Genomic DNA, 144179 nt, shown 5'->3' on the forward strand with positions numbered 1-144179 from the left:
AAAAAAAAAGGACAGACTTCCAATGGTAAAATAAATAAGTAACCGGGATGTAATGTATAGCATAAGGAATATAGTCAAGATATTGTAACAGCTTGGTAGGGTGATAGCTGGAACCTAGAATTATGTATATAAATGTTCTACCACTGTGTTGTACACTTGAAACTAATGTAATGTAATACTGTGCATCAACTACCCTTCAATAAAAAATAATTATTAAAAAAAAAAAGAAGAGTTCAGTATGAAGATAAATAATCCAATTAAAGATGAGCAAAGGATCTAAGTAGATGTTTCTAATGGGTAATAAGCACATGAAAAGATGTTTGACATCATTCACTATCAGATAATTGGAAATCCAAACCACAGATACCACTTCACACCAACTTAGAATGGCTACAAAGTCAGATAACAACGGTTGGCCAGGACTGGAGAAAAGCAACCCCGCTGAAATTGGAACACTGATAGTGGAATACAAAATGATGTGGGTGCTTTGGGAAGGCCTACCAGTTAGTTCTTCAAATGATCAGAATACCATATGACTCAGCAACTCCCTGCCAAGAGAAATGAAAACATGTATCTACACAGAAACTTACACATGAATGTTTATAGTGTTACTGTATTTTACTATTTTTTTCCAACAGGTGGATAAAACTCAAAGCATCACCGAGGAATGGATAAACCAGAATAAACAAGATGTGGTATATCTATACAATGGAGTGTCACCCAGCCATAAAGAAATGAAATTTTGATATATGCAACCACTTGGATGGATCTTGAAAATGTCATGCTGAATGAGAGAAGCCAGTCACAACGACTATAGGCATTTTATGTTTCACTTTACTGCACTTTATGCATATTATTTGTTTTCAAATTGAAGGTTTGTGGCAACTGTCATTCAAGTCTATAAGCACCGTTTTTCCAACAGTATTTGCTCACTTCGTGTCTGTGTCACATTTTGGTAATTCTCAACAGTATTTCAGACTTTTTCATTATTATATTATGCTAATTTGTAATCGGTGAATATGATTCACTGGAAGCTCTGACATTTTTTAGCAATAACGTTTAATTAAGGCATGTATTTTTTCTAGATATGCTATTGCACACTTTTAATAGGCTACAGTATAGTGTAAATACAAATTTTATTTGCATTGGGAAAGCAAAAATTCATCTTGCTTTACTGCAGCAGTCTGGAGCCAAACCTGCAGGACTTCCATGGCATGCCTGTACAAGTAATTCCATTCTTATGAAATGTACAGAACAAGGAAATGCTCTGAAACAGAATTAATGGTTGCTTAAGACTGGGGGAATAAGGAGGATAAAAGGGCAGAGATTTTTTGAGGTGATAAAAATGTTCTAAAATTGACCGTGGTGATGGTTGCATGTTATCTGTAAATATCCTAAAAATCACGGAACTGCACACTTTAAATGAGATGTGAATTCTGTCAATGAAACTATTTAAGAGAGACTATGGTGAAAAACTATAGAAGTCAATATTGAGAGTAATTGTCAGGCACTGTGCTCACTGATTTACACATTTTATCTAATTTTTCTAACAGCAATCCTTTCAGGTGTCAATGTCCAGGTATCTTTCTTTATACATAAGGAAGCCAAGGTTCAAAGAGCTTAAAACCTTACTCAAGGTTACAAAGTGGTAATAAAAGTCAGGTCTTGAACCCAAGTTCATCTGACTTCTAAGGCTTCTGAGAATGTATTGCCTCTTATAACAAAGTCTCATCAAGTTGGTCTCTGATCCCACAATGACAGGCTGAATATGAAATTAGAAAATTAGGCAAAGTCCAGGTAACCTAGCAGATATTACATTGTCCAGGTTGTGATCTATAATCATTTACTCTCAAATTGTCTCTCCAAGTCATCCTCTTTCCTATTTGCTACTGTTCTGATGTAAGCTAATGAACTTTGGTGTGGGACTTGATCTTTTTGAAGAGGGGGCCTAAAAGCTGTAACTTTTAGTGTCTACTTCTACATCCTTAACTGTTTATAACTTGCAGTTAGTTGTTCTAGCAATATTAAAGGCCAATGAAAAATACACCTAGAATCAACTACTTTTTCAGTGTTTTGATGGGTTAGGTTATAAAATGGTTTCATTTCCCCTTATTTTTGGCCAAATGTACTTAATTTACTGATCACAAGTTAATTCTTTGACTTTTTTTGATCAGTTGCCTGAGAAACCTTAGAAGCCTTTAACAGTTGCTACACTTAAATTTAGTTATATATATATATATATATATATATATATATATATATATATATATGAAGCTCTTTAATTATGTATCTGCCTGGTTGCTGAAATATTTTCTACAATATAGATGGATGTTAAGGGACAGAACTGATGCCAACTGAAAATATACAAAGCAATATTGAATAGTGATAGACAAGAGAGAAAAAGCAAGTAGTGCAAGTGGCAAAGAAGAGCTCATATAAGGTCATCATTACATCATATCCCATTCAGGATCAGTTATTCTTAAACAAGCCTGTTGTTCTGTCCAGCATACCTGTATCCAAATCTCACTTGTCTTCTATGGTCATCTCAAAAGCTTGCATCTTTAGGAAATCTTCAAGATCTGTCTGGGTAGAATTGACTATACCTGATTTTCTCTGGGTTCCAAGATTATTTACCTTACTACTGTGGTACATACTGCTTTAAATTATTTACTTGCATAAGACTGTAAGCTGATGGAGAGCAAAGGATTTTTCTGTGTATCCTGTCTTACATGGCATCCATAACAGAAGGTCAAAAGTTTGCTGAATGGGCCAACTGTTCAGAATTACCTTAGAATTAATGAACTGACAATCAAAGATAAACAATTAGCACAAGGTTCTAGAATGAGTATAATCCATATTTTATCCTAAAATGTAGCAACACAGTTTGAAGAACAGTACATATTAAACACAAAGGCATTCAGGTTATAGAGTTCATACAGAATTGGTAATTTGCTAATGATCTATTGTTACTGAGGAGAAAAAAGTACATAATTAAAAGCAGACAACACAGGTCTATACTCACCAAACTGCATTGGTTTAAAAGATTATTAACATGACAGTACATCTCTTGTCAATTTTTTATTGTGCTACTTGCGCAAAGGAATGAAATTGTTTAGTGCATTATATTTAGACCTTTAAATTACTCATTTAACAAGTTTGTTTAAATAAACTTAATTATTCCATAGATGACAAGCAGTTTAAATACAAGTTTGATAACTATCATTAAAAAAATCAATAATTATTAACGCAAGTCAGACACATTTTTGCCAAGGCCACGCAACACTGATCACTGACCCGGCTAAAAGGCCGCATGTGCACCGCTACTTTTACACTGTCTGGACTCAGCACAGGCATTTTTATAATTTTCTCATTATACATGTTGTTTGGTAGAAAACGATGTCAAAAGCACACTGCTTAAGCTTCACACTAAAACATTAAAAGCTTCTTCAACAAAGAAGATGATCAATTATGAATGGTCCATTCATTACACACTATCAATTACCTGTTATAAGTTATTTTACAAGACTTATTTATTGATGCATTTTATAGCCTACATCAAGGATCACCACCTAGTTGCACACAGTCATACTGCAGAGAACAGTGTTTAATTTTTTTTTCCTTTTTCCACATGTACTCATCTCTTTCCCCAACCTCGCTAGTCTATGCCTGACGTCCTCTGAGAATCTGTCAGTTAAAACCTGAATATTAAGGGATTTCTGTGATTCAGTAGCAGGCTCCTTCACAGTAAGAATATAAAATTTTTTCAGACTTCTATCAATATTAGGCACACACAGGGTGCAACTAATAGCCATTAAACAGATTTGTTTTACATTTCCCTTCCTTCTCAAACCTTTTTAAGAAGTTGCTAGTGAGCAGTGAACCGGTCAATCTAACCTGAATAATTAGTCTCTGAATAATTAAGAGACTTTAAAGATAAATAGCCTTTCAGCTTGCTGAACAAGAATTGCCAACATTATATTTAACCAATTCATTACTTGGAAAATTACTCATTTGAGGTAGAATACACAAAATTTTTTAACTACAAAAAAATCAGCAAAATTTCATGCCCATAATTAAATTTCAACATAGTAACAGCCCCCCAAAATTATACCATCTGATTAGAAATCTTAATCACAGAAGCAAAGTGCATAAATTATAAAATAGCAATTAAAAAATAACAGTTCAATCACCCTCATTTAGAGATTGGTCTAATACTTTTAACTGTAGAGAAAGAAAATGGAACCAACGGCTGCTAGCATATAAAATTATTAAAACAGAAATCCCCTCTGAAAAATCTAACAGACACAAACTACTGTTAAGTATACACTTTATTTAACATTCCAGTAATAAGCCATATTTACATATTATATAAATGTATGAAGTCTTAATATAAAATAGAAAAACTGCCTGGACTAAAAGAATTACACTCCATATGGAGTTACTTTACTTACTGAAGACCTTTTGTTTACAAAAATTTACAATAATTTATATAAATTATCTTCTTCCAAATTAGGTGGTTTTTAATAATCCACACAATTCTGATGACTTTACAAATAGGTATACATTTAAAACTTGAAAAAAAATTACAGCATTTTTCTGCGTAAAACTTGTTTTGGAAAGGAAGACAGTTTCTTTCTGCTCCTTCCAGGAGCTTTTCCTGTTGCTTCTGTAGTTTTTCTTGGCCTGCTCTTTACTCCATCAGTCGGGCTTACCAAGGGAGAAATCAGCTTAATTTCTCCCGGAGGAGCTGACCAACTATCTTCTTCTGTGTTTCTGAAAAAAGATGTAATTCAAGTAGGAATAAACACATTGTAAAACAGTGGCTTATAAAACTGGCTTCCCAATTATACTGGAAAAAAACCTCAGGGGTTGATTACCCTTTCCTAGAACTTTCATTTTAGAAAAGGGTCATGAAGTGAAGCAGTAAGTCATGTAAGCTAATTAGAAGCGGAGTTAAAGTTTCACATGACAAAATTTTCCCTTTTTGATTGGGATTATGGTTGAATTTTCTGTTTTGTATGTATTAATAAATACTGCTGGGTAACAAGGATGGGCCAAGTATCAGCAGTCAGTACATGGAATGAGAGCCCACCATGCCCACGAAGTGTTTGACGAATGACAATTAGCAATTACGTACACATTTTCATAATAGGAAGTATGTTCCACAGATATACAAAGCCAATTTATCTGCACAGTCTTAAGGTCAAAAGTCTCATTAAGTCAGTTTTTAAAACAAGATAAAATGGATTACACTTTGTATTTTTATGAAATTCAACAATGCCTAAGCACAAAAATACCAAAATGGACTAATTTCCTCAAGAAGTTTTATTGCTATTAGTGAGATAATCACAGGATTTTTAAGTGAATGATTATTTTTACTAGTAGTTATCTGCCTTTATAAAGAAAAGGGGATAAAGGGTATTAAGATGAGCACACTTAATGTAGCGGGGGTGGGGCACGGGGAAGGCAGTATAGCACAGAGAAGACAAGTAATGACTCCATAGCATCTTACTACGCTGATGGATAGTGACTGTATTGGGGGTATGTGGTGGGGACTTGATAATGGGGGGAGTCTAGTAACCACAATGTTGCTCATGTAACTGTATATTAATGATACCAAAATGAAAAAAAAGAAAAAAAAGAAAAGACAACACTATGGAGAGAGTAAAAAGATCAGTGGCTGCCAGAGGTTGGGGGGGATGGAGGGAGAGATGAATAGAGAAAGCACAGAGGATTTTGGGGCAGTGAAATTACTCTATATGATATGATAATGATGAATGCCTGTCATTGTGCATGTGTTCAAACCTATAAGAAGTACAATGCCAAGAGTGACCTCTAATGTAAACTATGGACTTTAGGTGATAACAATGTGTTAGTGTAGGTTCCTCAACTGAACTGCCAGTGCAGGAGGCTACACGCATGCAGGGGCAGGGTATATGGGAACTCCCTCTACTTTATACCCAGTCTTGTTGGAAACCTAAACTGCTCTATAAAATAGAGCTTATTAATTAAAAATTTTTGAAAAAAAAAAGAAAAAAAAAGAAAAGGGGAAACGTCCCATGTCCCTCTCCCACCCACTGCAAAAACAGATAGATTCATTGGATACTGATGACCTCCACCCATGACTCCTTAAAAAGGTTGAATGGGCTTCCCTGACATATGAAGAAATCCACCCTCAACAGTGAAATCTAACAATTACAAGGAGTCGGTGCTTATAAATGCCCCTAAGAATCACCCTTTTCTCATGAGCTTAGTAATTTCTCATTTTAAGTTATGAAATCTAATTTTAAGAAACAAAATGGATAAAAAATTACTACATAGGCAATGTCATACCTGCTTTCTTCTTGTGTTTTTACAGCTCTTGTTCTTCTGACTTTTTGCTTTCCAACAGCTTCTGCTGATTTAACATAATCTTCCTGTGGGTTAATTTTTTTAAAAAGATAAATCTTAAATAATTAAACATTTGAAATCTAAACTGAAAAAGCTCTATCCTGAGTCAAGGAGTTTAGCCAAATAATGCTAATAAATTCAAACATAACAAATCATACACAGACTGTTTATACTTTTAGTAGAAACCTTGGTCATCTAGGACCACTCTTCATCCCTCATCCCCACACATCTCCAAGTCCTGTCAGTTTCATTTCGGAATGTTTCTATTGCCCATTGCCCTCTGGTTCCCAATGCCTTTGTTAAAACCAAGGCTCTCATCACCTCTTAATAACTAGGCCACCTTCCTCCTAGAATTCATTTTTCAGAGACTATTTCAACTCTGTACCTGGCTATTTGTTGGTTTGTGACAGCCTCCCCAACCCCAAGCATCACTGTGCTTCTGTGAATCTGGAGCTACTGTTTTCTCTCCCAGGAATGCCTGTTTCCTTTACTTTCTGTCTATAGGGTTTTCTGTGTAAAAATGATTCTTAGCATGCTGTGATATAATTATGTGGGTTTTTGCTTCTTTAATTTAACTGAGCTCCTGGAAGATAGGGTATTTGGCTGAATTATTTCTGTGTAAATATTTGCCCTTGCATAGTAACTGGCTCATAGCAGATAATTCAAGACAGATAATGTTGGTAAATATACAGGCTTCATGCTCCCTGAACTATTTTTATTTTAGGGTTATGTACAGTTAGGTAATGGAATCAACTCTGAAATACTGTCTCTCCAAGTGTGATCCGTGGATGTCACTTCGGGGGTTCAAGGTCCTACATTTTAAACATATCCAGATAATTCTGATGGGGCACCAAAACTTAAAAACCTTTCTTCTAATAGGAAATTTAAACTGCAGCTGCCAGTAATACACCATTAGTAATACAGATGTCTCAAAGGTAGGGTCCCCAAAAGTGTATAGACAAGGCAATTCTGGACTTTAAATATAAATGCTCTTTTTAAAGAAGTTTATTTAGGAAACATTGCTTTAAAAAATTAAAAAGCATGTTTAAACAAGCATACAAATAAAATTATGCATTTCTTACCAGTTCAACCACTAGTTTGGATGTATTGGACGTGTTTTTTTGCCTAGTCCTTAAGGTAGGAGGTGAGAAGACAAATTGAGAAGATAAATCTGAAACTAATTCTTTCAGCTGTGCAGGAGCCTCTATTTTTTTAGCTAAAGAAAAGAAGAAAAAACACTGCTTACTTACAAATATATGTGAGTGCGTATATACATGTCTTATTATTATTTTAAAGCTTTAAACAAATTATGCACATCAGAAAGATGTAAACATCCCCAAACTTAACACTCGTCTAACATGGTACCCATGTTAGCAGAGAGAAATGACAGGAAAAATTCCAACTCCATTTGGGTAAACCAAAGCTTTAGGAATATTTTATACTTCAAACTAAATAATGCTACAAGAGAACTTAAGGAGCACATACAAAACTGTATTATTCCACTAATTTTAATCTTTACTGCTCCTCAAACATTCTGGGAAGGAAAAACATCAATCTCACACATAACCTAAGCTAGTTCTGCTTCATAATTCCTATCCTTCCAGGAAAGTTTCTTTATAAAGTAATCTTATTTACAAAGAAGACAATCAAACCTTTCCTTTCAGCTCATTCTGAGCTAGTTGTTCCAAGTCAAGGGAACAAAAGAAAACTCCACATCATAAAATTAAAAGCAGATAAAGTAACAATACAGAAAAATAGGCTGAAAGGAAGATATTCTACAGATTAAAAAAAAAATGTGGTTTATGAACTGGTTTAAAATATGTAATTAAAAACACTTATCACAGACTTGATTTCAATTTTTTTTCTGCTTTTACTCCAGGGTCCCCATATTAATGGCAATTAGCAGTGTAACTAAGGAAGTGGCACAGTGCAGCTGAACCAGTCTGCTAGAGAGTAAATCCCAGCTTCTGGACTTACTAGCTGTGGGAACAAAGGCAAGTTCCTTATGTTGCTCTGGGTTTCAGTTTCTACAAAACAGGATTAAAATAGTGCCTAGAAAGTTATTTTGAAAAGTAAAGGATTAGAACAATGTGTGCTATATGGTAAGTGCTTTGTAGATGTTTGCATTTGTAATGATGTTGTTATTTCAAGAATATAATTTACAAATTTTTGAAATCTCAAATTTAGTTCAATATTATTTCACCTACTGGGACAATAAAGATTCTGTAAGATGTTAAATTCTGCTCTTAAAGGCATATGATTCTGAACAGAAGAAAAAATAGGGAGGGGTGGGATCAGAAATAAGTCCTCTCAGCTCCCAGGCAATAAGCAGCAGATGTGGAGTAAAGGCTGGGGTTACTGGGGCTAACCCCCTCTTCGGTGTTAAAAAAAAAACCCAAAGCATCTGTAGTCTATGAACACGATACCTTCAGTATCTTTGGCTTTTCAAAGACTAGTTCAGAGCCTTCACCTCCACTTCAAAGGAATAATTAAGGAAATACAAAAATAGACTCTTGTGCAAAAATGTCCAGGCCCCGTCATTCCTTCCATATGCTTCTATTAGCCCCTCAGGACTTTATTATAGTTCTTTGTATGTCAGTTCCTCACCCATTAGCCATTTTTATCATCTTGGCAAAGACCCACCCTACTGGGACATATTCAGATACACCAGTGTCTCGACTTTTTCTTCATTATCACTTTTACACCCTTTCTCTTAATTGCCCAGATAATTATGAATTTCTACATGTACTTTATGTATATCTGTGCTTTATACATGAAGAATTAAGATACCCTCACCCCTTTGGGGAGATACCACTCCTGCTAGGAAGGTATGAGTGATACCAGCCAAACAATACCATCACCAGTGGCAAAGAGGAAGGCAGGGCATGTAACTGTGCAGCTGATTTAACAGGCAACAGGGAATATGGATTTAGATCATTTCTGTATTCTAATCAATAAAATTCTGTTTCCTTTCAAAGCAATCTGAGGTTGTGGATATTAGTTGGACATGAGCCGAACACAGTAGTGCTTAGATGAAAAATGTTGATTCTATCTGGGGATAAATCAAAATTAAGTCACTTAGGATATAAGGGCAGAAAGAAGAGAAATTATACTATTAAAAAAAATTATACCTATGTCAAGTAAACTTAGAAGTAAAGAGTAATTTTGAACCAGAAAATTCTTACACCTAAAAATAAAAGTAATTTTGAACCAGAAAATTCTTAAACCTAAATATAAACTTTGAAATACAAAATATTTTCATTTCACTATTAAAAAAAACATTAAAAAATTTTTTTTGGAGGGGGCAGGAATTTCCTGTAACTACAAATCATTTTTAGGAGAAATAAATTACTGCCTTACATCAAACCAAATCACACTTAAAACAATAAAATTTTAAGCTGAAGACTTTGAATGAGATAAGAATTTTGCTTTGAGTAGAGATGTTAATAAAGTACCTTTCTCTTTCCTTGGAACTTTTCCCATAGGAGGAGAAAATAAAGACTCATTTGTTGATTCAGAAAGGTCCGGCAACAAGATGGCCTTGCTGGATCTAGTTCTTGTGCTACGAGAGGGTTTTGTCAGAGCAGGTGTGACAAGCAGTTTTTCCTCTTGGCCATCTGGTTCTGCGTGTGTCATTCCTTTATCTATGCATTTTTCTGACAGTGAGCATAATGGACGTTTTTGGCTTTGATTTTCAGTCCTTTTTGTAAGCTTTTTCTTAGCGCTCAGCTCAGTAGTAAATTCCTCATTTGGCACTAAAGCTAGTTTTCCAACATCAATATTTTCACTCTTAGCTGGGATATTTCTTGTAGATTTCCTTTGGATGCTGAGAGCTTCTCTCTTCTTGGAACATCCTGCTTCCTGAACAATTTTAGATCCTACATCTTCAGAGGAATTAATTTTTCTTGGTCTACCACGTTTCCTAGGTATTGTAGGCACATCAAATTTTGCTTCAAGAGTCAAGTGGGATGAATCAAGTTTAGAGCCTTCCAGAACATCTGAGGCACTAACTTTTCTCTGAACCCTTCTAGTAGGTAGAACAGGCTGTTCACTGGACTTCCCATCTTGTTTATATCCTTTGTTTCCAGAAGCTTCTAAATTAGCACCTCTCAGTTTTCTGGTACTTCTCGTAGGACTTGTTGTTTTATTAACTTTTAGATCATTTACAGTTTCAACACTTTCCTCATTTTCAACAGATTTTTTAATTCTCTTAGGAGTCCTTTTTGTAACAGATGAAAGCTTAACTTCTTTTCTAAAAGAAGTTTCTTCAGTTGCTGGTTCCAGCAGCTGAGATGATTTTAACCTTCTCAATCTCCTACTTGGAGTAATCTGTAATTCTTGTTCCACAGAATTAATACTTTCTAATGTGTCTTGATTAATCTCTCTTTTGCTTCTTCCTCTCCTAGGTGTAACAGAATTTTGAGGTAGTTGCTGGTTCTGAGATATTCCTGTGACATCAGAACAGGCACTTTCAGAAGCCCCAGAGATTTTTGTTTTCCTAGTTTTCTTCATAATTGAAAGCCCCAGCATCTGAGGAGCAGCAACTTCTGCTGACTCTTCCTGCTGTGATGTGATATTCAGGTTTTGGATACGTTGTCCTCTTGTGCGAGTTCTGGAGGAAATCATGTCATTAACTTGGCTGACATTTACAGTCACTGTATTTGTTTCCTGAACAGTCTTAAATGTAGATTTGACTACCTTGGAACACATTACCTTTTGGTTTATTAGAGGTATGTTTCCATGAATGGACTGTTCCATTGTATCTGAAGTAATTCCTTTACTTCTTGTGTCTTTAATTACATCTAATAAATTTTCTGCAATTGCTACTTTAATCGGTTCAGGCACATATGGTAATGTCTCTGCCTTTTGGGGCTCCTGATCACTAGTTGTGACAGATGGCTTCTCTGCAACATGCCCATGATTACCATCTTCCCCACTGTGGACATGTTTTTCCTCAGTTGCCGTGTTAGTTGCTTTAGCCAACACGCCAGATGCTGCAGAATCACCTATCTCTAGTTCCCCTTCTTCACCTTCCAGGATCAAGGTAAAGTTGCTCTGAGCCACAAAAAGTTCCCCGTCTACTTCAGCAATGTCACACTCAGCAGAGTCTTTATTATCGGGCAAGTCACAAAACTGTTGCTCAATGGCATCAAAATTATATTGAAGCTTAAGAGTTCCTGAGGGATACAACTCCTTAAATGAAAGATTCCTAGTCTCTCGTCCTGAATCTTGAACTTCAAGCTTTTCATATTCAGTCACCTAAAATTAATTAAAGAGAAGAGATTGGTTAAAGAGTTTTAATGTATATATTATTTTAACCTAAAGCATAAAGTTTTTTGAACAACCATTTCACCCTTGGTGCATGAACTATTAAACTGTATTTGATACAGCATATACTTATGGGTTTACTTTATAAAATATCCATTTAAACAATCAGACTTTCTCACTCAGTCAATACAACTAGACAGAAAAAGATTGAGATTCTAAATGGAATTAAAGTAGAAATTCCCCATATCCCTGGTTTAAAAACAGTCTTAACAAAACTGAAAATTCTGATGTGAACAGTTGTGAGAAGAATTAAGGACTTACTCTACTCTCACCCACAAAAAAAATTAACTGGAGAAAAGAAACAAACCCCCACACTGTGTTTTAATAATGATAATCCCCAAATTACCTAACTAACCACACTTTCTAAACAGCATGATCCCCATAAGGTTGAAGAAGAAGTCACCTACATAAGCTCCCTTGGGCTAGACTCAATCCTCTTCCCTTTGCTGGGGCTGCATAAACCATGAAATTCCTAAGGCTTTCAAGTTCAGTACCTCTCCTGCAAGGGTTTGGTGGAAGAAGGAATGGTCCTTGCATTTACCTTTTGGTAAGGGAAGGGGAGAAAAAGGAGGAGGTAGAGAGTAACAGAGAGATCTCCTGACCAAGAAGGTAGAACATTACCACCCACTTAGACAATGACATTTTCCCATTCCCCAAACATTGTGAGATGAAAGACTGGAAATATCCAGGAATGAGGGTTCCCACATACACCACACCCACAATTTTTACTGGCTTCCCAACTGAAGGGATAGGGAGTTTATCCATCTATTTCACAGTGAAAATACTCATGACAATGAATATGGACAACAATGTATTTTTATGAGTTAAGAAACCCCCAAATGCTATATAAACAAATTTCTATAAATAATTAGAAGAGGTAGTTTTTCTTCATCTTAATTTCTTTTATCATTTATAAAAGAGATTTGATGGAATTTTTAGAAACTGTAAGTCATTTAAATATCATAAAAACAAAGACAGAAACCTTTTTGGAGTGTATAGAAGTTAAACCTCAGCCAGCTGAACATCATTCTCCTGGAAGTATGCATGGGGGAAGGCTCCTATTTAACTGTATTCAATTATTTTCAAATACATGCTCTGAATAGTTTAGATATCATATTTGTCTCTGGAGTAGCCAGTACCTGTTTTCTTATAGGTAAAAGAACTTTTGTTTAAAACAGACACTAGGCAAAAATTGTTAAAATTGTGACTTAATACAGCCGTAAAACAATTTCTTAAAGGATGTGTTGTTTCATGCTGCACAAAAATATTTACTCACTTCTTAAAAAGATTTTTATAAAGAAGCTTTTATATAGCAGTTGAAAAATGAATGCATTAGGTTTGAAACCTAACTAAATCAAAACTGAAAGACTGACAAAGAAGTAAAAAATTAATTTTTTTTACATGACTTTCTTGAGTATCAGGAGGACCATCAGAAATTGGAGGCTTTTCTTCTTGTAAGTCAACACTTGCTTTTAGTACACCAACTTCTACTTCACAGTCTTCTTTTAAGTTCAGTGCTACTTCCCGGCCAAGCCTATGTTCCGAGAGAACAGCACTTGCAGAGAGAACAAGTCCAGAGCTTCCACTATCACCAAGGACACTGGCCACAGCTGAAAGGGAAACTAAGAGTTAATTTCCCATATTTTAAATTGAACAAAATGATATATGCACTGTTTGAGGTGCAAACAGAAGGGAAAAGGCTACACTGCATTTGAGAATATTTCCTTGAAAAATAGTCATATTGCAAGTGTCTAACATCTTAAAAGGCAAAAGCCTAGGAGGACTACGTATTAATCCTGTTTTCATCAGTATCCAATCATTCATTTGAAACAATACATATTTGCTTTCCACAAAGAAAAAGCAAAATAAATTGTACTTAAAAAAGGACACTGTTTTTTCTCAACTGGAATTTAATTCTTGCCCTTATTGTGAAACTTCAATATGGTAACTGCTTTGAGAGCCTCAGACATTTGCTCCCTATTAATCTCAAAATTATGTTTACCCAGTGACTATTAGCCAGCTACTATCCTTGTTGAGCTCTTGGGAGATCTCTTTTGGCAGAAAGCATCCAAATGGCCACAAATATATTCTAGTACTGAAAAAAAATAGGCTGGGGGAGGTGGGCAGGTAGAGTGCAGCCCATTTAAAAAAAAAACAACCCTCCTTGTATATCTTTCACCTTCCTCTTTGCCAAAGTTTTATATGTCATTAACACTCATAGACCATTTAGAGTTTGTGAATGCCACAAAATCCAAAACACCTCAAAGGAAAAATAAATCTAAATAACAAAAAACACTTCAGTGTTCAACAAAAAAAATCAATGAATAGGTTAAAAAGAAGGCCAACTAGGAAAAAGTATTTTCATATTTCTAACAGGGAATGGGCTAGTATCTCTAATACACAAAGACTGCTTGTGAATTATGAAACAAAGTGAAAAAAGTTTTTCTTCATCACTTCTCACTTTTGGCTTACCTAAAGGTAATGTTCCAAGTGTCTTACTTGTATCAATTTACTTAATCCTCACATCCAAAGTGGTAGTACTTTATCCCCATTTTATGGATGAGAAAACACAAACCCACATGGTTACACTACTTATCCCAGATCTAAGTAAGTAGCTAGGATTCAAATCTAGCCTGTTTCACTCTGGAGTTTGTGCTATATAATCAATCCCACACAAAAACAACACAGATTTCTATTTAAGACTGCTTAATCTTTTTAGGAATGATTAAGGAAGATACTGCCATGAACATCCTCATCTACTATTTACCATTCAACTATTTTAGTGGAACACAGCTTATCAAAAGAGTAATGTAAATTTCTAGACATATGCTATTTATGCAGATAGTCCTAAATTCTTAGAGCAATTAGCAATGCTTATGATTATTAAACACCACAGCCCAACTTTCACTGCACTTGCATCTTACAAAACCTTAGTTCAGCTTAGGCAGAAAGTATTTCTCAGAAGACATTATGACACAAATTTTTATATGTATTTTGTTTTTAAAGTTAGAAGTTATCTTTAAATAAGCTTGTTAAAACTGTGCAGGACTAAGAAACATAAAAACAGAGTGCTTTCTGATCCACCAATTCTAAGCCAAGCCTCTCCCTTTCCTGCTGTTCCCCTGGCCCCTTGTATGCCCCTCAGAATAGCATTTACTGAACTATGTTATATGTGCTTGTTTATACAGTCCACTAGGCTCTAAGTTACATGCAGGCAGGTGACATATCTACTTTACTTACTATTTGATCATCAACACCTAGCACATGCACAGAAGTGCATCTGTTGTACACACTGAAGGGCTCAAATTTTTTTTGACAGATAATTAACTTCTTGATTTTGGAGCAGTTCTCCAGAAAGTTGAGGCTGCCAGGTAAGTTTAAGATTGTTCTAACAATCTAGTCTGCGTATTAATATCATTTTTTGTAGATATAGGAGGTCCTTAAAAGACTGCCATATGACATTTCTTCCTTAAATATTACTGTTCTTTCCCAAATTTCATTTCCGAATAAAAATAACTCAGGATACATACATAAGTTCTCCTTCCCTCAAATAATGAATGAAACAATGTAAATAAACCATATTTTTAAGCAGAAAGAGTATGATCAGTATTGTGTTTGAATCTCCTATACTGTGATTATAGAATTACTCAATTTTGCTACTTTTCTTATTGTGGACAAAATCCTATCACAAATTTTACTGAGGGACATTAATGGCCATTCTGAATATTTGGAAATGAGTTCTTACCCATTTGTTTCTCTTGGTCTGGAGGAGTAACTTCTGATTCAAACACATCTTTATCAAGTACCTTCTCAGTCTGTTCAGTTAAATTAGATATAATTTCAGTGGAAGAAATTGCTGCCTTAGAGGCCAAGATAGTATCTTCAAAGTCTTCTGGTGATGGTGCATCCTGATACTCCAAGGTAGTCTGGTCTGACCTGGAAGAAGCATTGGTATTTTCTTTGCTCATATCCAGTTTCTCCAAACTTTGTGAAGGTGTATCCTGTGACCTCACATCCATTTCCAGATGGTCCTTTTCAGGGCTACTCATGGAAAAAGATGACTTATCTTTGTTCTTCAGCCATTCAGTTTCTGCTGGAACTCCATCTTTATGGACAGGTGTAGTAACAAACACTTTTGTTTTGCTTTCACCTGTATCCTATTAAGTAAAAGGTTTTGAAAAAACATTTATTAGTGAAAATCAATTAAGTCTCAGCTACCCATCCCAGTCACACCAACCCTTTCTGCATTCAGTATTTCTCCAAATTCTCTTCCAAAATTTCACTTATTCTAAATCCATTCTCTTCAGATACATGATTAAAAGTTAATGGTTGTTAAATGTTTCCCTAACTGGTAATAAATCAGTATTTCCAAAAAAATAAAACTTAAATCAGGTTAAGATGACCAATAATCACCAAATTGGTTCCTATTAACCTACTAGAGTGGAGCTCTAAAGACACACCCTCCTGAACAGATAACCAATTAGGAACTTAACAGAATTAACACAATACAGGTTAAAAAACAAAGAAACAAAAAATATAGACTAAGAATTAAGAGGCCTTGATTCTAGTTCCATTTCTTCCACTAAACAATGATTTGATAACAGTCAGTTTACTTGGTGCTTCTGAGCCCTATCTTTGTCACCTGTAAATGATGGGTTTGGCTTAGCCAATGCCCTAAATTTTCCTTCTGAATTAATGTTTTCTGATTTCATGACTATCTGCAAGACTGTATACAAAAATCTATTGATATTATTTAAACTGACTGAGCTAAATTTTTACTTGTAGATGTTAATATATTAAGTCTTTTTGTTCCAACTATTGTCAAACTTACTCCAGCAGTCCATTTTGTGGTCATGCCTTCTTCCACAAAGGAAATTCTAGTTTCTTTAAGTCGTAAAGGAGGAGTAAGAGACCTTCCAGGTGAAAGAGAGGGCGATGCTATAGGTGTTGTTCGAAGACCAGACCTTAGGATGGATTGAGGAGTGAACTCGGCGAATCCAGAGGAAGTTACTGACATGGCCAAAGTTTTAGCTTTCTATGACAAAGAGCACATGGAATCCCACCACTAATGTTTGCAAAAGGCACTTACATAAGGACAGACAGGGTCAGGTGAGTCATAATACTAGCTATTATTCTCATAATAAACACAATCAATAAAAAGCTTCATTACAGATTACTAGAAAGGAAACAGAAAAACTCTACTCCAAGCTTTCTATATGTAAGGCTACAAAGCATAAAAGTGCATCCATAATCATTCTAAAGGACTAGGTTAATTCCCAGCTTAAGCCCAACTTAAAAAATAAAATGCTGAAATAAGTTGAATTATTGCTTAGAATTCAGGTAGGTGAAAGAGATGATAGTGTGTCAATGGAACTTGGCTTAATTAAAGCAAGCTAATCTAAGTTAATGAAACATTTAAGAATGTTTTAGAAAAAATACTTCATCAAATGAATCCAACAATACTAAATTATTTAAAAGAATCCTCTGAAGACTTAGAATAATGAATAAAAATAATCAGCATAGAAACTAGTTAGTAGAAATAACTCCTTCACTAACTTCTCTAAAGGACTGGACCCTATTAGGTTACTGAATTCCATTATATCTGTTATAATATTGTATCTTTTATTTTCTAGTAGCAGGCACAAAATTATTCCCTGATTTAATTTCATTTGAACTGAACTAAAGAGAATATAAAATGTGATTTTTTCTGATAAATGAGGAAATTAGAAACACTACTAGATATTAAAAGTCAGGAACTTGACAATCTTATCAACTTTCCTTTAATAACTATTTTAGGACTAGCATTTATTAAAGTAAGTATCTTTTTATTCAACTTGAAAAACAAGAATTTCCTGGCTTCACTATAAATGGTGAATATTCAGAAATAATTTTTTAAAAAATGGGAAGAATGTTCTGGCTGTCACTCTAAAACACTGGACAAATTGTTAAGGGATGGATGACATGTATAACCTTTTCACAATGAGGTGAGAGACCATTTACCAGTCATTAAATGTTTAGTTTTGTGGTTTCTCAGCTAGTAATTTATCAGAGAGGGTGGAGGAAAATGCAATTTGAAGACATATACTGAGAGTAGAAAGGAATAAGAGCTTATAGTTTCATCAAAGTAGTCAGCGAACTGAAGCAAAAAATAAAAACCTAAAAACTAAAAAAGTGTTTGCTAGAACAGCAAAATGGCATCAGAAGGGTTAAAAAATCAAATCCAAGAAAATGAAAGCATTTTTCGAAGATTAAAGGACAATTTATATAATAACCACACAGAGCTTTGCATTACTTTCAGGACAATAGAACTGTTAACCTTGAGTATAATGACAGTTAAGCACAAAGCATAAATTTAGTAGAGTCTGTTTAAGAAGGTGTAAAAATATAGAAAACACTTCAGGAAGGCATCCAAAAGAATAAAAAATAAAAAGACCTAAAATCATCAATTACCCATAGATATTAATTATAAACAGTTTATTTCACCCTGCTACTGGAAAAACAAGAACTTCCTAGCTTCATTATGAATGCTAGAAATGCAATACTCACCTTAACTATAAGAGGAGTTTCAAGTAAATGAAGTTCTGAAGCCCTGGAGGCATTCTGATGCGATCCTTTTAATTGTGAAGTTATTGGCAGTGAACTGGATGCAGAGTGCAAAGGAGATCTTGTGGGTGTTTGCTGAATAAATCCCAAACACTGAGAAGGCTGTGGGACAGGATGAACAACCAAATCCAGTAGTCTGTAAACAGAGTATACAGATGAACAGAAAAGTCCTGGTAACTTATTGAGTTTTTCTGAAGAAACAAAAGAATTTAGTATCCCATTTAATTACTAAAATTCTACATTCACTGGTAAATATGATCACTATATGAAAATACAAATTCAGTAAGTATATTAATGTAATGACACCATTAGTTCATAAAGTCAGGAAATTAATCCAGTAGCCAAAAAAAGGAGAATTGGAAATTTTAGATAATGACCAAAACAAAACAAAGGAGTTCTAGTCCTCCGCCTTTACCAATATTGACTTACTGACTGCCCCACTCTGTGCCAAAACATTTGTTTTCAAATGAAGATGAACTGCTAGTGATTTAATATAGTAAGGAAAACAGGCAATGGTTCCATGTGCTACAATTTATTTTTACAAACACATAAAAATTCCTTTTAATTTCTGGTGCATCATTTGCATAGGTCACTCCCCTTTCCCGATTTCCTAACAGACTATCTTATGGTTATATTTTCTAGCACTAAAACCAGTATCTTCTTACTGCCCCCAAATGCCTATTTGACTTAGCTAAGAATAATCAGAAAAGTGCAGCATGTTTTCGTACCCAGAAATAAAACTTCCAGTTGCTCTGCCTTCCCCATCATCTGTACATTCAGGTGAGATTTTCACAATTAGGGGTGGCAGACCAACATAGATCACAGAGGCTTTAAGACCCAACCAGTTACCCAGTGGGGAAATATTTACAAAAAGCATTTTCTTAATACAGGGTCTTCCTATTTATTACCCTGTACTAAGCATAGCTTTGAGATTTCCACCAAACCAAGACCATCCAACCACAGTGCTAGACATTTCTTTCTCTATTGCCTGTTCTGATTTTTTGTTTCTTTCTCTACCTCACTTGTATTCAAATTTTCTATCTGTAAACTATTTGCTTATTTTTTTAATTGAAGAATCCTAAACAGGTATTTTGTTAAAAAATTAGTATTTATGTTTAAGGTGCCTATTTATGAATGATTGCTTCTCAAAAGCAGGGCCTAAGGAACAAATGGTACCTACAGTAAAAACAAAATTCTTATACTAACAAGACAATATACTTAAACTATACTAAAAAAAAAAAGAAAAAATTTGATCATGGTATTTTCTAAAGAAAATCTTAAGTATTGCATTAGATCATAAGATTTCCTCAGTAATATTCCATGCTCCAAATATGTAATACATTTTAGAAAACAGATCATGCACATACACAAAACATAAATTACACAAAATAGCATTTAACCTTACTATATATATGTGGTATGCACTGGCAATATCTAGTCTATTCAGTTTGATTTAGAGATATGCTAGTCACAATCCATTTAGTTTACTTAGTACTCACTAATGAAAACCAGTTTGAAAAATACAAAATTAGGGAATGGAATGAAGTAAGAGGTAAATATTCACACTTCAGTTGTCTCTCTTCTATTTGAATTAACACTGGTTTTAAAGGATTCTCAAATACTTCTTTAGGTCCTTAGGTCATTAGTCAAGAGTCTTAAAAACTTTTATTCTTCCCTTCTTGAATCCCAGATCTTAAAGCACAAAAGGACAAAGTAAAAGTGACTTGTTAAAAAAAAATACGACTATTGGTAGGAAAACAGAATGTCAGCAATAATGACTTCTATTTGAAACAATCTTCCTATCACCTCATGAGAATAATTAGAGGAAAAAAAACTCAACCTAATTAAATCTAATCTCCCAAATGGAAAACCTTTTCAAGCTTTGAAAATATGTCCATTATAAACACTATAAATAGCTTTGTTTATAAGTTTGTAAGATATTAAATTATTCTGAGTACCTTGTTCTTAGTATTACAAATTTAGAAAAGTTTATTCCCATAAAATAATGTAATTTGGTCTCTGATAAGATGTAAACAAAAATTTACACTGATCATGGGCATATTAATAAACAGGAAGATTCAATAAAGTAAGAGACACTTGTTCTCTAATATTGATGATTATGATCACTTTTCAACTATCCGATTTTCTTAGATACTTAAAATCACAATTTCACCTTTGAAGCAAAACTTCAAATATTTACTCTTTTAATATCATAGGTTAAGATATTAAAATACTACCGCATCTGAAAACTTTGGAAATTTTTAGTACGCTGTTGTACAGTAGAAAGCCTCAATGAACCAACCAAAATTATTCAGGAACTATAAAAACAACCGTCATTCATGAACAAATCAACAAGGAGACTATATTAAAGAAAGCAAGTTAAAATGGCTTATTTTGCTCATGACTTTGATAAAACAAAGTTTGCTTTTCACTAAGTAGTCCTGAAATTATCACATAAAAATTCTAAGTAAGAGTTTGGGAAGATGGCGGCATGAGTAGGGCAGTGGAAATCTCCTCCCAAAACCATATATATTTTTGAAAATACAACAAATAAAACTACGCCTAACAGACAGACCAGAGGATACAGTACGCCAGGCTACATCTTCATCTGCTAGAATGCAGCTTCTCACGAAGGGGGTAAGATACAAGCCGCGACCTGGTGGGACGCAAGCGCTCCCCAAACCCCAGCCCACCAGCGGGAGGAAAGGAGTTGAGCGGGGAGGGAGTGGAAGCCCAGGACTGATAAATAACCAGCTCTAGTAATCCACACTGGGAGAGCAGACACACATTGCATGGTGTGCTGGATATTAGGGAAACAGAAAAGTAAAATCTGTGAGCGGGTCCCCGCCGCCAGCTCCCCTGGGACAAAAGAAAAGCGAGTGCTTTTTCAAAGTCTTAAAGGGACAGGAGCCTCACAGCTGGACGGAATACTCCAGGCACACTCAGCCCAGCAGCTGGGAATCCTGGGGAACTTCAGCCACCATAACTCCCTGGGAGACAACACAGCTATGAAGCCCCTCACAGTGATAAACAGCCTGCTGTTCATTCCTGCTCCCGCAAGGCCCTGGCAGAGCAGCCTGAGAGCGGCCATGCCCACAGCAGCCGCCCAGAGCCTCTACCTAGTGCGCAGCTGCGTGGGCCAGATCCAAAAGCTGCTGCTGGTGAACAGTTGCCCAGTGCTGGCAGGGGAAGCTGGGGCAAGGTGTGAAGAGGTGCCGTTCTCGCAGGAGAGCACACTGGGAGCTCTGAGATGCCCTGCCCTCCGCGGCTCAGGAAATTAACCCAGAGCCTGCTCCCAGGGTGTGGGTAATAGGCACAGGCAGCGGAGAAGGGCAAGGCGACCAGCAAGCAGGAAGGGACTTTGTTCTCCCAGCTAACATACGCACTACCTGCCTATGATTACCACTATCGCCATGAAAAGGAAGAAGAATTTGGTCCAGTCCAGAATCACCCAGACAACCCCTAAGAGAGGCCCTAGGGAGATAGATTTAACCAATCTTCCTGAAAAATAATTCAAAATAAAGGTCATAACCATCCTGATGGACCTGTAGAGAAATATGCAAGAGCTAAAGGATCAAGATGGGAGGGAGAATACAGAAATAAAACAATCTCTGGAAGGACTTAAGAGCAGACAGGACGAGGTGCAAGAGACTACTAATGGAATAGAAATCAGAGAACAGGAACACAGAAAAGCTGAGGCAGAGAGAGATAAAAGGATCTCCAGGAATGAAAGAATATTAAGAGAACTGTGTGACCAATCCAAATGGAACAATATTTGCATTATAGGAGTACCAGAAGAAGAGAGAGAAAAAGGGATAGAAAGTCTCTTTGAAGAAATAATTGGTGAAAACTTCCCCAAACTGGGGGAGGAAATAGTCTCTCAGATCATGGAGGCTCACAGATCTCCCAACACAAGGGACAAAAGGAGGACACCACCAAGACATATAATAATTAAAATGGCAAAGATCAAAGACAAGGACAGAGATTTAAACGCAGCCAGAGAGAGAAAAAAGGCCACCTACAAAGGAAAACCCATCAGGCTAACATCAGACTTCTCAAAAGAAACCTTACAGGCCAGAAGAGAATGGCATGATATATTTAATGTAATGAAACAGAAAAGCCTTGAACCAAGAATACTGTTATCCAGAACGATTATCATTTAAATATGAAGGAGGGATTAAACAAATCCCAGAAAAGCAAAAGTTGAGGATTTTGCCTCCCACAAACCACCTCTACAGGATATTTTAAAGGGACTGCTCTAGATGGAAGCACTCCTAAGGCTAAATAGATGTCATCAGAGAAAATAAAATCACACCAAAGAAAGCAGACCAACCAAATACTAAATAAACGCAAAAAATAAATCAACTATTCATAAAAGCAGTCAAAGGAAACACAAGAGTACAGATTAAAACACCTAATATAAAGAATGGAGGAGGAGGAATAAGAAGGGAGAGAATCATCAGACTGTGTTTATGATAGCTTAGTAAGCAAATTAAGTTAGACGATTAGATAGTAAAGAAACTGCTCTTGAACCTTTGGTAACCACGAATCTAAAGCCTGCAATGACAATAAGTACATATCTTTCAATAATCACCCTAATTGTAAATGGACTGAATGCACCAATCAAAAGACACAGAGTAACAGAAGGGATAAAAAAGCAAGACCAATCTATATGCTGCTTACAAGGGACTCACCTCAAACCCAAAGACACGCACAGACTAAAAGTCAAGGGATGTAAAAAGATATTTCATGCAAACAATAGGGAGAAAAGAGCAGGTGTTGCAGTACTTGTATCAGACAAAGTAGACTTCAAAACAAAGTAAGAGATAAACAAAGACATTACATTATGATAAAGGGGTCGGTCCAATAAGAGGATATAGCCATTATAAATATATATGTACCCAATACAGGAGCACCAATATATGTGAAAGAAATACTAACAGACTTAAAGGAGGAAATAGAATGCACTGCATTCGTTCTAGACTTCAACACACCACTCACTTCAAAGGACAGATCCACCAGACAGAAAATAAGTAAGGATACAGAGGCACTGAACAACACACTAGAACAGATGAACCTAACAGACATCTACAGAACTCTACACCCAAAAGCAGCAGGATACACATCCCTCTCAAGTGCACATGGAACATTTCCAGAATAGAACACCTACTAGGCCACAAAAAGAGCCTCAGTACATTAAAAAAGATTAAAATTCTACCAAACAACTTCTCAGAACACAAAGGTATAAAACTAGAAATAAATTGTACAGAGAAAGCAAAAAGGCTACAAACACATGGAGGCTTAACAACATGCTCCTAAATAATCAATGGATCAACAACCAAATTAAAATAGAGATCAATCAATATATGGAGACAAATGACAACAGCACAAAGCCCCAACTTCTGTGGGATGCAGCAAAGGCAGTTCTAAGAGGAAAGTATATAGCAATCCAGACATATTTAAAGAAGAACAATTCCAAATGAATAGTCTAAAGTCACAATTATTGAAACTGGAAAAAGAAGAACAAATGAGGTGCAAAGTCAGCAGAAGGAGGGACATAATAAAGATCAGAGAAGAAATAAATAAAATTGAGAAGAATAAAACAATAGAAAAAAAAAATCAATGAAACCAAGAGCTGGTTCTTTGAGAAAATAAACAAAATAGATAAGCCCCTAGCCAGACTTATTAAGGGAAAAAGAGTATCTCCACACATAAACAGAATCAGAAATGAGAAAGGAAAAATCACGACAGACCCCACAGAAATACAAAGAATTATGAGATGAGAATCGCTATGCTAACAAACTGGAAAACCTAGAAGAAATGGACAACTTCCTATAAAAACACAACCTTCCAAGACTGACCAAGGAAGAAGCAGAAAATCTAAACAGAACAATTACCAGCAACGAAATTGAATGGGTAATCAAAGAACTACCGAAGAACAAAACCCCCAGACCAGGTGGATTTACCGCTGAATTTTATCAGACATATAAAGAAGACATAATACCCATTCTCCTTAAAGTTTTCCAAAAAATAGAAGAGGAGGGAATACTTCCAAACTCATTCTATGAAGCCAGCATCACTCTAATATCAAAACCAGGGAAAGATCCCACCAAAAAAGAAAATTACAGACCAATATCCCTGATGAACACAGATGCAAAAACACTCAACAAAATATTAGCAAACCGAATTAAAAAATACATCAAGAAGATCATACACCATGATCAAGTGGGATGCAACTCAGGGATGCAAGGAGGGTACAACATTTGAAAATCCATCAACAACATCAACCACATCAACAGAAAGAAGGACAAAAACCACATGATCATCTTCATAGATGCTGAAAAAGCATTTGACAAAATTCAACATCCATTCATGATAAAAACTTTCCACAAAATGGGTATAGAGGGCAAGTATCTCAACATAATAAAGGCCATATATGACAAACCCACAGCCAACATCATACTTAACAGTGAGAAGCTGAAAGCCTTTCCTCTAAGATTGGGAACAAGACAGGGATGCCCACTCTCCCCACTGTTATTCAACATAGTACTGGAGGTCCTAGCCATGGCAATCAGACAAAACAAAGAAATACAAGGCATCCAGGTTGATAAAGAAGAAGTCAAACTGTCACTATTTGCAGATGACATGATATTGTACATAAAAAACCCTAAAGAATCCACTCCAAAACTACTAGAACTAATATCTGAATTCAGCAAAGTTGCAGGATACAAAATTAATACACAGAAATCTGTTGCTTTCCTATACACTAACGATGAACTAGCAGAAAGAGAAATCAGGAAAACAATTCCATTCACAATTGCATCAAAAAGAATAAAATACCTAGGAATAAACCTAACCAAGGAAGTGAAAGGCCTATACCCTGAAAACTACAAGATAGTCTTAAGAGAAATTGAAGAGGACACTAACAAATGGAAACTCATCCCATGCTCTTGGCTAGGAAGAACTAACATTGTCAAAATGGCCATCCTGCATAAAGCAATCTATAGATTCAATGCAATCCCTATCAAAATACCAACAGCATTCTTCAACGAACTGGAACAAATAGTTTTAAAATTCATATGGAACCACAAAAGACACCGAACAGCCAAAGCATTTCAGAGAAGGAAGAATAAAGCAGGGGGGATCTCGCTTCCCAACTTCAAACTCTACTACAAAGCCACAGTAATCAAGACAATTTGGTACTGGCACAAGAACAGAGCCACAGACCAGTGGAATAGGAAAGAGTGCAGATATGAACCCAAACATACATGGCCAATTAATATGAACTAGCAGAAAGAGAAATCAGGAAAACAATTCCATTCACAATTGCATCAAAAAGAATAAAATACCTAGGAATAAACCTAACCAAGGAAGTGAAAGGCCTATACCCTGAAAACTACAAGATAGTCTTAAGAGCAAACAATAAAGGAGCCATGGACATACAATGGGGAAATGACAGTCTCTTCAGCAGCAGGTGTTGGCAAAACTGAACAGCTACATGTAAGAGAATGAAACTGGGTCACTGTCAAACCCCACACACAAAAGAATATTCAAAATGGATCAAAGACCTGAATGTAAATCATGAAACCATAAAACTCTTAGAAAAAAACATAGGCAAAAATCTCTTGGACATAAACATGAGCGACTTCTTCATGAACATATCTCCCCAGGCAAGGGAAACAAAAGCAAAAATGAACAAGTGGGACTATATCAAGCTGAAAAGCTTCTGTATAGCAAAGGACACCACCAATAGAACAAAAAGGCATCCTACAGTATGGGAGAATATATTCATAAATGACAGATCTGATAAAGAGTTGACATCCAAAATATATAAAGAGCTCATGCACCTCAACAAACAAAAAGCAAGTAATCAAATACAAAAATGGTCAGAGGAGCTGAACACAGTTCTCCAAAGAAGAAATTCAGATGGCCAACAGACACATGAAAAGTTGCTCCACTTCGCTAGTCATCAGAGAAATGCAAATTAAAGCCACAGTGAGATATCACCTCACACCAGTAAGGATCGCCACCATCCAAAAGACAAACAACAACAAATGTTGGCGAGGTTGTGGAGAAAGGGGAACCCTCCTACACTGCTGTTGGGAATGTAAATTAGTTCAACCATTGTGGAAAGCAGTATGGAGGTTCCTCAAAAAGCTCAAAATAGAAATACATTTTGACCCAGGAATTCTACTCCTAGGTTACCCTAAGAATGCAGCAGCCCAGTTTGAAAAAGACAGATGCACCCTATGTTTATTGCAGCACTATTTACAATAGCCAAGAACTGGAAGCAACCTAAGTGGAAGAGCAACCTAAGTGTCCATCAGCAGATGAATGGATAAAGATGTGGTACATATACAGAATGGAATATTATTCAGCCCTAAGAAGAAAACAAATCCTACCATTTATAACAACATGGATTGAGCTAGAGGGTATTATGCTCAGTGAAATAAGCCAGGCGGAAAAAGAAAAGTACCAAATGATTTCACTCATCTGTGGAGCATAATAACAAAGCAAGAACTGAAGGTACAAAACAGCAGCAGAATGACAGAACCCAAGAATGGACTAACAGTTATGAAAGAGAAAGGGACTGCGGGAGGATGGATGGGAAGGGAGGGATAAGGGGTTGGAGGGAAGAAAGAGGGCATTATGATTAGCATGTATAATGAGGTGGGGGCACAGGGAGGGCTGTACAACACAGAGAAGACAAGCAGTTACTCTATAGCATCTTACTACGCTGATGGACAGAGACTGTAATGGGGCATGTGGGGGATACTTGGTGATGGGAGGAGTCTAGTAAACATAATGCTCCTCATGTAGTTGTAGATTAATGATACCAAGAAAAAAAAATTCTAAGTAGACTACCAAATAATGTACAATTTCCTAAAATTACTATACCACTGCCAATATCATAAATAAAAAGAAAGTATTAAAAACTCATCAACTATTTGTAAAGTTTTAAAAACAATTAAAAATTACAGTGGAATTACTAACATGGTGTCTTTAAAAAATAATAAGTTCTTACCTTAAAATTTTTTGTGATGCTTTTGAAACTGGTGTTCCAACAAATGCCTCAGGCAACTCTGGATCTGGCAGAGAATATACTATAGGAGATGGTTCTATTTTAGAACTACAAAGAAAGTAAAATTTAAGTTTTGATTATGTCTCTTAAGGAGCATTAAATTTAATGCTATAGAATGAGGTGGAATTTGATGGGAGAAGAGGGATTTCAATGTTTTACTTTGTACATTACTCCCTACTTATAAAAAACAATGAACATAATTGTTTCCAAACTTAAAGAAAAAAAATTCTTGTAAGAAAAGTAACCAACATAACTTTTTACATATATTTATGAACTCTAAAGTATTGTTTATAAATGCTGTATCAAGGGAAGATGAACAAGCAGCATGACACAAAAAGTGTAAGAATACATACCTATTACAGCCTGGGATGGTATTTTTAGGTTCATTGCTTGCCCAAACCTCTCCAATTTTAGATAACACATTACCGATGAACGTAGATCTTGTTAACACAGTTCCTTTTACAGCTTGCTTTGGAACTGCTGATAATGGTTTGGGTCGAGGAACTGTAAAATGAAAAATGTAGGACTTAATTTCATCTCTAACATCTGGATTTTAATAGAAGATTAATATAAAAGAGTGATTGGAAAATAAGGATCACAAGGTAAGAGTAGTTAAAATTATATTTAGCTTAGCAACATCTATGCAGAAATTTAACAATTGGCGTTTAGGGGATGGTGAAAGAATTATCTCACATATTGTCCAAAAGGTGAGAAAAGCCTTCAGAAAATGAAACAAAAGTGAGTTCTTTCATTCTGTACTACATTATTAAATAAAGCATAAAAACTTCCAAGAAAGCCTCATATTTCATGGTATAGAGAGGCCAGGACAAAAAGCACCATTGTGATGAATCAAAGCAAAAGTGAGCTAAATATAAAGTTGTAATAATAGTTTCAGAAGGTAATCATTCAGTATCTTTACTCACCCAATACTTTATGATATTTTTCAATATAACCTTACCTTCTCGAAGAACTGATGATGTTGACAGATGGTAAGGCTTAGCTCGCCCAATGGCTAATTTTCGCTGGACTCTAGGAAGGATTTTCCTGTATTGGTCTAATATAGAATTTCGAGCCACTGATCTCTCCCGCAAACGAGGGTCACGATCATTCTATTGAACATTAAATAACAATAAATTAATTAAGTTTAATCTTCACAAAGTGTTAGGTGCTATGTTCATTCGCCATTTAAAATATAATTACCAATACCTAAGAATATCTTCTTCCTCCCTACACATCCATTGCTCCAAGCCAAGTAACTTCATATACACACCTACTTTACAAATCCTTACCCATCAATAAATTCCAAGTCTCTCCTACCCAGCCTTGATTCTTCACAATTAATAAAAACAATGTTTATTACTACTAAGCACCTACATGTGTCAGGCAACATATTACTTTACACAAACCTCTGTGCATCCTCAGAGATACTGTCATTTTAAAGATGAGGAAACCAAGCCTTAGAGTCTTCCAAACACAGAGCAAATTAAGGAAGAATCAGTCTGACACCTGAGGCCCATGCTCTTTGTACTATGTAACTCCACTGCTGTCCTTGACCTCTTCTTCTTGCTTTCCCTGAGTGAAATATTTAGTCTGGCAAGACTGGGCAAATATCTAAACAGAAATGGCATGTATAAAAGACTTAGATTAATAATGCTCTGTTCCCAATACTGCTACAGAAGGTAAGAAGAGGGTTCCAAGTTCAAGATGATATAAAAAGCCTAATGGTCACCACACTACAAGCTCTTATATAACAAAGTCACCAGTTTTCCTTATTCTCTTGTATCTCATAATAAAAGAAGTTTAATTATACCATAAGATTAGTCTTCAAAGTTTGGTTCAGCTTCAAGGCAGGGATGTAATTGGCACGCTGTAAATGGTGAACTACAAGGAATTCCTGATTCTGAACACTGGTGCTGGACTGCAAAAATTGCACCAAACACTCCTAGGAAGAACAAAATAGATTTGTAAGCTACTAACTAATCCTAAATTTCTGGTAAGTTTGTTTATACGGATAAAGTCATTACCTGCTCAGTGTCTGTAAATGGTAACTTCAGTAGATCCTCCATTAAGCCAATTTCCTGACAAACTTCATACGTGTGCTTTAGTAACTCCTCTACATTCAACCTATTAGAATGTTGCCGCAGTAAACTCCAGGCCTCAACCATGCACCTGAAAACAGTATTTTTCCAAGTACAGTTTTAGAAAAAAAACTATTAAAAATATTCAAAACAAAGAGAGAGAGGAAAAGGTGGTGGAGTGAGGAGTGTGGCAGAAATCGCCTCCCAAAACCACATATATTTTGAAAATACAGCAAATACAACTATTCCTAAAAAAGTGACAAGAAGTAATAGTACACCAGCCAGTCTACACATCTGCAAGAACCCAACATCTCACGGAAAAGAGTAAAGTACAAAGCTGCGACCTGGAGGGATCCGGGCACTCCACCCACCCCAACTCACCAGTGGGAGGAAAAGAATCAGAGCGGGGAGGGAGTGGAAGCACAGGACTGCTAAATACCTAGCCCTAGACATCTACCCCGGGAACACAGACCCACATTGCATGGTACTCTGGAGACTAGAGGGGCTGAAAAGCAAAGTCTGAGGCCAAGACTGAGAACAGGTTCCCAAAACTGGCTGCCCTGGGACAAAAGAAAAGCAGGCACTTTAAAAGTCTTAAAGGGGCAAGGGTTCAACAGGTGGACAAAATCATCCTGGCACACTCGGCCAGCAGGCTGGGAACTTTCAGGAGCTTCAGGTGCCCTACCCCCTGGTTGGCAACACAGCCCCAAGGCCCCTCACTGTAAAACAGCCTGCTGTTCTTTCCTCCGTACCAGCACCTGTGCGCAAACTGGCTGTCCCTGCCACTGCTGCAGACCAGCCGGAGGGCAGCCCCGCCTACAGCAACTACGCACCTTAACACAGAAGCTTCTCCCTGTGCATGGCTAACCAGCCCAGACCCAGAGGCTGATCCCTCCACATGGCTGACCAGCACAGACAGTGGAGACGGGCAGTGAGACCATGGCAAAAGGGGCTTTGTTCTCATGGCAGAACCTGCGCTGCTCACCTACAACCACAACTGCTGCCAACACCCTAGGCCATCCCAAGGGTCGCCCCGCCCACGGCAATTAGGAGATTAACTCAGAGGCTGCTCCCTGTGCGCAGTTAACTGGCACAGACAGCAGAGACAGGCACAGTGAACAACAAGCAGGAAGGGACTTTGTCCTCCCAGCTGACACCCACGCCACTCGCCAGTGACTATTCCCATCGTTTCAGGACTATGAAAAGGCAGAAGAACCTTGTTCAATCCAAAATCCCTCAAACACCAGAAAGAGGGCTTGGTGAGACTGAAATCAACAATTTTCCTGAAAAAGAATTGAAAATAAACTCGTAAGCATGCTGATGGGGCTACAGAATATTCAAGAGCTAAGGGACAAATTTAGGAGGGAGATAAGAGAAATGAAACAAACAATGGAGGGATTTAAAAGCAGATTAGATGAGGTGGAGGAGACTGTTAAGGGAACATAAATCAGAGAACAGGAATACAGAGAAGCTGACACAGAGAAAGAAAAAAGGATCTCTAGGAATGAAAGAATATTAACAGAACTATGTGACCAAACCAAATGCAACAATATTTGCATTATAGCGGTACCAGAAGAAGAAGAGAGAAAAAGGGATAAAGTGTCTCTGAAGAAATAATTGCTGAAAACTTTCCAAATCCGGGGAGGGAAATAGTTTCTCAGGCTAAGGAAGTCCACAGATCTCCAAACACAAGGACCCAAGAAGGACAACAACAAGATATATAATTAAAATGGTAAAGATCAAAGACAAGGACAGAGTATTAAAAGCAGCCAGAGAGAGAAAAAAGATCATCTACAAAGGAAAACCCATCAGGCTATCATCAGACTTCTCAACAGAAACCTTACAGGCCAGAAGGGAGTGGCATGATATATTCAATGCAATGAAACAGAAGGGCCTCGAACCAAGAATACCCCACCCAGCAAGATTATCATTTAGATTTCAAGGAGGGATTAAACAATTCCCAGATAAGCAGAAGTTGAGGGAATTTACCTCCCACAAATCATCTCTACAGTATATTTTAAAGAGACTGCTCTAGGTGGAAGTATGCTAAGCTAAATAGCTGTCACCAGAGAAAATAAAAGCACAGCAAAGGAAGCAGACCGATTAAGTACTAACCAAATGCAAAATCAAATCAGCTACCCACAAAGTCAGTCAAGGTATACACAAAGAGTACAGAATATGAAAGCTAACGTATAAAGAGTGGAGGAGGAAGAAAAAGGAGAGAAAAAAGAAGCATTATACTGTGTTTATAATAGCATAATAAGTGAGTTAAGGTAGACTGCCAGATAGTAAAGAAGCTGCTCTTGAACCTTTGGTAAACACAAATCTAAAGCCTGCAGTGGCAATAAGTACCTATCTATCAATAATCACCCTAAATGTAAATGGACTGAATGTACTAATCAAAAGACACAGAGCTACAGAATGGATAAAAAAGCAAGACCCATCTACATGCTGCCTACAAGAGACTCACTTCAAACCCAAAGACATACACAGACTACAAGTGAAGGAATGGAAAAAGATATTTCATGCAAACAATAGTAGGAAAAAAGCAGGTGTCGCAGTACTTGTATCAGATAAAATAGACTTCAAAACAAAGAAAGTAACAAGAGATAAAAAAGGACATTACATATGATAAAGGGGTCAGTCCAAAAAGAGGATATAACCATTATAAATAAATATGCACCCAATATAGGAGCACCCAAGTATGGACAACAAATAGTAACAGAAATGAAGGGGGAAACAGAATGCAATACACTCATTTTAGGAGACTTCAACACACCATTTACTCCAAAGGACAGATCCACCAGACAGAAAATAAAGACATAGAGGCACTGAGCAACACACTAGAACAGATGGACCTAAAAGACATCTATAGAACACTCCACCCAAAAGCAACAGGATACACATTCTTCTCAAGTGCGCATGGAACATTTACCAGAATAGACCACATACTAGGCCATAAAAAGAGTCTCAGCAAATTCAAAAAGACTGAAATTGTACCAACCAACTTCTCAGATCATGAAGGTATAAAACTAGAAATAAATTGTACAAAGAAAACAAAAAGGATCACATATACATGGAGGCTTAACAACATGCTCCTAAATAATCAATGGATCAATGACCAAATTAAAATAGAGATCAAATAATATATGGAGACAATGAAAACAATAGGGCAATGCCCCAACTTATGTGGTACACAGCGAAGGCAGTTCTAAGAGGAAAGTATATAGCAATCCAGGCATATTTAAAGAAGGAAGAACAATCCCAAATGAATAGTCTAAAGTCACAATTACTGAAACTGGAAAAAGAAGAACAAATGTGGCCTAAAGTCAGCAGAAGGAGGGACATAATAAAGATCAGAGCAGAAATAAATAAAATTGAGAAGAATAAAACAACATAAAAAAATCAATAAAATCAAGCGCTGGTTCTTTGAGAAAATTAACACAATAGATAAACCCCTAGCCAGGCTTACTAAGAGAAAAAGGGAATCAACATACATAAACAGAATCAGAAATTAGAAAGGAAAAATCACTATGGACACCACAGAAATACAAAGAATTATTAGAGAATACTATGAAAAATTATATGCTAACAAACTGGATAACCGAGAAGAAATGGACAACTTTCTAGAAAAATACAACCTTCCAAGACTGACCCAGGAAGAAACGGAAAATTTGAACAGACCAATTACCAGCAATGAAATTGAATCAGTAATCAAAAAACTACCTGAGAACAAAACTCCCATACCAGATGACTTCACCACTGAATTTTATTAGACATTTAGAGAAGACATAATACCCATTCTCCTTAAAGTTTTCCAAAAAACAGAAGAGGAGGGAATACTTCCAAATTCATTCTATGAAGCCAGCATCACTCTAATACCAAAACCAAGCAAAAACACCACAAAAAAAGAAAACTACAGACCAATATCCCTGATGAACAGAGGCAAAAATACTCAACAAAATATTAGCAAACCAAATTCAAAAATACATTAAGAGGATCATACATCATGATCAAGTGTGATTTATCCCAGGGATGCAAGGATGTTATAACAGTTGAAAATCCATCAACATCCTCCACTATATCAATAAAAAGGACAAAAATCACATGATCATCACCATAAATGCTGAAAAAGCATTTGATAAAATTCAACACCCATTCATGATAAAAACACTCAATAAAATGGGTACAGAAGGCAACTACCTCAACATAATAAGGGCCATATATGATAAACCACAGCCAACATTATACTTAACAGTGAAAAGCTGAAAGCTTTTCCTCTAAGATCGGGAATAAGACAAGGATGCCCACTCTCCCCGCTTTTATTCAACACAGTACTGGAGGTCCTAGCCATGGTAATCAGACAACACAAAGAAATAAAAGGCATCCAGATTGGCAAGGAAGAAGTCAAACTCTCACTGTTGCAGATGACATGATATTGTACATAAAAAACCCTAAAGAATCCACTCCAAAACTACTGGAACTAATGTCTGAATTTAGCAAAGTTACAGAATACAAAATTAATACACAGAAATTGGTTGCATTTCTATACACTAACGATGAAGTAACAAACAAAGAAATCAGGAAAACATTTTCATTCACAATTGCAACAAAAAGAATGAAATACCTAGGAATAAACCTAGAATAAAATACCTAGGAATAAACCTAACTAACAAAGTAAAAGACCTATACTGTGAGACCTACAAGACACTCGTGAGAGAAATTAAAGAGGACACTAATAAATGTAAATTCATCCCATGGTCTTGGGTAAGAAGAATTAATATTGTCAAAATGGCCATCCTGCCTAAAGCAATCTACAGTTTCAATGCAATCCCTATCAGAATACCAACAACATTCTTCAACGAACTGGAACAAGTAGTTTTAAAATTCACATGGAACCACAAAAGACCCCAAATAGCCAAAGCAATCCTGAGAAGGAAAAATAAAGCAGGGGGGGTATTTCAACTTCAAGCTCTACTACAAAGCCACAGTAATCAAGACAATTTGGTACTTGCACAAGAACAGATCTACAGACCAATGGAACAGGAGAGAGTCCAGATATTAACCCAAGTGTATATGGTCAATTATGATAGCTTCTTCAACAGCTGGTGTTGGCAAAACTGGACAGCTATATGTAAGAGAATGAAACCAGATTACTGCCTGACTCCATACACAAAAGTAAACTCAAAATGGATCAAAGACTTGAATGCAAGTCATGAAAACATAAAACTCTTAGAAGAAAACATATGCAAAACTCTCTTGAATATAAACATGAGCAACTTTTTCATGAGCATATTTCCCTGGGCAAGGGAAAGAAAAGTAAATATGAACAAGTGGGACTATATAAAACTAAAAAAGCTTCTGTACTGCAGAGGACACCATCAGTAGAACAAAAAGGGATCCTACAGTATGGAAGAATATATTCATAAATGACAAACCCAATAAGGGGCAAACATCCAAAATATACAAAGAGCTCATGTGCCTCAACAACCAAAAAGCAAACAACCCTATTAAAAAATGGGCAGAGAATATGAACAGACAATTCTCCAAAGAATTCAGATGGCCAACAGACACATGAAAAGATGCTCCACATCACTAATTATCAGAGAAATGCAAATTAAAACCACAATGAGATATCACCTCACACCAGTTAGGATGGCTAACATCCAAAAGACAAACAACAAATGCTGGTGAGGATATGGTGAAAGGCGAACCCTCCTACACTGCAGGCGGAAATGTAAATTAGTTCAACTGTTGTGGAAAGCAGTATGGAGGCTCCTCACAAAACTCAAAATAGAAATACCATTTGACCCAGGAATTCCACTCCTAGGAATTTACCCTAAGAATGCAGGAGCCCAGATTCAAAAAGACATATGCACCCCTATGTTTATTGCAGCACTTTTTACAATAGCCAAGATATGGAAGCAAGCTAAGTGTCCATCAGGATGAATGGATAAAGACTATGTGGTACATATAAACAATGGAATATTATACAGCTATAAGAAGAAAACAAATCCTACCATTTACAGCAATATGGATAGAGCTAGAGGGTATTATGCTCAGTGAAATAAGACAGGCAGAGAAAGACAAATACCAAATGATTTCACTCATCTGTGGAGTGTAACAACAAGGCAAAAACTGAAGGAACAAAACAGTAGCTGACACAGAACCCAACAATGGACTAACAGTTTCTAAAGGGAAAGGGACTGGGCACGGTGGTTGGGAAGGCAGGATAAGGGGATTAAGGGGCATTATGATTAGCACATATATATAATAATGTAGGGGGGGAGCATGGGGAAGGCAGTATAGCACAGAGAAGACCAGTAGCGACTCTATAGCATCATAACTATGCTGATGGACATTGACTGTAATGGGGTAGGTGGTGGGAACTTAATAATGGGGGCATTCTAGTAAGCAGAATGTTGCTCATGTGATTGTATATTAATGATACCAAATAAAAAAAAATCAAAACAAGTCATCCACTTAAAGAATGTCAAAGATACTTTTAAGTCTAGTTTAAAACGTACTTTAAAATTTTACTGAATACTAATCACTGCATAATTAAGTTTGCTATTGTTAGTAAAAAGACAAGCCATCTTTAAAGATCTAATTTTATGTTGTATATTGTTTTTTAAGTGTAAAATAACAGGAAAGAAAGTTAAGCACACAGGAGTTCAATAAGACAAAAAACTAATATGGTCTGGATAAAACTGAAGGATTAGTGTGGTGTGACACAGAGAAGTCAGGCTCTTAAGGAAGTGACACTTAGCATGAGAAGAGTTGGGAAAGAAAATTAGCAAAGGCCTAGAGTGGGAAACAAGCATATTATGTTCATGGGAAATTGAAGGGTTTAGCTTAGTAACTGAGGATTCTTACTCATCTACAGAAGGATCTGACTGGAGAAGTTGCGTCAAATTAGACAGTTTTAGACACATATGGGGGTGTTGAAATGTCCTTCTGTGGGCAATAAGGCCATCAAATGAAGTACTAGTTCTCATCTACATTAAGTAATAAAAGCAATCTTGAAATGTTATGATTAGCTTTAAAAAATTACCAATGAAAAGCTGATATATTTATGTATTTAGATAAACAATGTCTTGAAAAGTACACATTAAAGCCAACAATGCTTAATCTGGCAGTTAAAATTTTTGGAGGGACTGATAATTTTCTAGGCAGAAGAGGGGATAAAATAAAAAATGGCAAGCCGATAGGAATATAAGGGAAATAATTTTCTCAAACAAAAATAATTAATCCTAATTCTAAGTGAAAAGAGACACAAAATGAGCAAAAGCTGTTGGAAAAATGGCTGATAAGGCTTGCTTGACGCATGGTTGCCACAAACCGTCAATTTGTAAAGAACTTAGTTATCGCAAAGTGCAACAGAATGAAGCACAATAAAATGAGGTATGTCAAAAATGTAAAGTAAAAGCACTCTAGATAAAAGGTGCTTTTACTTTACATTTTTGACATTTTTCTTAATGTTGAAAGATGAAAAATCATGAGTATTATGTAAGGCAACCACTGCAAAATATATATACTGCTACTATTTATTTCATGAACTCTGTATTATTGACATATGATCAAGAGTTTGACTATACTTTCAAATACGCTCTTACCTATTAAAAAGCAGAACAGTGAGGTGAAGGGTAACATCACCACTGTTGGACACTGTTGGCTTCATTGTCTGAATGTATCTGAGTGCTTGTCTGTGCTCACGCTGACTCATCAAGGCTTGAATAATCTTTGAATGTTGCCAGGACAGAGGTTTTGCAGTAGCTGGATGAAAAAGAAGATCCAAACCACTCTGCAAAAATGACATGAAAATTGGTAGCTAACCTTTAAAAAGACAAGCAATACTAATACTAAAGTGACGAAAATCAAGATAAAACCAATTTAAATAAAAGCCGAAACTATCTACTTTAATCTATGGTATATTTTATTTTTAAAAAGCCTTATCAAAGGCTTCATACTTGAGACCTTGTCAAGCTATTCTGTAAAATTTTTTCATCACCAATTTCAACATATCAGTGTCAAACCCTGCCTTCTGTGATTCCCCCAACACACACTAATACTTATTTTTTACCTGTTTCCTTCTTCAGACAGTAAGGAATCTGGGGTTCCTAACTGTTTGTATTTATTATCTGAGATAGAGCTTGGTGAATATATTGATTAAACCACATCCTTAAATTATGTCTACAAGTAGACTGAGTCATATTTTTAATATCAAATTTGATCTAGTTATGTTTTTCCTACAATTGTAACAGTTCACAAAAGTTTACATTCCAAATAAACTAAGACTTACCTCATAGTCATTATGATCTATCAGCCAAAACCCTTGAATAAGTTTAACCTGGCCCCAAGAAACAGCAAAGGCAGTTGGAAATGATTCAATGTAATTATCTGTTTTGTTTGGAAAGGAATACATAATATCGAGTAGCAAATAAATGGTCTTTTAAAAAAGAGGATTAAGGACAATAAACAAAAACCCCTATGAATATTTATAATGTGTAATTGACACCAATAGTATGACAGAAAAGATACTTGAGAGATTTCCTTTCATGTCCAAAAGGCCATTATGGATATTCCGCTATGGAAGTATAGTTTTATTAAATGGAGGTTAACGGCCAGTCCCATGACCAATTCATTCATTTTCAAAAGTACCACAACAAAGAGATGAACTAAAGCACTTTAGCAAACATTATCTTATAAATTATGAATGAAACTGCATTTTTAGACTAAGAAACTAACATTAGCACAGAAATCTTATTGCAAAGACCACGGATCTCAACCACAATGCCTAAAATACTACTAAGCTACCTTATAATATATTCATATTTAGTACATAAGTTAACCTTTTTGACAATGACCACTTGTCAGGAATGTTTTAGAGCAGTTGTTCTTAACTTCAAGAATGTTGGACACATGTTAGAATCTGATGAAAGCCATGGGCCCTATCCTAGAGAAAAAAAACATTAAACAAAATTTTGCATAGTTTCACATTAATCACAGACCATCTGAACCCAACCAACAGGTCCTGGGTTGAGAATTAACTTTCCTTTGAAAAGAATTCAAATGTGAAATTGAGACTGGATTAGATTTGTAATGTTTCTACTACTATGAAATTTTATTATTTTGGTAATACATAAATTATTGATAAAACCTTAAAGGATACAACAGAATGCTTGTTTGCTTTGGTAACGTTGTCTAGCAGATATATGTCAAGGAGTGCCTATAAAAGGGATAAAAAATTTGGTGCATTTTATATATTCATTCATGCATGCTCCTTGCTTTTCCCAAGCCTGCGCCTGGTGTCAAAAATACAGCTAAGCTTGTTTCCCAGCCCACCAACATTGGAGATTTTCTAAGTGATATGACGTTATTGCAAACCTACATGTAGACTGGTAGGAGGATATTTTCCTGTGCCTCCTTCATCCCGTTTCCACAACTTCTCAACTTGATCTCCCAACTGAGAAACTATTCCGTCAATCATCAAACAATCAGGGTTCCACTTCCCTCTGCATAAGGGCACATTACAGATTACTTAATAGCATTAACTATTATCAAAATAGTAAGCACTGAATTCTTAAAAGTAATGATATCAACTATCAAAGGGAGAAGGGAGTTGAGAACAGGACCCCATTTAGCATCACATCAACTCCAGACATCAAGGAGTTAGTCAGACAAACCCAAAAGAATCTTCAAGTTCGCCCATCAGCAAGCCCGTCAGTGAAGGTCAGGCCCTGGAGAAGAATGTGGTCCAACCAACCAAGTGCCTGAGGCCATCTATTTTTTATCATCTTGAACAATTTACCAAAGCATGACAGCTCAGGAGTGAAAAATAAAACGGCAGTTCACAAAGAATTAAGGTTTCAGTTTCATCACTTAGACTTGTCTTTAACTTCAGTAATCTCTTCAAAAATATACTGGGCACCTACAAAGTCAAAAGTAGATACCATCCCTGTCTGTTTCCTCATCTAATCTTAACAATAGTAGCTGCACTTACTACTTATTGAGCTTTTCCTATGAGTCAGGTGCTGTAAGAGGAGGCTGGCACATATTATTTCATTTAATCTTTATAATGACTTTATAATTTGTGTGACAAATAGGATTAGAAAGCTCCGCTAACCTGCTCAAGGACACACACTTATCTAGAATTTAAAAATATGGCTAATAAATCCCTTGAGTCCTTTCTCACTATCTACATTAGTTGTTCTAAAGCACTGGATGCCAAAGTTTCCCATACATCAAAATTACAGCTAGCACAGCCTTCTAAGTATTGATTTCCAGGTGATTCTGACAACAAAAGCTGGAATTGATGTTTGTAAATCACTGCCGTAAATGTCATATGTTGCACTTCACTTCTGTCACTCCAACTTGAGGGAGGAGGTTAACTGATTAGCTAATTAAGTAATTAGATTCTTGAGGCAGGGCCAAGGCTTTCTTAACACGATTATTTCTACTTCCTTATTTCTAAGGCACCAACTAGGCTAATATTCATGTATTTCCTTTTTTTTTAAGGGAGAGAGGTAAAGGAAATAAAAACAAAAGAAGTGGTTGATGTGCTGAAATGCAACTATTTATGGAAAGAATGTAAAGTAACTGGTTATATATTTTATACTTTTTTGATGAACAGTAAGTAGCTTCTAGTCTTTTTCTGAATAAGAATTCTCAGGAAAAATACAAGTTTAGATTATAGAATCTATGCTAAAAAATCAATTATGATAAATAGTTTTATTTAGGAAATAAGCAGCTACACTCAAATTTTGAAATAAAGGTGTAACCATTAGGTCAAGGCAAACATTACAACTAAAACAGTAATGCTGGTAAATTCTGATACTTTACTGAGAATTTCACTCACTCATTCATTTTGTAACATGATGAATTCTGTTCTGAGAAAGCTCTGACTTTTTACAAAAGTAATTTCTAAAATGTTTTTTGAAGGTCCTGGGTGTACTATACCTTGATAAATGTTCGCAGTTCTGCCGATGGCTGGTGTAGTAGCTCTGAATTCCAGGGTAGTTGTAGCGTAACCGTGGTAACTGCACAGCATCATCTGGATTGTTTTAAAGAGTTGGAAAGAGAGCTAAGTAATATTTCCACAATATCCCAACAATACTTAAGGTTACACAGAGTGGTATTTTACTACAATTTAAAAATGTTTAATTTGCAGGATTCCTAAGTTTAAGTAATAAAGGAATACTACATATCCCCTTATTAACAGATGTGTAAATGAGAAAGCTGTGTCCTTCATTAAAGTCTGTAACAAGGACACTGGCTTAAAACCTTGGAAAAGCTATACTAAGAAATAATTCTTCTCTTAGACACTTATGATAATTTGAAAGCAAGCAGTGTTCACTATTTGTTCAAGTAAAAATCTAAGAAAACTATGAAACAATAAGATCAACATTAACAATGCACAGTGGCACAACGGCTTCTAAATCAAGTCTAATGTGTTTCCTGAAAATGCAAGAAGTCAGAGGTTTTATAGGATGCTCTAAGAAAATACAGCAAAAGTCAAATCCTGTAATTCTTGGTATTGGTATGAATCATTAAATAAAAGATATTTAATTGATGGAGAATAATATTGGTCAATAACTATATTAAAGTAAACTTTAAAAAGAAAAAGAGGAGCAAATTAGATTATAAAACTCTTAGTTCTATGGATTTAAACTGTAGCTGGTGATACTGTTGAACCCATTTTCAGAAGCCATGTTTTGTCATATATTCTTTCCTCCTAAAGGTTATCCAAATCTAATAAATACGTATGGAACAACTGTGTATCTGGCATAGGGTGAGGCACTGAGGATAAAAAGAATGCAAGAAAAGAAGGTAAGAATAGAGGAAAACTTAAGTGAGGTGACAGAAGAAAGGAAACCTGAGAAATTAGAGCACAGTAACAAAATTACAAAGATTTGAGGAGGAGCCAAGGTGGTGGCGTGAGTAGAGCAGCGGAAATCTCCTCCCAAAACCATATATATTTTTTAAAATACAACAAATACAACTATTCCTAAAAGAGAGAGGAGAGGATACAGTACAACAGCCAGGCTACACCTACATCTGCAAGAACTCGGCATCTCATGGAAGGGGGAAGATACAAGTCACAGCCTGGCAGGACGCGAGTGCTTCCCCCACCCCAGCTCACCAGCAGGAGGAGAGGAGTCGGAGCAGGGAGGGAGTGGAAGCACAGGACTGCTAAATAACCAGCCCTAGTAATCCACACTGGGAGCGCAGACACACACTGCATGGTGTGCTGGACATTAGGGAAATGGAAAAGTAAAATCTGTGAGCGGCTCCCTGCAGTCGGCTCCCCTGGGACAAAAGAAAAGCGAGTGTTTTTTGAAAGTCTTAAAGGGACAGGGGCTTCACATCTGGATGGAATCATCCCGGCACACTTAGCCCAGCAGGCTGGGAATTCTGAGGAGCTTCGGAAGCCCCAGCCCCCTGGGAGGCAGCGCAGCTCTGAAATCCCTCAGGGTGACGATAAACAGTCTGCCGTTCATTCCGTTCATTCCCCCTCCAGCGCGGCCCTGCTACAGTGGCTGAGCAGCCTGAGAGCAGCTGCGCCTACAGCAGCCACCCAGAGCCTCCTCGCAGTGCGCCGCCACTGGCACAGGCTGAGGAAGCCGGGGAAGGGCGCAGAGGCACACCGTTCTCACAGGAGAGCACACCTGGCACACCTGCCTCTCCCCACAGGGCTCTGGGCTGCCCCGCTTGCAGTGGCTCAGGGGATTAACCCGGACGCTGCTCCCAGTGTGAGGGTGACCAACACAGGCAGCAGAGAGGGGGCAGGGGGACCAGCAAGCAGGAAGGGACTTTGTTCTCCCAGCTAACACATGCACCCACCCGCCTACAACTACCACTATCGCCATGAAAAGGCAGAAGAATTTGGTCCAGTCCAGAATTCCCAGACAACCCCCAAAAGAGGACCTGGGGAGACAGATATAACCAATCTTCCTGAAAAATAATTCAAAATAAAGGTTATAACCATGCTGATGGACCTGCAGAGAAATATGCAAGAGCTAAAGGATGAAGGTAGGAGGTAGAATACAGAAATAAAACAATCTCTGGAAGGACTTAAGAGCAAACTGGATGAGGTACAAGAGGCCGTTAATGGAATAGAAATCAGAGAACAACAATACAGAGAAGCTGAGGCAGAGAGAGATAAAAGGATCTCCAGGAATGAAAGAATATTAAGAGAACTGTGTGACCAATCGAACTGGAACAATATTCGCATCATGGGGTACCAGAAGAAGAAGAAGAGAGAAAAAGGGATAGAAAGTGTATTTGAAGAAATAATTGCCAAAAACTTCCCCAAACTGGGGAAGGAAATAGTCTCTCAGACCATGGAGGCCCACAGATCTCCCAACACAAGGGACCCAAGGAGGACACCAACAAGACATATAATAATTAAAATGGCAAATATCAAGGACTAGGACAGAATACCAAAGGCAGCCAGAGAGAGAAAACAGGTCACCTACAAAGGAAAACCCATCAGGCTATCATCAGACTTCTCAGCAGAAACCTTACAGGCCAGAAGAAATGGCATGATATATTTAATGCAATGAAACAGAAGGGCCTTGAACCAAGAATACTGTATCCAGCACAATTATCATTTAAATATGAAGGAGGGATTAAACAATTCCCAGACAAGCAAAAGTTGAGGGAATTTGCCTCCCACAAACCACCTCTACAGGGTATTTTAGAGGGACTGCTCTAGATGGGAGCACTCCTAAGGCTAAATAGATGTCACCTGAGAAAATAAAATCACACCAAAGAAAGCAGACCAACTAAATACTAAATAAAGCCAAAAAAATAAAATCAACTATTCATAAAAGCAGTCAAAGGAAACACAAAAGAGTACAGATGAAAACACCTAACATATAAAGAATGGAGGAGGAGGAATAAGAAGGGAGAAAAATAAAGAATCATCAGACTGTGTTTATAATAGCTTAATAAGCGAGTTAAGTTAGACGATTAGATAGTAAAGAAGCTACCCTTGAACCTTTGGTAACCACGAATCTCAAGACTGCAATGACAATAAGTACATATCTTTCAATAATCACCCTATATGTAAATGGACTGAATGCACCAATCAAAAGACACAGAGTAACAGAATGGATAAAAAAGCAAGACCCATCTATATGCTGCTTACAAGAGACTCACCTCAAACCCAAAGACATACACGGACTAAAAGTCAAGGGATGTAAAAAGATATTTCATGCAAACAATAGGGAGAAATAAGCAGGTGTTGCAGTACTTGTATAAGAGAAAATAGACCTCAAAGCAAAGAAAGTAATAAGAGATAAAGAAGGACATTACATAATGATAAAGGGGTCAGTCCAACAAGAGGATATAACCATTATAAATATACATGCACCCAACACAGGAGCACCAACATGTGTGAAACAAATACTAACAGAATTAAAGGAGGAAACAGAATGCAATGCATTCATTGTAGGAGACTTCAACACACCACTCACTCCCAAGGACAGATCAACCAGACAGAAACTAAGTAAGGACACAGAGGCACTGAATAACACACTAGAACAGATGAACCTAATAGACATCTATAGAACTCTACACCCAAAAGCAGCAGGATACACATTCTTCTCAAAATTATAAAGATTTAAGAATGTTTTGATTACATTTACAGAAGAAGTAAATATTTTACCTAAGCCCTCTGGTAAAAGTCCAGAATGAGAGAACCAAAGAACCATTTGTGCATACTGACAGATGAGCTGGGTGACCTTACACTTATTGCTTAAATCCACAAGACCTGTAAAGAAGAGTTCAAATCAGTTAACATTCAACTGATCAACCGCAAATGAATAATCAAGACACTCAACTGTTTTCAAAAACTTAACTCATTACTTGGTGATGTTTAATAACAATATGTATTTTTGATCAAACTTAGCTTGAACAAATAATCCCCAAAATGCTAAAATAACTCACTGACTAAAGTGGACATTTTAGGTAAATATGCTTCCATCTTGGCTATATATTATTTAGCTAATTTCAGAAGTCAAAACCATATATTTATACAAAATAATACAGTCTCATCAATATACATTGTCCAAACCAGGCCTTTAAATGAAATTGGCCATTTTGTTTAAATGGAAAAACAGAGAAAAAAAATTACATGTGATTTAAAAATGGGGAATACTACCAGAAGTATACCATCTAGAAACAATCATTAAGTTTAACTCCCCAAATTGCACAAGCCTTTGTAAGCATGGGCTCACAGCCTGTCTAATCACAGCCTGTAGCTTTTCATAAAAACAAACAAAAACAACAAAAAAATTTGAGACATTAATAACATCTTTGCACAATGATCCATGTAAGACATAAGACATTTATTCTTCCTCAAACTCAAAAAGTAAAATTTAATGAAACATTCATTTATATAAACATAGAGCACCTCTGTCAGTGATCTCTTGGGCCTCTGTTGCAAAACAGCTTAAGACTGTATTAAGGTTGCTAAGAAGCAAATGGCATTGTTGAATAGACTGTATAGTTTGTGGATCGGTGAAACGACATGAACCATCAAATAATGGTGTACCTTTCAAGGATAAAATACAAAATCAGTTTTGACACAGTAAACCTGAATTAATTAAAATTACAAATGCAAAATTTCTCAAATTCCTATTAATCGCAGAGTAATTCTATATATTATAAGATTTATAAAGACAAGTTTTGAAGTGGCAAATATCCTCAAGGAACCTGGAAGGAACAAATATAAATTATTACTTTTTAGGAGGAGGTGATCTAGACTGAACTTATGATATACTAGAGATCAGTTATATTCACTAAATGCTTCTCCTTCAAATAAATCTTTTATATCAGATATTTGATATACCATGTTGTTTTGCAATTCATATTTTGTAAGAACCTTTTCTTTCACCCGTCTTCAAAAGACAGACACTAAAATTAAGATTCAAATAAAGACATTAAAATAAACTTGCATGCTTGCTTACTGTAGACTTGGTTGTACTTTCATTTCAAACTCAAGGTTGTTTACAAATTCATTTTTTTTTGGGAAAAGGGTATTTTAGTTGCTATTGTTTACTTTTTAGGTAAGATTTAATATTAATATTTAATATGTACATGGACCAGAAAACAAGTGTCTTAACACTAAATCCTTTTTCAAATGATCTGTTTCACTTCCAGTACACTTAAAAATACTTATTATTGCTTTGTATTTTGATTATTTCTAGTTAAGAAAAATTTTCCATTAACCAGTAATGAACTTCAAGGCAGTTCCAGTAATTAACCATTGAAATTAACCAGTAATGAACTTCAATGGCTGAGTTATCAAGTTTAACCCTGAACCACCACATCACGCTCAAAGCATAACAAAGGCAAATAATTTAGGAATTTTCTTTTTACATAACCTATATAATCAGTCCTGAAAACATTTCCTCTCAAAACATTAAATACAGTTCTTTTTACCAATTCTGAATTATCAGGTGTTCCAGACTTCAACTGTACTAAGTGACACCTGAAATATTTAAAATGATTCAATGTTTAGAATTTCCTAAGTATGCCCTAAATATATTGTAGAACTCCCATCCATGTCTTCCTATCAAAATTTTGTTGGGTTGAAAATCTTCCATTAAGAATAACTTTTAAAAAAAGTCTATCTGTTCATTCATCATAACAGAACAAAAATAACAAAAACATAAACTTAAAATTACTTTCATGTACAGTGCAAGGGCAACCATAAATTACCTTTAACATTATTTTTGCACTAATTGGGCTAAATGGGTTTTTAATATTCACAGGATATATCAAAAGCCAATCAACAGACTAATAAGACTATCAAGAAGAAAAATTATTTGACTGTTAGAACTCATCTATTAGTGATGAGTTCTACATTGCTAACCAGCTTCTTTATACTCATAAATATTCTGAATGAAAAATGAGTTAAGTAGAGGAGCTTCTGAGGTCCCAGTATCAGCGGATTTTGTAAATGAAAACACCTAAGATCAAAAAGTAAGTAAGGTGTCATTCTGCAATTTGCTATTGAAGACATAGTAACATGCTGCCTGTTTAACAATCTGTGGAACGTTTCAGTCAAAAAATAATTTTGTCATTCTAATATAAAAAAGTTTTCTTTTGGAGCTTCTTTAAAGAGTTTACAACTTCAAAATGATTAAAAATTATTAGTGTGTACCTAAAACATAAACCAAAATTAGTTTTTATGTACAATACTTACATAGTCTGTCAAATTCCTCTTTTGTGAGAACTACTTTATTCCATGTCCATTCAAGAACAAAGCGCAAATTAGCAGCAGAATTTGGTTGTTCTTTATTTGTAAATATGAAAGGAAAAAAAAGGAATGATTATTAATAACAAACAAAAAACCAGTAACTTCCAGCTAAGTGAGCAATGTTAGCATCACCACTGACAGACAACCAGGCTCATGCATTCTCTCAGTGCACCATACCAGGAGTACATCATCATTTCAGGTACTGTGGTGATGGACGTTAAGACCCGAGTGTTACCATTAGGAAAGACTACAAACACAAACTAAAAGGCAATCTACAAAATAACAGGCTTGTATTCTTTAAAAATGTCACTTTTTTGAAAGACAAAGGCTTAGGTATCATACAAGATTAAGAGAGATCAAAAAGACATGTAAACTAAAAACAAAGCATATTCTGGATCAGATTCTGGATTACCTCTCCCTAAAAATGCTAATGACACTAACTGGGATAATTAGTAAGAGTCCAATAAGGACTATAGAATGGACAATATTATGTTTCAGTGTTAACTTTCTTCATTTTTATAACTGCAAAGTGGTTTTGTAAAGAGAATGTCTTTGTTCTGAGAAGGAAATAATATTGAAACATTCATGAAAAAAGAAGCATAATGTCTTCAGCTTATTCTCAAATGATTCAGAACAAAAATAGTTTATGGGTGGAGTGTGCATGTATAGAGAGAGTGATACACACAGCTTGAATGAATCCCCAGAGAATTCAGCTGAGTAAAAGAGAACCAACTGCAAGAGGCTGCATTCTGGATTTCATTTAAAGTTTTTGAAATAGCAACATAGCAGGACATAGAGAACAGATTATTGCTGAGAGGGCTTAGGGACAGGGTAGAAGAGACAGGTAGGCCACAAATGGGCAACAAGGAGGATCCTGATTGTGATATTGTACTAGAGGTCTGCCAGAATTTACACTGAGAGGGAAATGTGGTAAAGGTTCTCTCTCTGTCTTACAATTGCATGTGAATCTACAACTGTCTTAAAATAAAGTTTAACATAACACCTCCCCACCACAATAGTGAACTGATAACTTTAAAAATACAAAAGTAATTTTTAATTGTTAAAAATCACAATCTTACCTTCTGTTATCCACCTTTTGATACATCCAGTCAAAAGTCCCAGGGAACTTGTCTGGACTGCTGCTGACAATATAGCTTCTAACTGTTCTTCCTAAAACATGAGTTAAAAAGAAGAAGGAAAGGAAATAATATGAAAAGAAAGGATATGTGATCACAGACTCTGAGGTGGCAAGTTCTACTTCAGAATACAAAATCATAAAGGCTTAAAAATCACTGTGACTCACTAGGGTGACTATAAACACAAAGACAGAGTAACAGTATTAGTGAATGTGGAAAATTAGAATCTTTACACAGTGCTGGTGGGCATGTAAAATGTGGTAAAGCCACTTTGGAAAACAGTCTGGTAGTTCCTCAAAATCTTAAACAGAGTTACTATATGACCCAGCATTTCCACACAAAAACTACTTCTGAAGCAGCATTATTTATAATAGCAAAAAAATGGAAACAAGCCAACTACCTATCAACTGAAGAATGGAAAAATAAAATGTGATATGCAGTGGAATTATATAGTCATAAAATGGGATGAGATCCTGATGCATGCTACAATGTGGATGAACTTTGAAAACATTATGCTAAGTCAAAGAAGCCAGTCACACAAGATATGTATTATCCAATTCTATTTATAAGAAATTTCTAGAACAAGTAAACCTATGAAGGCAGAAAAGTAGTTTAGTAGTCACCAAAGGCTGTGGAGAGAGGGGAGGGAGAGGGAGTGACAGCTAATGCATATAGGGTTTTCTGGTGAAATGTTCTAAAATTGCATATGGAAATACTTTGCACAATTCCATGAATAAACTTAAAACCACTGAATTGTATACTTTAAACAGGTGAACCGTATGGTATATGAATATCTTAATAAAGCTGTTACTTAAAAATCATAAGGCTCATTTAGTATCAGAGAAATCTGCAAATTTCATTCATTATAGCAGCAAAGAATTTTTAAATAGGAATTACATGAATACATGTGCAAAACAAGAATAGAGGAAACTATAATATAATTAAGGTTCCCCAAACCAAGAAAAGCATGACTGTAAATGGACACTCACTAAAGCAATCTACATACATTTAAATCAGAGACAAAACAGGGATGTCTGCTACTACCACTATTTTTCTAATGTAGAGGTCCTACCCAAATGCTGTGAGAAAATAAAAATGGAAAAAAAAAAACACCCAGCCTTTATTTGCTGATGCCTGTGTACTTTGAAAACCCGAGATTCTGATTTAATTAAGTAGATAGTAAGTGAACATACAAAAATCAATTGCATTTTTATGTACTCACAATAACCATCTAGAAATGAACTATGAGGAAAATGTTCTACTCATAAAGAACAAAACTGTAAAACACTTAGGTATAAAAATAGAAGCCTATAAGAAAATAACCTTAAACTGATACTGACAGATGTAAAACAAACCTTGAATAAATGGAAAGATATACCATTTAGACTTGGATGGGGTATTATAAAAATGTCAATTATCCCCAGAATTAGTATGTGAATATAATAATAAAACTCCAAAGAGAATTCTCATGGGGTAAACTAGAAAAGACTACTGTATACTCACTATCAAAAAATAAAAAGCCTATGCATTGCCAAAAAATTTATAGAAAAAATTTGCATTACCAAATATCAAAGCAGCATATTAAAATGGCATAGAAATAGCAATCAGATCCCACCCACTGACCCCCTCCCATTCCCCCCATGGTAACCACTACCACTCTCCTGCATTCTCTTGCTTTTCTTTTTGTTTCAAATGGCCAACAAAATGTCAGTATTTACATGCTTCCATACATTTTAGTCAGTTTTCTGAATTCAAATTATTTGTGTGCTCTTTATATAATTGGGGAAAAAAATCAAACTGGGATGTATAAAATGATCATAGAAAACATTAAATGCTATTTATCAAGATGGATAAATTACAGGTAATTTTTTCTCATTTTCCTTTTTAAATTTAGGTATTATTGCTTTAATTAAATTTGACAATGTATAATTTGAAAAAAAAAATTGGTATTAAGTTCCCTAAAGTAAAAAAATTAAATGGAGCACTTAAGAGTGCTCAAGTCCTTGCTGATGATGAGGAGTGGAAGGGGGAATGGAAGCCTACTAGCTTAAATGCATATAGTTGGAAATCAACAGTTTATACTAGTTAGTAAACCTGTTTTATTAAGCATAGTTCTCAATATTATTCTTGGGCCATTAAACAGAAGGAACAGTTCTCTTCTGCACAAAGTATTTACCCTTCTAGAACTCTCACCAAGTAGGTAGGCAAAAAGACAGTTATTACTTACAATGAACAAAATAAAGCCAGTAAACTACTTAAGCCTTTTCTAAGAGAAAGGGGAAAAAAAACCTTGCTACTTGTGGATAAAGGTGGAACATCACACACTACAGGTATTTATCTCCTGCCCTTGTAACACCACCAGACCTCATTAAATGATCATAAAGAATAAAGAAAGGTATAAATCAACAAGGACAAAGAAAAGAGAAGGCATCATAGGATAAGATAGCTCAACAAAAAATTGAAAAGCAGTAATAACTAAAAGAGATTGAATTAGCAGTGTGAAGGAACCCACGCCCTCAAGTCCCTACTGAGGGGAAAGTTACATGAACATAGGATTAGTCTGGCTCTCAGAATCCTATTAGGCTAAGTTCTCGGAGAAACCAAGCATGGAGCAAAAGTTGCAGGGAAGGGTGGTCAAACATGGAGCTGAGAACAAGCAACAGGTTAAAACTTAGTATATGAAACAGACAGTCCCACCCTCCGGTTACCCTGCAGCAAAGCACTGTGGAGAGCCTGCCTGACAGTTCTTTGAAAAACCAAATGGCCCTGGAAAAAATTTGGGGTTTCCTCACTGAAATGGTACAAATCCAAGGTGTCATCCTAAAGTAAAGGATACCTCTGGATCAACTACTTCTACTCCCTACATCTACTCCTGGCAAAAGAGAGCTTATAATATGTTATTGACTTACTTTATATATGAACAGGTGACCAAGGCCCAAACATTTAAGAATAGGTACTGGCATCAAAAAAACGAAAATAATAAAATGATCCTAGAAAAAGTAGAGGTGATACAGGGAACTAAGTAAAACTTTAAATATACACAAATAGAAGAAGATATTTCATCCATAAAACAACAGAATACCATTAAAAAAAAAGACTGATCAAAGAATAAGAACTGATTGAAATTTAGAATTAGGGCCAAAGTTTAAAAAATCTAATAGAAAGAATTTTAGAGAAAATCTAAAGAAAGAAAATGACAAAGAAATCTCCCAGAAAGTAGAAGCAGAGGCAAAAGAGACAAACAACTGGAAAGTAAAGATAAGCTAACAGTGCTTGCTTTAGCAGTATACTAAAACTGAACAACAGAGAAGATTAGCATGTCCCCTGCTTAAGGATGACATGCAAATCTGTGAAGCATTCGGTATTTTTAAAATTAATATAAGACTGTATATATCAATGATACTTCAAAAAGAAACTTACAAAAAAAAATTTTTTTAATATTCACATTAAAAAAAAAGAGATAAAAGGATAGTCGACATTTGTCTAATCAGGTGCACAAAGAGCAAAAATGAATCAAGGAGAGGAAAAAAATAAGGTTGTGTGAATGATAAACTAGGCCAAGTTTTTTTAAGACCATCTGAAAGCTCCACAAAAAAGAAAGTTATATAAGAAAAAATGTTATTATAGATCATAATGCAACTATGTAGTAAGTAATATTTATACAGGTACAATAATTTAAAGAAGCAGGGAAAGAGAAAGGGAAAAGTCTCCTGATGATAATAGTATTAAATGTTTCTCTTTAGTTCCATGAAATTAAGTGTTAAATTTCAACTGTAGGTGTTAAACCACCAGCAGTAATATTTGTATTTCATCTGATATTTAAAAGGCTCTTTTTCCAGTCATTCATTATATTCTATATCTGCAACTATTTAAATAACTTAGTTCAAACACCACTTGGTAAGAGTTAACATCTTCTCTTTCTCCATGGGTAATGACCTGGGGTTGGTTTACTTTCTTCTAGCATATTTTATTAACAAATGCTGAGTTAAAACAAATTTGAATTGGGAGCTGTCACCAGGCAACACTGTTTATTTTAAGAATGTCTCCTGATTGGTGAAATGTATTGGGATTAGAAAACTGTGGACAGATTATAAACATCATTGGGAAGTTAAGATTTTGACTTCCACAACTGAGTCAGACTCCTATTAACAATAGTCTTGTTTTGTAGAAACTTGGAATCTTCACTAATAGACTTTCACAAATACTGGTTTCTGTAAGCAGTGATTCTGAAAACTCTCCATTACAATCACATCAAAGGCTTATTAAAAAACAGATTGTTAGACTCCACTCCTGGAGTTTCCGGTTTAGTAGATCTAGAAGTTCCTAGGGAAGCTGATGCCAGGGGCCACACTTACTGCTACAGAGACCATTAGATTCACCTACGTCACGATGGCTTCCATTCCTGTGGTCTCATTCTATAACACCTATGCTGTTCTTGCAGAGAGGGAAAATGGCCTACAGACTGCTATGACTTCTACTCATGACATGTCTGATGGAGCTATGATGTGTTTTCTCTCCTATATCCTTCTATACAGCTAAGTAAACCTGGTATGAAGTTACAGTGTATTAAGTCTAAAGAGTATGAATTTTAAACCAAACACAAGATCATAGCTATTGATCATACAAAGTAGGCATTACACTATCCATCTGACTTATGCAGAACTACCTAATAAGATTTTTATAATAGAAAGCTACATATGATCCAAAAGAAACAGTTAAGTTAAAAATCACCTCACCTGACTTAAACTGGAAGGTTGAATATCAATAAGTCTTGGTGAAAGAAGGCCAGCCACAAGACATCGGTTATAACTATCAAGAATGACTTCACTGAGAGACGGTCCTGATTTCTTTAAAAAAGTCAAAGTCTGTAACAGATTGATTAATAAAATATCAATCAATACTCAATTTGAATAACCAAATTTAAGAATAATTAATGAGTATTACCCTACTTTACACTTATTTTGAATAAAACTAAGACCCTGAATGGAAATTATGGAAGACTGTATTTTTGCACTTCTTCCAAGGAAAAGAGTTTATAGGTTCTTGGGCTAAATCAGTGCTTGCTAATTATGAAATGATGTGTGTTTTTCCGGTAGCATTTTACAACATACAGTCATCCTCACTTTGTCCCAGATACTGTGCCACCGTGCTAGGTATCTTCTTTACATTACTTCATTCATTCATAAGCTTTCTGAGAGGAAAGGAAAACTGAGAGGATGGGTAAGAAGTGATGTGGTAAGGCACTGACCTACTTCACTCTTTCCTTGGGAAATTCAAGTAGCTTACATTCATGTGAAGCTGGAAAAAAACATCCCAATACCTCCTCTGGCAGGCTGACATTAGTAATTGATGTTACTAGCTGTTACTTTAACAAGCCTAGCAGAAGTAACCATTTAAGCTGAAACACTGGTTTATGTAATTAACACTAAATAAAATTTAAATCCATGATCTCACTTCAGTTCAGTAAGAAACACTCTGGTCTACATTACTAGTTGTGACTTACCTCTTTCTGAAAGCCAGTACAAGTTATGTGAACAACTCCTGAGTTTAACAAACAAGTGGCATCTAAAAAAGAGATTTAAAAAGATTCACTTACACATTATATTTGAGAAGGCATTAATACAACAAAAATTACTCTAACAACAGACTGCTAGGCAAGGGTATCAAATTACTGCATATATTTTAAAGTAATTTTTCCTGGTATTTCTATCCTAACAAAATCCCAAATTTTATCATAAATGCATTAAATATGAAATAGTCTTTTCTAGCAAATTTTAAATAGCGATAATTTCTTTACAAAACCTATATTAAATTTCTCATGTACAGATATCAATTTAATTCCTAAGTTACCCAATATTAATGAGCAGTAATGTGATAAGAACAGATAGTACTGTGTGTGTGTGTGTGTGTGTGTGTACACATTAAACTACACACAAATAGAGAGGTACATACTCTTGCATGTTATTTTTTGTAAGGGTAATGTTAAGAAATACATACCAAAATTATAAGTACTTGGGTTAAAAAACTGCTCAGGAGGTGGATAAGAAGGAGGAACTCCTCGACTTAAACTTCTCTCATGTACTAATATATCCAAGATGTGATGTGGCGAAATCCTACTTACAACAGGATCCAGTGACCACAGTGCAAAATAAGAGCAATTACGTAGATATTCTCCAGATCTAAAAGAAAATTTTACAAAATGATTAAGTCACTAAACTGCTACACATACAAATAACCCTCCCCCCAGCTCCAAGAAAAGAGAGAAAAAAGGGGAAAGAAAAAGTGTCATACCTCAATGAATCTGGCATTTGTGCATGATACCAACGATTTATGTCGAAAAGCCCCAAATATATAGAAGGCTTTCCCTGTCCATATATATTGACCTGCCAGGTAAACACTGCAACACTGGTGTCAGGAGACAGAACTAAAAGAAAAGAAGATAATTAAAAAAAAAAAAAGTCTAAAAGTAAAAATCCCTCGAATAAAATTATAGCAAGATTTTTCTAAGAGATTTAATTAACATTTGATTTGATTTGTCAAAACACATTTCTATAAGTTGTTTCATAAAAAGAGATTCATTTACTTATATCTTGACTCTATTTCAAGAAAACCTTATCAAATAGAACTCATCAAGTTATATACTGGCTTTTTTTCAGTTAACACATTGGCAACCCTGAGGTATTGGACAGAGGAAATAGAAAATAATTTGAATGAAACAGAAAATGATTTGAATGAATATTCTCCCATGAATGGAACACAGCTAGTACCCAAGAATATCAATACCTAAAATGGATACCTCTAAGGGTTTAATCCTTCAGAAGATTCTAGTAGACAAAGACTGATTCAACTTTACAGTAAAATGGAGAAAAAAGGCAAGTACTTGGATGATGGCTGTGGAATGGGGAATAGGAACAAAGTTAAGAGACATCAAGAGAAGGAAAGAAGAAAGTAAAAACCAGGCACACAACTAATAAGAAATACAAAAAAGATGTGAGTGGGGAATAAGAAGAGGTAGAGTTTGATGAATTCTGTTTTTGACATGTTTAACTGGATATGAAAACTGGATCACAGACATGTGGGGACTAGGACAGAGGACATCTCTGGGATGGAAGGGCTAACCATGAGAATGAACACTGGTAAGAACAAAAACATAATCAGAGCCCTAGTGAGCATTCCCAGAACTGAATGAACTTACCACATTTAACTCTCACAACCACCTTTTTCATCCCACTCACAGATGGGGAAACAGAGACTCAGAAACATTAAATAATTTGTCAAAGGTCACAACTGGTGACAGAGCTGGCTTTTGATCCCTGGTATTCCAAAGTCTATGTAATTTTTACTATGCTAGGATGTTTACCAAGAAGAAAAGATGACAATAAAGGAAACAAAGAAAAAATTCAAGGCAACTAAGGCATTTTACCAAATATGTCTCAAAAAACACAGAGAAGAAAACACTAGTCATAGACTGACTATCCAGAAATGACTCATACTATCAAAACTGAAGCATTTTTGTCTATTTTAACAGCTGGATTAAAATACCAAGGTCCCCATTTCCTCAATTACTCAGTTCTTGAATTCTACATAGCCATCTGGAGAGCAAGAAATACCTAGCATTTCATTCAGACCTGAATAAATTCCATAGTTAGTATTCCAACGTTTTAACTGCTAGGGTATGAACTCTACTAATACCTGTCATAAATTTTAAATCAAGATAAATCTTAAAATCAAGCATTCACATGATACATATTAAGAGTACTTTTAACTAACCTTCATTCATACCTTCCTCCCTGTCACCATGAGATCGAAATTTCTCTATACTCTGGCATCCCAACAGTTTGGTATTAGTTGTCTGTTCCCTCAAAGGGAACATGCCACCTGTGAGGTCCAGTGTATATCTTTCTTCACAGTACTCTAACCCCTAAACATAAAACACACAAAAATCAGCATGTTAATAAGATTTTAAGCAAAAAGTCACTCTAAAATTAAAGGTACTCCAAACTTAAAGGTTTTTCAAGCAATACAAAGAAAACATGATTGCTTTTCAAGCAATACACAAAAAGGTTAAAGACCTAAGAGCACAAATCACTGAAAAGGGCTCTAAAATTTTATTAAGCAAAAAACACAAATAAGAGGTTAGACTTAGTCTCTCAAAAATCACTAACAATAAACCTAAAGCTGTTATCAAACATGAGATCCTTCATGCATGACTGGCATGGAACATAAGCTCAGCTAACCATTAAAGCTGTATTTACATATACTCTAGGCCAGCAAAGCCATCTCTGTTCTCACTGAAATTTCTGCTCTAGAATAGCAGTTCTTAAATTTTTTTGACTCATCAATCCCTTTAGGAATCTGACAAAAGCTACAAAACTTTCCCCAGAAAAATGCATAATCATAAAAGGACTACACATTCAGGGACTTCATGGATTTCCTGAGACCCATCCATATATCCTAAAACACCAGGTTAATGAAGCCTGTTGCTAGCAAAAGGAATGTGAATGCTGACCTAATATTGCCTATTAGCAGCACCTCATCTTTTCTCAAGAATTCAGCTAGAAAGCCATCCTAAAGGTTAGATGCATTTACCCTCTTTTACAACATAAGTGGCAAGATGGTTTATAGTCAGTCACACGACGGCTTACTGCTTGATATACTGGAGCAACAAAGTGTGGTTATTTTTCCTGAATACCAGTTAGGCCACAAGCCTGAGTCTTGTCCAATCCCCTCAATTCAGAGGAAGGTGAATGCATGGAGCAAGTAAGAGCGCTACCTTGATAATATATCTAGTCTCTGAATCCCTAATCTAATTCCATTATATTAAGAATACTGTAGAAACTTGAATATGAGTAACTTTTCAATATCTTACTATTTTAAAGATTTAAAATAGGCAAACAATGAACAAAATGGTAAATATAAACCCATGCTAACATTATCATTTACCTCATATAAGATTTGTCCTGATGCCGAACAGTTTCTATCACTGAAAGCCAGCTGAAGTAGGTGCAAACTCAAAACATCCCCTTCACTGAAAAGAAACAGAAATTACTGAGACCTAAATATCATATTATATATGACCCATCTCTTACTGTCCAAATAAATTTTGTTTGCATAGCATATTGAGTGCATATGACAAGACTAAGGTCACTAAGAAGAATTTAGTTTTTTTGACTGTTTTCATGAAATGCAGTCCTTTGGAACAATAACTGGTTAATTTTTTATTGATTCCAATTAACTTAAGCTGATGTTGACTGCATACTTAGATGACACCTTTTGTGGCAGAGATAACTGTTTACCCAATATTCCTCCCCCCACTGTTCAATAAATAGGTATGCTTTAAGTAAGCACATGGCTGCTTAAAATATACATTCCCAGCTTCCTCTGCAGTTAGGTGAAGTAGCCCCAAGTTATGGCCAATGGGATGCAACTGGAATTATTCTATGGCATCTACAGAAAATCATCCTTAAGGGACAGCAGCCTTTTGTTCCTCCTTCCTGGTCTCTTCCTCCATCTTGTTAGGCTTCTACCTAAAATGAAGACCTTGCTCTGTACGATGAGAAGGGCTATACAGTAAGGTTATGAAGCGACTCTACACTATTTGATACAGTATGCAGGAAGCATTTAGGGCACAGATTTCACAGCACCCTGTCTGAATGTGAATTTGTATTTCTATTATCTGACCTTTCTTTTCTTAAAACATTTTTTTTACTTGATTTCCAGTACACCACACTCTCCTAACATTCCTCCTACTGCACCATCCCTAGTCCTCTGCTGGCTGTTCTACTTTCTTGTTCTCAATTTCCAATTCCCAGTTTCAGTTTCCGGTTCTCCTCTTCTCTAGCTATTCTCACTTACTCAGGGCCAGTGGTTCTCAATTTTGTTTCCATATTATCAGGAACTTTGAAAAAACACTAACGCTTAAGCCCTACCACAAGATAATAACTTGTATGGTGTAGCCAGACCAAATTCAAACACTTACCTTACCGTGGCCTACACAGCCTTTATAAACTAGTTCTACCTTTCTGACCTCATCTATGACTATGCCACCCTCTACCCTTACTGGTCTTCTTGCTTTTCCTTGAGTCACTTTACTAAGGTTTTTGAACTCTTTCCTCCAGATCTTCCTCCCATGGCTCACCACCTTACCTGCCCCAACCAATTTCATTTAAATCTCTCTATATATACTATCTAAAATGGCAGTTTCCCAACTCTACCACACTTCATTTTCTCCTTTCCCAGTTTTATTTGTCTGTATTTAATATCAGTACTAAAACTGTATTAGATATATGTACTATCTAATAGTTTACTTACTGTCTTCCTCACAGAAATATAAAACCTAGAACATAAGTTTATCTCTTATGCATTGCTATAACTCTCTAGAATAATTACTACCACAGAGTAGGTGCTCAGTAATTTTGTTGAATGAATACATAGATGTACATGAAACAAAGACAAACAAATTTGACAGGCAAACATTAAACAGGATAAACTGCATACAGCCAACATTGAAAGGAATACAAGTCAGTTTCTTCACTCACTTTTCCATATTACAAAACTAAACATAGCTTTTATTACAACTGATGAGCACTATGGCAACAAATGAAGTCCTATACCCATGTAATTTTGTGGTGGTATAGTCACTATACAGTGATTTCTTTTTACCTCTTTTATTTTGTTCAAAGGATCGCTCTTGCTCTGATGGAGAGAAAAAAAAGACCAGGCCTGGGCAGACACAAGGTAGTCTGTGGGCTCCCATAAACTGTATACAAGATTATTTACATTCACTTACACAAAAGCATATAATCAATGCATATACACACACATATAAGCAATGCATATGCATGTATAAACAATACATATATACATATATAAATGAATGTAAAGTCCACAAAAATACCACTCTAAAAAACACCTCACATTAATAACACTGACAAATGCAAAGTAAATCATTTAGGAATAAATAATCCAAATTACAAATTAAGCCTATCCTATCAAAAATATATACTAAAAAGTGGCTTAAAAATTATTAGATAATTGTTTTCATGTGTTATTACTCAATGTGTTATACATAATAAAGATACAGGGCATCACCTTAAGAAAAACAGAAAACAGTACTCTGCCTGTATTTTAAACTGTAATTCAACTGTGCTCAGAATGCATATATAGCTCTGAAAGCTACCACAAAAAAGGACTAGGGGAAGTGCATATAGTTCACAAGGATTTTAGAAAAAAAGACAGGAACAGAGAAAACATTGTATTTGTGATTATAAGGAGAGTGAGCATCACTTATCTATAAGACTAAAACGACTAAACCTCTACAAAATCCATAAAAACAAGAATGGCCATGGGAAAAATGAATTCAGACTTATGCACTAAGTTCCAAAACAATTTAAGAGGGAACCCCTCTAGGCTTTACTGTGAGAAAGGAAACGGAAAAAAAAGAAAAAGAAAAAAATCCACACGAAGACTAGTAAATATATAGCTTCTTATCCCAACAGACAGTATTGGGAGGAAAAATAAATGGAATGCAAAAATTATTTATATGAAAACCCCCCTTCATTTCCACTACAATAGAGCGCTCACAAGGCATATTCCTCAAGTGCTGCTAGCCCACCTACACTTGGATGGATGGAAATAAGGATGACTCAGTGAGGGGGCATCCCACTGTCTACTGTCAATTTTTTTCCAGGACTGACAAATTTCAAATATGGCAAATCAATTCGTCATTCACTGAGTTACTATATGCACTTCCCTTAGTCATTTTCTGAGGCAGTTTTCAGAGGTATATATGCATTCTAAGCACAAATGAATCACAGTTTAAAACATGGGCAGAGTACTGTAGTGTTTTCTGTTTTGTTTAAGATAAAACCTCAGAGTGAGGACACCTAACACAAAAACCCAAACTGAACACAATTCAGGTACCTATAATCTAAGGCAGGATGGACTTGGGAAATTACTAGGACAGTGAGTTACCAGGATCATGGTATTTATACCACAAACTTAAGTGTTTCAATGATTATCAAAGAACAAACTAACCAAAGAAAAATAAGAGAAAATCAATACTTATATGGTTCTAGCACTGGAAATGAACATGCTTCATTTCCCTTCTACTTGCCTTTTGCAGTATATTCCTTGGATCAATTTGGCTAATTTTTCCCTATTATAAGCTCTAACTTTGTTCCAGCTGAAGCTAGTGAGAAATATTTTTTTTCAGTTTCAGAAGGGCTCAACAACAGATTTAAGGATAAATAAAAATGAGAAAGGCATACATAACAGAGAGAAAAAAGGAATGAATTACAAAAGAGGAAAGATGTTTTTGGGAAGGAATACCGGCCATAAAAATTTCCTAAGATAGTAAGAGGTGCCTGCTCATTTGTATCAGCTTACTCTTCAAAATAACATTCAAACAAGTCAAAAGGCACAACTTCTTCTTACTGATTTCTCAGAATTACTCAAACATGTAGAAACAATATTTAACTTCTAAAATCATTTCAACTACCACGAATTCACAAATTATGTTGCCTTCACTAAAATGAGACAACACAGTAGAAAGTGTTTCAAAAAAATTGTATAATCACAAAACAATAAAAGAACAGCTGTTCTCTCTTTGACAAATTTTTTTTTAAATGTCATGTATCACACCTATCTTGTGTAGACTGAACAGCCCACAAGTAACAGCAATTACGAGGATCATTCTCAGGTTCTTGAAAAGTAACAGCATATACAGGAACTCTTCCACCTTCCAATTGTGTGTAGTATCTGCAACAGCACAAAAATTAGTATACTTCATAATTTTAAGTTATAATTGCATGAAAAAGGAAGGTGCTTAACATAAGAATTTGACTTAGAACACTACTTGTTCAAATCATCTCATCTTCAACCTACACAGGGTACAAGACATCAAGACAGTACTGAGCCCTGGGGTAGAACAGGGAAGCAATATAATTACTAAAGTGCGTGCATACAAGTGTGTGTGAAAGTCCTTCCAGGCATAAAAATGTATGACACTATGCACTGCTCCCCAATAAGAGGCACCCTAGTAAGAAAGGAAATACTGCCACCACAACACCATTTCAGCTGTTTGGGGTTAGATCCAGTTCCCCCATTACTCTGACAGAATGAGTTAGAGTCTCAAGAGTTCCCATAAACCCCCTAAAAAGCATATTAGCCAAGAGATGACAGTGCTACACTACAGAACCCAGGTTCTCTAGGCACCCTTAAAGAAAAATTCAAAGACAAGGGCTGAGAAAAGGATCAGCAGAGTTGTGACAGACTTCCCACAGGACCTACTAGGCAATAGTATCACCACTTCATCACTGTTATTTTTGAGGAAATAGCAGGAAAGTTTGAGGAAGTGCAAGGACAGTCAGTGCTTAGTTAAGGTAAAAAATGGGCCTGATTTGAGATGAGAAAATCTTGTTATTCCTCATCTCTCTTTTTTCCTATACTTTAATAGTGACAAACATTTATTACCAAAGTTAGCCAAGTAGGTACCAATTTGTTGGTGAAACTGAGCACAGAGTTTGGAAGGATTACTATTTTGTTGAGTCATTTGCAAGATAAATTACTCAATAAAATATTCCCATATGCCTTGGGGGAAAAATTAAATTCACAACTTAAGAGATAATACTTAATTCTTAATAGAGAGTAAAAATCTATAATGCCTATTTGCTACCTCCTTCAAAAAGGGTTAATTCCTTAGCAACTGTAACACCATAAATATTAATAAAAAGTATCAATAAAATTATATTTGGGGGAAGTTTTTGACAGCATAAAAAATTTAAAACACGGTATTTTATAACTTTGATTTTTAAAAAGCATGTTTTCCTGTCAATTCAGAACTACTATTAAACTACTACTTCATATATTTGGTCATGAGGAAAAGCACTTCTGAAAGAATTCATGCTATATAAATATATAGGTTATCTTTATAGACATGCATGCCTACTTAGCAAATGGAAAATAACAACTGAAATGCTTTTCAGATATACACTGAATCAACCTGAATTCATGTGCTAAGTCATGCCTATTCCGCATCAAGCTATGATTTAACACAATGATAAATTACTCATAATCATTAATCTATTCTACTTTTTCTCCATATGCGAATTTAAAAATACTAATAACATGTACAAGCTAAATTCAGACAGAAACTAGCAACAATCAAGTAAAAGTTATACATACTCTCTTTTCATGCTTTTCATATTCCAAAGTGCTAGGTTGCCATCTGAAGAACCTACACCAAGCTGATTTGTCCTGTTTATGTAACTAAGAGTTGAAATGGCTGTTCCCAGTGGGCTCACTAATTGGAAACACAGATGACGTCCTTCTCGCATCACACTTTCTCTGATGTGTGGTACTTCAGCTGGGATGCCAATTATAACTTCGAGGTCTAAAAAAAATTAAGACTAAGATTTACAAATTATAAACAGCATAAAAGAAAATACGTCACACCCATTAATCCACCAGCAACTGAAGACTACTGGCCTCAGTTAGTTACTGATAATAATGCATGCTGAACTACAAAATAAACACCCTTACTTACTTAAATTCTATGATTTTCAAAATACATTTACTGGTATAATTTTTTAAAATATCAAAGTATATACTAAATATTATCTTGAAATAGACTTTTTAAAAATAAAGGATTAAGCAATTTCCTTAACAATCATAAATAAAGCTGATGGCTTCTTTATTCAAATTTAGAACTAGCAATTTAAATATTCCCTTAGAGAAGTGGCTGGTTGTTCCCAGCCTGGAGTAGAAAATATTAAGTCTGGCACAAGTCCAGGAAGCCATTTAAGTCTAAAGGGGATGTGTCAGACTAACATGAAGGGGCTCTCATTAGAGAAAACAGAAGAATTGTGAGCATCAAAATACAATGAAAATAAATGAATGAAACACATTAAGCATGTAAAACCTACTAAGTTCCTGCCCTCCTCACCCACAAAAGTAACTGAGTACCAGCTTCTTACTCTGAAATTAGTACTTAGAGCAATAGAAAGCATTTACCCTGTCTTTTGTGTACAAATTGTATTGCACGGAAACAAAAAGGCTGAGTTAATAGGGAAATTCTTCTTTAACAAAATCTTTAAACCATCATCTTGCAGCCCCTAATGAAACTGATTCAGGCAACAATCACAATGGATCAAACAATAACGTTAAAGTAGTTTTTCCAAGCTTGGCTCTATTGACATTTTGGGTCAGATAAATCTTTGTTGTGGGGAGCTATCTCGTACATTGTAGAATGTTGGCAGCATCCCTGGCCTCTATCTACTAGAGGCCAGTAGCACCATCTTCTTCCAGTAATAATAACCAAAAATGTCTCCAGACATTATCAAAAATCTCCTCAAGGGCAAAAATAACCCTCAGTCAAGAACCATTTCTACAAGGGTTGAGGGAAACTTTAAAAAGGATCACGCCATCATCACCTGAACCCACTGAACACTAACTGTGAAAAAGACACCATGTACCTCCTGAAATATCAAATATCCAGCATACTTCTGAAGTACCTCTGCCAAATGTTAATTCTTAATCTAATCAGAGCTAATTACATTTGCAGAAAATACAAAAAGTAAACAACACAAGAAAACACACAGATAATTCCAAAATGTGGGGCATTCTACCAGGTAACTAACTTCTTCAGCAAGATAGTGGTACTAAAATTAAACTAAAACGAGAGGATAGAAGGAGGATTGTTCTACATTCAGGGGAACATGAGACTGTCAAATGTAATGTGTGGATTCTGGATCCCAACTTAAACAATCCAAAGGCAAAAAGATGCTTTACAATCAGCAATTTGATTACAGACTGGTTATTAGACTAAACAAAGATTTATATTAATGTTGGCAGTGGCAATGGCATCATAATTATGTAGTAAAATAACCTTTGCTTTAAATTAATGCAAAAGAGGAAAAGGGGAAAAAAGAAAAGGGACAAGAAAGAAAACAGATGCACATGTATTTTGAAAACTGATTTGAATTTAGGTGATGGATATGTGGGAATTCTTACATTATTCTACCTACTTCAAGATGTCAGAAATCTTTTAATTAGAAAAATATTCAGGACCACATATCAATATAACTGTTGGGCAAGGGCTGATTCCCTCAACACTGTTAGGCAAAGGAAAAAAAATCCTATCATACTGTACTTGATCACTTACCCCTAATCCCTTTTGCTTCTGATTATTTTTTTCAGAGACTAGCAAGAGATTAAATTCTGCCAAAATAAACAGTTCATACAATGGATCATTTTAAAATTATTCAAGAGAATAAGGTAGACTCTAAATATACAGATGTGGGAAGGTATATAAATAGTTGTAATTATAAATTACTTCTATAAACAAAAAAATTTTGCATTAAATCCCAAAAGTCAGTTTTTTGTGTGTGCTGCAATATTTAACAGCTTTATATTTCTCATAATTGAGAAATGGTTCTAATCTCTGATCACAATCCAGAATTTCATTATAAAATTATCCTTGTGCTGAATTCAACTACTGATTGTTGACTTCTGAAATAATGTTTTAACTCTATTATTTTGATCTGAATAAATTTTAATTGATTTATTAGCCTTACACCTATAATGGTATCATCTACAAGGCACATTCTTGAATGATACTCCATCAAGATTATTCAATTCCTTTATTAATTTTCTACAATGAGTAAACCATTTCTAATATTTCACAAATTTATTTTTAGTTACTAATCAACTTTTTCATTTAAACTCTACCAAGGATTTTATTAACCAGGTCTTTATACTTATCAAATTTTAAGTCACAGTTTATAGCACTATAGGGAATTTTTTTTTCCTGAAGTGAACCTGTGGTGATTCACCCCCTGTGGTGATTATATCAAATCAAATTTTTTCAGGTCCTATTTTGCAGATTTAAATTTTGTTCAGATGATTTGATTCATCAGTGAATTTCTGGTCAAAAATAATTTCTACTACTTGTAGTTTTAATCAGTTTTACCACATACTGACCATTTTTATTAGTTGTGCTCAACAAACTGGGATAAAATAATGATCACTGGTATCTATTTCTTAGGTGATCTATGAATTTGCACTAGTATTAGAAGATTAGCTTTAAAATAAGGTCTTCAAGGTCAAGTGGTTCTTTCTTTACATTTTAGAAGTTTTGAGGCTAGCCCTCTTACTCACATAAACCTATCAGAGTCCCATAAATTAAAACAGAAAAACTGGAAGCAGTTGATAAAGAGTAGATTTATAAATACAAGCATTAGCATTAAAGAGGGAAAACTGTCTTCCTCATTTTTTTAAATTTGAGCAGCATTAGTTCTATTTTAAGATGTTATTTTGTGAGGGAACCCTTTTGATTACTCTGTTATTTCTTTTTTAAAAAATTATGGTATCACTGATATACACTTTTATGAAGGTTTCACAAGAAAAATGTTGGGGGAGTGTTGTGTATTTTCCTCAGTCCTTGTCCCCGCAGCAACAAAGAATTGAAGGGCAGAGACACAGTAGTGAAGCAGAGTAAAAGTTTTATTTTAAGTTACTTAAAGAGAGAAAAGGTACAGGCCACCTCAGCAAGGAGAGGCACCCTGGAAGGTTGAAAAGAGAGTTTAAAGTTAAAAGGTTACTCACTTAGAAAGTGCGGGCGACCTCAGAGGAGCGCCTACTCTGCTTCTTATTAAAATTACTTTATTTCTACCTTGGTCTTACTGTAGGAACATAAACAGTATGCCAAAACCACTATGTTAGATCCTATACAGCTGGATAACTGTATGCTGTTTGATACAAGGATCAAGGTTTTATACCTTTAGCTCTTCTTCTGGCATTTACTTAACAGTAGGTATTATTCAAGTGTGTATATGGGAACAAATAAATCAATATCCTTCTTTTAAGACCTTAGTATATGAACACTTCATCAATAAAATAGAATAACCCACGCAAGTAGTTACAGTACCCAAAACAATAGGTCTAAACAATAAAAGAAAAAAGATACATAAAGAAGTTTTCATATAAAAATTTTGGATCATTTTAAACAAGCAATCCATTGCATGAGACTATTTAGGTGCTCAACTGTGGGCTTTAAGCACAAGAATGACTAATTACCTGATGCCTCTACTTCATTCTGACTGCATGTCAAGTCATCTAAACACAGGTCAACAAGAAGGATCTGTCCAACATCAGTGCCCACAGCTGCCACACCAAAAAGCCATCTCAGACTTGGGTGTAAATGCTGTGTGCTTGCACTGGCTCCTCCATGGTTAATTATAGGTTCAATAGCTGTTACCTAGAAAGCAGAATATATTATTTGCTTTTCTTACACAAAGTGAGAAAATACAATTAAAAACACAACAAATTTTGAGGTTAAAGCAGGATAGTAGACTTAAACATTTTCTTATATAGTTATAAATCTGCATTTGATACTTATCTGAGTAACATAATGAAGTCTTCAGATATAATAGAAATCACACCCCTATTTTAATACATAAAAAATTCCACAGTTGGAATAATAATTGCTGTTTATTGGGAGCTTATTATACATCAGACATTGTGCTCACTGGCTCATTTAAGTTTCATGATATTGACACTGGACTTTGGTATTAGACTATATAAAATTCTATCTGTTTAAAGATGAAACACTGAGGCCTAGAAAGTTTAGCTGAGTTTCACAAGTCACACATAAGTGTAAAAACTCAAATCCATATTTTTCTCACTATAAATCTTAACCAGCTACTCTAAGACTAAATATAAATACACTCTTGTCATAAAAAAGAGTAAAAATAAATTCTAGAAAAATTTACTGTTCACTCTTTAAATGTCTGTACCTAATAGCCCTTATTTTATACTTCGCTTTCCTTCTGTTTCCTATTAATTCACAAAAAATAATTAGATGTGATATGAGAATTAAGTAGTTGGTGATTTCCACTATAATACTGTTGAATGTCCTAGAAAAAAAATAGGAAATGTATTATCAATGGTTTATGCATTACATAAGATTGAAGTTTGTTTCAATCTATAACATATTATTGCAGACTAAAGCCTGGCTCTGTCTATATATTTCATTAGTACACAAAACATCCCAGTGTTTCCAGTTCTGAAAGCTGTAATTTCATGGATTACCTTCCTGTTCTAAATTATGGTAATAATGTCTATGAATATTAAAGAACATTCTCTTCAATTCCCTTAATGAGAGGTAAGAAAGTTGTCTCAGTTTGCATTCTTCACACAAATAGTGCTACTTAATTTTAAAATAAGGCAGTTAAAAGCAAGCAAATTTAAGAGGAGATACTGTCCCCTAGCCAAAAACAGCTAACTGACTGAACTTATTTGAAGGTATCTATCTACCAATCTTTTCCTTCTCCTATGTTCCCTTTTCCAAGTCATACTGATCGTCCCCCAACTGAGCAACCAGGAAGAACTTACCTGACTCTTGGTCCTTAATTATTACTCTTATCCAATGATTAAGAAGTCTTGTCCATGTTATCTCCTGAATATATTTTTCAATGTGTCCCTTTCCTTCATTCAGTTCATCATTATTTACCTGAATTACCCTAGTCCAAGGAGGTTTTTACATTAGAGTTCTGCTTTAATGATTTTACCACAGACTTTAGCAGGAGGCCCCTAATGGCAAGGCCATTCATAACCTTAATCCTAACCATTTCTGGCTCCTACTTACTTCTCCTCTCCCCACCTATTCTAAGTAAGCCTAATTTCCCAAATGTCCATATACTGTAACTCTTTACATATTGGTCTCTTTGCCCGAAATGTCCAACCTCTGAGTAGAAATTATCCAGGTGTTCTCCATGTTCCAAATGCTTGAATTTATCAAAGTATGCATTATATTTATGCTGTAATCTTATTATGTCTTCTCCCATAAGACCATAAGCTTTTGGGCAGCATGGACCAAGTTCAATTCATCTATTTATCTCCGAAATCTAGCACATAGTTTGATTTACAGTAAGCACTCAATAAATTACTAAGTTAATTCTATCATTAAAATCATAACCACTGGCAAGAATACACAAGATACCATACTATAAACTACTTTCAACCCCCGCATTAGCCCATTGGGTCAATTTTCTCAACTGTAAAAATACACTATTTTGTCACTAAGCTCTCTTTTAACTTTAAAAAATTCGATTCTATGACTATATATAATACACACATATGTATGTTTTTGTAACTAAGTGTATACTTTTTTCCTCCATCATGTAGAGGAAGGATTCTGCTCTTCTATCATTTTATATTTATGTATGTGTGTATTTGTGAGTGTATATATTTTCTCCCCACGTATAGAAAAACAGTAAGTCTGCTGATGAAACAACTTGAATTCAAAGTATTTTTATAATTACTACTGGGTAATGTCTGGCATATGGAAGGCATACATATATTAGAATTAATACACGGTGATTATGAATGAACTACTACTATTTAAATATACTATTAAAATCTTAAACAATGATGACCTGTTTTCCATATTGAGCGAAGGCTAAAGTCTCAAATTAAGAGAAAAAAACCAGAGAAAAGGAAAAAAGCCACAGTAATAATATTTTTATAAACTTTCCATGTCCTCATAAAATATAAGAACACTACATATAATCACTACTTTTACTTTGTAATTTTCTAACCAAGAATAAGTTATATTTTAGATTTAAATGGCTTTGGTAATATATCTTTAGCCTCTTTCTTTATTTTGAACTTTTTAATGAAAAATAATACTTATGTAAAAGTAATCTAATTACATACGTGTAACTCACTAAATCTTCACAAAGTGAACACACCTGTATAACCAGTAGGGGTTCAGTTTTGAAAGCAGAATGTTCATATCTTAAACAGTACTTACCCTTCCAGGAAGAACAACTGCTTTAACCACTCTTGATATACTAATGTCATAAAGGCAGAGAACACTCCCGTCCGCTTCTTCCAAGCCGATTAACAATCCAGCTCTCTTCTGCCAAGAGAATTCTTTCACAGCTAGGACTATAGGAGGCTGTTCATTCACTTCACTGAACCTATATGCAGACAACCGCTCTCCTGTTAGAGAGTTTACTACCTCAAGTTGTGGACCACAGGCTAAGCAAGCAAGTCCGTTTTTTCCTAGAAGAAAAAAACAAAATGGTGCTTATTTAATATTGCATAATACAACAAAACTAAACAGCAGTCAGATCTTTTACACATATAATACAGTTCATTATGGAAAACTTTACAGGTTATCTCCAAATTGAAATCCAAGCATTTATAGATCACAGTGGTCCATAAATCAGTAAGACAAACTGACCCACTACCGAATAATAAACCAACCATCACAGTAAAGCACCATGCTATGTGCTTACATTATCTTATTTATTCCTCACCACATCTCAATACAGAGATAAGGCCATCAAACTTTCACACTTTTAAGTAACTTACACAAGCTACATGGCTACAAATACCAGAGCCAAAAGTGGATCCCAAGACTGTCTAACTCTAAAGGTATAGTATAATAAAAGTTAACTAGGTGCTACAGGAGTTATAAAATATAACACATGATTCTGCCCCTAAGGAGCTCAAAATCTAAGAAGACATAACTCCCATAATAAAAGGAAATATTAAAAGCTCTTATTGGCCCCTTACTAGCCATGTTTGGATTTTATTTTGCAATCAATGTAAAGTAACTAGAGGGTTTTAAGTAGGACAGTCACAATCTGATTTATGTTTTAAAATGTTACTCAGATTCTTGGACAAGGGGAAGCCAGAGTAGAAATGCAGAGAGATACCCTATGCTTGGCTGGGGGCTATGAATAGAAGGTAGTGGATTAACTAGAGATTTGTCTTACACAGAATTAAAGTATTTGCTTGCTAATGAGTAACTACTGGGAGGTGAGTAAAACAGAAGAATCAAGAACAGATCCTGTATTGAGCAGCCAGATGAATATTAAATTTATGATGTGTATTATGCATCTGAGTAGATAGCTGGATACACTAGATTATAGCTGAAGGTGGCTGTACAGTTGAAGGAAATTGCACGGCACACTGGGGATCCAGAATGTGTGGGTTCAAAATTCATTTCTGTGGTCTGTGTAACTGGGATCAAGTTACTTACCCTATTTGATTCTCAGCTACACAGGACAGTGCCTACTTAGGAAAGTCTTATACTTACCTTGATGAAAAGTTGTTACAGAGCCTGACATATACTAAGTGCTATGACTATTTTTAATACTCAAGAGAACAGCACCTTAAATAGCCCAGTAACTGTTCTGTGTGTTTTACTGCCTCCTGCTGGGAAGGTCGTCTTTGAAATTCACTCTTAGAAAAATTTTCTGCAGTACATTTCACTAGACTGAATGAAACCCTCAATCTAATGACTCCTTTGGCATGGCTTTCTGCTGTATATTAATATATAAGCCATATATTAAGATCCTGTTCAGATTAATTTAATTAAGAAATAAGACTTTCTGAATGTTTTGTATCACCTAGTGTCCTACAATCAGATTTTTCTACTCCAAGACTGTTTAGGTCTAAATCCATTCTCACCACCAATGAAACTCACTTAAAAAAAAAAAAACCCAGCTGTCTATTATTTCCAATTTCTAAATATAGATACCCAACACTAAAAGATATGTGTGTATTTTTAATAAGGAAAAATGACCTATAACCCCTACCCAATTCACCGAAAATGTGTTTCTAGAATATGCAGGTGTTATTACATTAATAATTACAAATGTTATATATCTTATTTAAGACCACTCTAATGAAGTTTCTGCTTTTCATTCCATATTAAAGAAATTGTAAATTTATGCTTATTATTATTTATCTTACAAATCAATCAAATTAGTGTATCTTCAGCAACATTACCTGCAGCAAGTTTTCCACGAAGCACAGAGTCTAGTGTTATTTGGTCTTCTCCAAGGGCTTGAATAGTCACTTCTGGGAAGTGCAGAAGACTACTAGTCACTTGTGCTGTTAAGTCTTGCATACTTCCACTGCAAGTATTTTTTAAAGATAATATTATTTTGGTATAGTTGTACTGTAATACATTTGATTATCTCTAGCCAGAATAAAAAAGAAAAAGTCACCACACAAAAGTAAACAAACTAAAGCCAAAATCTGATTATAAAATACATAGTATGTGCTTCTGGGTCTGAGGTTCTCTGCTAAGAAAATGTCTCCTAAACAGCCTTAGGAGAGTACAGATTCATTAAGTCAGATGTTCGAAGGATATAATGATTTCCTAGATTCTTTGGAACTGGTTCAATACAATTAATCTTACTGCCTGACCTACTCTCCAAGGATACTTTACATACAAACAGGAAAAACTGATTTATTTTAGAAAAATGACCACTATGGTAAAAGGGGACAGGATCATGAAAAATGTCCAAGCCCATAATAACCTCAATAATTGAGCTTGACATGTTTTTTCAAGTGGACAGAAAAAACCTGAGGGTTAGCTACCAAATTCGGTCCTGGTGACCCTGATTTTGTTTTAAGACTCTAAGGTCCAGAGAGTCAGAAGATAAAACTTGGGGCTAACAAAACCAATGCAAGCTAAGAAGAGACTCTACCCACCTCCACATGCCTCACAAGCCCCCATAAACTCAACAAGGTTCTATCGTCAGTGTAAAGGTGAGTGAGAGAAACATCTACTGTGCAGGACAAGGAGCAATGAAGCCATCCATTTTGACCATGACTCTCTCTCTCATAAAATTCTCTACTCAATAAGGAAAATTTCCTGTCACACAAATTAGTGGCCAGAATTCAAGCTATATTATCTGAAAATACCAGGAAGAATTTACTACAAAGTATTCTAAGGCTGGTAATGCTATAAGCATCCCACAGAAACCACCAAATACTCTCTAGAATCTTAAAGTTCCAGAATCTTTAGAGTTCTCCAAGATGATGCTCCAAAAAAAGAGCTCAGTCAAAATAACAAAACACAACAATGATATTCATGACCAACAGACAGCAGAAACAGTCTTGAAGATTCAGATACTGAAGTGTTCAGAGAACAGAAAATAAGTATGTTTAATATGCTTAAAGAAATCAGAGATTTAGCTTGCTAATGATGAAAAAACTTTAAAAATTGTAATGAAAAATGGTCAAGATTTGAAAAAAAAAAATACAGGTAACCTTAGACCAATGTGGGGGCTATGGGTGCCAACCCCCCATAAAGTAAAAAAAAAAAAAACATGTAATTTTTAACTTCCCCCAAACTTAACTAATAGCCTATTGTTGACTAGAAGACTTAACCAGTAACATAGTCAATTAACACATTTTGTATATGACATTATATCCTACATTCTTAAACTAGAGAAAATCACAGATCTCCAAAAAAATTTCCAATGTATTTATTGAAAAGATCTGCATGAGTGGACCCACACAGTTTAAATCTATGTTGTTCAAGAGCCAACTATAATTGAACTTCTAGAATGAAAAATGAAGTTAAATTTAGAACTCAAGGTGGGAGACTCAATGGAGCATGAGAATGTTGCAGCTACATGCAACAATACAGATAAACATCAGAATACAGTATTTAAAAAGACTGTAAAACTAAATAAAATATTGTTTAGAATACAAACATATGTGGCAAAACTGGATAAAACAAAAATAAATACAAAATCGCCAGTAGTAGTTACCTTTGAGAGGTGAGAATCAGGATTGGATTAGAGAGGAATACAGAAGGGACTCCAAAGTAATGGTAATGTTTTTTCTAAAACTTGGTGGTGAGTACATAGGTATTCATTGCCATAATTCTTCATATTGTACAAATATTCTTTTGCACCCATTCAATAAATTCTTTTGTGCCTACCTGGTAGTCAACAAAAACTCAGAAAGATAAGTAAAACAGTATAGTAGAAAGAGGAGAGCTCAAAAGCTTATCCAGAATGAAGCACAAAAAGACTTAATGTAAGTAGTTAGATAAGTAGTTACAAGTTACAGACAACAGAGATCTAACATGTTTATTCAGAATCCCCCCAAAATATAACACTAAAGAAAAGGAAGATGCAATACTCTAAAAGATAATCCCAAGACTTACAGAGACACACCAATTCTCTGCAATCAGGAAGCCCAATGAATCCGAGGTAGAATAAATAAAAAGAAATGACTTTCAACAACAGTGGAAGTCAGAAGTCTTCAAAATTCTAAGCCAAAACAGCTGTCAACACATAATTACATATTAATGAATGAAATCATCCTTAAGAATGAATATGAAACATTTTAGACAAAAACTAAATTTACTACTAAGAGACACTCCCTTAAAGGTAACTCTAAAGGATTATAGGTAGAAGGCTTCAGATAGAATAGTGACCAAAGTCTGAGATGCAAAAGATCTCCAGAGATCTGCAGTGTATTCCCCTGAATCTTCATATCATCAGCATAAGCATGTAAAGAAACTACCAAAGGCCAAGGAATGAATCATTGGGAAAGCAAAGGAGAAACAATCCCCAGAGCTTACACAGGGCCAGAAATAGCTCCAGAGTAGAAAAACCTCATAACACATGGGGCGCTGAAAGGTATATGTTGTGTCAGAAATATAGATTGCTTTAGTAGTGGGGAGAAAAATGAGCCCCGGTAAAGGCTGCTCTGGTCCTGTCTAAAAAAGCAAGGCTTAAAAGAGTAAAACTGTTTCCAAGTAACTCAGTTGCATTGCAAGAAAAAGCTCAAGAATATGTAAAGGAATGCAAAACATTCAGTATTCAAGAAATTAAAACCACAATGTCTGACATCCAGTTAAAATTGTCAGGCATGCAAAGAAGCAGGAAAACGACTCATAAGGAAAAAAACCCAACCAACAGAAACAGAAATGACACAAAAGTTAAAATAACTACATGAGACATGAAATTGGCTATTGTAACTATAATCCTTATGTCCAAGAAGAGGAAAGAAAGCATGTACGTATTAAGGAAAGACTTGAAAGACAAAAAAAGACTACATCAAACTTCTAGAAATGAGAAATACATTGGATGGCATTAATAGATTAGACACAGAAAGTATTAGTGAATGTAAACCCCCACAATAAAAACTCTCTAAAATCAAACATAGAAAAAAAACTGGATGTAGCAGAGAACGTCGGTGAGCTATGGTTCAATCTCAAGTGCCCTAATATGTGTAATAGGAATCTCCAAAAGGAGGACAGAAATACTTGAAAAACTAATTGCCAAATTTTTCCCAATTCAATGAAAACTATAAACCCACAAATTCAAAGTCAGTAAGCCTCAAGCACAAGAAACATGGAAAAATTCCACCATAATACATCACAATCAAGGGACAAAGGGAAAAGTTTAAAAGGAGCACTCTGCTCAGAATGACAAATGTGAGGACAGACTTCTTGTGAAAACAGCGCAAGTCAGAAAACAGTGGAACAACATTTTAAGTTCTGAAAGAAAAAAAAGCTATCAACCTAGAATTCTATACCCAGTGAAAATATCTTATAAAAACCAAAGAAAAATTAAGACCTTTTGGACATACAAGAGTGGAAGAGACAATTGCCAGCAATCTGCACTACAATGAACATTAACGGAATTCCATCAGGCAGAAGGAAATGATACCAGATGGAAATCTGGACCTACACAAGAGAATATAGGCAACCAAAAATGATAAATACAGAACTTTTTTCTTATTTTTATTCTCTTTAAAAGACAACTGACTATTCAGAGCAAAAATGAGAGCAATATATTGAAGAGTTCATAAAATATTTACAAATGAAACATGAGACAAATGAAATAACAGCACAAAGGCCTAGAGAAGAGAAATGGAGGCATACTGTTATAAAATTCTTATACTATACATTAAATACTATAATACTGAAGGTGGACTAAAACCTTAAAATATACACTATGAATCTTAAAACGACCACTAAACACAAACACAAATATATTTAATAAGCCAATGAAAGATAAAATATCATCATAAAAAAGTTAATCCTATCGAATAGCCAAAGCAATCCTGAGAAGGAAGAATAAAGCATGGGGAATTACGCTCCCCAACTTCAAGCTCTACTACAAAGCCACAGTAATCAAGACAATTTGGTACTGGCACAAGAACAGACCCATAGACCAATGGAACAGACTAGAGAGCCCTGCTATAAACCCAACCATATATGGTCAATTAATATATGATAAAGGAGCCATGGACATACAGTGAGGAAATGACAGCCTCTTCAACAGCTGGTGTTGGCAAAACTGGACAGCTACATGCAAGAGAATGAAACTGGATTATTGTTTAACCCCATACATAAAAGTAAACTCAAAATTGATTAAAGACTTGAAAGTAAGTCATGAAACCATAAAACTCTTAGAAGACAACATAGGCAAACATCTCCTGAATATAAGCATGAGCAACTTCTTCCTGAACCCATCTCCTCGAGAAAGGGAAACAAAAGCAAAAATGAACTCATGGGACTACATCAAACTAAAAAGTTTTTGTACGGCAAAGTACATCATCAACAAAACAAAAAGGAATCCTACAGTATGGGAGAATATATTTGTAAATGACATATCTGACAAGGGGTTAACATCCAAAATATATAAAGAACTTAGACACCTCCACACCCAAAAAGCAAATAACCCGATTAACAAATGGGCAGAGGATATGAAGAGACGGTTCTCCAAAGAACAAATTCAGATGGCCAACAGACACATGAAAAGATGCTCCACATCACTAATCATCAGGCAAATGCAAATTAAAACCACAATGAGATATCACCTCACACCAGTAAGGAGGCCAGCATCGAAAAGACTAAGAACAACAAATGTTGGCTAGGATGTGGAGAAAGGGGAAACCTCCTACACTGCTGGTGGGAATGTAAGCTAGTTCAACCATTGTGGAAAGCAATATGGAGGTTCCTCAAAAAACTAAAAATTGAAATACTATTTGATCCCGGAATCCCACTTCTTGGAATATACCCAAAGAATACAACTTTTCAGATTCAAAAAGACATATGCACCCCTATGTTCATTGCAGCACTTTTTACAATAGCCAAGATATGGAAGCAACATAAGTGTGCATCAGTAGATGAATGGACAAAGAAGATGTGGTACATATACACAATGGAATATTATTCAGCCATAAGAAAGAAACAAATCCTACCATTTGCAACATGGATGGAGCTGGAGGACATTATGCTCAGTGAAATAAGCCAGGCGGAGAAAGACAAATGCCAAATGATTTCCCTCATTTGTGGAGTATAACAATGAAGCAAAACTGAAGGAACAAAATGGCAGCAGACTCAGAGACTCCAAGAAGGGACTAGTGGTTACCAAAGGGGAGGGTTGTGGGAAGGCGGGTGGGGAGGGAGGGACAAGGGGACTGAGGGGTATTATGTTTAGTACACATGGTGTGGGGGATCACGGGGAGAACAGTGTATCACAGAGAAGGGACATAGTAGATCTCTGGCAACCTGCTGCACTGATGGACAGTGACTGCATTGGGGTATGGGCGGGGACTTGATAATGTGGGTGAATGTCGTAACCACATTGTTTTTTCATATGAAACCTTCATAATAGTGTATATCAATCATACCTTAATAAAAAATTTTTTTTTTAATTTAAAAAAAAAGTTAATCCTAAAGATGGTATAAAGAGGGGAAAAGAAATTTTTTTAAAAAACAGGAAGATAGTAGATTAAACCTAACTGTATTACATTAATAACACTAACAGAATGACTTTAACTTTCCAATGAAAAAGCAGAGGCTGTCAGATTGGATAAAAATTTAAAAAAGCAAGACCAAGTTTAAATAAAAGACTAGAGAAGTTGAAAAGTAAAATAATGTAAAATATACCATGCTAAGACTAATCAGAAAAAGCTGGAGCAGCTATATGAGTATCAAAGTAGAATTCAGAGGAAAGAATATTAACAGATAAAGATGATCATTTCATAATGATAGAGGGGTCAATTAACTACATGAATATACTGAATACATATAATACACAGAATAACAGAGCTTCAAAATATATGAAGCAAAAACTGAGAGAACTTAAAAAACATACAAACCCACATTTTTAACTGAAGACTTCATCACCTCCTCTTCTTAATTGATAAAGTGAGACAGAAAAGCAGTTAAGGATAAAGAAGACCTAAACACCACACTGGCCTGGCCAACTAAACCTCACTGATATTTATAAAACATTCTAGCCCCAAACAAAAGACTATACATTCTTTTCAAATGCACACAGATGATTTGCCAAAATATTATATTCTGGCCATAAAAGAAGTCTCAAATTTAAAAGGATTCAAATCATACAAAGTATATTCTCTGATTGCATTTAAAATTGTTATAAATCAATAGCAGAAAAGCATCTGGAAAATTTACAAATATTTGGACACAAATAACATAGTTCTAAACGACCCATGTATGAACAAAGAGATCAAAAGGGGAATGAGACTATTCTGAACTTAATGAAAATGAAAACATGACATATAAAACTTTATGTGATGCAGCTAAAGCAGTGCTTAGATGTAAATTGACAGCACTAACCATCCTTAAGACCTACCAATAATATTAGGCTTCTACTTTAAGAAACTAGAAAAAGAGCAAAATAAACCTAGCATGAGCAGAAAAAAGGAATATAAGAGCCAAAATCAATGAAACAGTAAACAGAAAAACTATAGAAAAAAATCAATGAAATCAAAAGCTGGTTCTTTGAGAAGATCAAAAAACACTGTACTGACATAGAGAAATAGAGCAGTGAAAGAAAGAGAGCAGAAACTAGACTATTTGAAAATGTTATGACAAAGATAAAATTTCAAAACATTGTGAAAATTACACACTTAAAATAATGTCCTGAGACAATTTAGCTATCCCTTTGGAAAGGAAACAAAACAAAAACCTCCTCCTTTAATGATACAGAAATGGGAAATTACAAATGGATAAAATATCTAAAAGCCATACCCCCAGAAAAGATCAGGGAGGCTGAGGAAGCTATAATCTATAAATAAACTTGTATGTACTAGGTATTAGTCAGAATTTAACTCTTCAGGTAAAACTGATGCCATGTCTGTCCTGTGGTGTCCTGTCCCTCCTCATCTTTACATCAACTGATACTATAATTCTAAGGAGCACAGCACACATTATTTTTGAGGAAACAACTATGTCAATGACTCCCCTAAAAGATAATTAACATATGGAAATAAAAACATTTTCTGGGGAAAAAAGACAATGGTCTAGAAAGAAAAAACTCAAGGGAGAAGAATCATTAATCTCAGGGAGTGAGAGACAGCCACTTGACTTGTTCACTAAATCCCCAAATATGAGACTTTTAAATAGTAAAAAAGAAACTTAAAAGTGAGGGAATAAAACTGTGAAATGAAATTTAAATAAATCAACAATCTAAAATAAATGGAAGTAGAATTTTTTGTGAAACATTTATTATCTTGAATTTACCAGTGAGTGGGTTGTATTCTTTGTTGCCATATGCCAACATAAATTCAACAATTTATTGCAGTAATCCATCACAGATATTTATAAGCAATGCACTAAACCATGCCTTTACGTTTTCAAGTGTTAAAAGGTTCTAAGTACCCTAAAGATCCAGCCTGTGGCTCAGATACATCCACAAAAGGTTAACACTGTAACAATTTAAATGAGTGCTATTCTTAGAAACTTAAAAATTAAAACACTATAGAAATCTGAATGCTTAAAGCTGCTCAACTTCCTTAGTAATCCTCCTGTTTAATCTCCCATATTTAATGGATAATTAATCAATTCCGAGTCTACTTTTTAATTAATTCAACCAATATTAAATGCTTACTCCACACTAAAATGTTCTTTATGCACAAAAAGGAAATGCTGAATCTATAGCTTCCTATCTACCCTCAGTACATTAGCCCCTTCCTAAGTGTTCCTCTATCTTCATTTCACCACTCCCCTTTTAAATTAAATTGTTTCTTAGGATTAGGGTATCAATTTTATAATTCACTTCTTAGTCCTTCCAGTTAATTAGATTTGGCTTCTGCATAGTCAAAGGAATTTACCCCCTTAGTTCTATTGGTATTATTTCTGTAATGCATTGATACCTACGTCAAGGGAAAAATTTCTCAAAGTCCTTATTGTCTGAGAAATACCAACTAGAACAATAATCACAGGCTCCACGTGGACTATTAGTAAAGTCACAAACTAAATCATACTAAGTCCAGGTTCTACTACCACTTAGTAGTAACATGAAATGCTACTAAATTGTCTTCCTTCCTGTCACACCCAATCTTCTAGAAAAGGGGAATACTCTGACTCTTGGCTTATGGTGCCCAGCACAAAGGAATTTAAAAAATGTTTAGTGAAGCAAAGAAAACGCTTTTCAAATTTACAAGATAGCATTTGAATCTACAGGGCAAAAATTGACTTCAAGACCTTTCAAATCCCAAATTTACGGTGTGAATTTTAGTATTTTAAGAACACCTAGGAGAAATTCTAAAAATTATATTAGAAGAACATCTCATATAAAGACATGTATGCTCACAAACCCACATTAAGCAGCGCTCAGTATTATACAAAATTAAGCTTTATGACATGCCAGCACTGGCAATCTCTAAACAGTAATTTACAAAGTTTCAACTCCTTCCCAAGGTCTAAATAGGCAGAGCAGGAACACTGTGCTAGTTGTCAGTGAATATATTGTTCATTTTCTTGATAAAACACAGATGGATTGTTACTCCCCTTCTCAAAAACCCTCAATGACTCCCTACTGCACAGAAAAACTAACACCCTCAGTGACAGGCAATCAAGGTCCTTCATAAGATGACAGCCCAAGACTATCCTTAAAACTTGGCTCCCAAAACCATTTTCTTCTTCAGTTTGCTACTGCCTAGCACTTTCATTCTTTTTCATGCTTTTCCCTCCTCCATCTATATCTGACAAAGTCCCACCCATCATTCAAAGACTATAGATTCCCAGTGTGGTCTGGATAGATCCATCCTTTCCTTTTTAAGCTCATCTCTGAGCTCACTCCTTTCCACTTTTATGTTAGCAATCCTCAATATGATTTTTGAAATCCATTACTTGTGTTTGCCTGTCTTCCCCAATATACTATGAATTCCTATAAAAACCATATCTTATTGGGCACTATAATTCACAATTACAATATAGGTAGGTCATAGGGAAGGCAGTACAGCATGGAGAAGACAAGTAATGACTCTATAACATCTTACTACGCTGATAGACAGTGACTGCGATATAGGGGGTGAGGACATGGTAATATGGGTGAATGTTGAAACCACTGTGTTCTTTATGTGAAACCATCATAAGATTGTGTATCAATCATACTTTAATTTAAAAAATCATGTCCTATTTCCATTAATTTCAGAGGATTACAATGCCTTGCAACTAATAGGTACTAAACATGTGGTAAATTAGGATGGCAAGATACTACCAGGGACATTAATAGAAATGTTAAACAATAAAATCAATTTTTAAAAACTTAGCATTATGCTTAAAACCCAACAAGAAGAGCCCAATTACAAAATGGTCAAAGACCTTAATGCACACCTCACCAAAGCAGATATACTGATGGCAAATAAGCATGTGAAAAGGTGTTCCACGTCATATGTCATCAGGGAAATGCATATTAAAACAATGAGATACCTACTAGGATGGTCAAAATCCAGAACGCTGAGTACACCAAACACTGGTGAGGATGTGGAGCAGCAGGGACTCAGTCACTGCTAATGGGAATGCAAACAAGTATGGCCACTTTGCAAGGCAGTTTGTCAGCTTCTTACAAAACTAAACATACTCTTCTCATTTGATCCAGCAATCACATTCCTTGGTATTTATTTACTCAAAGGAGTTGAAATTTATGTTCACATAAGAACCTGCACTTGGATGTTTATAGCAGCTCTATTCATAACTGCCCAAACTTGGAAGCAACCAAGATGTCCTTCAGTTGGTGATGATAAACAGTGGTACAGCCAGACAACAGAATACTATTCTGTGCTAAAAAGAAGCTGTCAAGCCGTGAAAAGACATGGAGGAAACTTAAATGAGTATTACCAAGTAAAAGAAGCCAATATGAAAAGGCTACATACTGTATATACGACATTCCTGGGAAAAGCAAAACTATGGTGTCAGTAAAGATCAGTGGTGGCCAAGGGGTTAGCAGATTGGGAGGGATGAATAGGCAGAGCAGAGGATTTCTAGGGTAGTGAAACTACTGTCTATGATACTATAATAGAGGATAAATGTCATTATACACTTGTCCAAACCCACAGAACGTACACCACCAAAAGTAAACCATAATGTAAACTGCTGACTTTGTGTGATAATGATGTATCGATTGCAGGTCCATTAATTATAACAGTGTTCCATTCTGGTGGGGGTTGTTGATAAGGGGGGAAAGCAACAATGCATGAGTGGGAGCAGGGAAGAAGTATACTTTCCCTGAAAGGAAGGAAGGAAATCCTTGTGCCTTCCACTCAATTTTACTGTGAACCTAAAGCTCTTCAAAAAAGTAAAGTCTACTATAAAGAAAAAACTTAATATTGGGTCCAACTTATTTCCAAGTATAGTTTCAGTATTAAGAAACAAAAAAAAAAAATTCACATAATTACTAGGAAAGATACTAACAAAGAAGACAAGAAATCAGGCCTGGGTAAAATACAGACATCCTGGAAAGCAGCTGAATTCCACTAAAGTAAAACTCCAGTTGCTCAACAATCATATTGCAATATAAAGAGAGCAAACATTCCTTCAAGACATTTCATATGCATTTTTACTTTTTTTCTTTTTGACTGTTTTCTTTTGGCCTGCACTAACCATGGCCGGGACGTGAGCAAAGAAAAGGGACATCGAAGCACAAAAAAATGGGCCTAGGATTCGGGATGATTCTGGTATAGCTGAAGCATAGATTTGTTAACAGTTGAGGCTGGACAGTAGAACAGACTTACTGTAGAGCCCGGTGACCTAATCTAGGGAAGTCAGACTTCATTCTGGAGAAAAAAAAAGGAGTTTCTGAAAATTTTCAGGCTTAGGAGAAAAAAAAGGAAACAATATTTTGTTTTCTCTTAAGTGAAAATATGTCCAACCCCAAACTGCTGTAATCCTTTAAGTTAAAAAAAAAATTATATTGACGTTTTGCGAAATGACACTTCGGTACAAGGTTAATGAAACATTAGGACTAAAAATTACAGTACGGAGAGAATGTGGACTTCCCTTAGCGCTTAGCATATTGAAGAGCATCCCTCAAGCATTAAGTTGAGCTGGGCTAGTCATCCTTGGCCAGATTCGCCAAAATAAGCAAACCTACCCTAATCTCTTCTCTCCTCACGGAGACCCAATCAGTGAAAGCTCACCAAAGAAGGCTCTTAAAAACCCACTGGCTCTTAGGATATTTTCAGAATAAACCTAAGTTTAGAGTTTCCAAGAGACCTATATTTTTATTCTAAAGGACCCAAGTTCTTCCAAATATTTCTCAAACTATCTGAAGTAAAATAACAGCTATAGGAATCTCTTTGGCTTTAAGAACAATTTAACCTACCTCCTCCCAACCCCCACGTAGTCCACCAGTAACAAAAGTAATCGTCCTCTAGCTCCCAGGTGGGAAAAGTAAGACATATTAATACACACTTCAAATATACACTTCAAGGTATCCTGTCATTTAATCTGTTCCATCTCAGCAAAGCACCACACTTTTCAAATCACGAGTCAAACTTCTTCCCGGCCCTGCACTAACCATGGCCGGGACCAGCAGCATGTGGACGACACGCCGACGCAAGACAGGCTGAGTGTGACGGCGGGCTCCCTCGGGAGGAGGCCCGCCTGCTTTTCCACCGCATTCAGGAACGGCGAGGGGGGCGCGCCGCGATCCCCGGCAATAACGGGCGGCTGCGGGCCCAGGGAGTGGGCCTCGCCGCGGTCCTCCGCCGCTGGGTGCCGTCGCTCGACCGAGAGAGGTTATATAACACCAGGACTCGATCGCGCAGTACCCGCCACGAGCGCGTTCGCCGGATTACTCGTCGCGCGGCACGAGCCCGGCCAAGGCCCGCGCGGGCTGGCGGTTGAGACGAGGCGGGGAAGCGAGCCGCTCGGGGCCAGGCCGCGCAACCGCCCTCCGCGCCGGCGCAGCGCCGCTCCTCAGCGACCTTACCTGACAAGGGCGGGTGACCGACCGCCGCGGCCGCCGAGTCGAGGGGCGCGAGCTCCTCCCGCGCGGGTCCGTCACAGCATCTCCGGGAGACACCGCGGTCACAAGCAGGGAGCACACCTCCGCCCGCGGAAGCTGCTTCTCTGCTCGTCGCCGCCGCCCTCCCGGCTGCCTCAGACCCACGCCCGAAAGCCTTCGCAGGCTGCAGGCGGCTGAACGCTCAGCTGCTGAAACACAGCCGAAGCCGGCGCCGCGGTTCCGGGACTTCGCGGCCACGACTCTGCCTCACGCGCTCTGCCAGCGGCCGCGCGGCTCCGCGCATTACCCTGGGCCGGCGCCCGAGCTCCGCACGCGGGATAGAGGAGGCGACCGTGGGATACCGGGAGGGGAGAGGAGCGCGGCACGGAGGCCCGAGTTCTCGCGAGCGTTCCGGACTCGGGGGCCGGGTTCGCGGGAATTTTCAAACTCTCGGTGAAAGAAGGTGGGGAAGGATAGGAGGGAGAGGGAGGCCAGGGAAGCGAGGGAAGCAAGCGAGGCTTCGTTAAGAAGGGCCGAATATTTACATAGATTTACATAAAACAAGATCTTCCCGTTTCCCGTGTTCTGACGCGGGAGAGACTACGAGCCCCACAACGCTTTGCACGCCCCCACCCGTCGCAGGCGTGACCCCACCCGTCGCAGGCGTGACCCCACCCGACGCAGGCGTGACCTCGTGGGGTGGAGCCGATTTCCGCCCAGGGCTCAAGCCCACCTTCCGGTCCTTGGAGGTTACGGAGGCTGCAGAACGGCCGCGTTGTGTTCAGAGCTCGGTACCTTGGCGTCAAGGTTAATCTTTTTTTCCTTTTGAAGTTTTTTTGCGTGTGTGGTAAAATACACATAAAGTGAAATTTACCATTTTAGCTATTTTAAAAATGTATAATTCAGTGGCGTTAAATACATTCACAATGTTGAACAATCACCACTATCTTGTTCCGTGACTTTTCAAGTTCCCAACTGGAAACCTTGTGCTCAATTAAACAATCACTCCTGATCCCTGCTACCCCATCCGCTGGCAGCCACAAATCTGATTTTTGTCTCTATCCCTCATCTGGATACTTGACATATAAGTGAAATCATACAGTACACGACCTTCTATGACTGGCTTCTTTGATTTAACATTGTTTACAAAGTTCGTTCATATTGTAGTATGTATCAATCTCTCATTCCTTTTTATGGCAGGTTAATATACCATTGTATGGCTATCTCATATTTATCCATTCATCGATTAATGGACATTGGTTGTTTCCATTTCCTATCTATTTTGAAAAATGCTGTTAAGAACATTCGTGTAAAGTTGTCAGGTGGACCCAAGTTTCCAATTATCTTGGGTATATACTTAGGAGTGGAATTGCTGTCATATGGTAACTCTATGATTAATATTTTGAGGAAATGAAGAACTGTTTTCCAAATGGCACCCTTTTAAATTCCTGCTAGCAGTGTATAAGGTTTCCAACACTTATCCTCACTAATACTTGTTATTTTCCATCATTTCAATTATAGCTATCCTAGTAGGTAGGAAATGGTACCTTACTGTGGTTTTCATTTGCATTTCTCTAATAACTAATGATGTTGAGCATGTCTTAATATGCTTTTTGGCCACTTGCATACCTTCTTTCAAAGTTATTCTTCAAATATACTCTTTGCTTATTTATTAATTTTCTTGTTAAGGTATCATTGATACACAATCTAATAAAGGTTTCACATGAGAAATATTGTTGTTTCAACATTTACCCATATTATCAAGAACCCCCATCCCATTGCAATCTCTGACCATCAGCATAGTAAGATGTTATAGAGTAATTACTTGTCTTCTCCGAGCCCTACTGCCTTCCCAGTGACCTACCTATATCATGAGTGCTAATTATACTGCCCCTCGATCCCCTTCTCCCATCCTTCCCACCCACCCTCCCTAACCCTTCCCTTTGGTAACCTCTAGACTCTTCTTGGAGTCTGTGAGTCCGCTGCTGTATTGTTCCTTCAGTTTTGCTTTGTTGTTATGCTCCACAAATCATTTGATCCTTGTCTTTCTCCACCTGGCTTATTTTCACTGGGCATAATACCCTCTAGCTCCATCCATGTTGTTGCAAATGGTAGGATTTGTTTTCCTCACATGGCTGAATAATATTCCACTGTGTATATGTAACCACATCTTCCTTATCCACTCATCTACTGATGGACACTTAGGTTGCTTCCATATCTTGGCTATTGTAAATAGTGCTACAATAAACATAGGGGTGCATATGTCTTTTTGAATCAGGGATCTTATTTTCTTCAGGTAAATTCCTAGGAGTGGAATTCCTGGGTCAAATGGTATTTCTATTTTTAGTTTTTGAGGAAACTCCATATTGCTTTCCACAATGGTTGAAATAATTTACATTACCACCAACAGTATAGGAGGGTTCCCCTTTCTTCACATCCTCGCCAGCATTTGTTGTTGCTTGTCTTTTGGATGTTAGCCATCCTAATTAGTGTGAGGTGACATCTCATTGAGGTTTTCATTTGCATTTCTCTGTTAATTAGCAATGTGGAGCATCTTTTTTGTGTGCCTGTTGGGCATCCAAATTTCTTCTTTGGAGAAGGGTCTGTTCAGATTCTCCCCCTATTTTTTAATCAGGTTATTTGTTTTTTGGGTGTTGCGGCATGTGAGCTATTTATATATTTTGGATGTTAACCCCTTATTGAATAAGTCATTTAGGAATATATTCTCCCATACTGTAGGATGCCTTTTTGTTCTACTGATGGTGTCCTTTGCTGTACAGAAGCATTTTAGTTTGATATAGTCCCATTTGTTCATTTTTGCTTTTGTTTCCCTTGCCCAAGGAAATGTGTTCAGGAAAAAGTTGCTCATGTTTATGTTCAAGAGATTTTTGCATATACTTTTTATATGAGTTTTATGGTTTCATGACTTACAGGTCTTTGATCCATTTTGAGTGTACTTTTGGGTATGGAGTTAGACAGTATTTTTCATTCTTTTACATGTAGCTGTCCAGTTTTGCCAACACCAGTTGTTGAAGACACTGTCATTTCCCCCATTGTATATCCATGGTTCCCTTATTGTATATTAATTGGCAATATATGTGTGGATTTATATCTGGGCTCTCAGTTCTGTTCTATTGATCTATGGGTCTGTTCTAGTACCAGTACCAAATTGTTTTGATTGCTGTGGCTTTGTAGTAGAGCTTGAAATTAGGGAGTGTAATCTTCCTTCTTAGGCTTGCTTTGGTTATTCAGGGTCTTTTGTGGCTCCATTAAAGAATGCTTTTGGTATTTTGGTAGGGATTGCACTGAATCTGTAGATTGCTTTAGGCAGGATGGCCATTTTCACAATATTAATTCTTTCTATCCATGAGCACAGGATGTATTTCTTTATTGCTGCCTTCCTTAATTTCTCTCGTAGTGTCTTGTAGTTTTCAGGGTATAGGTCTTTCACCTCCTTGGTTAGGTTTATTCCTAAGTATTTTATTCTTTCTGATGCAATTGTGAATGGAATTGTTTTCCTGATTTCTTTTTCTACTAGTTCATTGTTAGTATATAGGGATGCAACAGATTTCTGTGTATTAATTTTATATCCTGCAACTTTGCTGAATTCAGATATGTGATTAGTAGTTTTGGGGTGGATTCTTTAGGGATTTTTATGTGCAATATCATGCCATCTGCAAACAGTGACAGTTTCACTTCTTCCTTACCAATATGGATGCCTTTTGTTTCTTTGTGTTGTCTGATTGCCATGGCTAGGACCTCCAGTACTATGTTGAAAGTGGGGAGAGTAGGCATCCTTGTCTTGTTCCCCATCTTAGAGGAAAAGCTATCAGCTTTTCTCTGTGAAGTCTGATGTTGGCTGTGGGTTTGTTCTATCTAGCCTGTGTTATGTTGAGATACTTGCCCTCTATACCCATTTTGTTGAGAGAGTTATCATCATCAGTGGATGTTGAATTTTTTCTAATGCTTTTCCAGCATCTATGGAGATGATCATGTGATTTTTGTCCTTTTAGTTGATGTGGTGTATGATGTTGATGGATTTTCAAATGTTGTACCATCCTTGCATCCCTGGAATAAATCCCATTTGATCATGAAGGATTATCTTTTATATGTATTTTTTAATTGTTTGCTAATATTTTGTTGAGTATTTTTGCATCTATATTCATCAGGGGTATTGGTCTGCAATTTTCTTTTTTTGTGGTGTGTTTGTCTGGTTTTGGTATTAGAGTGATGCTGGCCTCATAGAACGAGTTTGGAAGTATTTCCTCCTCTTCTACTTTTTGGAAAAAGACTTGTTTTTTTATCCATTCTGTAACTCTGTGTCTTTTGATTGGTGCATTCAGTCCATTTACATTTAGGGTGATTATTGATAGATATGTACTTATTGCCATTGCAGGCTTTGGATTCGTGGTTACCAAAGGTTCAAGGGCAGCTTCCTTACTATCTAACAGTCTAACTTAACTTGCTTATTACTTTATTTCAAACACTATCTAAAGCTTCTTTTCTCTCTCTCTCTTCTTCTCCCTCCTCCACATAAGAGTGATATACACTCTTATGTAGGTTTCACATGAAAAAACAATGTGGTTACTACATTTACCCATATTATCAAGTCCCCACTCATACCCCAATGCAGTCACTGTCCATCAGGGCTGCAAGATCCCACAGATCCACTATGTGCCTTCTGTGTTACACTGTTCTCCCCGTGATCCCCCACACCATTTGTAGTAAACATAATACCTCTCAATCCCCTTCTCCCTCCCTCCCACCTGCCCTCCCACACCCCTCCCCTTTGGTAAACCAGTAGTTCCTCCTTGGAGTCTCTGAGTCTGCTGCTATTTTGTTCCTTCAGTTTTGCTTCATTGTTATACTCCACAAATGAGGGAAATCATTTAGTACTTGTCTTTCTCCGCCTGGCTTATTTCACTGAGCATAATGTCCTCCAGCTACATCCATGTTGTTGCAAATGGTAGGATTTGTTTCTTTCTTATGGCTGAATAGTATTCCATTGTGTATATGTACCACATCTTCTTTATCCATTCATCTACTGATGGACACTTAGGTTGCTTCCATATCTTGGCTATTGTAAAAAGTGCTGTGATAAACATAGGGATGCATATGTCTTTTTGAATCTGAGAAGTTGTATTCTTTGGGTAAATTCCAAGGAGTGGGATTCCCAGGTCAAATAGTATTTCTATTTTTAGTTTTTTTGAGGAACCTCCATATTGCTTTCCACAATGGTTGAACTAGCTTACATTCCCACCAGCAGTGTAGGAGGGTTCCCCTTTCTCCGCATCCTCACCAGCATTTGTTGTTCTTAGTCTTTTTAGTGCTGGTCATCCTAACTGGTGTGAGGTGATATCTCATTGTGGTTTTAATTTGCATTTCCCTGATAATTAATGATGTGGAGCATCTTTTCATGTGCCTATTGGCCATCTGAATTTTTAATCGGGTTAATTAGCAATGTGGAGCTTCTTTTCGTGTGCCTGTTGGGCATCCAGGTTTCTTCTTTGGAGAAGGGTCTGTTCAGATTCTCTGCCCATTTTTTAATCGGGTTATTTGCTTTTTGGGTGTTGAGGTGTGTAAGTTCTTTACATATTTTGGATGTTAACCCCTTGTCGAATGTCATTTACAAATATATTCTCCCATACTGTAGGGTGCCTTTTTGTTCTGTTGATGGTGTCCTTTGCTGTACAGAAACTTTTTAGTTTGATGTAGTCCCATGAGTTCATTTTTACTTTTGTTTCCCTTGCTCGAGGATATGCGTTCAGGAAGAAGTTGCTCATGTTTATATTCAGGAGATTTTTGCCTAAGTTGTCTTCTAAGAGTTTTATATTTTCATGACTTACATTCAAGTCTTTGATCCATTTTGAGTTTACTTTTGTGTATGGGGTTAAACAATAATCCAGTTTCATACTCTTACATGTAGCTGTCCAGTTTTGCCAACACCAGCTGTTGAAGAGACTGTCATTTCCCCATTGTATGTCCATGGCTCCTTTATCATACATTAATTGAGCATATATGGTTGTGTTTATGCTCCCTCCTCCACTCTTTATATATTAGGTATCATGTTCTGTACTCTTTGTGTATCCCTTAACTGACTTTGTGGGTAGTTCATTTAATTTTGCATTTGCTTTGTAATTGATTGATCTATGTTCTTTACTGTGGTTTTATTTTATCTGGTGACTACTATTTAGCCTTACTAGCACTTCTGTCTAAAGCAGTCCCTTTAAAATACACTGTAGAGATGGTTTGTGGGAGGTAAATTTCCTCAAGTTTTGCTCATCTGGAAATTTTTAAATCCCTGCTTCAAATGTAAATGATAATCTTACCAGGTAGATTATTCTTTGTTGGAGGTCCTTTTGTTTCTTTGCGTTAAATACATCATACCACTCCCTTCTGGCTGGTAAGGTTTCTGCTGATAGCCTGATGGGCTTCCCTTTATACGTGATCTTTGTTCTCTCTCTGGCTGCTTTTAATACTCTCACCTTGACCTTGATGTTTGCCATTTTAATTATTAGATATCTTGGTGTTGTCTTTCTAGGGTTCCTTGTGTCGTGTGATCTCTGCACTTCATGACCTGAGAGACTATTTCCTTCCCCAGATTGGGGAAGTTTCCAACAATTATTTCCTCAAAGAGACTTTCTGTCTATTTCTCTCTCTCTTTTTCTTCTGGTACCCCTTGAATGTGAATATTGTTCTGTTTTGATTGGTTTCACAGTTCTCTTATTATTCTTACATTCCTAGGGATCCTTTTTTTCTCAATGCCTCAGCTTCTTTCTAATTCCCATTTCGTTTATTGTCTCCTCTACCTCATCTAATCTACTTTTAAATCTTTCCATTGTATGTTTCATTTCAGATACTGTATTTTTCAAAGTTTCTCTTTCTTGAAGTCCTCCCTGAGATCTTGAATATTTTTTGTAGCTGTGTGAGCATGTCTATGATTTTTATTTTCAAATATTTATCAGGAAGATTGGTGATTTCAGTTTCACTTAGCTCTTTTTCTGACATCTTGTGCTGTATTTTTGTTTGTACAAAATTTTTTTGCCATTTCATTTTTTTAGTGATTCCTATGGAATAATAACTTTGTGTAGGCAGTGCCCTCTATTACCCAGAAGTTCTACTCTCTGGAGCTGCTGAGCACCTGGAGCAAAGGTGGGGATCGCAGGCAAGCAGCCCTGGAAGCTGCTGGCAGGAAAGAGCTCTTTCTGGCTTCCTGGCTGTAGTGCCTTACTCCACTGCCAGGGCCAGTGGGCCAAGTGGAAAGGGAGGAACCTCTGAGTTAAGCCCCTGTAGCTGCCAAAGGCAGGGCTCTGGCTGGCCCAGGGTGATGGCGGGGGCAGCAGGTTTGCAAACTGGTGCTGGCAGGGATGATTGAGCAGCAGGCTGCATATCGCAGTTGGGGGCCTTGGGGCTGCATTGCCAGCCAGGGGGTTGGAGTGTCTGAAGCTCCTGCGAGTTCCCAACCTGTTGGGCTGAGTGTGCTGGGACAGTTTTGTCCACCTGCCCTCTGAGCAGCGAGCTCAATGTAATCTTTGCCCCTTTAACACTCCTCTTGCTGTTGGGAAGTCTTTCAAAGTGTCCTCCTTTCTTTTGTCCCTGGGGGGCTGGTTGTGCATACCTGTTCCTCACAAGGAGTTGGAATCTCAGTCTCTGATTATTCTGCCTATCTTTGCTTTCCACCCCATTAATCTTCAGAGCACCATGTAGTATGGGTTTGTAGTCCTGGAACAGATCTCCAGGGCTGGGTGTCTAGCAGTCCTGTGCTTCTGCTCCCTCCCCGCTCCATTTCTCTTCCTCCCACCTGTGAGCTGGGGTGGTAGGAGGGCTTGGGTCCTGCCAGATTGGGGCTTTGCTACTTTACCCTTTTTTGTGATGTCTTCTCTTTTCCCCAAATGTAGGCAATCTGTTCTGCAGTCTTCAGATTAGTTGTATTTGCCGTATTTTTGCATTATATGTGGTTTTAGGAGGAGGTTTCTGCCTCACTTCTCACACTGCCGTCTTTTTTTCAACTGCCAAGGATAATCTTTATCCTGGGGCAGCCATGTTTGCTCTCGCTCTTTTTGTGCCCTGGGCTTGGCCTCACTTGCTAAAAGTGGGTGCCAGATCTGGGGAAATGCTTTGTACCCCATCCTCTTTGCTTCAACATCTGAGTGTCCTTTCAGGTCCCTAGGTGCTCATGCTTCCTAGTCTAATCTTCATAGAAATTTTGTCCCAAATCAGTGTTACCTTTTTGGTCATTCTGAGGTTTCATTGTCCCAGCACCAAACTCGTTTCAACCCTGCAGAAAATGTCCATAATCGTAAATACCAAATAAAAGGATTATCGTGAGGTAGAAGAGGATTCTAGCTGGCAAATTTTTTATCAGTAAAAATCTATTCTTTTCAATTACCTGGTCTCATATGTTAAGATACGTTCCCTTTTAGAAATGTTATTTCCCTTTCTCTATACTTTTTGTTTCTTTAATTGACAGCAACCTTAAAACTAACATTTGTTTGCAAGAGGTACTGGGCTAAGTCGTGGCAGAAGAGTCCAAAGAGGTTTTTGATTGTTCACCTGTTATTTCAAATAGACCTCCTCAAACAGAACTCCCCACCCCTCCATCTGTCAGATGTGCTTATTTATGTCCTTGTCTTGCTCCCCATTGCACACTTCCTTCCTCTGACACCGTTTTGTGTTCTATTCATGAGCATTCTACTTCGTGGTCCTTTGAAGACATAAGGGTTCTCAGCCCAGGAATGCTGAGTGAGCTGTGTGACATTAGGGAAATCAAGTGACTTCTCTGGGCTTCAGTTGTCAGATCTGCAGAGCAAGGGCAACTGCACTGGACGATGGACCAACTCTTAAACAGACATTTGTTAATTCTGCTTTAAGACCCTGCCAGTGGTAAAATTCAAAAATCTGTCCCATCATACTTACTATCCAGATTAATCAACTTTCTAAATGACATTTCAGATTTTAATCTCTCTGCCATTACCAACAGAGTGATTGCTTGTGTATAATTTGGACTAATCCTACCTGTCCTGTATTATTTCCCTACATAGCACCTGAGAACTGTTTCTTCACTATTCTCCAAACACGGTTTTTGCCTTTCAGTGTCTCCCAGCCTTCTCTCCCCTTATCTAAATCTTAATATCCCTCCGAGTCCTCAAGCCTTGTTTCTCTCCCAGAGCTTCCCTTAAGCATCAGCCCACATTAATCACTAAGAACTTGCACTGAAATATGCTGTCTGAATCATTTTATGTCTGTTTCCCTCCATTCTGTTGCCTCTGATTCCCTCCATTCTTCCACCACTCCCATCTCCAGCTACACAGAAAGCACAAGCTGTTTCTTAAATTTTTTAAATGCTTCCCTTATAACTGTTAGTTTCTTGTTGTAATTGTTTTGTAAACTTAAGTTCCACTTTAAAGCCCTCATTCAAACCTTTCTCCTCTTTTCATCCATTTAACTGAGCATATGCCAAAATATTTTAGTTAGTTTCAAAAGCTGTTAATAAATGAGTTTGATTAAATAAAATTAAACATTTCTATTATATAATACTTCACTGCCTTTAATATGCTTGGCATTTCCCAAAGTTACTTGACCATGGAATCCATTTATGCTTGTGGAACATCTTGCCTCATTAGATCCTGAGAATCAAGAATGCTGAGATCCTGATCAACACAGTTACCTAAATAACCCTATTCTTAAGATAAAACTTCAAAGGAACTATAAATTACCTGTATACATCATCTCTTATGCCAACCCCTACCCAAAAAGGCCTTATAAAACCCCAAACCACCTGCATTCCTGAGTGTGTATTATCTTACATTAAATAAACTTTCTTGTTACATAAGCCTCTATTGTACTTGTCTCTGAACTCTTTTTCAAAGACAAGAACTCTCCGACCTCCACCTCCAGTGGAAAGTGTCTTTGTCACTTTGCTATTTTATTCAGCTTTCTAGTCTTAATACAGTCCCTTTCTCTCTCCCTGTTTTATTTCAGACCAGTAGTAAAGTGGGAGTTCTCAGAACATAAACTCACTCTATCCAGTAATCTATGGCTCCCTGAAACTCTGGGGTGGTAGGGATATAATTCTCATGCCATGGAGATCAGGTGGAATTTGGACACCAGCTGACCCTGACTTTAGGAATTGGCAAGGGGTTTGCCCTGTGCTGAGTAGGAGTTCAATGAGCTTCCCATTTCCCTCTCTGCTCTTCCTTGCTCTCTATTGCCTGCATGGCTGCTAACATTCACATCTACTCTTAACTTTAATGAATTCCTTCCTCGCTGGTGCTTGTTTGACCTGATGGAGAATTCTTTCCCGATCAGAGTCAAGAGCCCTCCCCCATCTGGGCTGAGGTTTCACCAACTGTGCAGGGTGACACCTCCCCAGACACAGCTGCCTGGCAACATTTCTACCTATCTCTTTCTTTCACATCTTCCTCTTCCAAAATTACTTTTTAAAAATCTGTATATTTCAATAAAATTATCACAGTTACGATTTCTCTGTTCCTTAACCTCAAAGAACACCATTAATGATGGATCTTAAAATTGCTATAGGTACCTATAGGCTATGTGCTCATATATCATTGCATTTTTTATTTTCAACTGTTAGTTCTTTAAGACTCATGCTTGCATTAGAGCATTGCTATGCTACAATCCAGAGGGCACATAATAGTTATATACTTCTTTTAGTAACTGGTATTGCAAGTACTGCTCATGAGTCACAAATCTCCCACTTGCCTGAAGCTCCCTGCCTCCAAGGAAGTCAGGTAAGAAAAGCTGGCTCTGTAGAGTCAGAAAGTGACAGAAATGATATTTCATCCAGGGATTAGGTCACCCATTTAAACAAGTGCTTTGTGTCTGCTTTCATAGGATTCTCAATCTTATTTTTTCTTGCGGACTTATTTCAGTCCCATTAGCTTGCATATTTTATATTAACTGTGACATTTGCATGGTGCTTTAAGTTTTCAAAGCATTTTAAATTGTTTGTCAAAACAATATCTCTACATGGTTTAAATGATAAATTCTGGGAATTCTTTTCCTTTTGCCTTTTCTGATCTTTACTCCCTGGGTACCCTGTATGGTTTTTTAATAAGTTTCAGGTAGATTTGTTGGATGTGCCTAGAGAAAAAGTATAGGTGATGTGATGTCATTTTTTCACCATGAAATGTCTATGAAAATTGAAACAAGATATTAGCTATGATGCCCTAAGTGGAGAGTCAACAATGGAATGTCCAGAATAAGACTCAGCATAGCCTAGAGCATTCTTCTGAAAGTAGGTTTCAATGTAGAAACTCTTTAGGGTTTAGAAGTGAACTATTTATTAGCAGACCACATGATTCCTGTTTAATGAAGAAAACAGTACAAAGCTTTAATAAAACAAAAATGACATCCTCATTCTAAATCATCATTCCCAGGTATATTTTTCAGGGTAGTTTTATTTTGTTTTGGTTCGCCATCATTCATTCATTCATTTGTTCACCCATTAAATTTATTTTGAATGCTTCCAATGGGCTAGTCATTACTAAAGGCATTGAGGATACAAAGCTTGATAAGACCAATATCCGTTTCCCTCATCAATGCAATCAGGACAACATAATTAAATGAAAAAATTTGTTTAAAATACTTTTATAAAAGCTCCTTCAAAATCAGAGAGAGTGCAAAGCATATTATTGATAATTATATTGAACACTCAGCGTTCTGGTCAGTCATTGGAATATTCTAGTTTCACATTCTGGTTTTGGTCTAAGCCATTTCTTCACTAGACTTGATTGGGTCATAGACTCATTTTCCACCAGTGGGACAAAAGGCACTTTTAAAGAAAGCCTGCCACTTTTATGCTTGGAATGTTTTTGAATGACAACTGTATCATCTCTCAGATTTCCTTTGTTCTCACGATTCTGCCTTCTCTTATTTTAAAAGGTCTGACTTTAAAGTTAGGTAACTACCCTTTATTACCTTTGTCACAGATAATAGACATGAAAATTCAATACACTTGGTGAATTTCAGATATTAAATATAACACAGTGCTTTGATTAAAAGAGTGAAAAACAAGCACACCCTTGCTACACATGTTCCTACAGCACTTATGTTTCAGTGGGGTAGGTTTTTACATTTTCTGGGTGACTGACGCAGCAGTCAAGTATGCAGTCTTTTAATCCTATCTCAGACAAACATACATAGCCCCATCAGTGGAGCAGCTTTTGGAAAATGGACACCTGATAAATCTTTAGTAAATAAAGCTGGGAGATATCTCCTCAGTAGGGTAGACAGTGGAAATCTTAACCTCCAAAAAGGAGGGTGGCAAAGGACACGCCAGAACCACAGTGTAAGAATTATTGTCTTTTTGAGTTAACTGTGTTCAGAGACTAGGAAAGATCAAGAGTCTTTTAATTTGAAGATTGTGAAGATTTCAAAGAGTAGAATAGAGTCCCAGTAATGCTATAAGACAGATGGGGTCATGCTGCAGAAACATTAAAGGACAAAGTGGTGTGTGAACAACAACTTTGGAATCTGATTTGATTCCAGCTGATTTGGAAACCATTTGCTATATAGGATGAATCTCAATAAACCATTCAGTGGTGGTTGTAGGCAGTCCTTAAGAACCAAGTACCTTTGTTAATGTTATTTAATTAGAATCATGTTCATCCTTTTCTATTTTTGCTGGCATGCTTCAAACCTGCACACTGTCAACCTCCTGAAGAAGAGGAGATCTGAAGCAGTAGCTCCTAACTTCATGCCAGGATGCAGCTCTGCTCAGACCGCCAGGGCCCCGTGGGCCAGGTCCAGCCTGATCGAGCCACCTCCCATTCTAGACCAGTCAACCCAAATGCAATAGGGCCAACCCCTCCAGCATATGGTTTAAAAGCAGTATTCTCTGGAGAATTTCCTTGGATATATGAAACACTTTGGGAAGCAGCATGCTAAAACATAAAAACCACTGAATTTGGAGGGAAAAGATGTAAATGTGAATCTTGATCTCTGACACTACCATTTGCTGTCTGTGCATCCATGGATAAAGACTTAAAATTGTCTAAGTCTCAGGTTCATCACCTGTTGTGAGGATTATGTGTGAAAACATGAAGTAAACTCTGAGCTTCTACCAAAGATTTACTATTGCCAAGACTTTGTTGGACATCAGATAGCTTATTTAAGCTCTATAAATAAGAATGATGTGAGTGTGAAATGTATTTCTCCATTGTTTTGGGTGAATTGTTCTACATAAATATGTAAATAACAGGCTGCATTCCATTGTTGTATTGAGACTTTTCTTTTAAGTTGCTGGTCATTGCTTCTTAACGTTAATGCACCTAATAGATAATTTCATAAATAAATCATGAATTATCACAGTCAGAGGATCTTTAGAGATGACCTAACCTGATATGTTTCAATAAGGTTTTGTTCACAGCTATAGTTAAGTTTGGCAAATCTAGACTGACAACCCTTGCATTCAAACCTGCATTCTGTCAGATTTTCTTCAAGCAGAAAATAAATTATCCTTTATGACACAACTGCAAACAAAATAAACAAAATCCATTTTCCTACCCACTTTAAAGCATCAACATGAATAATTAGACAGGTAACAATTATGAAAGAAAAACAAAACACTTCCAGTTTAATGAACCAGAAAAAAAAATCTCACACTATAATTGCTGCTATTATCTTGTGTGTTGACAGCAAGTTAACAGAAGGGGCACCTCAGACAAGGGGAATTAATGCATGATGCTGCTATTTTCACCTAATTGGGAAGCCAGTGGCCTTGAAATAGGAACAGACCCAAGGACCCATTACAGCCTCTTTCACACTGTATCACAATTACTTTATAAGTTATTTTCCTGACTACAATATGAGCTTTGTTAGGGTTGAGATAAGGTCTTTGTCATCTTTTTTCCATGACACACAGAAGAGTACCTAACATCTAGTAGGTGTTCACTTTTCAAAAAAATGAACAAATGAATGAATGAATGAATGAATGAATGTATTTCTCTTCTACTCATGAAGTTAGGACAACAAGATGGGGTGGGGCGGGAGAAAGAAGATAAAGAGGATCTATTGAGAAAAACAAACACGGGGGAATCTCCCTTTGGTATCAATTAGAAATGGATTCTGTGAGAGATGGGTTTCAATATACAATTCATACCAACCCAGCTGGGTTGGACCTGGTGGAGAGCCAGCCAGCCAAGCAGTCTGAGCCCAGTACTCGAGCACAAGCAGAGCCTCTGCCGGACTCTCCACTCTCTCCAAAGCAGCTCACAGTTCTCCCCAGGAAGCTCCTTGGGTGTATCACTGTGCCGAGGGTGCCTGACAATTTCTGACTGAAGATTTATTTCAATTAGAGAAGTCTTCTTGTCTATTGCCATTTCAAATTCTTAGTGCCCTGAGAAGGTTTAGATGACAAAAAGATGACAGAAATGCAAAGCTTTGCAGTAGTTTCATAAATATGGGTGTCGGAGCTGTTTGGGGGCAGCTCGTTGACTTTTCCCTGAAGGAGTGAGCAATGAAATCGCCAGACCCTTCTGGCCTTGGGGCTTTGGGGAGTCGTCCTCAGGTCACTGCCATCCAGCCTCTTGATGCTCCTGACCCCCACTCCTCAGCTGAGGTTTTTCATACTGTCCACCCTGATTGCTCCGTGACGTTTTCCCCCTGTTGCTGCGTCTACGCTGTGATGTTTTCCCTCTGTCTCCTTACAACAGGTTCTACTTCCGTTCCCTTCCAGAGCTTGTTCTTCCCTTTTGTTCCTTTTCTGAATTGCATGGTTCCTATTTTTTTTTTTCTCAACTCTTATGCCATCTAATTCCTTACTCACTTTAAGCTTTCTGAAAAGTTTTCTTAGCCTTTTGGACTTCACTTGTTTCCAACTATTGTGCTTGCTTTCCGTGGCTGGAAGGCAGGGCGATGAGACAGATGGCCTCTGGCTGGCAGCCCCGCCGTCCCTCTCAGGGCCGACAGCGCCATGAACCTGACTCCAGTCTTGGCCTTGGAGACCCGGAAGTGGCCGTGCCAGGACTCCTGGAGCTCATCTGTCTCAAGGAGACTGACATTCACGGGAAGTTTATGCACAAACCCTAGGTTATTGACTTACAATAGTGAAGATTGTAAGTCTCCTTGCCTCGACAGGAATCCTTGTAACTTTGATCCCAGAGCACCCTTTGTTCTGGGAGTGAGGTACCTGGGAAATGGAATGATTAAAAAGTTGCTTGGTGAACGTGATATCAAAGCTTAAAGGGGAAATTGTTTTGGGAGATATTTCATCCAGGCCTGAGGAGTCTGGTGACTCACAGCTGCCTCACAACAGAGGACAGCCTGTGCTGGATAAACACACCCAACCCCAGCTCCCTGATTTCCTTTCCCGTACTAGATTCATCACTGCCAGTGGGAGTACAAGGTCAGGCGAGGCAGGGCTCAGTCCCACAGGCTGGGTGTTCGCTGATGAAACTGCAATCAGGCTGGTCTCCCTGAGACTGTTTCCAGGTCACTGTAAGTGATGTGCTGGGTGCCTCCACGCTCCTCTACCGCACATTTATTCACACAATCTCTTGGTTCACTCCCACTGATGGTCAGGTCTATCCACGATGTGCATGGAGGTGATGGGTTTTATTTTCAGAGGACAACCTTATAAAAAATAAAGTCCCTTTACTTTATTTTTTGTTTATTTTTATTGGGTTCTGTAATGGTAGCATTATTTCCTTTAATTTCTTGGGCTCTTACCTCCATGAATTATTATGTACTAATATCACACTCTGTTATAATTCTGATAGAACATTTACAATAGCCATTGTTTTTCCAATGTAACATATATACTGTGAAATTATGGCAAGGAATGGGAGGGAGAGGGCACTGCAGAGCCACTTTACAGAGCTGTTTGCTGCAGCCAGAGCGGCCCTCCTTGAATACTGGGAAGACAACACAGTATTGGGAAAGGGACAGTCTGACCTGGATTGGAACCCTGTCTCCTCCCCTGTGAGACTACAAGTGATCTGCTGGACCTTCCTAAGCCAACACTACCCCAAGGTGATCCTCAAACTGTCTGGACTGTATTCCAGGAGTTACGGAGCTGGTACGAGAATGTAGCATCAATCATGCCATTAAGCCTATGGACTTGTCTTCCAAAAGAACGTTTCTCAATGAAGGAAGTAGCACATTGATTTAGAAATGATGTTGTGGTTCTTTCATTCACCTTTTTCACCCACAGTATTCAGCAACTTCTTTTTGGGAATTAGTACTTTCTCACCCATGCTAAGGAAAATATAGGAAAAGGATCTGACTATGCCTGAGCTCTATTTCACATTTTATTTTTTTTAGGAAGGAAATTATATCCTTTCTCTCATCGAAATGTAGTTGATATACAACATTATATTGGTTTTAGGTGTGCAACATAGTCATTTGACAATTATATACATTACTAAATGCTCATCATGGAAAGTGTAGTTACTGTCAACAAAGATATTATAATATTTTTTACAATTTAAAAATTTATTTTATTTATATTATTATACTTATAATATTTTTAGTATCTTACTATTAATTTTTACAATATTACATACCTTAGAAGGGGTATGTCTTCTTCAAGGGTTCCCATGAGACCGAACCCAGGTTTTAGCACATTCCTCAATTCTTGGTTTAGTACTAAGTTTGCTCTACTACACTAAATGTTATCATATATGCTCAAACCTCGGGCCTTCTTTGGAGAAAGGCATAAGAGGACATTGGCAGACTCCAATACTTAAATGGGTTAATGTGACATTACTAGCCATGGTTTTATTCACTGATGTGCTCCTGAAAGTCATCAAACCTGCAAATTTAGACCTAGATGCTGATTGTTTACTTTAAGAAAGCTACAGAATATCCCCAGTTGTAAAGACAAAGAAAACTCAGGGTAAATGTAGCACATGGGACTCTAAGGAATCCCAAAAGGACAGTTGTTCAGAATTATCATAAATCCATTTTGCCATCCTTGAAACAACTACTCCTGAATATGAGGATACTAGCACATGAATGAACAAATGCCTTCCATTTATCCTTAGGTGGCCAGACCCCCTTGCCAGTCAGGCTAACTCTAAAGTAACAGAAGGATCTTGTCCTGAATTTCCCTGAGAGCCAACATCACTAAGAACTATTAAGCCAGGAGAATAAAATCCCGAAGTATTGTCCCATGCTCCCCAAATGCATTGCCCAGTAGCTTAAAGCCAAGGACAGGAACAGACAATGCCTGTCAGCTGTTCCAGGGGAAAGGCTCCAAATGATCTATTTCAGTTTTGCTGAATTCCAGCCCATATTGCTGGAGAAGACGCACTACCCTTCCAGCAGTGTAAGACTGATTTCCAGACTGGCAACCCCCTTACACGAAGGTGATCCTTATACTTGGGCTGTCACAGAACAGCCAAGGAAATCCACATCACTGGAAGACGGGGAACAGAGACCAGGATAACGCAAGGTTCTGATTGTCTTATCTAATGTGCACAACTTTGAAATTGGGCTTCTACATCCAGAAAACGTGTGTGTCTCTAGAGCCTTAAATTTCATGTAGGCTCCTCCACAATGATCACAGGAGAGAGAGATAATCTATAAAAAAGTGGAACCCAGATTAGATGACCCTACAGCCCCTTCCAGCTTTAACTTCCATGAGTCTCACCATCTGTGTATCCTAATATGGGCTTCTTGCTTATTAAGGATTTAGAAAAATAATAACTGATAAAGTCAAACTGAGCAAATATTTTGTGACAAAATGCAAACACATACTTTTATCTAATGAAGGCAGAAGGCCCTCTTTATACAGTGGCTTTGTGTACTCTACACTTAAAATTGTTATTCTGCTCAGCACTGTTTATCTCTTCATTGATATAGAACAGAAACAATTTAATTTTAATCTAAATTCATTTTCTTGTATAAAAGAGATTTTTTGTTTAATATCTGCTTCAGACCTTTAAACTAAAATGATAATCCTCTGTGTTCACATAGCCCTGTTAACTTTACAAAACCCATTCTTTTCTATTATCTGCCTGGAAAGTAAGCTCCATGAGAACCCTACTGTGGCTTCTGGAACAGTGTCTAGTACACAGTAGGTGTTCAATAAGTGAAGTGAATGAATGTGATGCTCGCAACTCCATGGGGAGACAGAGATCTTGTCCTTAAGTCTGTATGTGACAGACTTGGGTACTGAGACACAGGTCAGGCAAATAGCCAAAGGCACCCAGGAGCCAAATGTTGGTTGGATCCTAAAAAAAAGTTACAAAAGATGGTCATGAGGCAATTGGAGAACTGTTAATATCTTAAAAAATGGGTATTAGATTATATCACAAACTATTATTTGTCTTAAATGATAATAGTGCTGTGATTATTTCGGATGATGTCCTTACTCTTAGGAGATGCATGTTGCAATAGCCATGTTTATAGGCAGTGACCAGGATATCTGAAATTAACTTTCTATTGGTTAAGTAAGAAAAAAAAATAAGGCAAATATTGCAAAATGTTAATATTTACTGAATCTATGTGGAGAGTAAATGGGTGTTCTTTGAAACTACTCTTTCAGAATTTATAAAAGTTGGTGGGGAGAAAAGACAATGGAAGAAAGCACAGGAGGAAATAGTGTATTGACTATATGAAAACTTTAATCCTCTCCAATGTGGTTAATGTGGTTAGAATTATACTGGGCTATTTTTGAATTTTTTTCTAAATTTTCCACATGAGTAGATACCATAATAAAATATATTAAAATTAAGGTCATGCAGCAACTTCATCATGAATCCCAACTACCCTTCTAGAAGTACAGGGTGGCAGATTGTATTTTCCAACTGTGGCTGTACCTATATATTTACCCCATCCCACATGCTCTTTTTTACATTGAGACTGACACTTCTCCCACAGAGAGGTGGGACCTATGCTGCCTCCTTTTGAATCTGTGCAATAACCTGTGATGGCCCCCAAGCACTGAAGTTTCTCTGAAAGTCACAAAATATGTGACTCTTTGATGGCTAAGTCATGAAAAGGATACAACTTGCATCTCTTCCTCTCTCCCATGGTACTTGCCCATGAAACTCTGCCACTGTGCTCTGAGGAAACACAGCCCACATAGAGGGGTCTAGTGCAGATATTCCGGCAGACAGCCCCAGCCAGCCCTCAGCCCTAAGGCGCATCAGCTGTTGTCATACGGTGTGTGCACCCGGCAGTCCTCCAAATGATTCCAGCCACCAGCCTTTCAGCTTCTGGTGGCCCAAGACACTGTGGAGCAGAAACCAGCCATCCATTCTGTGTCTGGTCTGAATTTTTGGTCAGGGAAACAATGAGAGATAATACATGTTATCATGCATAATTATTGTGCTTCAAGCTACCACATTTTGGGGTAATTTGTTATGCAAATTTTCTAGGGACAGTGAAATCCTCTGAGGTGGAAATTGTGTTTGTTATTGATTTACAGAGTTGAGTGTCACTCATAGGGGAGAAGAACTGAAATGTGTTGTAAGTCATTATTCTTCTCCCCAGCTACCCTCTAATCAGATACAGCCTGTCTTCAGAAAGAAGCATTTAAATATTGAAAATGAATGTCTGGTTATTCCAGAGAAGCCCAAAAAGGGCATTTTTAGAAGTTGGACAACTGAAGTTTTGCCTACGATGTACCACATTTCTTTGCCAGTAACACAGGAAGATGGAGGCTGGATGTTCTTAGTTCTCAAAGTTCTGAACATAGGCAGTGGAAGGAGAGTATAGTTGATCCTTGAACAACATGGGTTTGAATCACATAGGTCCGTTTATACATGGATTTGGTTTTTGTTGTTGTTGTTATCATTAATCTACAATTACATGCAGAATATTATGTTTACTAGGTTCCCCCCTTCACCAAGTCCCCCCCACAATCCCCATTAGAGTCACTGCCCAACAGCGTAGTAAGATGCTGTAGAATCACTACTTGTCTTCTCTGTGTTGCACATCCCTCCCTATGCCGCCCTGCACATTATACATGCTAATTGTAAGGCCCCCTTTCTTTTTCCTTGCCCTTATCCCTCCCTTCCCACCCCTCCTTCCCAGTCCCTTTCCCTTTGGTAACTGTTAGTCCATTCTTAGGTTCTGTGATTCTGCTGCTGTTTTGTTCCTTCAGTTTTTCTTTATTCTTATACTCACGTATGAGTGAAATCATTAGATACTTGTCTTTCTCTGCCTGGTTTATTTCACTGAGCATAATACCCTCTAGCTCCATCCATGCTGTTGCAAATGGTAGGATTTGTTTTCTTCTTATGGCTGAATAATATTCCATTGTGTATATGTACCACATCTTCTTTATCCATTCATCTACTGATGGACACTTAGGTTGCTTCCATTTCTTGGCTATTATAAATAGTGCTACAATAAACATAGGGGTGCATCTGTCTTTTTCCAACTGGGCTGCTGCATTCTTAGGGTAAATTTCTAGAAGTGGAATTCCTGGGTCAAATGGTATTTCTATTTTAAGCTTTTTGAGGAACCTCCATACTGCTTTCCACAATGGTTGAACTAATTTACATTCCCACCAGCAGTGTAGGAGGGTTCCCCTTTCTTCACAACCTCGCCAACATTTGTTGTTGTTTGTCTTTTGGATGGTGGCGATACTTACTGGTATGAGATGATATCTCATTGTGGTTTTAATTTGCATTTCTCTTATGACTAGCAATGTGAAGCATCTTTTCATGTGTCTGTTGGCCATCTGAATTTCTTCTTTGGAGAACTGTCTGTTCATCTCCTCTGACCATTTTTTTATTGGATTATTTGCTTTTTGTTTGTTGAGGTGCATGAGTTCTTTATATATTTTGGATGTCAACCCTTTATTGGATCTGTCATTTATGAATATATTCTCCCATACTGTAGGGTACCTTTTTGTTCTACTGATGGTGTCCTTTGCTGTACAGAAGCTCTTCAGCTTGATATAGTCCCACTTGTTCATTTTTGCTTTTGTTTTCCTTTCCCGGGGAGATATGTTCATGAAGAAGTCTCTCATGTTTATGTCCAAGAGATTTTTGCCTATGTTTTTTCTAAGATTTTTATGGTTTCATGACTTACATTCAGGTCTTTGATCCATTTCAAATTTACTCTTGTGTATGGGGTTAGACAGTGATCCAGTTTCATTCTCTTACATGTAGCTGTCCAGTTTTGCCATCTGTTGAAGAGACTATCATTTCCCCATTGTATGTCCATGGCTCCTTTATCGTATATTAATTGACCATAGATATTTGGGTTAATGTCTGGAGTCTCTATTCTGTTCCACTGGTCTGTGGCTCTGTTCTTGTGCCAGTACCAAATTGTCTTGATTACTGTGGCTTTGTAGTAGAGCTTAAAGTTGGGGAGTGAGGTCCCCCCCACTTTATTCTTCCTTCTCAGGATTGCCTTGGCTATTTGGAGTCTTTAGTGTTTCCATATGAATTTTTGAACTATTTGTTCCAGTTCGTTGAAGAATGCCGTTGGTAATTTGATAGGGATTGGATCAAATCTGTATATTGCTTTAGGCAGGATGGCTATTTTGATGATACTAAGTCTTCCTAGCAAAGAGCATGGGATGACTTTCCATTTCTTAGTGTTCTCTTTAATTTCTCTTAAGAGTGTCTTATAGTTTTCAGGGTATAGGTCTACATGGATTTTTTTTCCACTAAATATATTGAAAAATTTTTTTGAGATTTGTGGCAATTTGAAAACATTTTCTTTTCTCTAGCTTACTTTATTGTAAGCATATGGTATGTAATACATAACATATACAATACATGTTAATCAACTGTTTATATTATCAGTAAGGCTTCTGGTCAATAGTGGGCTATTAGTAGTTAAGTGTTTGGGGAGTCAAAAGTTACATACAGATTTTCAACCTCACAAGAAGTCAGAGTCCCTAGCCCCCATGTTGCTCAGGGGTCAACTGTATTTTTTTTCTTACAATTAAAACACCCCAATGTTTTATGATCCTTCAGCTCTATGGTAACTATGTATGTTTCATAGCAATGGTTAGATATTTTTGGTAGGTTGTTGTCGTAGTGAAAAAAACAATTTCACCTCAAGCCAATCCCTGTGGGCATATTAGATTATGTTTCAAAAATATGCTCTTTGAAACAAACTAAAGAGCATTGAAAAGCCCAGTTTTGAACTTAGTCTTTCTTCCATCAGAACAGAAGTTCAAGAAGTTTCACAAAGAATTTATAATTGTTTGCCTTTCCTGTCAGATTTCACATATTTTGCCGTGTCATTATTCAAGGAAATTTAACAATATTGTAATACTTCCTTCTTTCTGTTTAGACAAAGAAATTGTAAACATATCAGCAAAAAGGGAACCACGGTTTTATCTGAAACATTTCTATATTTAGAAAGAATAACACTGCCACCCTAAAATTTCTCACTGACTCAGATGCATTTTTGTGGTACTAAAGCAAGGTGCTGTGATTACTGTTTTGTAAAAGATGTGGATCTCTGTCCATCTATTTACCAGTAACATCAATCGGTCAAGAAAGGGAGATGTTTTAGCACCTGCTGCTTTTTCCAGTGCTGCCTGTCATAGATGTAAAAGCAACGACAAGTTGGTGCTATATAGCAGCATAGGATATTACCCATATATGTAAATGCCCCATATTTATAAAAGCCCCAGAGAACAATTTATTTCCACTCAGAGTGATAAGGCTATACACAGGACAAGTTCTTTTATTTCTGTCCACTAATTCAGGTCAGCTCTCAATAGTTCAACAAAGCCACCCATCCTCCAAAGAGCAGTGCAAGGCAGCTGCCAAGGAAAAGGATCTAAGAAGACCTTTTGAGCTTAAATATTTCTATTTCATTTATCATTTTACAAATGTTACTCATGAAGGTGAGCCTCCTGATTTGAGTCACTCACTGAAACTCATGGTAGGGTTAATGGTTAATGGCCAGGAAAAGTTATCTGGTTCAAAACCACAGGATAAAACTCTTACAGAGTATATATACTGAACTCCATATTGTCATCTGTAGTGGTTATCATTAAAAAAGAAATTCCATACAGGTTATTCTTCTTTTTAGGCATAACACTTCATTAGAAATTACATCTGTGTTAAAAGCCACCTCCAACTGTACCAGCCTGTAATCTGTTTGTTCCATTCATGTGACAATCTTGTGTTGCCACCTATTGTTTTATGTGCTCGTGGGATTTAATAAAAGCTTTTTAAATGAATGAATGTGCATCATCTACCTTCCTATAGTGAATGACTTTAAATCCTAACCCCCAGCATTGCCCTTGTCTACACTTCTCTTACATAACATGTAGGGTCATTGCTGTACAAGCTGCTTCTGTTCAGGTGAGTTCCTTTTTCAGCCCTCCCCAAACTCAGGCAGGTTCTGCCTCTCTTTTCCAGACCCTCAGAAATCCTTCCAGGATGCTTCCCTTCTGTGCTACTAAATCAACGCACTGCCCCTTGCTAAGTCTGCTTGTTGGTTGGTTGCCTCAGACCCAGTCTTCACCATTGGCCAAGTCCCTCTGGCAGGTGTGAGCTGCTCAGGTTCCCTTGGGTGTGTGCCCGGACTCATCCCCAGCCTGCCCCATTGCTCCACCCAGGGGAGCCTCGAGGGGGGTATTCAGAGAGCTAGGTGGTAACAGTAAACTGACTACCCTGACCACTGACTCCAAGATTAACAGGCTGGTTAGCAAAGTGTCTTCTGCATTCAATTAAGGGAAATATTCTCAGAAAGGCAGAGGAATAAGTAGCTCCTCAAGGGCACATGAGCTTAGGTTAGTGCTAGCACTGTGCTTTGCGTGAGTGCTGGCTGTCATGGTGGATTTTGGTAGTTTCTTGTACCTTTATAACCATAGACAAATCTAAACTTCTCTTTAGGGTAACCCATGTGTAATTTCCTTCTCTGGTTACTTCATAGGGAAGTCAAGGTGGGGCAAGAAGCCGCAGGCCTTGTCTAACAAATTGAAGCAATATTTATATTATAGGCTTGGTCTTTTATCATGGAAGGGAGGCTGCTGACTAATGGTGCCCAGGTCAGAGTTCCCGCCACCAGCTGAGTGTCCACACAGGGCAAACACAGATGAATAGCTTCGGCTTTGTGCCCATCATCACTGGGTCCTGGGGACCGAAGAACAAGAAGATGAGTGGTGAGGCCGTGTGATTGCTCTGCATTGGGGTTCTGTCCATGGTGCCACCATCCCTCATCACCCAAGTTAGAAATATGGTTGTGTGGGTAAAATTGCAATATTTCCAGGATCTCTCGCCTGGTTTTAGTGCATCTGCATATTGATAGGTATTTTCAATGGGTGGAGAGAATTAGTCCACCTACATATCAATAGGTAGTTACATGGGCGTGGGAGGGTTTATCTGGACAGAGAGGTTGGGATGAGCTCTCAGCTGCTGTAGCCTAGTCAAGAGACAGGACAGCTGTTTATAAGAAATCAATGGGTTTCTTAAACTTTATTTCTCCCTTTGACTGATTTCAGTTTCAGAGGTATTTTGCCCAGGATTTTCCCCCCAGAGTTACAGGTTGTCATCCTAGACTTCCTCTGCCTCATACCTCACACCAGTTTGTTTACCAAGTTCTGAATATTTTGCTTCCTAAATACGATTCACATCCATCCCCTTTCCTTTCAATGCCTCTGGCCATTGACTTAATTCAAGTCATCATCACCAGAGCTACTAAAATTAGAACAACTGGTCTCCTGGTGTCTGGCCTCACTACCTCTAAACCCATGTCTTCTACCAGAGTGATCTCTCTAAATTACTGATATGATCAGATTTCACTGCTCCCCTACCCCCAGCTAAAACCTTTCAGTGATACCCTGTTCCTTTAGGCTGAAGTTCAAGCATGTTATCCTGGCAAAACAGCCCCCACCTGCCTCTGCACCACATGCCCACATGCCCGTCATTCCAGCTACATCCATCTAGCTTCAGTTTCCTGAGTTAGCACACTCCTCACCCTCCAGTGCTTTTCCATGCCATTCCTTCATCCAGAAAGACTTATCCTTCACTTCTTATCTCACCCCTGCCCCTGCTTCAGCATTCATTTATGCATGAAATGTTTACTGAGGTTTACTATGTGCCAGATACTATTTCAGGTGCTGAGCATCAATGCATAATAGAGACAAAACTCCCTTATAGACATTACATTTTAGTGGTGGTGATGGTGGTGAAGGGAGGGGACAGCCTCCGAACAAAACTAATAAGTCAATTACATAACAGACTAGAAGGGGTAAGTGCTATGGAGAAAAAGGAAGCAAGGAGGAACTGTGGGGCGTAGCAGAGCAGGTATGGAGGACGCTGCAATTTAACGTGCAGTGACTGGCAAAGGCCTTACCAAGGAGGGACATTTCAGCAAAGACCTTTAAGGAAGCGAAGGAGCAAGCTGTGTGAGTATCTGGGGGAGAGTAGTCAGGGAGAAGTAAAGAGCACCGGCAAAAACCCAGAGGTAGGGGCACGCCCTGCGTGTGGGAGGGGTTTGAAGGAGGCCGGTGTGGTCCCAGAAGAGTGAATGGGGGAGAATGATAAAAGTCGAAGTGAGAGATGGGGGGCCCGTGTAAAGCATTGCAAAGCTTCACTCCAAGGGAGATGAGGAGCACCGATGGGTTTGCACAGGGGTGTCAGTGGGGCTGCTGGGCTGAGAACAGGTGGTAGGCAGACAAGGGTGGACACAGCAAACCTGTCAGGAGGCTGCTGCAGAAACTCAAGCAAGAAACACTAGTGGCTGGACCAGGGTGGGAGCAGCGGAGGCTGTAAGACGTGGTGGAATTCTGAATAGAGGTCAAAGGTAGGTGTGTGGAATTCGCTGATGGATTGAATGTGGGATAAAAGAGAAAGAAAGGTGACAAGGATGACTTCAAGGTATTTGGTTTGAGCAGCTCTAAGGATGGAATTGCCATTAACTGAGCTAAGGAAGACTTGGAGGAGCAGGTTTGGGTGGAAGATTGGGAGTTCTGATTTGGACTTGTAAAGTTTGAAATACGTTAAGACTCAGCTTGAGCATCTTCTCCTAAAAGTCTTCCCAGTTCTCTTCCCTCATTTGGGATACGCACATTGGATCGCTCACAACTCCACTTCAGTGCTCTCCTAGTCCTCAGTGCACAAGGCGGCCCTTCTCACACAGATGTTTTAGATTAAGCATGTATTCACTCAGGCTAAAAAACAAACCAGTAACTTCTGTTCTGGCAGTGAAGGAGTAATTGAAATGGGACTTGCCCTTCTGGCAAAAACAACTAGACAACTGGACAAAATATGTAAGACAATTGTACTCAGATATCGGGACAGTAAGCAGTGTAGAATGTGATCCCTGAGATGAGAGAAACAAAGAAGGTGAGCCCAGCTTTCTGCCTCAAGGCAACTTTTAGACCACAGTGCAGGAGGTGGGAACCCAAGCAGAACCCAAAAGGTCTTGCTGAATGAAAGAGAAAAAGACTGGAGTTGGGGAGGGGGGTGGTGCTAAGGTCATCTGCAGTCTGTGGGGCAAAATACTGAAGAAGAAGAAGCTGTGTATTTCTGGAGAATTAATTTTATTTCTGTATTTCCAGACATAGGCATGAATATGAATCTAGGCATGTATAGGGTGAAACTCTTAGAGCCTGGTGAAGAACAATTCATGGGAATCTATAAGCTAAACAATTTCCAAAGCTGAGACAGGGGTGGGAGACCTGCGTTCCTACTGTGCAGAGTAGAGAGCCTTTATTGAATGCTTGTGTTATGGAGTCAAGACCTCAGAAGGGTCACGTCTCAGCAGGACCAAATTCATCCTATAGGAAAGGCCTGAAACAAAGCTGTAATTCAAAAGGATTGACCTGATCTTCAAATAACCTGACTGTCCAACAACTGACGTTCATACTCCTGAAAGGAAGACAATAAAATCCAATCACTCAACAACATAACATTTACAATGTCAGGAACTTAAAATAGCACCAAAACCCATGAAATATTTAGGGATATATTCAATGGACCTGGCTTATACAACAGTTGATTCTGTCATCTCTTCTGAACTTCATGTCTGGAGACATCATGCTGTCAGCCTGTGGGTATTCAGGCCACGGAAATGGGCCAACAGTACAAACTAGGGCTTCTTGACACCCTGCTCCCCCAGAGTTGGTTCACCAGCATACCACTGGATGAATTTAACAAAATATGGGCTGACCTCTATAACAAAATATTGCTGAAAGAAATTAAAGACCTAAATAAACAAAGAGAGATGTTTGTTCATGTGTTGGAAGACTCACTGTTGTTGGGATGTCAGTTCTCCCCAGATTACTCTAAAGATTTGATGGAATTCTAATAAAAATCCCAACAGACAGGCTGATACTAAAATTTATGAGGAAATGCAAAATCTTTATCTAGATATCTATAATCCATCTATCTATCAGTGAATTTCTAGGTTCTGTTTTGTTCCATTGATCTGTGTATCACATATCATTACTACACTATCTTAATGAATATAGCTTTATAGTAAATAATAAAGCCATGTGGTTTAAGTCCTCCGATTTTTTCAACTTGTTTTTTATAGGACTGTATAGTCCTATATATCCATATCTTTATCTGTGTATCTATCTATCATCTATCTATCTACCTATCTATCTATCTATTTATCTGTCTAATCTAATCTATCTATTGGTCTTCTTGGCATTAGACATTTTATGGCTACTTTACTGAGACTTCCTAATGGTTGTTTGGGGCATTTGTTAATACTCATGAAAAAATATTTTAAACAAAAGTTGTCATGATCATGATTCTGGTATGGAACTTTGGACTTTAGCCACCCATTTGTTCTGTGCTGGAATAGACTCAGAATTTCCTTCTAAAACAACATGTGCTTTGCCTACAAAAACTCCCTTGGCCTTTCTTTGTGCAGTAGACTTTTCTTCTCAAGTGATCTACCTTTAATTAAAGCAGGAGGGTTTGTTATTAATCAGCAGCATAAGATAATTCTCATTCATTCAAAGTCTTTATTGAATAACTACTATATGCTAGGCACTTCAGATACTACCTGAGAGTATAACCTCCAAGACTACATATCAAAAGTTTGGTTGCAAGAGTAGTATTGTTGAGTGAGGGTCTAAAATATATGTAGTCAGTTCATTTCCCTACTTCATCTAAAATGGTTTAAGTTAAGCCAGACTCTCAGATTGATACATGTCCAACCCTCACAGCTCTGCCTCTTACCAGTGACCCATCTGCTAGCACAGTGTCTGTCCTATGGCTCAGGCCCAGTATTATTATAGGAAATAACCATAGTGCAGTTAGGGTCATCAGGTTGCATGGAACATAGACACACTGGTTTCCTCAAAACTATGTTAAAATAATATGACTCTTTGGCTGTCCCTGGATTATCATGAGGTCAGGCTGTGAGCTAAAGTTCCTATCTTTATTTTCATGGATATGACAATAAACCCTAAAATACTTGAGTTAATCTGAGTGAACTTCTGTTATCTACAATTGAAAGAGCCTATATAACATATGTAGTTTTGTAATAAAAATATTCCACAAAGCAAGCTGGGGGATCCCCTACTATTCTGCCTGGATTAGATATTGTCATCAGCCCTGGGTCCCAAGATTGCTTCTTCCCAGCACTGATGGATTAGAGCAACCTCGTATTTGAAGAACTGCCTCTGCTGCTGCCCCAAGGAAAGGGATGGAGACCCCCACCCCAACCTTATTTTATTGTGAACCATCTGATGAATTGTGATGGTCCCAACTAAGGTCTACTGGCAGGAAAGAATGCTAAGGACCCGGAGGGGAACCAGCTGAGTGAAAGGGGAGTCTGGCCAATGGACTCGCTTATAAGTGCGCAGAAAGATAATTAGAAAATGCAATCAGTGTCCTGTGTTCTCTCTGCTGGGCTGGGCACTGGGGATACCAAGGTGCAGAGTCAGTGGTGGGGAGGCAGATGCAGACAAATCCTGGATGGAGTATCAGGAAGCGACTCTCTAAGGCTGAGATCTAAATGCTGAGGCAAAGAATGGGAGAAGGAGAACACAAGGCTGAGGGAACAGAGGCCCTGAGGCATTAAAGACTTTAGTCTGGTTGAGGAGATAAAGAAGACCAGTTGGTAGAACCCAGACAGAGGGAGGAGGGCACAGGTGGGAGAAAATGGGCAGAGGCCATGTCACACAAGCCTCTAAGGAGTTTTCTCTTTTGTTCTAAGCCCTAAAGGTTTGAGCGGGGGTATGCCTTTATTAGATCACTCTGGCTGCTCCAGAGAGAATGGGTTAGAGAGCAGATGGGAGTGTGGAGACACATTAGTGGGTTGCTGCAGGGGAAGAGCTGGCAAAGGGCTCTTGGAAAATCTGAGGGAGGCTGGCCCAAAGAGAAAAACACTGTATTTCTGCTAACAAGATAAAGTTGGGGCTCAGGACATTGAACAAAATGATAAGGGGCATCTAAGCTGGTGAAGTGGGTCATCCTGGTTGCTTGTAGACAGGTGCTTTCTAGTCATGGGCCCCCTAGGGTGTTAAATCACTGAGGACTTATGGGGACATTTCTTTCTCTATAAAAGACTTCTTAAGTGTGAAGAAAATTATTTCCTCCAAATGACAAATGGCAGCTGAGCAGTTGTGTCAAGGTTCAGAATTGGATTCCAGTTCAAGAAGGCCATGTAGGAAGATCACCTCCTCCCAAGGCACACCGAGTCCAGGGCTACATAGGGAAAAATCTCCTCTTACAAAAAAACCTGAAGGCTGGCTGAGTGACGACTCTGCAGCAGGCAAATGAGAAAATCACATAGAAGCAGGTAGGAGTGGCTAGAATACAACCTAGTCATCAACCCCACCCTCAGCTTGAAGACTCCTAACAGGGAGGAACTCAAAACCTGGAGCTTCTACCCAAGGAACAAGGGTTCAAACCCCACATCGAGCACCTCAACTCTTAGAACCAGCATCTGAGAGACAGGTCCCCAAGACCTCTAAGTCAAAACCAATAGGGCTCCTGTCCTGAGACCCACAAGACTGAGAAAAGCTCCTTAAAGGGCTCTTGAGCTCAGACCTACTCACCTAGGCCCTGCTCTGAGGCAGGCAAGCATGGCCAGACCGAAGCAAAGGAGGTCACTCGCTCATATTAAAGCACTGAACTGCGGGGCAGGCATCTGATTTAACACACACACCTAGGAGCAAGCTGGACATCTCTTTGCTCTCCCTTTACTGTGCTCCAGAACACCAGCATGTCTCAGAAGGGAGCTTTTAATCACATCTGATGCTCTGTTTTTTGGTGACTGCAGCCCAGGGGATGCCTCCTGGCTGCCCGGCTCTGGAGGCCAGGGGAGCTTGGTCCCATGAGACTATAATAATCTGACACCAAAAGCAAAAACAGCAAAAGCTACATCAAACTAAAATGCTAAGCAAAGGAAACCATCACCAAAATGGAAAGGCAACCTATGGAATGGGAGAAAATATTTGCAAATTATATATTTGATACTATCCAAAAATGTATAAAGAACTCATACAACCAAATAGCAAAAATACTATCTGATTTAAAAATGGGAACACTTGAATAGACATTTTTTTCAGAGAAGATATACAAATGGCCAGCAAGTACATGGAAAGATGCTCAACCTCACTAATCATCAGGGAAATGATTAAAAAAAATTAGATATCACCTAACACCTGTCAGAATGGCTATTGTCAAAAAGACAAGTGATAACAAATGTTGGTGAGGATGTGAAGAAAAGGGAACCCTCCTACACTGTTGGTGGGAATGTAAATCGGTGCAGCCACTGTGGGAAACAGTATAGAGTTCCCTCAAAAAATTAAAAATAGAACTACCATATGATCCAGTAATTCCACTTCTGGGTGTTTATGTCAAGAAAATGAAAACATTAACTTGAAAAGATATCTGCACCCAATGTTCACAGTAACATTATTTACAATAGCCAAGATATGGAAATAACCTGAGTCTACCAACAGATGAATGGATAAAGAAAATGTGATACACATATATGATGGAACATTATTCAGCCATAAAGGAGAATGAAATCTTGCCATTTGCAACAACGTGGATGGACCTTGAGGGTATTATGCTAAATGCAGTAAGTCAGTCAGGAAAAGACCAATACTATATGATCTCTCTTATATGTGGAACCAAACAAACAAAAAAAACAAGCCTATAGACACAGAGAACAGATTGGTGGTCGCTGGGTGGGAGGAGGGGCATGGGTGCTAGGGATGGGTGAAGTAGGTCAAAAGAAAAAAAGATGTTCAGTCCTGGGCTGGTTTCAGTCCTGGGCTGGTTCACTATGGATTCAATGAGACCAAGAAATGACAATGGAACTTTCTTGGGGTGAAAGGGTTTATTACCTAGCTTTGTTCTCCCGGTGATAGGTCGAGCACTAGAATTATGTCTGTATCCAGTAGTCTGCAGGTCTGTAATCCTCCTTCATCTCTGCCTCCACCCAGAGCACTGCGCAGAGCTCTTTATATAGTGACTCAGTCAATAATAGCTTATTGCCTACAGGTGTGGAAGCAACAGCCTAGCAGTAGGCCAATTATATCATCAGGTAGCTCAGGGTCAAGTGAGGATCCTGGCCATAGGAACTTCCATTTTCCCCACAGTGAGGGAAGCAGAGCCTGAGACAGGTAGCCACTGGTGAGGTACTGAGGGCTATTCTCAGGAAGAACCTGTAAGGGAGGAAGGGGAGTGAGATAGGAAAGGAAGGACCAGGCAAGGATGGGGTCTCAGGGAAGGTCTACCTCAGGTCAGCTCAGTGCCCTGCCCGCCACCCCAGCTCCTGTAAAGGAGTGCCATCTCCCTGAGGACTCACCCTTTTTTCTCTGCTTCAGACTCCTGTCCCCTGCATGGCCAAGACCCCCCACTTCTGCCATGGTCCCAGGCTTGTCTTGGCTTGGCCTGACCTCACACTGTTGAGACTGAATGGCTTCTCCTGCAGAGAAGGGGGCTCCCTGTGGTTATTTTTCTCCAAATCTAGTGGCAGTAGGGGTCAGATTTTCCTATTAGACAGGGACTTTTCCTCAGTCATCAGCCTGTTGCCATCCTGCACTGTGGCACAACTTCTGACATCTATGCAGGGGTAATCTGAGGATCATGGCACATCCCCAATTCCAAATGACCCTGGAATGTGTGTCTCTGGGCTGTGCCTTCAGTCTTCTGTGCTTATAAACCCCAGCTCCTTCCTCTTGGTGAGTGACACCTTCAGCAAGACAGTGTATGCAACTCTCCCTGGCTCCCCCTCTGCCCTCACCACTAGTGCAAACTGTGTAGCCCCAAGGACTACTATGGGTTACATGTCAGGCACTCCCAGCCAGCTTCTCTTTTGGAAGCTACTATCCAAGCCCTTGTACCATTGCCTGCCATCTGTAGTTGGCCAAAATAGAGGTTATGAAGCAGATGGTGCGTGTCATGGTTCCTTCAATTGCACAATGAAAAGCAACTTCAGCTAATCCAACAAAAGGAGACTTTTGTTCAAGGACTTAAAGAGCTCACAGAGCAGACCGGAAGTTAAAGATCCAGTCTTGAAATAGGCCAGGAGCCAGTGGAAGCTGGTCAACTGTCTAACCTGAGAGCTGTCAAGGGGCTGGGTGGCTCCCAAGCACTCATTTCTGACCATGCATCACTTTGTTCAAGATTCAGTCTCGGGAGGGTCTGAGTGGCCTGCCTGGATCACATGCCCACCTCTTGGCTGTGGGGGAAAAGTCCCTTGATTTACTGTTCCACCCAGAGGGCACACAGGGAAAGAGGATAATCCCACAACAAAAAGTGCTGTGCTGTTTCCAATAAAGGGGAGGTGGATGCTGGGCAATTAAAAAATCAACACAGGACATAACTTTCATTGCTGTGCATTTACCAACCACATGGCTGATCGACTGACCTGGCCGTGCAGAAGCCACACAGGGGACCGCCACCCTTCCCACGCAGCTTGCTGCACCATCAGATGGCTCTGCCCTCAGCTGCTTTCACACCGCTCCAACTGATCCTGGACGCTGGTCAGCACCCACGCACACAACAGGCTGTGCAGAAGTGCCTCCAGGGGTGCAGGGCCAGTATAACCTCCGGAGGATGGGAACCCGGAAGAGGTTAGTTAGGAATGGAGTCGAAGCTCTGGCTGCTTGGGACCAGGGCTCCGGGGCTGGTCTTCCCCACAGTGTGTACACAGCAGTGTTCACTGGAGACCTGGGGAGTGCGGGGCTTCACATACTTTACAGGCCATCCATCTAGTGGCCTTCTGCCACCAGCCTTCCCTGCTCCATCCATCATCCTGGGCAATCAGCCCTAGGCAGTGACCCACCGTGGGGACCGATCCCCCAGGATGGAACAAGGTTGAGCGTTCAAGGAGGCTCAGGGGGAGAAGCCACTCTGGTTAAAGCAATTCCACCAGGGAGCAGGGGAAACTGTCCTGATCCCCTCCTGCCAAGGGGACTAGACCTCTCCCCTTCCCTAGGAAGCCAAATTGTTCCTTCTTCCATACAAGAAGTCCATAGGCTCATTCAAATTCCTTCCGCAAATATTTATTCAGCATTTACTGGGTGCCAGGTACCATGAGAGGCACTGGTGACGCAGCTGGGGCAGGAGACATCCATCAACTGAACACACACATGTGTGATCCAGCTGTGATGTTTGCCACAAGGGGAAAACATGAGGACGTTCAGAGCAGATCTCAGGCTGGGAAGACTTCCCTGCAGGGAAGTGACATGTAGCTGCAAACTGCAGGGTGAATAGAGTGAGGCAGGTGTGGGGGTGAGGAAGCCTGTACCTGGGAGAAGCAGAGCCCGAAGGCAGGAAAGAGCAAGTCTGGTCAGAGAAAGGGACTGAGGGGGAGTGAGGAGGAGAGGGGCCAGGTGGGGCTGCATCCCTCTAGCAGGCTGTGGTGGATGCAGGGAAAGAAGGGGAACAGGGAGTAGGCTGGCCACCCCTCATTGTTGAATTTACAACAAATGGCCTGTTACTATTGCCTTCCATCCTAGCCATGACCTCATCGAGGTCGGGATGGGATTCTGGGCCCCCCTCTCCCCACCACACCTCCAGGTGCACAATGAATGCACTTACTTTGGGGTGAATTGCTTTACATGATTGGCCTCTCTGCAGTTCTCGAGTCCTCCGGGGGGTGGCAGCACATGAAAACCGGTTGGTCGCTTTTTCCTTGACCTGAACTTTGTTCCCTGAAGCCTGTAATTTTGCCCCCCTTTGGGAGTTTGTCCCACATTCCAAATTCCCAGAAAAGAGCACTTCCCCAGCCTTCCTGTTTGGCGTCGAGAAGGGTGTGACTTAACCGGCGAACTTTTCATGGGGTCTGTTGTGGCCAGGGCCTCCTTAGTTTCAGATGTGGTGGTTTTGCACAGGAGTCTCTGTCACGGTGCCCCGCCTTTCAGGGCACTCAGGCCCAGCGGACAGGGCCAAGCAGACAGTTCTCCCTCCTTGCCACTGTGGCCTGGGCGTCAGGTTCAAGCTGGTCTACGTGAGCCTTCTCGGTCCTGTTGGGGCGAAGGAGAAAGCCCAGACAGGGACCTGCAGGCGGGTTGAGATCTAGGAAGGGGAAGTAGATTGAGCTTGGCTGAAGAGGGGAAGACTGGTGGGAACAGGTTCAGAATGCCCTTGCAGGATGTCAGCAAAGGGACTGATTTATCAAGTCAATATGACTCTCCGGGTGAGGAACAAGAAAGGCGGGGCTGGGAGGCAGGTGAGGAAGGGTGTGGACAAAGGCATAGTGAAGGACACAGAAGGGTGAAGGTCAACTGAAGGGATGTGTCGCCAGGAGGAACACAGTCTGAATCCAGAACCATCTCCTGGGACGACGGCCCTGCTTTCTGTAGACTAGTGTGAAGGCCTGTGCTGGACGTGGCAGTAGGCAGCACACCCAGGACCTGTCTACCATTGTTCTACCATACTCTTTGTCCCTGCAGGACACTGCACAAAGGCTTAGCTCCGAGAACCCACATGCCCCTTGGCACTCTTCCCTGCCCAGGGCCCGTCCGCTCCTCACGGTTCTGAGACCAGGCCTTAGACAGTAGAAGGAACGAGGGGTTCCCACTTTCAGGAACCTCAGGAACTTCTTCCTCAACCACTGACTGGGTTCCTGAAGTGCCATAATTTCTTTTTTTTAGCTTTATTAATATTCATTATCCTTTGTTAGTGTATATTAAGTGTTTTATTATTTTTTTGGTTAATGCTTTAGTCAGTCCAGTTCAACAAGTATGTGCTGAGGACCTACTTGGTGAGTGGCCCATCCATCATTAAATGAAAACATACCTCCTCTGGCGATAATACATTTATCTGTTGTTGGTTAATTGCTCCTTTTTTTTTTTTTTTTTTTTTTGTAGATAATTATTTTTAATTGAACGGTAGTTGACACACATTATTACATTAGTTTCAGGTGTACAACACAGTGATTCAGCATTTATATACATGATAATTCTAGGTACCAGCTATCACCATACCAAGTTGTTACAATATTTTGACTATATTCCTTATGTTATATATTACATCCCAGTTACTTATTTATTTTACAATTGGAAGTGTGTATATATATATATATTTTGTGTGTGTGTGTGTGTGAGGGCATCTCTCATATTTATTGATCAAATGGTTGTTAACAACAATAAAATTCTGTATAGGGGGGTCAATGCTCAATGCACAATCATTAATCCAACTCAAGCCTAATTTTTGTCAGTCTCCAATCTTCTGAAGCATAATGAACAAGTTTTTACATGGAGAAAAAATTCTTACATAGTGAATAAGTTACATGGTGAACAGTACAAAGGCAGTCATCACACAAACTTTTGGTTTTGCTCATGCATTATGAACTATAAACAGTCAGTTCAAATATGAATACTCATTTGATTTTTATACTTGATTTATATGTGGATACCACATTTCTCTCTTTATTATTATTATTTTTAATAAAATGCTGAAGTGGTAGGTAGATACAAGATAAAGGCAGAAAACATAGTTTAGTGTTGTAAGAGAGCAAATGTAGATGATCAGGTGTGTGCCTGTAGACTATGTGTTAATCCAAGCTAGACAAGGGCAATAAAACATCCACGTATGCAGAAGATTTCTCTCAACGGGGGGGGGAGGTTCTAAGCCTCACCTCTGTTGATCCCCAATTTCTGACCTGATGGCCCCCCTGCGACTGTGCCTGTCTTAGGTTGTTCCTCCCTTGAGGAATCTTACCCGTCTCTGGCTAACCAGTCATCTTCCGGGGCCATACAGGGAAATGTAAAGTTGGTAAGTGAGAGAGAAGGCTTATTGTTTGAAAAGATTAGCTTTTTACTTCTTTGCATATTTATGCCCTGTGGCTTCTATGCCCAGCATTTGCCTTGAGGTATCTTTACCACTTGGAAGAATTATGATACTCGGTAAATTTGATATGAGGCACGAATTCTATTTAAGGGTTGTAATTAGGAAGAAAGAAGAAAAGCTATAGAAGTAGCAGGCGGAAGAAAACATGGGAAGATTGATTATTTCTTTGACATATCTTCTTGTAGAGTAACTTCAGCATGGATAGGTTTTAAGCTACTACTTAAATTGCGCACACACATTAACATAATAGGAGTATAGTTACATAACCAAAGCATACCTGTAATTACCAGCCATCTCCAGTGAAACCAAGAAAACCAGTTAGGCACCTTAGGCATTTGTGAAAACTTATCTATGATATGGTGGACATTGTCCAACTGAACTTGAACAGTCTGAGAGAAATCAGACAAATTAAAACAGTCCATTCCTGGGGACTGTTCACATCCCATATGTTCTTTTAACAGTAAATGGTCTGTAGTTGGAAGATTTTGGAGAGCTACAATTTGCACTTCTCCTAATTCTTGGTTGAGTTCCAACAGTATAGATCCAGTCAAATTTGTTGTTTTACTGTATGCACAGGCCAGCTTAGATATCTCCTTCTTCATTCCCATGGCAAGTCCAGGAACTGGTGGGATGAGTGCATCTACAGCTGTAGCAGTGCGTGGATCTTTGTTGGGGTTTTTTGATGATCATCTTCTGGCATGAGTCTTCCAGAGAGTGCTGATGTTGGAAGTTCTTTTTCATATTGTATCTTAGTTCATTTTCGGGGTAGCCCAATTAGGCTGTGATCCTCTGTATAAACACAAACAGACCCTTTGCCTACACTTTTATATGCCCTTTATACCCCTGTGTAGAACTCATTGGAGGTCTCCACACAGGAACTGCTTTTTTTTTTTTTTCGTATCATTAATCTACACTTACATGACGAATATTATGTTTACTAGGCTCTCCCCTATACCAGGTCCCCCCTATAAACCCCTTTACAGTCACTGTCCATCAGCGTAGCAAAATGTTGTAGAATCACTACTTGTCTTCTCTGTGTTGTACAGCCCTCCCCTTTCTCCCACCCCGCTATGGATGCTAATCTTAATACCCCTCTTTTTATCACCCCCTTATCCCTCCCTACCCACCCATCCTCCCCAGTCCCTTTCCCTTTGGTACCTGTTAGTCCATTCTTAAGTTCTGTGATTCTGCTGCTGTTTTGTTCCTTCATTTTTTCCTTTGTTCTTATACTCCACAGATGAATGAAATCATTTGGTATTTCTCTTTCTCTGCTTGGCTTGTTTCACTGAGCATAATACCCTCCAGCTCCATCCTTGTTGCTGCAAATGGTAGGATTTGCCCTTTTCTTATGGCTGAGTAGTATTCCATTGTGTATATGTACCACATCTTCTTTATCCATTCATCTATAGATGGACATTTAGGTTGCTTCCAATTCTTGGCTATTGTAAATAGTGCTGCGATAAACATAGGGGTACATTGGTCTTTCTCATACTTGATTGCTGCATTCTTAGGGTAAATTCCTAGGAGTGAAATTCCTGGGTCAAATGGTATGTCTGTTTTGAGCATTTTGATGTACCTCCATACTGCTTTCCACAATGGTTGAACTAATTTACATTCCCACCAGCAGTGTAGGAGGGTTCCCCTTTCTCCACAGCCTCGCCAACATTTGTTGTTGTTTGTCTTTTGGATGGCAGCCATCCTTACTGGTGTGAGGTGATACCTCATGGTAGTTTTAATTTGCATTTCTCTGATAATTAGCGATGTGGAACATCTTTCCATGTGTCTGTTGGCCATCTGTATTTCTTTTTTGGAGAACTGTCTGTTCAGTTCCTCTGCCCATTTTTTAATTGGGTTATTTGTATTTTGTTTGTTGAGTCGTGTGAGCTCTTTATATATTCTGGACGTCAAGCCTTTATCAGATGTGTCATTTTCAAATACATTCTCCCATACTGTAGGGTTCCTTTTTGTTCTATTGATGGTGTCTTTTGCTGTACAGAAGCTTTTCAGCTTAATATAGTCCCACTTGTTCATTTTTGCTGTTGTTTTCCTAGCCCGGGGAGATATGTTAAAGAAGAGGTCACTCATGTTTATGTCTAAGAGGTTTTTGCCTATGTTTTCTTCCAAGAGTTTAATGGTTTCGTGACTTACATTCAGGTCTTTGATCCATTTTGAGTTTACTTTTGTATATGGGGTTAGACAATGGTCCAGATTCATTCTCCTACATGTAGCTGTCCAGTTTCGCCAGCACCATCTGTTGAAGAGACTGTCATTTCGCCATTCTATGTCCATGGCTCCTTTATCAAATATTAATTGACCATATATGTCTGGGTTAATGTCTGGATTGTCTAGTCTGTTCCATTGGTCTGTGGCTCTGTTCTTGTGCCAGTACCAAATTGTCTTGATTACTATGGCTTTATAATAGAGCTTGAAGTTGGGGAGTGAGATCCCCCCTACTTTATTCTTTCTCAGGATTGCTTTGGCTATTCGGAGTCTTTGGTATTTCCATATGAATTTTTGAATTATTTGTTCCAGTTCATTGAAGAATGTTGCTGGTAGTTTCATAGGGATTGCATCAAATCTGTATATTGCTTTGGGCAGGATGGCCATTTTGACGATATTAATTCTTCCTAGCCACGAGCATGGGATGAGTTTCCATCTGTTAGTGTCCCCTTTAATTTCTCTTAAGAGTGACTTGTAGTTTTCAGAGTATAAGTCTTTCACTTCTTTGGTTAGGTTTATTCCTAGGTATTTTATTTTTTTTGATGCAATTGTGAATGGAGTTGTTTTCCTGATTTCTCTTTCTGTTGGTTCATTGTTAGTGTATAGGAAAGCCACAGATTTCTGTGTGTTGATTTTGTATCCTGCAACTTTGCTGTATTCCGATATCAGTTCTAGTAGTTTTGGGGTGGAGTCTTTAGGGTTTTTTATGTACACTATCATGTCATCTGCAAATAGTGACAGTTTAACTTCTTCTTTCCAATCTGGATTCCTTGTATTTTTTTGTTTTGTCTGATTGCCGTGGCTGGGACCTCCAGTACTATGTTAAATAACAGTGGAGAGAGTAGGCATCCCTGTCTAGTTCCCGATCTCAGAGGAAAAGCTTTCAGCTTCTCGCTGTTCAATATAATGTTGGCTGTGGGTTTATCATAGATGGCCTTTATTATGTTGAGGTACTTGCCCTCTATTCCCATTTTGCTGAGAGTTTTTATCATGAATGGATGTTGAACTTTGTCAAATGCTTTTTCAGCATCTATGGAGATGATCAAGTGGTTTTTGTCTTTCTTTTTGTTAATATGGTGGATGATGTTGATGGACTTTCGAATGTTGTACCATCCTTGCATCCCTGGGATGAATCCCACTTGGTCATGGTGTACGATCCTTTTGATGTATTTTTGAATTCGGTTTGCTAATATTTTGTTGAGTATTTTTGCATCTACGTTCATCAGGGATATTGGTCTGTAGTTTTCTTTTTTGGTGGGGTCTTTGCCTGGTTTTGGTATTAGGGTGACGTTAGCTTCATAGAATGAGTTTGGGAGTATCCCCTCCTCCTCTATTTTTTGGAAAACTTTAAGGAGAACGGGTATTATGTCTTCCCTGTATGTCTGATAAAATTCCGAGGTAAATCCATCTGGCCCGGGGGTTTTGTTCTTTGGTAGTTTTTTGATTACCGCTTCAATTTCATTGCTGGTAATTGGTCTGTTTAGATTTTCTGTTTCTTTCTGGGTCAGTCTTGGAAGGTTGTATTTTTCTAGGAAGTTGTCCATTTCTCCTAGGTTTCCCAGCTTGTTAGCATATAGGTTTTCATAGTATTCTCTTATAATTCTTTGTATTTCTGTGGGGTCCATCGTGGTTTTTCCTTTCTCATATCTGATACTGTTGATTTGTGTTGACTCTCTTTTTCTCTTAATAAGTCTGGCTAGAGGCTTATCTATTTTGTTTATTTTCTTGAAAAACCAGCTCTTGGTTTCATTGATTTTTGCTATTGTTTTATTCTTCTCAATTTTATTTATTTCTTCTCTGATCTTTATTATGTCCCTCCTTCTGCTGACCTTAGGCCTCATTTGTTCTTTTTCCAATTTTGATAATTGTGACATTAGACCATTCATTTGGGATTGTTCTTCCTTTTTTAAATATTCTTGGATTGCTATATACTTTCCTCTTAAGACTGCTTTTGCTGTGTCCCACAGAAGTTGGGGCTTAGTGTTGTTGTTGTCATTTGTTTCTATATATTGCTGGATCTCCATTTTAATTTGGTCATTGATCCATTGATTATTTAGGAGCGCGTTGTTAAGCCTCCATGTATTTGTGAGTCTTTTTGCTTTCTTTGTACAGTTTATTTCTAGTTTTATGCCTTTGTGGTCTGAAAAGTTGGTTGGTAGGATTTCAATCTTTTGGAATTTTCTGAGGCTCTTTTTGTGGCCTAGTATGTGGTCTATTCTGGAGAATGTTCCATGTGCACTTGAGAAGAATATATATCCTGTTGCTTTTGGATGTAGAGTTCTATAGATGTCTATTAGGTCCATCTGCTCTACTGTGTTGTTCAGTGCTTCTGTGTCCTTACTTATTTTCTGCCCGGTGGATCTGTCCTTTGGGGTGAGTGGTGTGTTGAAGTCTCCTAGACTGAATGCATTGCAGTCTATTTCCCCCTTTAGTTCTGTTAGTATTTGTTTCACATATGCTGGTGCTCCTGTGTTGGGTGCATATATATTTAGAATGGTTATATCCTCTTGTTGGACTGTGCCCTTTATCATTATGTAGTGTCCTTCTTTATCTCTTGTTACTTTCTTTGTTTTGAAGTCTATTTTGTCTGATATTAGTACTGCAACCCCTGCTTTCTTCTCACTGTTGTTTGCCTGAAATATGTTTTTCCATCCCTTGACTTTTAGTCTGTACATGTCTTTGGGTTTGTGGTGAGTTTCTTGTAAGCAGCATATAGATGGGTCTTGCTTTTTTATCCATTCTATTACTCTGTGTCTTTTGATTGGTGCATTCAGTCCATTAACATTTAGGGTGACTATTGAAAGATATGTACTTATTGCCATTGCAGGCTTTAAATTCGTGGTTACCAAAGGTTCAAGGTTAGCCTCTTTAGTATCTTACTGCCTAACTTAGCTTGCTTATTGAGCTGTTATATACACTGTCTAGAGATTCTTTTCTTCTCTCCCTTCTTATTCCTCCTCCTTGATTCTTCATATGTTGGGTGTTTTGTTCTATGCTCTTTCTAGGAGTGCTCCCATCTAGAGCAGTCCCTGTAAGATGTCCTGTAGAGGTGCTTTGTGGGAAGGAAATTCCCTCAGCTTTTGTTTGTCTGGGAATTGTTTAATCCCACCGTCATATTTGAATGATAGTCATGCTGGATACAGTATCCTTGTTTCAAGGCCCTTCTGTTTCATTGCATTAAATATATCATGCCATTCTCTTCTGGCCTGTAGGGTTTCTGTTGAGAAGTCTGATGTTAGCCTGATGGGTTTTCCTTTATAGGTGACCTTTTTCTCTCTAGCTGCCTTTAAAACTCTTTCCTTGTCCTTGATCTTTGCCATTTTAATTATTATGTGTCTTGGTGTTGTCCTCCTTGGATCCTTTCTGTTGGGGGTTCTGTGTATTTCCGTGGTCTGTTCGATTATTTCCTCCCCGAGTTTGGGGAAGTTTTCAGCAATTATTTCTTCCAAAATACTTTCCATCCCTTTTCCTCTCTCTTCTTCTTCTGGTACCCCTATAATGCGGATATTGTTCCGTTTGGATTGGTCACACAGTTCTCTTAACATTGTTTCATTCCTGTAGATCCTTTTATCTCTCTCTATGTCAGCTTCTATGCGTTCCTGTTCTCTGGTTTCAATTCCATCAATGGCCTCTTGCATCCTATCCATTCTGCTTATAAACCCTTCCAGAGTTTGTTTCATTTCTGTAATCTCCTTTCTGGCATCTGTGATCTCCCTCTGGACTTCATCCCATATCTCTTGCATATTTCTCTGCATCTCTGTCAGCATGTTTATGATTCTTATTTTGAATCCTTTTTCAGGAAGACTGGTTAGGTCTGTCCCCTTCTCTGGTGTTGTCTCTGTGATCTTTGTCTGCCTGTAGTTTTGCCTTTTCATGGTGATAGGAATAGTCTGCAGAACTGGGACGAGTGACTGCTGGAAGAACTTCCCTTCTTGTTGGTTTGTGGCCCTCCTCTCCTGGGAGAACAGCGGCCTCTAGTGGCTTGTGCTGGGTAGATGCGCACAGACAGGGCTTCTGCTTCCTGCCCGGCTGCTGTGGAGTTTATCTCAGCTGTTGCTGTGGGCGTGGCCTGGCTCGGGCTGCTGCTCCAAAGTGGAGGAGTCGCGTTGGAGGGGGAGCGGCCGGGAAGCTATTTATCTCCGTAAGGGGCCTCCGAGCTCCCTGCAGCCCAGGGGATTAGGGTGCCCAGAGATCCCTGGATTCTCTACCTCTGGATTAAGTGTCCCGCCCTGCCCCTTTAAGACTTCCAAAAAGCAGCCGCCAAAACAAAACAACGACCACAAAAAAAAAAAGGAAAAAATTTTTTAATTAAAAAAATAAAAAAATAAAATAAAAAATGGCTGCTCGTTTTTCTTTATTCTCCGGCGCCAGCCTCAGGCATCTACTCACTGGTGTTGCTGCCCTGTTTCCCCAGTATTGGGGTCCCTATCCCTTTAAGACTTCCAAAAATCTCTAGCCAAAACAAAACAGCAAAAAAAAAATGGCCACTCACTTTTCTTATGTCCTCTGGCGCCAGGCCTCTGGTACCCGCTCACTGTTCTTGCTGCCCTGTTTCCCTAGTATCCAGGGCCCCCCATGCAGGCACTGTATCTGCGCTCTGGCCCTGATGGCTGGGGCTGGGTGTTCGGCAGTCCTGGGCTCCGTCTCCCTCCCGCTCTGCCTGCTCTTCTCCCGCCCGGAGCTGGGGGGAGGGGCGCTCAGGTCCCGCCGGGCTGGAGCTTGTATCTTACCCCTTTACGAGGCGCTGGGTTCTCGCAGGTGCGGATGTGGTCTGGATGTTGTCCTGTGTCTTCTGGTCTTTATTCTAGGAAGAGTTGTCTTTGTTATATTTTCATAGAAATATGTGGTTTTGGGAGGAGATTTCCACTGCTCTACTCACACCGCCATCTTGGCTCCGCCTCGGTCAATTGCTTCTTAATTTTGAATTCTGGTGCTCCTGGGTCACCCCACCTGGTTCATGTAATAGATTCATTTTTGGTAACTGGGCCAGGACTGTGTGATAGTGTCTCTCTTCTGTGTCTGTTGGTGACTGTTCCCCAGCCTGGTCTCTGGCCACTCCTCTGTGTCACATGCTCCAGCCACTGTGCATAAAAACCTGGAGTTCTCTGATGCATCATTCTGTACCATACACCAGCTTCTTTGCATGTTGCCTCCACTGCCTGATATTCTTTAACCTATTTTCATTTGGCTGATTTTTAGCCATTTATGAGGACTCAGGGTAGCTGTTATCTCCTCCAGGAAGCCTTCCTTGACTGCCCAGACAGGCACTTAGTATGTGCCAAGCTCTGTGCTAGACACTGGGGATCCTGTGATAAATAAATCACAGTCCAGAACTGAAAAGTACTCCCAACCTAGGGGACAGCACAGTGTGGTGGGTGCTATGACAGAGGTAAGCACCCAGCCCAGTCTGAGGGAGCAGGGAGCCAGAGAAGGTGACACTTCAACAGAGGGAGGCGAGATAGGAACCTGGAGAGGGACAGGATATTCCAGATCAAGAATTCCTGGTGAGAGGAATGGCAATTCTAACACATTTGGGCAGCTGTTATTCATTCAATATGAGCTCATAAGACAAAGCCTGGAAGTAATAGGAGATAAGGCTAAACCAGAAGATCATATGACCAGATCTTGTTGGGCCAGGCTCCAGAACTAGTCATACTAAGGACCTTGGCCTTTATCCTGGAATTGGGGAGCCCTCAAAGGGTTTTAAATAGGGGAGGATGGGATGAAATTGGCATTTCAAAGAGATGACTCTGGCTGGATGGAAGAATAAACCAGAGGGAGCAAGGCAGGAGGAGAGACTCTCGCAGGTGTCCAGATGTGAGATGACCCTGGCTGCACGACGATGACTAGATGGGGACAAGTGGAAAGATTCAGGCAATATCAAGGAGCTAGAATTGCTAGAACCAACAAGAAAAACATCCTTGGAGGACTGCTGGTAGTGTTGGCTAAGATAGGTAACACCATAAAGGGCAGGTTTGGAGGTAAAAACTGGTTTGGACAAGTTGAGTTTGAGGTTCTCTGAACTATTCAGAAGGCGATGTCCAGTAGGCAGTTGGCTATGCAAGTATAGAGCTGATGAAGCCATTTGAATTTCACACCCATTAGGATGGCTAATATTAAAAAAAACACAACAGGAAATAAAAAAGTGTTGAGGAGGATGTGGAGAAATTGGGACGCTGTGCACTGTTGATAGGAATGTAAAATGGTACAACCACTGTGGAAAACAGTGTGGAAGTTTCTCAAAGAATTAGAAGTAGATCTATCATATGACTCTGTTTTTCCACATCTGGGTGTATACCCTAAAGAATGGAAAGCAGGGTTTCAAAGAGATATTTGTGGCATTATTCAAATAGCCAGGAAGTGGAAGTAACACAAATGTCCACTGACAAATGAATGGATCAACAAAGTGTGGTGTGTGCATATAATGGACTATTTTTCATCCTTAAAAAGGAAGGAAATTCTGACACCTGCTACAACATGGATGAATCTTGAGTGAAATAAGCCAGACACAAAAAGGCAAATATCGTATGCTCCCACCTCTAGGAGGTCCTTAGAGCAGTCAAATTCATAGAGACAGAAAGGAGGATGGTGGGTGCCAGGAGTTGGGAGGAGGGAGGAATGGGCTAGTGAGTGTTTCATGGGGACAGAGTTTTAGTTTTGCAAGATGAAAAGAGTTGTAGAGATGGATGGTGGTGGTAGTAGTTACTCAATAATGTGAAATGTATCTAATGCTACTGAACTGTACACTCAAGAAAACCTCAAAATGGTTATAATGGTAAATTTATGTTAAGTGTATTTTACCACATTAAAAAAAAAGCCATCTGAGTCACAGAGAACCATCTGGGAATCTTTAGACTGTATAGATGGCAATGGAAGTCGTGATCTCACCTGCATAGAGAACAGAGAGGAAAACTCTCAGTTGCAGAATTGATAGAGAAAAAGGAAAATGCACTGGGGCCTGAGAAAGAGCAGCTGGAAACACAGGAGGAAAGTGGGGAGGAATGGGTTGTGGGGAGCCAGGAGTCCCATCTCAGGGTCAGAAGCTGCAGAGAAGCCAAGAATGAGAAGGACTAAAATGAGTCTAGTATTTGGCAACAAAGAGAGTGTTTGTGACCAAGCTAAAGGCAGCTTCAGGGTAGAGGTGGGCATAGATCCATGATTACAGTGGGCTGAGAGAGAGAGAGCAGAGAAAGTGCAGCATCGTGGAAGCTTGACTGCAGGGGAGAGAGAGGAGGCTGTAATGGAGACAGATACTGTGGCTGTCATAAGCTGATGACAAGATCATAGGCTTCACAACTTGCTCCAATTTTATGCTCACTCAGCATCCTTCTGCATATATGGATTCCGAGCCCCACATGAACATCTGGTCCACCAGAGACACCCTGACTTAAGAAACAGACATTTTAGATGTTATGCCATCCTCTAAAAAAATTGGTGAGCTCCAGGTAGCTTGCTGGATTCCAAACAGCTCTTGACAAGATCGTGATTCTGGAACTGTAAAGCTCGATGATGAGACTGGGTGGAGGTGTCCGTGTGCCTGCGCAGCACTTTCCCTCTGTCTTTCCAAAGCTGTCCTCTCTGCCTGAAATGCCGGCCCAGCGACACACAACTTGGTTTATTCCCACACAGCCTTTGAGACTCAGTTCACACTTCACTCCCAAAAGCCTGCGCAGAGCCTTCTCCAGCCCCAGGCCGGACTACGGGCTCTCCTCTGCACCTTTCACAACAATCCTGTGCTCACGACAGGCTGAGCGCCACAGTGCCTGGTGGCCCTCGGCTTGTTTCTCCCACTGAGCTGGGTGGGAGAACACCGGAGGGTTTCTTACTTCTGCAACCCCTGCTCCCAGCATGTGGTAGTTGCTCTATTAGTGTTTATAGAGTTGATGAATGAGCAGTGAAGAAAGATCAGGTTGAAGTTGCCTAGTGAATAACAGGACAGGAAATCTATCTTAGGAGGCAGTATTTTTTGAATGTTTGCCACGCACACAGCAGGTATGGTGGTTATACAGGAAGGAGGACCCTGTCCTTAAAGAATGTAGGCATGGAAGCTCCTTTACCGCATCTTCCCTGTTTGGAAGAGGAATGGTAGTTATATTTGGCCTCTGTGCTCTCAAAATTATTTGTTCATACTTGAGGCTGGCACATCATGCACAATAAATCTTTGTTGAATAGATGAATGAGCCTTTATCATAGAACTTACGATACGGTTTTCTAGTTTTCATGTGTAATTTTCTCCTCTAGACTGTGAACTCCTGGAAATCAGGGACTGTGTCTCACTCATGTTTCTTATTGGAAATGAGCACAGAGATTTGCACATAGTAGGCACCAAAAATATTTTTGGTTGAAAGAATGTCAAATTGAATAAAGCAACACACACACATGAATTCTATGCTCTTTTTTTTTTCTCTTTCAATATTATTTTTTCCATAGGAAACCAGGTGAAAAATCCATTTCTTGTTATTGGTTTTTAATGGGCCTGAATGCTTCTTCAGGCTTCCTTGGCAGTTTGCTCTGGCAGCATCTAATGACTTCGGTTGCATGGATAGAGGTTCTGAAGGATCTTGGAAGAAGCATGTGCTTGGGTATGTGTGTGTGTGTGTACGTGTGCATGTCCGTGTGGGGGCGGAGGTTGGTGCACTTGGTCTCCATGAAGCGTGCGACTGTGATGGAACATAGTGTTTCTGGGTGGTGGGGCTGCTGACTGAGAGAGAACTGCCTGTGTGCAGGGACACGTGTCACAACCCAGCCATGCACCGGAGGCTGGGGGGCAGGAAGGTGAGTTGAGGCTGCCTGCTGAGATGCATGCTTAATTCTTCAATGAGTCTATTCCATTTACCAATAGGTACCCAAAGACCTCCCCAGCCCTCTCTATCCTTGTTCAGCCTGTGGGGGAAATGGGTTTGTCTAAGCAAGGATGAATTTTCACTCAGGCAGGGTTAAGAGGAAGAATGTATTTTCCACATTCTTTTCCTTTGGTGATGTAAGGAGCTTACCAAAGAACAGAAGGCGGGTCCCCCAGGGCCACAGGTGATTTCGTTTGGCAGGTTCTGTAGGGGCTACCAAGGCTGCTGCAGAGCCGGCTCGGTCCCAGCAAAGACAGTAGCCCTCCTGCCTGCTCCTTGGCCAGCTCAGCACTGGGTGGTTTTGTCCCCCTTTGCGACCAGCCCTCAAGCCCTGACACTTCCACCCTTTCCTACCCTGGGAATAAGCACTGGTGGCTCATGAACCTTTCTTCAGCACGTTCTTAAGGCCTCCTGGTTTTGATGGGTGATGCCAAGCATAATCCTAGGTCAGCCAGGGAGGGGAGTGCCTTTGGTGATGGCCCCTCGTCTAGGCTTCCTGCATGTGGCTACACTGCTACGAGTGCAGATGGGAAAGACTTATACTTTAATGGTCTACAGCCCAATTTCTCTTGGGCTAGCCTGTTTATTTCCTGCTCTCTTTGGGGGGAGGGTTGTCCAAAAACACATATTCCCAAGGAGAAGAGCTGGCTGCCTCTTCAGCTATTTTTCTGCTCCTGGTTATTTGTAAGTTCCAATTCTCCAGCCTCCAGCTAGGTAAATTTACAAATTATTATTAGTAGTTATGTGGAGATCTCATAGTTGAAATGTTTTCAGACAAAAGAATGAGGATATTATTTTCAAGAGATATTTCAGAGACACTTATCTTGTTTCTTCCTGTTCTAACTGCTCCCCTCTGTTCTACCTTCTCCCTGCTCCTGGCATATGGTGTCAATGTACAGCTTTAAAAAACTGCCTTTTAATTTGACAAAATGTTAACGGTTATTCATTCTAGGTGGTGGGAATGTGGGTCTTAGTTAAGTATTATTTAGACTATTTTATTTATCAGAAAAAAAAACCCTTAAAATAACTTACTTTCCATCCTCTTTCCCTAGTCTAGTTCTGGTGGTGGTTCTGTTCTGTTTCTATCTCAGTTCCCGACTATTAGCAGGACCACACTGTTTCCTCTGAGCACAACAAGATCTCAGTGTTCCAGGTCAGCGTTTCTCCTACCTAATAACCTCTGCTTGCCAACCATTCTTGCAGGACCTGCAAGTGAACCACTGATCCTAAAGATTAAAAAACAAAATACAGTGATATCGTGTTCCCAGGGAGCTCTCTGCTTAACTCTACTGTGGATTACTAGCTCTGCTCCAATGGCCTGGCTCAAGTTCCCAGGGAATCACCAGGAGCATGAGGTGGACAGAGCTCACTAAAGGCACTAGGGTGGTCTGGGCCAAGACGACACGTTGCCTGACGCTTGAGGGAGTGGAGGGCTCCGGATTTAAGTGTTGATGCAAGGGCTTCAAGTGTTAGCTAGACTTGGTCACACAGGCCTGCCCATTTGTTAGCCAATGACCCGCACCCATGTGCTCCTTTGGTGTCTGCATTTACAAAGGCGTTTCTCAAGCTCAGGGGTTCCTCAGAATCACCCAGAGCATTCATTAAAACACAGATTTTTGTACCCATCCCCAGAGTTTCTGATTCAGTAGGGCTCGGGTGAGGCCAGATAATTTGCATTTCTAACAAATTCCTAGGTGGTGCAATGCTGCTGCTTCAGGCAATGCTTAGAAAACCACTGATTTATAAGATACGAGGGATGGTCTTATCTGAGTGCTGGGGTGAAACAAAGGTCAGGAGAGGAAGAGATGTGGCAGTGTTGTACATTCTGAGCCTGCACCATTTCCACAACTATGCTCTGAAGGCTGGGGAGGGGTGCTCTTTGGGAAGAAGCCCATCAATGTAGCTCTCAACCTGGAAGGTATTTTCTCTGGTCTGATGGTGACCCCCTGCCCACTTTCCTGATTGGAAGTCAACTTGTAAATTGCATGTCTAGGTGTAGGTTTACTAATGCTGTTTCTCAAAAGTTTACAGCATAACTGGTGCTTGAAGCCATGTTTCAGGGTAGCCTGATTCTACCTACCCATCGTGCTTGCTGTTCCCCTGGCACTTCGTGCCCCACAGGTTGGCTGGGTGGTTGTCTCTGTTTGTGCCAGCCTCCCATGGAGGGCCATGGAGGACCCGTCTCAGTGGTCTGTGGCGAGCCTCGATGCACTGTGGGCAGCTAGCTAGCTGTGACCAAGGAGTCCTTGGGGTCTGGCTGTCTTCTGATGCAGTTTAGAGTTGAGTTATTGGTGACACTAATGGAATTGTTCAGGAAATGGAAAAATCCCTGATATGTGTGTCCTGTGTATTTGGAGAAAGGAGAGAGCATGGGGCGGGGGGCAGTATTTGTTTTTATTGCTCAGTAAATTTCCCAAAACAATCTCCACTTGTAACATTTAGCACTGGGAGGAAAATCCCCAAGTAATTTTAGTAATCTAAAATCTTGACCAGCAGGAGCAGAGAGCAAAGGGTTGGTAATAGGTTACCATTTCCTTATATTGCAATAAAACTTGACTTTTGCTATGGGACTTTATTTTTAGAGCAGTGGCTAATCTCTGCATAAGTTTATGATTTACTTTTCATCCTCTCCTCTGTAGACAATTCATCATACACATACTGTATTGTACAAATCCTGTTGAAACTGAATGCTCATATATAGGAAAGTTTAAACAGCATCTATCTTTACATAGTAGCTCTGTCTTGCCTTGCACTTTGGGAATGTTTTAGACATCTTTTTGTCCTCCCTGATGCGCATACAATCTCTTTTTCAGACAGTCAAACTATAGACTTTGTTACTTTCTCCCTACCAGGGATCTTGTGGTGCTGTTTTTTATGAACTATGGGGACAATTTGGTGACTTATCTGGAGAGACAGAGGGACTATTGTAACAATTTGCCATGAAAAAAAATGTTAAAAGTAGTCTCTGGTCCGTGGACTAGGTTCCATTTGTGTTTTAATGCACCTTGCCATTAGATGGTAGTATAGTGATACACTTAACAGTTTGGGGGCAGAGGCAGACTCTTCACCCATTTAAATGAGCTCAGAGACATCTTAGTTGGTCTAGCAGAACCACTAGGTCCTTGTCAGCCCCCACAGGGTACATTTGGGCCTGGGGCCTCTGTCCTAAGTGAGACTCCATGGAAAGTCAGAATGAGGGCCAGTGCTGTAAACAGAACTTACTTTTGGTTACAGGAAACCCTGTTACCTCCAGATCTGGAATAATGATCATTTAGGCCTAAGAATGGTTGAATAGGATTGGAGAGTTGTTCTGAGACTCAGCACAGCTTTTGGCCTCTCTCCTTCCCTAAATTTGAATGTTAAAACATAACTTATCACTACTTTCAATGGAAGTGCCATTCACCCAACATTCAAATCAAATGCACTTCGTTAAATAAGAACTGAACTTCCCCTCCCTCATATCTCTACTTTCCTAAATTGATACTTAAAAAGTGAGTGTTTGGCAACTTCTCCCACAGAGTTTGTGACATGGGAAGGAAAGAAATGACTCTTCTCAGGTTCTGTCCCTCTTCAGCTGTGAGTCCATGACCCTTTGCTATTGTGTCCTCCTGTCCTCTGCAGTGAGTCAGAGCGGGTTTTGTGCCCCATGAGGACAAAAGAAAACCAAGTCACGAGGACTTACATGGAAATTTAAACAGTTTTAAAATGGTAAGTTTGGCTTAATTCCTAACATAAGTGAAAGACTTTTTAATAGTATTAGAAAATTAACTGGGCTTACATGGATGGTGGAAAAAGAAAAAATCCAATTAGACCTAATTTCCATAAAGGCAATGGGTCCATGAAGAAAACAAACCTGGAGGAAGAGAGAAAACCGAGTGGATTTGATATGTAAATTTTCCTATCTTTGGAATCAAGGTGATAGATTCTCAAATGGGCCACACAGGGTGGTAGATTTGCAGAGGAAATTCACCTGTTTGGGGCCCTGTTTCCTCACCACCAGCATGTTAATGCTCCTTTAGGAACCTGGCACTGCCAGTCACTCCTGTGGCTCATAGCCACAGGCTGCTTCTCTGTTGAGCTACAGGCTTTCCTCTGTCCCCTGCCCCCTCCAGAGAACATCCTAACTGTCACTGTCAGGAGCTGGCCCTCCATACCCTGAACCCAGGACACTCACCAACGCTGGCCTCGCCCTCAAGTCTGGGCTTTTCCACGGGGAAAGATGTCATGCAGATGAGCAAGAATCTAGGCTGCCCACCAATGGGAGGAGCAAATGGCAAAGGGCCTCCTGGGCTGTGCCAGCTCCAAGGAAGGCTTCCACCATCCCAGTGGCTGCTGAAGCCCGTTCCCTCCTCATGTAGTGGCCTTCACTACTCTAGATTCTGCTGCCCTCAAAAGCCAGAGGGCTGTGCACAGCGATGGGGCCACAGCAGTCGCCCTGCCTGAGGGGCTGGAGTGCATCCTCCCAGCCTCCAGGCACTGGGAAGGTCCTGACAAGGCAGAGAATCCTCTAGGCCTGCAAATGGGCAGCCCTGCCTCAGTGGCCACTCTCCAGCCACCAGCCTGTGTTCCCAATCTGAGGAATACAGACCCACCTCTCTCCCCCATCTGTTAGTAAATTCCTTTTCCCAGAAAACAGGTGCTTCCTCAGGCCCTGGGAACTCTATTGAGCTTCCCTTTGACATGCCTTTGCTGGTCACTCCCAGGGTGTTCCTATGTGAAGTGAAGGCTTCACGCTCTGCACCTTCCTCATCACGGCTCTGACCTGGAGCCTTATCTCCCAGCCATGTCACATGAATAGAATATGTGAATCCAGATAGAAGATGCTAGGTTTTACTGCATTTATAATTGCATGCAGTTGTGTGCTGGCAATTGTTTGGTAACCAGCTTTGGTAGGATGAGAGGTGAAAGCTCTAACTTACAGCATTTGCTCATGACCATGGTATAAATACTCTCACAGTGGCTGATTTCAAGCTACCAATGTGATATCATGGGACTTGGGAGTTGGGGAAAGATGTGTACAAAGAGCTCACAGGAGCAGCTATGAACAGACTCAAGCCCACCACTGATGGCATCACCAGAACTTCTCACCTGGGTTTGTCCAGATCCTGATGCTCCTTGTGGGAAGTGAGAGGGACAGGCAGGTGTTGCTCTTCCCATTGTACAGACAACAGCACTTCCATGCCCACCCAGATGGTGGTTGAACAGTATATTCATTTGAGGCTTGTGTGTTATAACACAGACCATATGCAGATTTTCAAAGGAAATATCTGAAAACTGGTTTTTATGATTCTTAAAAGCCCTCATCCTTGAAGGGATATAGAAGGTTCAAGAACACAGATGGAAGGGAATTTGGGAGGAAGATTATGGCTGGACCACCGTCCCTGGGGGCATTAGGTGTACTTCCTGCACATCGAGTCTGGCAAGAGACAAGCCTCACAGGGGTCTGCATGTGGCGCACTCCTGAGAAAGCTACAGCAGCCAGGGCAATGGAAATAGGTGAGACAGAGAAAGAGCTTCATTTAACACAGAACTGCACCCCACAGAGATCAGGGACCAACCAGTGTGAGCCTCATGAGACATTCCACTTGAGCCAAAAGTTGGCCTGAGAAGGTCAGGGGATGAGGGAATCATAAGAGGGGCAGCCAGCAGGAGGATGGTAACACCAGGAAGCTTAAATAAGATGAACACAAAAAAACAGGCCCAGCAAAGAGAGTCCCTTAGAGAGCCGAAGAGAACCGCGCCTTGCCTGACCCCTGCTCCTACCTGCAGGCGGGTGTGGGAAGGGCTGGGAAGCCCACCTTAGAATGAGTGCCACAATGCTACTGTTTTGAAGACTTGGCCCAGACACCTAATTTTGGAAATGAGTCTATGCTTTGTGCCTGAATGATCTAATACCTCAGAGTGAGGAGAAAAATTCTGGAGTCCATGGAGTTTTTCTTCTTGTGGAAGGAGAGAGCTTTCCTCATGGAATGAATCTTGGAGGAGTAGGTGACAAATACATTTGCTTTTGGAAGACAATCCATGAGTGCAGCTGGTCCAGAGTGTGGATTTGATAGTTAACGGTGAGCGGCAGGCCTCGGGGACCAGCCTGATCTTCAGAGCTCCTGGGGCAGGCTGGGCCTAGGGTAACAGAGCAACTGGGAGGAGCAGGGCCAGCCCACGCCATCTCTATGGGAGGGGTCGCTTCAGGGGACTCAACTGTGGTAAATAAAGACCAAATTTTAAAATGCATCTTCTCATAAGATGATACATGTGCAGACAAAGTTACTGTTCGAGTCAGAATACCATGGGACAGATTCCAACTCCCATTTTCAGCCTGTGCAAAATCTCCCCTACTTTGCCCCTCCTCTGGCCTCATCTCCTGGAGAAGCACTAAAATCGGCCACACTAACCACTCCATCCTGGGATGCGTCAGAGTGTCAGGCTGTGATAGAGCCCAGCTTATAGGCTGATACTGGTTCCAGGATGGAGACTCTGACCCCAGGGACACGTGCTCAGCTACTTAGGGTCTTGCTTAAAGATGTTAATAGAAAGCAGAATTAACATGTAACATTCCTTTACATTCTGCCAAGTTCAAAGTTCACAGCTCCAGAAATCTTTGATTCTGCGTCTTGTCTGCAGCACAGTCCAAAGGCCAGAATTCTTGTTACTTTCCAGGCGGTGCGATGTTTGCACAGTGCGTGTGTGTGGGTGTGTGTATGTGTGTGGCTGTTTTATGCGCTGCCCACCGTGGCTGCAGCTGGTGTTGATGGCGCAGAAGCGCTGAGTCACCGGCTGTTTAGCGGCCCTTACATCACGTTCCATTGTCCTTTCTTCCGTTCTAGGCTTTTAAGGACTCTTTTCAGTGGTTTGGTTTTGTGTTCGCCTAGAGCTTATCCCCGTTAGGAAGTCGGGGGTGTAAAAATCAAGAGGCAGCCTGGGGTTTCTGAACAAAGTTGAGACCTCCAGAACTCCAGATGCACCCGGTGGGGGTGCCTGGTGGGCAGGCGGTGGCCAGGGTGCCCTGTGTGGATGCTGGCTCATTTTTCTGCCACTCTCCCTGCTGAGCTGGTCCGATCTGGAGCTGATGAATTTAACAATCTCTTTATACATTCTGAGCCCACCCTACTCCATGCCCTGTTTTAACACAAGTGTAACAGGTGGTTATCTTTTCAGATATCTTTTTAGATTTAATTAGATATCTAATTATCTGTGTGACATAAATTCTTGGAGAACTAGCCTCTGGAGAGTGTTAGACAAATTTGTTTAAATGACTGTTTTAACCCAACACGCTTGTCATTTTATTAAAACATTTTTCGAAGGGTTATAAAAATACCTATTTATTATGGAAAACTGGGAGAAAAACAGAAAAGCATCAAGGATGGAATAAAAATCGTTCATAATCCCTCACACAGGGATGGCCACTGTTAACATTTTAATGTATAATTTTCCAATATTTTCCCTATGTGTAATTGATATGCACATACATTTTAAGTAATTAGGTCCACAATGTACATTTTATTTAAACTGAAAAGTATTCTGTGAATATACTTTTTTTATCATTAAACCATATTCTGGGAGTACTACAAATTAGAGCAGTGGGAGCAAAGAGATGTAGCTATATCTTTTTTTATTTTTTTATTTTTTATTAAGGTATTATTGCTATACACTCTTATGAAGGTTTCACATGAAAAAACAATGTGGTTACTACATTTACCCGTATTACCAAATCCCCACCCAGACCCCAATGCAGGCACTGTCTATCAGTGTAGTAAGATGTGTGACTATATCTTTAATGATTTCATTTGCTGTCACCTCATTTCTATTTCTAGGATCTCCTCATCCACAAGTCCCATCCCTTCCTCCCAGCTCTGCAAGGTCACTAATGCATTTCCCCAGGAAACTATACCATGCCATCATTTCTTTTTCCTTCTGAGAGCCCTTAATATGCATTTATCTGAGTTAATATTGGAAAATGATACATCAAAATGTTTACAGTGGCCATCCCTGTGTGATGGATTATGGATGATTTTTATTCTATCCTTGATGCTTTTCTGTTTTTCCCCCATTTTCCATAATAAATCGGTATTTTTATAACCCTCCCAAAAACGTTTTAATGAAGTGATAAGTATGTTGGGTCAAAACAGGCATTAAACAAACTTGAAGGCACATAGGAATCCCTGGAAGGCTCAAAAGAGAGTGTGGGGCATCATCCTCAAAGTCCCAGATCCAGGGGGCTGCTGGGTGGCAGGGCAAGTTCCCAGGTCATGTGGCCTGTATTGATTCACTACTGAAACCCCCAACTTGGACATGGATGAGCAATCGGCATACCCCAAACCCTCACCCCACAGCCTCGGGCTACCTGTCCTTTTCCCTTAGAGCACCTATCCTGTCTCCAAAAGTGCTTGCTTTTAACACTAACCAAGCTGTGTCCTCATGGTGTCACTCAGGCAGACAGAAACGTTTTCTTAACAGAGGATTGGAACCAGAGGGTTTGAAGAGGCCCCCCAGGACCCCTGAGAGTGGAAGCCAGAGTAACTTGTCCTTCATTGTCACCAGGTCACAGTCTCCCAAAGAGCCGGCTCAAAAGGAAATGCACAGATGCCCAGACTATTTGTTAAAGGAAATGACACATTATCCTCTCTCCAACATCTGCTAAGTCCTGAAAGACAGTCAGGCCCTGATAATACTGTTAGCTCACTGGGAGCCTGTGTCTCGATTCCCGAGGGAGGTGGGGAGAACGAAGGAGGATGGAGTCTATTTTCAGCGTCAGCCCAAGGGGACAACTTGAGAGGGGTGCAGGGTCACCAGTACTGCTGTTGTGGGAGCCAGGAATGCACACTTCCTTCCTGTCCAGCCCTGAGCAAGTCTCTTTCTGAAGTTTCAAATCTTCCCCGGAGAGCTGATAAGATTTAAACATGCCATCAGGGTCTGGAATGGCCAAACAGGAGGGCAGATGGACCGATTACACGGGGACAGGAGATTTGGCAGAACACCGGGCATGAGGCTGCAGCAAAGGAGAGCAGGTGGTCAGCAATGAGTAGAGGCAGCTCAGAGGCACTCGGTAGCATCTGGCTGCCCCTTGCCTGGGAAATGCACATATTTTTTCAGCTCTAAGGCATCCTCTGGAGGCAAAATACAACATGCAGAAAGAATGGGAGGGGTCGGAGAGGAGGGTGCCTCACTTATCCTGGTTAACTGATTTTGCACTGGTGAGGAGAAGCAGAGTCCTGAGATCAGTCAGAGATCTGAGGGGTGGGTGTCTCTGGGCTGACCCCCATTCAGCATCTAGACCATGTGGCAACCTTAAGTCTAGGTCTGAGAGACACAAGCCTTGTTCTAAAGTAGCACAGGCCTGGGGAGTGGGAGGAGGGGGTGGGGAGAGCATCTCTGCCGTGGATCTTAGGCCATTTGCTGTGCCAGGCCTTTGTTTTTTTCCAGCCAGGGCACTCTGGTGAAAATATCCTGGGAATTCGGCCTGCAAACAGAAAGGGCATTTCCTTGTGTGGATTTCCTGTTTAGGTCTGTGTAGCAACCCAAAGGATCTCTTGGCCTCATAAATCCTCGAGACATTACTGATGTAGATGTGCTGGCTAGATGCCATGGGAAAATTGCACAAAAATAGAAGAAGGGAGAAAAGCACATTCACTCTCAGGATTCTGGGTGGGTTTTGGGCTTCACGTTTTGGGATCTGTAAATAGAGGGGCTGGGCTAGAGGACTTGGCCATTAAGGGCCCTCCCAGTTTTGACATGCTCAGATTCCATTTCCCTCTCAAGGGTACCCAGAGCTTATGATGTCCAGATGGGTAACGAGCAGCTCACCACACAGAAGCACAATGAAATTTCAAGCAAAAAACCAAGAGGTTGCCCTGAAATATGTTCGTCCTTAAAGGTCCTTCACAGAAAGAAGGTACTTTTGAACTCTGGTAATTCCCAGAGTTTCCTGAACACTTAGTTTATTCCCAAAATGACAGACAGCAGGCTCAGGACTATTACAGGAGTCTTGTGGCTGGCTGTTGGCACAAAGCAAATTCACAGAACAGACCCCAGGGTGGTCAGTGAGGGGTGTGTTAGGGGACATGATCCATTTCAGGATTCTTTTTTTACTTCCAATTGCCCTCAATTTCTGCATTTGTCCATGAACATTCAGACTTGTTGGTTTAGTGGAAAAAAGGCGTGTTTTCATACTTATTCTGTGGCTGAATCTACAGACTGCGTGGCACATTCCCCTGAGAGTCTGACCAGACATTAAGTTCGCTGGGAAAGTGATGGGACAGGAACAGGATTTCTTACCGTATGTTCTTGTGTCATCTGTGCTTGGTGCCAGTGAGGACATTCTCATTGTTGTAAATATACTTGTGTTCTATTTGCTCATCACCCTTGTTTGCATCATTTAAAACAACATTGTCATGTGGAGCTGTCCTTTTTTAGGGGGAAATACTAAAATGATACTGAGTAACATTAGGCTAATCTCCTTAGTTTCGCAATGCAGGGTTCTAGTAAATTCATTGGATTTTCTCCTTAAATCTGTATAAACCCACTTATGCAGTAACACTGCTCAAAACAAGACTGCTCCTTTAGAAGTCAGCATCCTCAGTATAAAAAAAAAAAGTATGTATTAAAAAGAAATGCATGACCAGGAAAAAAAAAAAGAAGTCAGCATCCTCTATTCTCAGTTCTCACAGGTTTGAGTTGTGTTTGTCTATAAACCTCCTTCCCTTGAACACATTCTTACAGGTAAATAAATCAGCAAAGGAAAATTACTTCCAAGGTCCCATCCTCTGATTTCTTTTCCAAATTTTGCTTTTATAGATCTGGAGTAGATTCTCCTTTTCCTCTACTGACTCTGAACTGATTCTTTGCTAATGGAGTGGGAAAAAGGTAAAATGATAGGAAGTTATAAGTGTTCTGGGTCAGCACTCCTTAGAACAATAGTCCTGAGAAATATGTTTCACAGGGAGTCATATGGTCAAATATGCCTGGGAAATGCTGCAGTCTTTGAGAACCACACTGCACCTGAATGTGTTCAAAGCTCTGAAAATTCATGCACTTAAAGAAACATGGTCAACGTTAACTCAGCATTTCCCAAACTTATCTGATCAAGAAAATCTTTTTATATTATATGTATAGCAGCTATTAACAGAGGAATACATGTTCCATGGAACACATTTTGAGAAATGCTCCTTTCAGCCCAAAGATAGAGTTCAATGCCCTTTATTTATATCATATATATATATATATATATATATATATATATATAAAAGAATATATGATATGTGATGTATACATCAGTATGTTATGGAAATGTTTCTGCTCCTTTCAGAATTTTAATAGGTAATAGACTAGGATGAGCATAGCTATGAACAGGTTTTCATAGAAAAAATATTAGAAACACACCAAAATTTCAGTTGTGGCTATTGGTGGCTGGTAGAATGAAAGGTAATGTTTTTATCTCCTTTCCATTTTTGTTTTCCCCATATCTTCCAGAATGAACATTAATTATTTCTAATTTCAGGTTGAAAAACAAAACACAGTTTATTTTTTAAAAGAATCAATGTACATGGTTCTCTTCACTTGTTCCTAAGTGAACACATCCACCTCCCTGTAGAGAAGCTATTAGACGTATCCTCACACTTCAAGTCATTTGTCCCCATTTGCTAGGGAGGCCATGACACATGTCTCCTAGGGTCCTCCGTGTCCATCCTTAGAGTACATAGAGAACCTTTAGGTTTGAGAGTAAAGTGGTTCACACTAGATGGGAGGGGCAGCGGAGAGAAGGAAACCGCCCAGTCCAGCCCACAGTACCTAATCGTTCCTGGACCATGTGTCCGCATACGAAAGGTTGGTACACCAGCTGAAATTCTTGGTTGCAAACAACAAAACCCTCTTCTAGTTGACTTAAGCGGAAGTTACATTTGTGAGAAGTATATTGCACAGCTCAGAGAATCAAGGGAAAGGCTAGAGAAACTGGTGATGGAAATTAATAAAAATCAAGGGAGTCAAGGCACAGCCGAGATCTTGCCACAGGGCCAGTCTGCATTCTGCCTAGGATGCTGCTGGTGTCCCACCACTAAACACTTGTCATAATGCCTCTGGGCACTGCCACCCCCGCACACCATCGCTTTGGGGCCGGACACTCAAAACCAGCAGCCACCATATCACCTCTGCCTCCACAGGCTTCCGATCCCAGATGGGGCCTCCGATAAGTTGAGCCCAGGGGAAGTGCTCCTTTCCTAATTGCTGGGGCAAAGACAGAAACTCTCCAACCCCTTTGGCTTCTCAAGTAGTAAGTGGAGTCCTGCCTTCTCTCTGCTCTGGGGCTCCCCGCAAATGGAAGGTTGTTTAAAGCCTGGGTAGTCAGAATGACAAATATACATACATTGAGATATTCTGTAAAAAGGCCGCTGGGATCTTGGACAGGTGGGGTCAAGTGGGGGCCGGCCGCGTTCCGAAGTGCACTCATGCTGTGGGGGCTGCAGAGCACGTGGTTCTTTTAGCCTGGATTCATGAGGTGGGAAAGCCTCCAGCAGATTTCTTGATCAGTTGGTAGAAAATCTGCCCCTCCGAGGAACTGACCTCTCTTAATGAGGGCCATTAAGTAAGGGGTAAATCGTAAAGTAAGAATTACCATGTTCAGAGGGACCAGGAGGTGAGTGTTGGATGCCCATCTGCCCCCGCGGCTGGGGTCCGTGGCTCACGTTGTCAGCCACAGGGTTTGTCTGTGGGGTGCTAACCAGGAGAATGAGGGAATTACAAGGTAGGAGAAGGGCCATTTTCTTCTCTAAAGAATTTACAGTTTGGGGAGGCCGATTAATTAGGTTGTTACCTCAGGGAAGGGATTCTGAGGGCAGGTAGTGAAATGGGAGTGGAAAATATCGACGCGGATCTTTGATTGACTTCCTTCTTCTCGAACATCTTTCTGTTGGCAACGGCGCAAATGTTCGGATTGAGACCACAGACCAAGATGAGGTCCAAGGAGGGAGGGGCTGAAGCTCCCGTGGCTGCTGTCAGATCCTTAGACACCAGACACACCCAAAGCTGGACTGTAGGAAGCCAGTGAGGTTGATCACCTCGGAGTTTGGAGTCTTAGGAGGTAACTGGAAATTGATGATTAAAACATGATAAAAATGGCATTGTTTTGGGTCTAGTATACATATGCTCACCTCAGAGTGAAGTGTAATTTGAAGAAGTGGCCTCATTTAAGATCTATTTTATTATAATTTTCTATATTATATGTATATATTCTATACATGCGCATATGTGTATATTCATATTTGTGTGTGTGTGTGTGTGTGTGTGTGTGTGTGTGTGTGTGTGTATGCAGGTTTTCTGGATTGTCAGGACCCTCCCACAGCTTCCACTGTTCACTGGGATATTTTGAGGATTGTCACAGGGAAGGTGTTTCCAAGCTCAGGTAATCAGACTCTTTAGTCAGACAGGGACCAGGAATATACCCCTCAGAAATGCAAACCAGGAAACAAACCACATTCTCTCCTTTGGGTAGAACACGTTCTTGCACATTTGACACTGGAGTGCATGCTAGAAAGGGAATATCAGCACTTTATAAAGGGGAGAAAGCTCTCCTCCTCAGACAGTGTAGATAGTAGAGGTCCAGGTGGTCAATCACCTGTTACTCAATCCCACCTAGGACTGAATTTCAGTGCCAAATGTAAGATTTAATGATCAATGTGTAAGAACATCTAATGGGCCATGGGAAACTGATGAAAAGATTAAGAATCAAGAATTCTCTTGGGGTTGGAGGCCCAGCCATTCCTAGGAAGGTTGAGATAAGCTACATGGTGCATCTTCTGTAACTCCAGAAGTTTTTCAGGAAAATGTTTGAAGGAGGTAGGAATGTAAACTAGTTCAACCATTGTGGAAAGCAATATGGAGGTTCCTCAAAAAACTAAAAATAGAAATACGATTTAACCCAGAAAATCCACTCCTAGGAATTTACCCGAAGAAAACAAGTTCTCAGATTTAAAAAGACATATGCACCCCTACGTTTATCACAGCACTGTTTACAGTAGCTAAGATATGGAAGT

General features: G+C 38.8%; 1 protein-coding gene and 1 pseudogene across 3 annotated transcripts; one reads left to right on the top strand and one right to left on the bottom strand.

Moving 5' to 3' along the window:
• Positions 1 to 3063: 3063 nt before the first annotated feature.
• AHCTF1 (AT-hook containing transcription factor 1) lies at positions 3064 to 83291 on the bottom strand. 3 transcript variants are annotated; one of them, XM_036918398.2, is made up of 34 exons: positions 82908 to 83291; positions 70690 to 70817; positions 68699 to 68952; positions 65962 to 66142; positions 62071 to 62278; positions 60529 to 60645; positions 56830 to 56914; positions 55669 to 55807; positions 54178 to 54310; positions 53884 to 54065; positions 53390 to 53451; positions 52623 to 52751; positions 47830 to 47920; positions 46697 to 46786; positions 44900 to 45040; positions 44153 to 44257; positions 40441 to 40534; positions 38873 to 38996; positions 38654 to 38710; positions 37784 to 37930; positions 37098 to 37285; positions 29428 to 29572; positions 29214 to 29345; positions 28362 to 28512; positions 27757 to 27907; positions 27347 to 27451; positions 18265 to 18457; positions 16550 to 16753; positions 15464 to 15875; positions 13120 to 13328; positions 9846 to 11649; positions 7473 to 7606; positions 6334 to 6416; positions 3064 to 4773 (listed from the first exon to the last, which is right to left on the bottom strand). In XM_036918398.2, exons 2-34 carry the CDS (start codon positions 70808 to 70810, stop codon positions 4584 to 4586), a joined length of 6561 nt encoding a protein of 2186 aa, XP_036774293.2. In that variant the 5' UTR covers positions 70811 to 70817; positions 82908 to 83291; the 3' UTR covers positions 3064 to 4583. The 3 variants fall into 3 exon arrangements, with proteins under 3 accessions (XP_036774293.2, XP_036774292.2, XP_057363848.1); XM_036918397.2 differs by having other exon boundaries at positions 55657 to 55807; XM_057507865.1 differs by lacking the exon at positions 16550 to 16753 and having other exon boundaries at positions 55657 to 55807.
• On the top strand, positions 51157 to 51255 carry LOC118928863 (U6 spliceosomal RNA; annotated as a pseudogene).
• Positions 83292 to 144179: the final 60888 nt, after the last annotated feature.

The sequence above is a fragment of the Manis pentadactyla genome, chromosome 9 (genome assembly GCF_030020395.1).
Source record: "Manis pentadactyla isolate mManPen7 chromosome 9, mManPen7.hap1, whole genome shotgun sequence".
NCBI lineage: Eukaryota > Metazoa > Chordata > Mammalia > Pholidota > Manidae > Manis > Manis pentadactyla.

Bases quoted from the DNA above. Each gene is read 5' to 3' on its own strand.
- AHCTF1 (XM_036918397.2), bottom strand. From the start codon at position 70,810: ATGCAAGACTTAACAGCACAAGTGACTAGTAGTCTTCTGCACTTCCCA. The intron at 54,066-54,177 runs GTATGACACTTT...ATTTTCTTTTAG, and splicing joins CAAATGCCAGATTCATTGAG to ATCTGGAGAATATCTACGTA. The intron at 47,921-52,622 runs GTGAGGTGATTT...CTCATGTTTTAG, and splicing joins AACCTTCCAGTTTAAGTCAG to GAAGAACAGTTAGAAGCTAT.